The sequence below is a fragment of the Scyliorhinus canicula genome, chromosome 15, assembly GCF_902713615.1.
Source record: "Scyliorhinus canicula chromosome 15, sScyCan1.1, whole genome shotgun sequence".
NCBI classification, from domain to species: Eukaryota; Metazoa; Chordata; class Chondrichthyes; order Carcharhiniformes; family Scyliorhinidae; genus Scyliorhinus; species Scyliorhinus canicula.
In genome coordinates, this window is record NC_052160.1 from 71,060,888 (window position 1) to 71,197,975 (window position 137,088).

The window sequence follows — 137,088 nt, forward strand, 5'->3', positions numbered from 1 at the left end:
TATTTTTAATAAACATTTTATTGAGGTATTTTCAGTACAGTAACAACAACAAAATAAACAATAGACATGAAACCATAAACATAGTGAAAAAGCCTCTCGTACAAGGTGCCACCCTTATTGACCCCCTACTCTAAACTACTGCCCCCCCCCCCCCCCCCCCCCCCCGCCCCGGCTGCTGCTGATTAATTTCCCGCAAAGAAGTTGACGAACGGTTGCCGCCTCCGGGTGAACCCTAACAGTGACCCTCTCAAGGCAAACTTGATTTTCTCCAAACAGAAAGCTCGCCAGGTCTCCGACTTCGGGGGCTTTGAGTTCCTCCAAGCTAATAGTATCCGTCTCCGGGCTACCAGGGAAGCAAAGGCCAGAACAAAGAAAATTAGAGCACAGGAACAGGCCCTTCGGCCCTCCCAGCCTGCGCTGATCCAGATCCTCTATCTAAACCTGTCTCCTATTTTCCAAGGTCTACTTCTCTCTGTTCCCCACCCATTCATATATCTGTCCAGATGCATCTTAAATGATGCTATCGTACCTGCCTCTACCACCTCCGCTGGCAAAGCATTCCAGGCACCCACCACTCTGCGTAAAAAATTTTCCACGCACATCTCCCTTAAACATTCCCCCTCTCACTTTGAAATCGTGACCCCTTGTAACTGACACCCCCACTCTTGGAAAAATCTTGTTGCTATCCACCCTGTCCATACCTCTCATAATTTTGTAGACCTCAAATCAGGTCCCCCCTCAACCTCAGTCTTTCCAACGAAAACAATCCTAATCTATTCGACCTTTCTTCATAGCTAGCCCCCTCCATACCAGGCGACATCCTGATGAACCTCCTCTGCACCCTCTCCAAAGCATCTACATCCTTCTGGTGATGTGGCGACCAGAACTGCACGCAGTATTCCAAATGTGGCCTAACCAAAGTCCTATACAACTGTAACATGACCTGCCGACTCTTGTACTCAATACCCCGTCTGATAAAGGCAAGCATGCTGTATGCCTTCTTGACCACTATCAACCTGCGTTGCCACCTTCAAGGTACAATGGACCTGAACTCCCAGATCTCTCTGTACATCAATTTTCCCCAGGACCCTTCCATTGACCATATAGTCCGCTCTTGAATTTGATCTTCCAAAATGCATCACCTCGCATTTGCCTGGATTGAACTCCATCTGCCATTTCTCTGCCCAACTCTCCAATCGATCTATATTTTGTTGTATTCTCTGACAGTCCTCTGCCTGCCCTTAACAAACCCCGTCTGGTTCCTCCCCAATAACGTCCGGAACATAATCCTCAATCCTGGAGGACAAGATTGTGGCCAGCAACTGAGCATCCACATTTAACAGGGAGATCGGCCTGCAGGACCTACACAGCTCCGGGTTCTTGTCCCGCTTAAGAACCAGCAAAATCATTGCCTGTGACATCGTCGGGGGCAACACCCCTCTTTCCCTTCGCTCATTGAACATCCTCATCAACACCGGCCCCAATATCCCAGAGAACATTTTATGCACGTGTAAGTAGAAGGAGAACTCCTTCACCCTTGGCTGTCCAAACCTCCATTGATTCACCCCCCCCCATCAGCTCCATGAAACCTCTTAGTTCCTCTACCATTGCTGGCATCCTTCTGTTTGAGCTTGACCAGTCCAAGCCAGGGTCCATAACTGTGTTGAAGTCCCCCCCCATGACCAACCTGTGCGAGTCCAGGTCCGGTATCTTCCCCACCAGCATCCTCTTTATAAACTCCACATCATCCCAATTTGGCGCATACACATTTACTACTAATACCACCTGCACCCCTCCTAGCTTCCCACTGACCATAATGTACCGACCTCCTCCGTCCAAGACTATTCTACCCACCTCAAACTCTACCCGCTTATTGATCAGGATCGCGACCCCCTTAGTCTTTGAATCTAATCCTGAGTGAAAGACCTGACTGACCCAGCCTTTCCTCAGTCTAACCTGGTCAGTTACTCTAAGGTGCGTCTCCTGCAACATTACCATTTCCGCCTTCAATCCCCTAAAATGCGCGAACACACGTGCCCTTTTAACCGGCCCATTTAACCCTCGAACAATTCAGGTGATCAGCCTAGTTGGGGGGCTTATTTACACCCCCCCCCCCCCCCACACACACCCGCTGATCAGCCATCCCCTTTTTTAGGCCCGCCTCCAGCCCGTGCTCCGCGCCTCCACCGGTCCATCCCCAGGCAGCCCCCACCCCAACCTCCTCTGTCCCTCAGCTCAGGTCCCTCCCTCATCAGCAGAACATATGCCCCCCCCCCCCCCTTAGTAACAACACCTTGTAACCCAACCTCTTTACTAAACCAAACATATGCACACCCCACACTGCGCTTCCGAGAGCTAACTTGCCCAGCTAGCTTGGTGGCCCCCATCCCCGGTGCCAGATAGTCTCCCACCTATTGTTCCCTCATCCGTCACCCACCTATTGTTCCCTCCCCACCCTAGCCCCCCCCCCCCCCCCCCGTTCATACAAACAAACTCCAGCATCCAACAATCCCCACATAATTACCCAACAGAAAAAACACTAAGATCAAAACAAGCACACCTCCATCCCCCAACAGTGCAAATGAAAACCTTAACTCACTCAGCTCTACCACTGGTTCCAAACCAATGCAAACGGCATCACAAACATCTTCCATGAAATGCAAAACGAGAAACTTTTTACAAAAAGAGAAACAAAAAGAAAAACCAAAAACATAAATATTGCAGCCAAGTTTAAAAGTTCTCAATCCATCACCAGCCCTTTTTCGCAAAGTCCAACGTGTCCTCAGGCGACTCGAAGTAGAAGTGCTGATCCTCATGCGTGACCCAGAGACGGGCTGGGTATAACAGTCCGAACTTCACTTTATTCTTAAAAAGGATCGCTCTGATCTGGTTGAAGCCTGCTCTCCTCCAGGCCACCTCCACACTCAGGTCCTGGTAAACCCGCAGGATGCTATTGTCCCACTTACAGCTCCGTGTCTGTTTGGCCCACTGTAGAATGCGCTCCTTATCCGGGAAACTCTGGAATGTCACCACCATTGCCCTCGGTGTGGGGGGGGGGGGGGGGGGGGGGCGGGTCTCCCATCCGTAACTTCCTAGCGAGTGCTCTGTGAGCCCTATCCACCTCCAAGGGCCGAGAGAATGACCCATCCCCAGCAGCTTCAAAAACATGTCTGCAAATTATGCCCCAGCGTCCATTCCTTCGGACCCCTCCGGGAGCCCAACGATTCTTAGGTTCTGCCGGCGGGGCCTATTTTCAAGGTCCTCCACCGTCTCCAGGAGCTTCTTCTGCTGGTCCCTCAGCATCCCCACCTCCATCGCAGTCTGATGTTCCTCCTGCTCAGCCAGCGCCTTCTCCACCTTCTGGATCGCCCAATATTGGGCGTACAATCTATGCTCCAACCGCTCAACCGATGCTTTTACCGGGTCCAAGCAGTCCCGTTTCTGTGTAGCAAAGCCCTCCTGAATGACTTGCATCCGCTGCTCCTTAGACTGCTGGGTCGACAAGCCAGAGGTCCGAACCTCCGCCTTTCTGTCTCCTGTTGCAGCTGCAGCCCAAGCCTTCTCTGTCTTTTGTTTCTGCCCTTACGCACACTTCTAGTCCTTCTCTTCATGCACCAAAGTGGGAATTCAGTAAACTATTGCCACTAACATCCGTTTTACAATTCAAGTCTGGTAGAAAAATGGAGGGAAAGATCTAAAAGTCCGACCAGAGCGGGAGCCACAAATGTGCGACTTACTCCTCCATAGCCGCCACCGGAAGTCCTCAGCTATCTCTTTTAGGACCCTGGGGTGTAGTCCATCAGGTCCAGGTGGCTTATCCACCTTCCGACCTTTGAATTTCTCCAGAACGTTATGCTTAGTGATAGCCACTGCACTCACCTCTGCCCCCTGGTTCTCTTGGAGCTCTGGCATCTCACTGGTGTTTTCCACCATGAAGACTGATGTAAAGTAACTATTCAGATCATCTGCCATTTGTTTGTTTCCTATTATTACTTCTCCAGCCACGTTTTCCAGTGGCCCAATGTCTATTTTTGCCTCACTCTTAACTTTTATATCTTGAAAAGTTTTTTTTGTAGCCACGGTTTACGTGAGCAATGCTAACCTTAATAATAACCTTTTATTGTCACAAGTATGAAGATACTGTGAAAAGCCCCTAGTTGCCACATTCTGGCACCTGTTCGTGTAAGCTGATACAGGAATTAAATCCACGCTGCTGGCCTTGTTCTGCATAACAATCCAGCTGTCTAGACCACAGAGTTAAACCAGCCCTTAATCATGTATTGTTCTGCGAGAGCAGGCCATTCTAGACTGGGTCCTGTGCAATAAGAACAGAATCATTGGCAATCTAGTTGTGCAAGACCACTTGGGGATGAGCGGCCATAATATGATAGAATTTGTCATGAAGATGAAGAGTGAAGTAGTTTATTCTGAGACTAGGGTCCTGAATCTTACTAAAGGAAACTACGATGGTCGGCCATTGGTTGATAGATTGGGAAACGTCACTTAAAAGGGATGACAGTGGATAGGCAATGGCAAACATTCAAGGAGCACATGGGCGAACTGAAACAATTGTTTATTCCTGTCTGGCACAAAAGTAAAACAGAAAAGGTGGCCAATCCAGGGCTTACAATGGAAATTAAGAAATAGTTTTCTATCCAAGGAGGAAGCATACAAATTGGCTATGAAAAACAACAGGTCTGAGGATTGAGAGCAGTTTAGAATTCAGCAAAGAAGGACAGAGGGATTGATCAAGAAGGGGAAAATAGAGTATGAGAGTAAGCTTGCAGGGGAAATTAAAAACTGACTGTAAAAGTTTCTATAGGTACATGAAGAAAAAAAGATTGAAGACAGATGTAGGTCTTTTACAGTCAGAAACAGGAATATATAATGGGGGACAAGGAAATCACTGAGCAACTAAACACATACTCTGTCTTCAAAAATGAGGACACAAATCAGATACCAGAAATGGGGAACTCAGCGAGAGGGAAGAACTGAAGAAGATCAATATTAGTAGAGAAATGTTGTTGGGGAAATTGGAAGAAATGGCAGATGGAGTTTAATCCGGACAAATGTGAGGTAATGCATTTTGGAAGGTCTAACAGATGGGAAGTGTACAGTAAATGGCAGAACCCTTCAGAGGATTGACAGGCAGAGAGATCTGGGCGTACATGTCCACAGATCACAAAGTGGCAACACAGGTGGATAAGGTAGTCAAGAAGGCATTTGCTATGCTTGCCTTCATCTGTCGGGGCATTGAGTATAAAAATTGGCAAGTCATTCTGCATACGTACAGAACCTTAGTTAGGCCACACTTGGAATATTGCATACCATTCTGGTTGCCACACTAGCAGAAGGATGTGGAGGCTTTGGAGAGGGTATAGAAGAGGTTTACCAGGATGCTGCCTGGTCTGGAAGGTATTATCTATGAGAGGTTGGATAAACTTGAGGGGTGACCTCAAGTTTCCAAAATTATGAGGAGTGGATAGTCAGAAGCTTTTTCCCAGGATGGAAAAGTCAATTACTAGGGAACGTAGGCAGATGTGCGAAACAAATTTTTTAAAAATAGAGTGGGAAGTGCCTGGAAAGCGCTGCTGGGGACGTGGTAGAAGCAGGTGTGATAGCAACGTTGAAGAGGCATCCTGACAAGTACATAAATAAGACGGGAATAGAGGCATACGGATCCCGGAAGTCCAGAAGGTTTTAGTTTAGACAGGCATCATGATCGGCACAGGCTTGGAGGTTCGAAGGGCCTGTACCTGTGCTGTACTGTTCTTTGTTGATAGTTGCTCGATTCTTATCAGGCTGCTACATCCTGTTATTTATTTCCTTTGCATGAGCTTATACAAGCAGTTTTAAGGTTTATCTTTCAGCCGCAGTGTCTTTTTTTTAATAAATGTTTTTTATTGGGTTTTTGAACAAGGTATATTTACCATTATGTACACAGGATAAGAAACATATATATATACACATATATAGAAGAGAAGGGCACACCCAAACATACCAAAGAAAATAAAATAGTATGTAGTAAAAAAAAATACAATAAAAAATAAAATAGAATAACTGGTAGGGTATTGTGCACCAGCTCAACAGCAGCAACTCTGTACACATGGCAAAATTATTTACAACACATAAGTAGGCGACTGTTTGCTGGGGGGGCGGGTGGGGAGATTGGGGAGGCAAATATACATTTGGGTGCCGGAGAGATAATTACAGTGGGCGATACTCGGCTCTGTTTCGTGTTGTTGTCGCTTGCTTCTCCCGGACAGATGTCGCTGCCGTTTCGTGCTCGCCTCCGCTTCTGCTGTTCCTCCCATCTTCATTCTCCTCATTCCCTGGTCCTGGAGATGCCATGGTTGTTATTTTATCCCGTGCCTTTTTTCCGGCTCTCATATCCCTGCCTCCCCCCCACCTCCCTGGTTCTCCTCTCTTCTTCCCTATCTCTTCCCTCTCCACCGCAACCCCCCCCCCCCCCCCCCCCCCTCCCGTGGTTCGCCTTTCTTTCCTCAGGGTTAGCTGTCTCCAACCCCACCCCTCCTGGTCTATCTCTCCCTCTCATGTTTTGGCTACTTTCCCCTGATTCTTGGCTACCTGGCTATTCTTCCTCTTGTTTGTTGGCCACAAACAGGTCCCGGAACAATCGGGTGAATGGCTCCCACGTTCTGTGGAAGCCGTGGTCTGACCCTCGGATGGCAAATTTGATTTTCTCCATTTGGAGAGATTATGAGAGGTCGGACAGCCAGTCTGCAGCTTTGGGTGGTGCTGCTGACCGCCAGGATTCTACGGCGGGCGATCAGGGAGGCAAAGGCAAGGGCATCCGCCCTCCTCCCCAGGAATAGATCTGGCTGGTCCGAAACCCCAAAGACCGCCACTTTTGGGCATGGCTCCACTCTCACCCCCACCACTTTGGACATTGCCTCAAAGAAGGCTGTCCAGTATTCCACAAGTCTGGGGCAAGACAAGAACATGTGGGCGTGGTTGGCCGTGCCTACTTGGCACCGTTCACATCTATCCTCCACCTCCGGGAAGAACTTACTCATACGGGTTCTTGTTAAGTGGGCTCTATGTACCACTTTTAGCTGCGTCAGGCTGAGCCTTGCGCACATGACGGTGGAGTTGACCCTATGCAGTGCTTCGCTCCAGAGCTGGAATTTCTCTGTCAGTTCGTCCAGTGTTGCGATCCTGCCGTCCGTGTATAGGTCCCTAACTGTCAGTGTCCCTCCGTCCTGCCCCGACCTTTTGAAGGTGGCGTCAGTCAGTGCTGGTGTGAACCTATGGTTGTTGCAGATGGGAGCTTTGTCCGACATTTTGGTCAGGCCAAATTGCTGCCGCAGTTTCATAGAATTTACAGTGCAGAAGGAGGCCATTCGGCCCATCGAGTCTGCACTGGCTCTTGGAAAGAGCACCCTATCCAAACCCATACCTCCACCCTATCCCAATAACCCAGTAACCCCACCCGACACTAAGGGCAATTTGGACCCTAAGGGCAATTTATCATGGCCAATCCACCTAACCTGCACATCTTTGGACTGTGGGAGGAAACCGGAGCACCCGGGGGAAACCCACGCACACACGGGGAGAATGTGCAGACTCCACACAGACAGCGACCCAAGCCGGGATTCGAACCTGGGACCCTGGAGCTGTGAAGCAGTTGTGCTATGCTACCGTGCTGCCCCAGTTGGTTCCAGGATTGGGCTGCTGGAGTGTTTTTTGGGTGGGGAGGGTGGTCCCCATGCAGGAGACCTCCTCCGCGCGCACCCACTCGGCCTCTGGCTCCTTGAGCCATCCCCTTATTCGCTCAGCCGTCGCCGCCCAGTGGTAGAATTGTAGGTTTGGGAGGGCTAGCCCCCCCCCGGATTTTGTTTTTTGTCGGATCTTCTTTGGGATCCTAGCATTCCCCCCCCCCCCCCCTCATACGAACGCCATGATTAGTTTGTCCAGCGCTTTGAAAAAGGCCTTGGGGATGTAGATCGGAATGGATCTAAGTAGGAAGAGGTACCTGGGCAGTACATTCATTTTGATCATCTGGACTCTCCCCGCGAGGGAGAGCGGGAGTGTGTTCCATCTTTGCAGGTCCTGGTGAGGTTCCATTTGTGGATCCCTTTCCAGTCATGGGCTATTTGGATCCCCAGGTAACGGAATTTGTGTCGGGCTTGTTTGAACGGCAGCCCCTTTAGTGCTGCCCCCCCCCCTACTTGTGGGTGTACTGGGAAGATCTCGCTTTTGCTCATGTTGAGTTTGTAGCCCGAGAAGGCTCCAAACTCTTTGAGGAGCACGATGATTCCGTCCATGCTGCTCCGTGGGTCCGAAATGTAGAGGAACAGGTCACCTGCATAGAGTGAGACTCTGTGCTCACTCCCTCCCTTCGGATCCCACTCCAGCTTTTTGCTGCTCTGAGCGCGATTGCTAGTGATTCGATCGCTAGGGCGAACAACAGCGGGGACAGTGGGCATCCTTGTCTGGTGCCCCTGTGCAGTTGGAAGTATCTGGAGTTGGTATTGTTGGTCCGTATGCTCGCCATGGGAGCGTTGTATAGGAGCCTTACCCAGGAGGTGAACCCTGTTCCCAAGACCGAACCACTCCAGTACCTCTATGAGGTATTTCCATTCGACTCTGTCGAAGGCCTTTTCTGCATCTAGGGAGAGGATCACCTCTGGTGTTCTCTCCCCGGAGGGGGCCATTATCACGTTCAGCAGGCGGCAGATGTTCGAGGTAAGCGGTCTACCTTTGACGAAGCCCGTCTGGTCCTCTTTGACCACCTCAGGTACACAGTCTTCTAGCCTTTTGGCTAGAATGTTGGCTTCTGCGTTCAGCAGTGAGATGGGTCTGTATGACCCACATTCCATTGGGTCTTTTTCTTAGGTATCAGTGAGATTGAGGCCTGTGCTAGCGTGGGTGGCAGTGTGCCCCTAGCTAGCGAGTCTGTGAACATCTCCCGCAGGTACAGGGCCAGCGCTGTCACAAATCTTTTGTAGAAGTCCGCCAGGAAACCGTCTGGTCCCGGCGCCTTCCACGCCTGCATGGAGCTAATGCTGTCCATGATCTCTCCCAGTGCTAGTGGTGCTTCCAAGCCCCGTTTTCTGCCCTCCCCCATGACTGGAATGTCCAGTCCATCAAGGAACCGTTTCATCCCAGACTCCCCCCTTGGGGGCTCGGAGGTGTACAGCCTTTGGTAGAAGGCCTTGAAGGTTTTGTTAATCTTTTCTGGTTCTGTTTTTAACGTGCCTCAGGTACCCCTGATTTGTGCAATTTCTCTGGTGGCTGCCTGCTTTCTCAGCTGGTGTGCCAACAGGCGGCTGGCTTTGTCCCCTTGTTCGTGCCCCTGGCAGAGTTGGTGCACTGCTTTCCTGGTGGAGAGCAGGTCAAAGTTCCTTTGTAGCTCTTTCCTCTCCCACAGGAGCTCTACGGTCGGGGCCTCGGAGTATTCACGGTCTACCACCAGTATGGAGTCGACCAGCTGCTCCTAGCCACCCTTTCCTCCCTATCTCTTCGCGCTTTGAAAGCGATGATTTCCCCTCTTAGTACGGCCTTTAGCGCTTCCCAGAACGTGGAGGGTGAGGCCTCCCCATTCTGGTTGTTCTCTGTGTACTCTGCTATGGCCTGCACTATCCTTTCGTTGAAGGCCTTGTCAGCTAGTAAGGCACCGTCCAACCTCCATGTGAGGCGTTGGGCCCTGCCTGTCTCTAGCCGCACGTCCATGTAATGTGGAGCGTGGTCTGATATCACAATTGCGGAGTATTCCACTTTGTCTATCCCTGGAAGCACCGTTTTCCCCACCACAAAGAAGTCAATGCTGGTGTATACGCTGTGTACTGGGGCGGAGAATTCCTTCACCCCTGGGTGGGCGAACCTCCAGGAGTCCACCGCTCCCATCTGCTCCATAAAGTGACTGAGTTCCCTTGCTATGCTTGAGGTTTTCCCATTTTGGCATTTGATCTGTCTGTCTTTGGATCCTGTACTCAGTTGAAGTCCCCCCCCCCCCCCCCATGATTAGTCGATGCGTGCTATGTCCGGGATTTCTGCCATGGTCTTTTTGATGAAACTCGTGTCGTCCCAGTTGAGTGCGTACACATTAACTAGTACTACCGGTGCCCCATCCAGGGCCCCGCTGACCATGATGTACCGTCCCCCCGGGTCCATAACTGTCTTTGTCACCCTAAACATCGTCCTCTTGCCGATCAATATCCCCACCCCCTGGCCCTTGTCCCATGGCAGGAATGGTAGGTTTGTCCCACCCAGCCCTTTCTTACCCGCAGTCGGTCCTGCTCCCTCAGGTGGGTCTCTTGGAGGAAGACTATGTCGGCCCTCATATTTCTTAGGTGGGTGAGGACTCTGGATCTCTTTTACTGGGCTGTTGAGACCTCTTACGTTCCAGGTGACTATCCTGGTGGGGGGCTTCTACCCCCTCGCTCCTGTGGGATTAGCCATACTTACCTGGTGGGCGCACCCCTGCCCTCAAGGGTTTCTCTTGGTTAGGGGGCTCTCCAGGATGGCCGCTGTCACTGCTCTCTCCATGCGGTCAGGTCCCTGCGGTCCAAGGTTTCCCTTTGTGCAGGGGGAACCCGACATGGCCACCCATTGTGCATCCGCCACGCAGGTAGTCCCTTCATAGTTTTATATGTTTCTACAAGATCACCCCTCATCTTTCTAAATTCCAACGAGTACTCTCCTCCTAATCCAACCCCTTCAGCTCTGGGATTAACCTAGTGAATCTCTTCAGCACACCCTCCAGCACCAGTACGTCCTTTCTCAAGTAAGGAGACCAAAACTGAACATGATACTCCAGGTGTGGCCTCACTAACACCTTATACAATTGCAATATTACGTCCCTAGTCTTTAACTCCATCCCTCTAGCAATGAAGGACAAAATTCCATTTGCCTTCTTAATCACCTGTTGCATCTGTAAACCAACTTTTTGCGACTCATGCACTCGGACACCCGGGTCCCTCTGAACAGCGGCATGCTTTAATATTTTATCATTTAAATAATAATCCCTTGCGCTGTTATTCCTACCAAAATGGATAATCTCACATTTGTCAACATTGTATTCCATCTGCCAGACCCTAGCCCATTAACTTAACCTATCCAAATCCCTTGCACATCACTACCTCTTTAGTGATAACGATCATCTCAAGGTCTTCAACTGTCATAGCCTCATTTCTATCAGTCACTGGCATGTTATTTGGGTCTTCCACTGTGAAGACCGACCCAAAAAACCTGTTCAGTTCCTCAGCCATTTCCTCATCTCCCATTATTAAATCTCCCTTCTCATCCTCTGAAGGACCAATATTTACCTTAGCCTTTTTTGTATTATATCTTTGTAGAAACTTTTACTATCTGTTTTTATATTCTGAGCAAGTTTACACTCATACTCTATCTTACTCTTCTTTATAGCTTTTTCGGTAGCTTTCGGTTGCCCCCTAAAGATTTCCCAGTCCCCTAGTCTCCCACCAATCTTTGCCACTTTGTATGCTTTTTCCTTCAATTTCATACTCTCCCTTATGTCCTTAGATATCCACGGTCGATTTTCCCTCTTTCTTCCGTCCTTCCTTTTTGTTGGTATAAACCTTTGCTGGGCACTGTGAAAAATCGCTTGGAAGGTTCGCCACTGTTTCACCATAAAGTCTTTGCTCCCACTCTACCTTCGCTAGCTGTTCTCTCATCCCATTGTAATCTCCTTTGTTTAAGCACAAAACAGTAGTGTTTGATTTTACCTTCTCACCCTCCATCTGTATTTTAAAATTCCACCATATTGTGATCGCTCCTTCCGAGAGGATCCCTAACTATGTGATCGTTAATCAATCCTGTCATTACACAGGACTAGATCTAGGACACAGGACTAGATCTAGGACACAGGACTAGATCTAGGACCGCTTATTCCCTCGTAGGTTCCATTACATACTGTTCCAGGAAACTATCGCAGATACATTCTATAAACTCCTCCTCAAGGCTGCCTTGAACAACCTGGTTAAACCAATCGACTTGTAGATTAAAATCCCCTATGATAACTGGTGTACCATTTCTACATGCATCAGTTATTTCTTTGTTTATTGCCTGCCCCACCATAATGTTACTATTTGGTGGCCTATAGACTACTCCTATCAGTGACATTTGTGCCTTACTATTCCTGATTTCCACCCAAATGCATTCAACCTTATCCTCCATAGCACCGATGTCATCCCTTACTATTGCCCGGATGTCATCCTTAAATAACAGAGCTACACCACCTCCTTTACCATCCAGTCTGTCCTTCCGAGTAGTTTAATACCCTCAGATATTTAACTCCTAGTCGTAACCATCCTTTAACTATGTTTCAATAATGGCCACTAAATCATAGTCATTCACGATGCTTTGCGCCATCAACTCATTTACCTTATTCCGAATACTACAAGCATTCAGGTAAAGGGGGAGCACGGTAGCATAGTAGCATAGTGGCTGCAATAGATGCAGAGAAGGCATTTGACAGGGTGGAGTGGGAGTACCTGTGTGAAGTGTTAGGTAGGTTTGGATTCGGTGAGGGATTCATAGGGTGGGTCAAGCTACAGTATCAGGCCCCCGTAGCGAGTGTGTCCATGAACACAGGCCCCCGTAGCGAGTGTGTCCATTGGGGCAGCATGGTGGTTAGCACAAATGCTTCACAGCTCCAGGGTCCCAGGTTCGATTCCCGGCTGGGTCACTGTCTGTGTGGAGTCTGCACGTCCTCCCCGTGTGTACGTGGGTTTCCTCCGGGTGCTCCGGTTTCCTCCCACAGTCCAAAGATGTGTGGGTTAGGTGGATTGGCCATGCTAAATTGCCCGTAGTGTCCTAAAAAGTAAGGTTAAGGGGGGGTTGTTGGGTTACGGGTATAGGGTGGATACGTGGGTTTGAGTAGGGTTATCATTGCTCGGCACAACATCGAGGGCCGAAGGGCCTGTTCTGTGCTGTACTGTTCTATGTTCTACACTTATGTTGGTTTTGTGTGGGCCACGAAGAATCCAGCAAGAGTTTTCAGGATACAAAGAAATAACATTTATTTACAATAACATATATATACACACAACAGCAGCAGCAACGTCTCTTGCGGCTCACTCCTCTCTCTCTGCTGGTTCCAAACTGGCCAGCTCTATTTATGGAGGGAGTCTGCTAATGATTTCTCCACCCCACTGATTGGGGAAGCTCATACTCCCATAGGATTGTGGGATTGTCATTAGTCCCCAGCCCATGGTAAGCAGGCAGGTTATAACATCCCTTCCCCCCCCCCCCCCCCCCCCCAAAGTCCAAGGAATCCACCGAAGACCCTGGCGAAGGAGGGCGTCGGACTCGTTTTGCCGCAGGCCGGACACCATTTGCACGAGGCGCTGGATCAGGCGGCGTGTAACGAGGTGAGAGACTGGCGCTTCCGCCATGAACGGCATAACGGTTGTGCATCCACGATCCGTGGGCCCGAGGATTCCCCCTCTGAGGTGTCTTGTGTCTCCAACTCGGAGTCAGAGTCTGCTGCCTCTGTCATCTCGGCGTCTTTATCTCCATGCGGTTCTGTCATGGCCTGCATAGGCGTTGAGTGAGGCACCAGAGGAAGATTGTGAGGAATACTTTCCATTGTGTCTGGTCTCTGTGGCTGTAGAAATGAGCTCCTGGGGCGGGAAATCTTTGGAAGGGATAGTCTTCTGGGCCGAACATGGTCTATATGTTTGCGCTGGAGACGACCCTGGGCTTGCACCTGGTAAGAGAAATGGCCCATTTGGCGAAAGATTACGCCAGGGACCCACTAGGCACCACCAGCAAAATTCCGAATGAACACTGGGTCACCGGGCGTAAACTGCCGAATCGGCTGATGACAAGAAAGACCATGTCCCTGCTGTTTTTGTGTGTGGCGTACTTTTGCCCAATGTCCGGGAAAACCATGCTAAGGCGGGTGCAAAGTCTCCGGCCCATTAGGAGTTCTGCGGGAGCTACCCCAGTCACCGCATGGGGGGTGGTCCTATATGGAAACAAAAAACGAGCCAGTCTCATGTCCATCGACCCAGAAGACTACTTCTTTAGGCCACGTTTGAATGTCTGTACTGCACGCTCTGCCAACCCATTTGAAGCCGGGTGGTAAGGGGAAGTGCGGATATGGCGTATGCCGTTCATCTTCATGAACCTCGCAAACTCCTCACTTGTGAACGGAATGCCATTGTCCGTGACCAGCACCTCGTGGAGGCAATGCGTACTGAGAGACAAACGCATCTTCTCGATTGTTGCGCAGGACGTTGTGCCTCCCATCTTATGCACCTCTAGCCATTTAGACTGGGCGTCGATTAACAGAAGGAACATGAATCCGCATGCAAGCGCGCCCAAGGCCATTCCCAGTGATGTAGGGGCGTGGTCGGCAGAAGCTTCTGATGCTCCTGGCAAATAGAGCAGTTTTGGGCCACCTTCTTAATGTCGATGTCGAGGCCTGGCTACCAGACATAACTCCTGGCCAACATTTTCATTTTGGTCACACCTGGATGCCCATTGTGCAAGTCTCTCAGTAGCAGCTCCTGTCCTTTTTCCGGGACAATCACACGCGTCCCACACAAGAGGATACCGTCTTCCACGCTGAATTCGGACAGCTTGGAGGAAAATGCCCGCAACTCGCCTGGGAGCTGTCTATGCTGCCCACCGTACAGGACTATGTGCCGAACCTTTGACAGGATTGGCTCCGTCTGGGTCCACTCACGGATCTGTGATGCCGTGACAGGTAAGGTGTCCATAATTTAGGGTTGCAACCAACTCACCGATCGTGGGGGTCGACATGGAGCAGGTCGATAAAGGCAATCGGCTCAGTGCGTCGGCATTCCCTAGCTGGGTTCCTGGTTTGTGCTCCAGAGAATACCCGTATGCAGCAAGCAACAAAGCCTAGCGCTTGATCCATGCGGAAGCAAATGGGCGGTATTGGCTTATACTCTCTGAAACGTCCCAGCAGAGGCTTATGATCAGTCACAATAGTGAAGTGGCGGCCATATACGTACTGGTGGAAACGTTTCACCGCAAAGACCACTCCCAGGCCCTCCTTCTCGATCTGCGTGTAGTTTTTTCCGCTGCAGTCAATGTGCGGGAGTCGAAAGGTATCGGCCGCTCGGCCCCGTTCTCCATCTTGTGGGACAAGACGGCCCCAATACTATACGGGGATGTGTCACATGTGACGAGCAAAGGCTTTCCAGGATCATAGTGGGTTAGTAACCCAGACGACAATTGTTGTTTTAGCCGCCGGAAAGCGGTTTTGTGCGGCTGACCCCAAACCCAGGTGTGATTGTTCTTTAGCAGAAGGTGCAATGCGGCCAGTGTAGTTGCCAGATTGGGGAGGAACTTTCCGTAATAGTTTACGAGGCCGAGAAATGAATGTAAATGCAAAGTGTCAGTCGCGGGCGGGGTCCTGTTGAATCGCGCGCACCTTCTCTGCGACGGGGTGCAAACCTTCGCGGTCCACCCGATAACCAAGGTAGACTACTTCCTTTGCCTGAAAGACGTACTTTGTGCGACGTAAACGGACTCCAGCCTCCGAAAAGCGTCTGACAGCCTCCAAATTTTCCAAATGTTCCTGCTCCGACATCCCTGTGATCAAAACGTCATCTAAGTAAACAGCAACACACGGTAAACCTCTCAAAATGCCCTCCATAATGCGTTGAAAAATAGCGCAGGCAGAGGATACTCGAAAGGGCAAACGTGTATATTCATACAGGCCCGGGTGTGTATTAATCGTTACATATGGCTGGGGAGCAAGGTCCAGCTCCAACTGTAGGTAGGCGTGACTCATATCTAATTTTGTGAACGAGAGTCCGCCTGCAAGCTTTCTATAGAGATCCTCTATGTGATGCATTGGGTATGGGTCGAGTCGGGAAGCCGTAGTCACTGTAAGTTTATAGTCGCTGCACAAGCGAACTGTGGCATCTGGCTTCATTACAGGTACAATTGGTGCTGCCCAGTCAGCAAATCGGACAGGCCTGATGATACCCAAAGTCTCCAAACGAGTGAGCTCCCCTTCCCCTACGGGTATAGGGTGGATACGTGGGTTTCAGTAGGGTGATCATGGCTCGGTACAACATCGAGGGCTGTACTGTTCTATGTTCTATACCTTCTCGAGCAAGGTGTAAGGCACCGGGTGGGCCCAGAAATAGCATGGCGTGGCTCCTGGTTCGACTTGAATACGGGCTACAGCCCCTTTTATTTTCCCCAAACCGGGCTGCAATACATCTGGGTATCATCCTCGCACCTCAGTCAACCCTCCAGAAACTGTTTGGAGGATGTGCTGCCACTGCAACCGCAAATGGCGCAACCAGTCCCGACCCAACAGGCTGGGCCCATGGCCGCGCACCACGACAAGTGGGAAACACCCCTCCTGGCGTCCATAAACAACAGGGGCCATCGTAGTTCCTGCAATGTCCAATGGTTCCCCCGTGTAGGTGGCCAAGCTGGCCTGTGTGCCGGTTAATGTAAGGGTCTGTATCCCCGCTTGATGCAGTCGAATGTCCTCTGGCCAATCACAGAGACCACTGTGCCAGTGTCCAACTCCATCTCAAGCGGGTGACCATTGACCCGTACTGTCACTTTAATGGGGGCCACACAGGGAGCTGCCACACAATGCAGCTGCAGGCAGTCATCCTCCGTCTCCACATCCTCGGGAGCAGGTTCATCCAAATGAAAGGTACGGCCTCTGGGCTAGCCCGTTTCGGTCGGAACGACGGCGCCTCTGGCGCCCCCAGGACCAGCATCCGCGACAGGATTGGCACCTATAAGTCTGACACGGACATGGCTCCTCATCCATTGGTTCTAGAGAAGGCTCCCTTCGGGGAGGATTGTCCGACGGCCACTGGCGTCGATCTGGACGTCGCCTCGCCCAAGGTACTGCAGGGGTGCAGGGGGACGCTTTTGGATGGAAGGGGTTGTGCCCCAAGGCTTGCACCTCCATTCCCTGTAGCTCCTGCACCCCTCATTCTGCGCTCTCTCGGGACCATACTATTTGAATGTCCTGTTGAAAAGTCAATGTTGGCTCGGCTAACAACTTTCTCTGGGTGGCTGCATTGTTAATACTGCAAACCAAACGGTTGCGTAACATTTCTGACAAGGTCTCACCATAGTCACAGTACTTCGCAATCCTGCGCAGCCTGGATAGAAAGTCGGCAAGGGATTCTCCTGGGGTCCTCTCAGCGGTATTAAACCGGTAATGTTGGACTATCGTGGATGGGGTTAAAATGTTGCCCCACTAAGTTCATCAAACGTTTTGGTGTCCGGCGCAGCTGGGTACGTAAGGCTCCTAATCACCTCAAACGTATGCGGGCCGCAGGCAGTGAGCAATATGACCACCTGGTGCTCGCACCTGGCGCTCATTTTCGGTGATGTTGTTTGCCCGGAAATAGTAACGCATCCTTTGTGCATACTGGTTCAAGCTTTCCAGCGCAGCATCAAAAACATCCAAACGTCCATACAGAGGCATGGTGTAATAGAAAACAACTTCCAACCTGTATCCAACAAAAATCCAAGGACGTGGCTTCAGCAGTGTAGACAGCTATTCACTTTAACCCTCATCGCCAGTTTTGTGAGGGCCACGAAGAATCCAGCACGAGTTTTCAGGATACAAAGAAATAACATTTATTTACAATAACATATATATATATATATACACAACAGCAGCAGCAACTTCCCATGCTGCTCACTCCTCTCTCTCTGCTGGTTCCAAACTGGCCACCTCTATTTATGCAGGGAGTCTGCTAATGATTTCTCCCCCCCCCCCCCCCTCATTGGAGAAGCTCATGCTGTCATAGGATTGTCATTAGTCCCCAGCCAATGGTAAGCTGGCAGGTTATAACAGTTGGCTTTTATATGTCTGTTTTGAATCTTAACACCTCCCATCAGTTATATTTCCTCTTCACTTTTCTCCTACATTTCCTTGTCGTTGAACCCATATCTTCATGTAACAACCTGCTGCGTTGCTTAACATTTATGTTTTTACTTTCTGTTTTATTCCTTTTAGTATTACTGGGCCCATTCACTGAGCTCCCCTCAGTCACTGTACCTTGTACAGTCGCCCATTTTGATTTTTGACTCTGGCTTATCTGCCTTACACTTTCCCCCTTACTGCCTTTGGTTTCTGTCCGTTTTACTATCTTCTGAATTCCTGCATCGGTTCCCATCCCCCTGCCACATTAGTTTAAACCCTCCCCAACAGCTCTAGCAAACACCCCCCCTAGGGCATCGGTTCCAGTCCTGCCCAGGTGCAGACCGTCCGGTTTGTACTGATCCCACCTCCCCCAGAACCAGTTCCAATGCCCCAGGAATTTGAATCCCTCCCTCTTGCACCATCTCTCGAACCACGCATTCATTCTATCTATCCTGACATTCCTACTCTGACTAGCTCGTGGCACAGGTAGCAATCCTGAGATGACTACCTTTGAGGTCCTACTTTTTAGTTTAACTCCTAACTCCCTGAATTCAGCTTGTGGGACCCTGTTCCATTTTTTACCTAGATCGTTGGTGCCTCATCCCTTTTTTACCTATATCGTTGGTGCCTATGTGCACCACGACAGCTGGCTGTTCACCCTCCCCTTCCCCCCCCCCCCCCCAGAATCTTCTGCAGCCGCTCCGAGACATCCTTGACCCTTGTACCAGGGAGGCAACATACCATCCTGGAGTCTCGATTGCGTCCGCAGAACCACCTGTCTATTCCCCTATCACTCTAGACCTGCCATTCTTCTTCCTGCCCTGCTGCGTAGCAGAGCCAGCCACGGTGCCATGAACCTGGCTGCTGCTGCCTTCCCCTGGTGAGCCATCTTCCTCAACAGTATCCAAAGCGGTATATCTGTTTTGCAGGGAGATGACCGCAGGGGACACCTGCACTGCCTTCCTACTCTTGCTGTCTTTTCGTCACCCATTTTCTATCTCCCTCAGTAACTCTCACCTGCGGTGTGACCAACTCGCTAAACGTGCTATCCACGAGTCCTCAGCATCGCGGATGCTCCAAAGCAAGTCTATCCGTAGCTCCAGAGCTGTCAAGCGGTCTAACAGGAGCTGCAACTGGACACACTTCTTGCACATGAAGGAGCCAGGAACAGTGGACGTGTCTGAGCTCCCACATTGCACACGAGGAGCATGACAGGTCTGGGATCTCCTGCCATGTCTTAAACCTTAGGTTAACTTATACAACTAGAATGCCAAAAAAAACCCGAAAAAAGTAAATAATACCAATGAAAAGAAAAAGTCTCTTGATCTTCCCTGTTTTTAAATTGCTTTAACATTGGTGATCCTGCCTTCAGCTGCCTGGCCCTAACCTCTGGCATTCTTTTCTGAAATTTCAGATTCTTCCCCCCGCACACACTTAAAGCACTACTTAAAACATCTCTTCGACCAAGCTTTGACCCATCTGCCCTACTATTGCCTTATGTGGTTCATACATATAATTTGCATTACAATGTTCCAATGATTCATTGAGGGCTATTTCTTGCATTAAATTTCAAATTGTCAACATTTAGTCTTACTAAAGTTTTGAGGTAGTAAATGTAATGTATGTGCAGTTTAATGTAGACAGGTGAAGTGAAAAAAATCTACTTAACATTGCAGAAATAACAATTTACATGTGTACCTTGTTTGTCCTTTGAGGCAAAGATGACCATGTTTGATGCTTTTGGTATGGTGCAGGTGGTTACATAAGTGACGCCTAAGGCAAGTCTGTACCTGGAAGGTTCTGCTGTGAACAGGACGGGGATACCTTTCCCGTAATGTTTTGGACTACGGTTGGCCTGCGACTTTCTCTCCTTACAGATTTATATCGCACCTTTGATATAGTAAAGGTGCGTCACAGTCACATGACAGTGTGATGGAGGCAGAATCAATTGTGCCTTCCAAAAGTGAATTGGATAATTATCTGAAGAAAAATAATTTGCAGAGAAAAGGGCAGGTCACAGTGGGAATGGGTGAGTTGCTCAAGTAGACACTGTCCAAATGGACTCTTGCGCTATAACCATTGTGATTCTATAAATAAATTGTTATTGGTTACTATAAAAAGGATCAAAATTAAGGAAGAGCTTCACAACAAAACTGTGCCATCAGCATTTATTAATCTCCAAGTTGTATATTATCATTTGCACATTAAATTAGAGATAATGCATGTACATGTATGGAATGCTTAATTAATTAGCTTGCCCACAGAAGCTGACTTAACCACTAATGATTTGAGTTATATGAAAAAAACATTCAGTCACAGAATTTTCCAACAAGAACTTTAGCATTATATACATTCTTATTTCAACTAGCACAAAGATTGCTTCTGGAACAGGTTTCCAAACATAATCAGATCAGATGATCATGCTAAGATTTAACTCCCAAGTTCTGCCTCAGGCATTTATTACATCAACAATACACTCAAATTTTCCTGACTGTTTCCATGTGAAAGGTGATGATGGTAAGCATGTTAGCTTTGCAAGTGTGCAAATATGAGCATTAAAGAAAAATAGTGCAAAACAATTTGGCATCTGTGTTTGTGGCTTTAATTATAGTTTGCATTGCTGGATGTACTTAATTATCACTTTCAAAGTACTTAAACGGGAATTTTTAACTACATTTATAATCTGGTGCAGAAGCACTTACAAACTTCATGTTAAGGAATAGATTGTTTCTCTCATCTCAAAAAGTAAATAGTCGTATTTTTAAAAGGAATCCAGTATTTTACAGTTACCCCCCACAACATCCTTGTGAAACTTAATTTAATGCAGTATTTTGTAAGTCGCAGGTCGGACAAATAATTAACTTTGCCACCCCATAGTCTCTAGCACAGTAAAAAAAAAACGATTTTGTGCCCCGGTGTCGATCAAGATGATTAAACTTCAATTTTCAAGCGCAAGGCTTTGTTTTACAATTGAAGGTACATTTTGTAAGTAACATAAAATGCAGTCCACGTGTGAAAATAGCTTGTATGGAATCCTTTCACAATGATCCACTTGAATTATCAAAACAGAATTGGAGGACTGGATATATTTCAATTCGAGTAGTCATGAAAGTAAAATCCACACATGTCTAGTCGTTCTTTTGACAATGACACCACAAGATAGAATTAGAAAAGGCTGCTTATGTTGAATACCTCTGCTTCCTATTGTATCTTGTAAGGAAAAATGTTTCGGACTCCTGCTGTTAGACTTACTAGCAATCTGAACTGAGCGATCAAGATTGGTTGAAACATTGCTAATATCTAAAATAATTTGCTTTCCTTACCATCAGCAAATGCCATATCTAATAATGCAGATGCTTTAATACTAAATTGATGCATAAGTAATGGGCACATTAAAACTAAGTATACTGGGTGCAGAGAGATTCAACACACGTGTAAGGACCTTCTACAGCTCCTCAGAGATAAATACCTTTTTCAATACATATCTTGTGTTGCATTCACTTATTTTCAAAGAAAAGTACATTTTGTGACAATTCCTTGCAATTTCAAATTGCAAGTTGTACAATACGAATAATACTAGTCGAATAGAAGTTCACATATGCTGCATAAGTTCTTAGCAAAGGCAACACTTGCAAGTTGCTGGAAATTGCACAAGCATCAGAGCATTTTTATGACATTTAAATTCTGAATATATATCCAAGATTTCTGCACTGTACAATATTTCAAAATGCAACTATAAAGAACATATCAGGAGATCCTGGTACAGTTATCTGTACTGTAACAGACAAAACCACTTTTAAAATGAAAAACACCTCCACGAATCGGCTTAAGTCTAAGCTATGTATCATTAATCTTTTAAACATTGGATTTGTAATTTTTAGAGACATTGCTGTACAAGCTCCATTACATGGGTTATAAAGGACTTTTTGACTGACTTATGATTGTACTACAAAACGTAGCAAGTAATTTATCATAGCTCAGAACTTTTTTGATCCTTCTTTTAAAACCATCAGTGTGGCAACAATCAATTGACAAGTGTGAAACTAATTTTAGCAAAACATTTCATCTCATCAAATAAATACTACTGTTCTAAAACATGCCCTCATTACCACCTCGGTACCTTTCTCACTCATCTACATATCAGTTTCAGAAATGTGGGTCTTTGGAGATCTGCACCAGGATGGGCTTTGAACAAAACTAAATACTTCAGTAAGATGCAAGTTTTTAAATTATTACAGAAATGCAAATAATATTGTAAAACACATTCATGCATACATGCTCCCAATAAGAAGCATTAGGAGTGTGAAACAACTTATTTTCCCTGGGGTTTCACATATCACACTCCCATGTTTATTTTCGACACAGCGCATAACAAATTATTAAATTCAATACTGAAAAATAAACAGATTGCATCGCAAAAATATCACTGCCGTGTGCAATATTTTGAGTCTAAAGATACATTGTTGAAAGATCTCCTAAACCAATTATTTTCCCTTAGTTCCCAACATCATTCAGCACAATAATCAAATATAGATGTGTAAATGGCTCAGAATTCAAAATGGAATGTTAACTTAAAGATAACTATCCACAGGTTTTTCTGCACTGGGAACTTTAAAAGTTGAAATCATTTGTTGGTTAGGGTATTACTGACATTTATATTGTTTACACAGAATACATTAATAAATTCTTCAACCTAATCATATGTTCTGCAAGTGAGGCATCCACTGTTGCCTGTAATCACAGCACAGTACAATGCTGCAAGTATCTCAGTCATATAGAATACAACATGTAAATTGAAATGAACATTAGGTTTGTCATTTTAAAGTTATCCCAACACTTCTTGGACAGGATCAGGAATGCTGTTAGCATACCCGCTTGTATGTATATATGTAAGCTTTACAGTTTGGGCAAGTGTGCATAACATCCTTCAAATCATCTATTAAGCAGGGGATGAAGCAGCAGCCCAAATCACACCTGTATTAAAACAAAAGAAAAGTTGGTGAAAATTTTATGCAACCATATTTTGACAACTTAATCCATTACAGATCAAATAATATCATCAAAGGCTCCAACGAATCCCTACAGTGCAAAAGGAGGCCATTTGGCCCATTGAGCTGCACCGACCTTCCGAAAGAGCATTCCACCTACGTCCACTCCCCTGCTCTACCCCCATAATCTAATTTGAACATCCCTGGACACCAAGGGGCAATTTTACCATAGCCAATCCACCTAACCTGGAAAATGAATCAGAGACATATTACCAGTTGCACCTGTAATTCTCACCGCCTTGTTAGAACTGTAGGTAGGAATACCTCAAGAGATCAAAACAAATCCAGTTACTTTAGTATAAATAACAAATTAAAAACATTGCAATATTTGCCTTAAACTGCGATAAAAACTTTGAGGAGCCACATGGTGAAACCTACTGTTCCAAGATCTATGTATGTTATTATTGGGGCAAGGTAGTGGCATGGATAGAGGACTGGCTGACTAGCAGAAGGCAGAGAGTGGAGATAAAGGGTTTCTTTTCAGGATGGCAGCCAGTGACTAGTGGTGTTCCACAGGGGTCAGTGCTGGGACCACAGCTATTCATGTCTACAAAATTATGAGGGTGTCTACAAACCTGAGTGGAATGGACAGAGTGGATAGTCAGAAACATTTTCCCAGGGCGTAAGAGTCAATTACTCGAGGACATATATGCGAGGGAGACTTGGAGAGCCGAAGGGCCAGTTCCTTTGTTGTACATTTCTTTGCAAAACCCAAATATTGTAGCAGTTTACTGTGCAAATATAAGTTGTAGAATCATCATCGTCAGTAGCAGTTCAATCTTGGGGTCTCTTGTATTGCTCCTTGTAATTAAAAAAAAAACTTTACTCAAGACCATAAGACGTAGGAGCAGAAGTAGGCTATTCACCCCATCGAGTCTGCTCTGCCATTCAATTAAATCATGATTATCTGATATGATAATCCTCAACTCCACTTTCCTACTTTATCCCATAACGATTCCCTTAATGATTAAAAATCTGTCTATCTCAGCCGTGGACATACTTAACGCCTCTACCGCCCTCTGCGGTAAGAATTCCACAGATTCACTACCCTCAGAGAAGAAATTCCTTCTCATCTGTTTTAAATGGGCGACCCCTTACTCTGAGATTATGCCCTCTGATCCTAGACCCTCCCTCAAAGGAAAACATCCTCCCAGCATCCACCCTGTCAAGCCCCCTGAGAATCCTATATGTCTCAATAAGGTCAACTCATTCCTCTAAAATCCAGTGAGTACAATCTCGCCTCATAAGAAAATCCCTCCGAATCCAGGATTAACCTAATGAACCTTCTCTGGACTACCTCCAATGTCAGCATATCTTTCCTTAGATGAGGGGACCAAAACTGTTCACAGTATTCTAGGTTGGTCTAACTGGTGCCTTGTTTAGTTTTAGCAGGACTTCCCTATTGCTATCATCCATTCCCTTTGAAATAAAGGCCAACATTCCATTTGCCTTCCTATTACCAGCTGAACTTGCATGCTAGCATTTTGTGATTTTTGCACAATGACATCCAAATCCCTCTGTGCAATAGCTTTCTGCAGTCTTTCTCCATTCAAATAACATTCAACTCCTTTATTCTTCCTATCAAAGTTCCTAACACATTCTCCATTATATTCCATTTGCCAAGTTGGGGGTCACAAAAGAATGCAATTCTATAATACTGTACAATTGTGATAAATACCAGTTTGTGATAACTGAAATACTGTGCTATTTTTTATTTTAGTTTATTTTAATGAAAATATATTTTACATTTTTCATTATGTTAGCATGGTAGGTAAAAACTAAAATATGCCTCTTCGAATTTTAGTAACACCAGGCCACTTTCCTTCTACTATGTTACTTTTTCCATTGTTACATTTTGGTGGGGTCCACTTGGTCTTCCAGAGTCTGAGATTAACAACCATTCTGCATTATATCACAAACATTTATTAATGCTCTCCAGTACAACAATTAAAGAATCACAGCAATTGCAATTCAGAGCTCGCTTCAACAATCTGCCTAGAATTTACTCTAAATATCAGTTTGAGAGGAAAATAAACTTATTTGCATTGAATCTCCCCATTTGTCACAAGGTCCCAAAACGTTAATTTTGAACTCCTCATTTATGTGGATGAATGCTCTTTTGAGCAGTTCAAAGTTAAATAAAAAGTAGTTGGTACATTAAACTTGTCCCTCCAGTTTTCACCAGGCAGGCATCTAACTAAGTTTGGAATAAATCATTCTATGCTACCTTATCTAGGAAATGATTCCACATATTTGTTATCCTTTAGAGAAGTCTCAAATATTCCCACAAAAATAAATTTACAACATTTGGTCTCACGGGTTGAACTTAAAGTTAAGTTCATCTACACACTATTTTGTATTTTACTATCTCTCTCAAGCTTAAGCGTCTCTTAAACTGTCCACATACTTCATTTTTACATTCAATCATTTTTGTTGCAATACCTTTCAAACACATTGTCGTCTTCAAATAGTGGCTAAAACCTAACAGTGCTCCAGATCCTCTGCAACTGTCTGTGACTGAACTGGCTTATAAATCCAAGAATTCTATTTGTATTTTAAAAAAATTATTTCACCATATTTACCTTATACAGAATCTGACCTGGAATACTCAAAGTCTCCCTTTCATTTTTTTCTTTTACACTTGTTACTTATTTTCCATTCAATGTGTAAAATTAATTTTACCAGTTCCATAGCTGGTCTAAACCTATGTCCGATGAGCATCAACAAGGCAATAATTAATCAAACTGGGCAAGAACAATGATACGTCTCGGTTCTCTGCAGGTGCTTGCCGATCATTTGCTGAGCCACAGGAAAATACTGTTACTTGATGTTACTATGGGTAGGGTGCAGAGGCAGGGCCTAAATCTGCCACCGCTGGAATGAGGATTGAATCCAGTGCTATTAACATTAATCTGATCCACACACCAGCCAACTGGTCCCTCCAAAGATTTTGTTTTAAACAGGTATTATTGCTAGGTCCAATTATTTTTGATTGATATTATGTTCTGTTATTTGATGGGGTGGCAACCAAATGAAAATGGAGATCTGACTTGTGTGTGACTTTAAAGTGGGGGGTGCTGCGGTTGGGTGGGGGGGGGGGATCATTCAATTAATACGACAACAAGGTGGTTAACACTGTTGCCTCTCAGCGCCAGGAACTCGGGTTCAATTCTGGCCTTGCGTGATGTGTGCACAGTTTGTATGTTCTCCCAGTGTCTGCGTGGGTTTCTCTGGGTGCTCCAGTTTCCTCCCACAATCTAGAGATGGACAGGTTAGGTGGATTGGCCATGCTAAATTACCCCTTAGTATACAGGGATGTACAGGGATTGGGTAGAGGAGTGGGCTTCGGGAGGGTGCTTTTTCAGAGATTTACTGCAGACAAGATGGGCTGAATGGCCTCCTTCTGTACTGTAGGAATTCTATGATTCTATTGTCAGACAAGTGGAAAGGCTAATTTTAGAAATTCTGGAGGGAAGTGAAAAAGCAAATAAGAGGGACAAAGGCAGAAGAGACTTGCAGCTAACATGAAAGTGAATCTAAAAGTCTTCTCCAGGCATATAATTAAAGAAAAGGCAGTACAAGGAGTGGTAGGGTCAATTAGGGACCAAAAAGGAGACCAACTCAGAGATAGGAAGCATGGCTGAGGTGCTAAATGAGCACTTTGCACCTATTTATTAAGGAAAACGTTGCCAAAGTAATGGTGTACGGTTATCGATCTGAAACATTTAACATACTCTGGGGCTGGTTTAGCACAGTGGGCTAAACAGCTGACTTGTAATGCAGACCAAGGCCAGTAGCACGGGTTCAATCCCCGTACTGGCCTCCCTGAACAGGCGCCGGAATGTGGTGACTAGGGGCTTTTCACAGTAATTTCATTGAAGCCTACTTGTGACAATAAGTGATTACTATTGTATTACTCTCTCCACAGATGCTGCCTAACCTGCGACTTTCAACATTTTCAGTGTTATTATAGTTAACAGGTACTTCACTTCAATATTTGTACTCAAAATTATTAGGGAAGGAGGCCAAATACTAACCTGGTTACAAATTTGAGCAGAGACACTATAAAACGGAAAAGTATCCTAACAGTTGGTTAAGCCAAAAGAGGAAAAAATACCAGAATCAGATGGAACATACCCAAGGATCTGGAGGGAACTGATAGCGATAGTGGGAGCCTTAGAAATTATATTTCAGTGTTCATTTAGAGTAATGTAGCCAGCATAATTTCCATTTTGAGTTTTTCACCAAATAGTTTACCATTTATCGGAAATTTTGGAATCTTTCAAGTAAAGGGGAAATAACTGAATATTTAGATGGAGAAAATAAATAGCATTGGTCAACACAGAATTCAGAATGGAAGATATTGCTTAACAAACTTGTTGAGTTCCTTGAGACATAAAAACATAGAAAATAGGAGCAGGAGGAGGCCATTCGGTCCTTTTAGCCTGCCCCACCATTCATTATGATCATGGCTGTAAAGTGATAGATATGGTGAATGAGGAAAATGACCGTGAATGTGCACAGAAAACAGCAGACAAAGGTACCTGATGGGAGACTGCGTTTTGTAGAACATTAATTGATCTAGGATCAGCAGGAAGCCAAGGATCAAAAACTGGTTAGATGGGAGGAAACAGAAAGTAGAGATTCAGGGCAGTTTTTCAGAGTGGTTGGAAAGGACCAGCAGTATCCCACAAGATTCTGTCCTGTGACCACTTCTGGGCATTGTGTCCATCAATGATTTGGATATCGGACTCAAAAGAACGCTGACGATGCTAAAGTAGTTGGCATAATAAATATTGGAAAATTAAAGACTACATTAATATGATAGTGGAATGGGCCACACATTTTCACATGAAATTTAATATCATGTCCAACACTGAAACGTAGAAAACAGGAGCGGAAATAGGCCATTCAGCCCCTCGAGCCTGCTCCACCATTCAGTAAGATCGTGGCAGATCCTCTATCTGTATTGTGTGTGCGCGCATGCGAGAATGAGCATATTTGTGCACGAGAGAGCATGTGAGGGTGTGTTTTTGTGTGGGGATATGGGCGAGTGTGTTTTTGCAATGGTGTGTAGGTGAGTGTGTTTGTGTGTGTGAGGTTGAATGTGTGTGAATGGGAGAGGGACACGAGTGAGAGCGAGAGGGGGATGCATGTTTCCGATATTAGAATCAGCTTCCCAGTATCATTCCTCCTTTTAAAAATGAGAGTAAGACTTATATATTTTTAGTCAGGGAATGTATTAAATATTGCCACATTAGTAAATGCATAGATATAGCTATAAAATACTTTACATCTGGTTACTGCGTTTGCACCTATTTTGTAGCCAAAAAATAGGCGATGAGAATGCTTGGAGTTTCCCAATACTCTTTGGGCGTCACTAGGGGTTGCGCAGCTCAAAAGGTTTGGGAAACCCTGCTCTATCTCAACGCCATATTCCTGCTCTCTCCCCATACCTATTGACACCTTCATTATCTAGAAATCTATCTAGTTCTTTCTTAAATATATTCTGTGATTTGACCTTCATAGCCTTGTGAGACAGAATTTCACAAATTCACCAGCTTCTGAATGAAGATATTTCTCATCACCTCAGTCCTAAATGGTCCATCTCCTAAGGCTGTGCCACCCCCCCCCCCCCCCCCCCCCCCCCCACACCCCCAATCCATAGGGAACATCCCTGCACCCAGTCAGTCCAATTTAATTCAGACTTCTAATTTCTTTGTCATTCTTTGTAACAAAACAAACCTCAAGATATTGCCATAAGCTTTCATTTGCACCATGCTGTTGTGGCAGTTACTTACCCTACGAAAAAGCAGAAGAGGCAGTATAAAGTATTCAGTAAGCCTATTTCATAAGTGATCTTGGTTGTGATGGTCTGCTGGCAGTGAGGGCACATGGTCTGCACTGGTGCAGCTTGAAACATCTCCCCTTGCAGCACTGTGACTGTTGTTGCAGCACCCGGGGGTACTATAACAGTCGCTGCTTGTCCACTCTGAGGAGCATAATGTCCGGGAGGGGGTGGATAATGCCCCGGGGGCATATAAAGGCCTGGAGGTGGGTACGGTCCAGCTGATGGATAGTAACCTGTCAGGAAAAACAAGAAAAAACAAAAAAAGTTATCAATATATGTTAAAGGCTACTGAATTTATAGCTCTTTCTTTGCAAAACTATCTTTTTTATCATTAACTTGAAAACTTCAAACACCATTCATACCAAATCTCAAGCTGAAGTACCTGTAACTTATTCCAACCACAATGGTCTTCTGCAGACTCGCAGCTTGCCAAAACGTTAAGAACTCTTAAGGTTGCCAACATTGGCATTCTATTAATATCTATCACTGCTCATTGATGGCAAACTATTTATGTTCATACTGTTACCCTTGACCATTAATGCTTACAAAAATAAAACTATGGGAGTAGAAATAGCCTATTGTTCCCTTCCAGAATTCCTCCTCTACAATAGAACATAGAACGATACAGCGCAGTACAGGCCCTTCGGCCCACGATGTTGCACCAACATGGGAAGTCAAAAACTAAAGGCCATCTAACCTACACTATGCCATTATCATCCATATGCTTATCCAATAAACTTTTAAATGCCCTCAATGTTGGCGAGTTCACTACTGTTGCAGGTAGGGCATTCCACGGCCTCACCACTCTTTGCGTAAAAAACCTACCTCTGACCTATATCTATTACCCCTCAATTTAAGGCTATGTCCCCTCGTGCTAGCCACCTCCATCCATGGGAGAAGGCTCTCACTGTCCACCCTATCTAACCCTCTGATCATTTTGTATGCCTCTATTAAGTCACCTCTTAACCTTCTTCTCTCTAACGAAAACAACCTCAAGTCCATCAACCTTTCCTCATAAGATTTTCCCTCCATACCAGGCAACATCATGGTAAATCTCCTCTGCACCCGTTCCAAAGCTTCCACGTCCTTCCTATAATGAGGCGACCAGAACTGTACGCAATACTCCAAATGCGGCTGTACCAGAGTTTTGTACAGCTGTAACATGACCTCATGGCTCCAGAACTCAATCCCTCTACCAATAAAGGCCAACACACCATAGGCCTTCTTCACAACCCTATCAACCTGGGTGGCAACTTTCAGGGGTCTATGTACATGGACACCGAGATCCCTCTGCTCATCCACACTACCAAGAATTTAACCATTAGCCAAATAGTCTGCATTCCTGTTATTCTTTCCAAAGTGAATCACCTCACACTTCTCCACATTAAACTCCATTTGCCACCTCTCAGCCCAGCTCTGCAGCTTATCTATGTCCCTCTGTAACCTGCAACATCCTTCCGCACTGTCTACAACTCCACCAACTTTAGTGTCGTCTGCAAATTTACTCACCCAACCTTCTGCGCCCTCCTCTTGGTCATTTATAAAAATGACAAACAGCAACGGCCCCAGAACAGATCCTTGTGGTACGCCACTCGTAACTGAACTCCATTCTGAACATTTGCCATCAACCACCACTCTCTGTCTTCTTTCAACTAGCCAATTTCTGATCCACATCTCTAAATCACCCTCAATCCCCAGCCTCTGTATTTTCTGCAATAGCCGACCGTGGGGAACCTTATCAAACGCTTTACTGAAATCCATATACACCACATCAACTGTTCTACCCTCGTCTACCTGTTCAGTCACCTTCTCAAAGAACTCGATAAGGTTTGTGAGGCATGACCTACCCTTCACAAAACCATGCTGACTATCCCTAATCATATTATTCCTATCTAGATGATTATAAATCGTATCTCTTATAATCCTCTCCAAGACTTTACCCACAACAGACGTGAGGCTCACCAGCCTATAGTTACCGGGGTTATCTCTACTCCCCTTCTTGAACAAAGGGACCACATTTGCTATCCTCCAGTCCTCTGGCACTATTCCTGTAGCCAATGATGACATAAAAATCAAAGCCAAAGGCTCAGTAATCTCTTCCCTGGCTTCCCAGAGAATCCTAGGATAAATCCCATCAGGCCCCGGGGACTTATCTATTTTCAACTTGTCCAGAATTGCCAACACTTCTTCCATACGCACTTCAATGCCATCTATTCTAATAGCCTGGGTCTCAGCATTCTCCTCCACAACATTATCTTTTTCCTGAGTGAATACTGACGAAAAGTATTCATTTAGTATCTCGCTTATCTCCTCAGCCTCCATGCACAACTTCCCACCACTGTCCTTGACTGGCCCTACTCTTACCCTAGTCATTCTTTTATTCCTGACATACCTATAGAAAGCTTTTGGGTTTTCCTTGATCCTACCTGCCAAAGACTTCTCATGTCCCCTCCTTGCTCGTCTTAGCTCTCTCTTTAGATCCTTCCTCGCTTCCTTTGTAACTATCAAGCGCCCCAACTGAAACTTCACGCCTCATCTTCACATAGGCCTCCTTCGTCCTCTCAACAAGAGATTCCACTTCTTTGGTAAACTACGGTTCCCTCGCTCGACCCCTTCCTCCCTGCCTGACTGGTATGTACTTATCAAGAACATGCAATAGCTGTTCCTTGAACAAGCCCCACATATCCAGTGTGCCCAACCCTTGCAGCCTACTTCTCCAACCTACACATCCTAAGTCATGTCTAATGGCATCATAATTGCCCTTCCCCCAGCTATAACTCTTGCCTTGCGGGTATACTTATCCCTTTCCATCATTAATGTAAAGGTCACCGAATTGTGGTCACTGTCTCCAAAGTGCGCACCTACCTCCACATCTAACACCTGGCCTGGTTCATTACCCAAAACCAAATCCAATGTGGCCTCGCCTCTTGTTGGCCTGTCAACATATTGTGTCGGGAAACCCTCCTGCACACATTGTACAAAGAACGACCCATCTAATGTACTCGAACTATATCTTTTCCAGTCAATATTTGGAAAGTTAAAGTCTCCCATAACAACTACCCTGTTACTTTCGCTCTTTTCCAGAATCATCTTCGCCATCCTTTCCTCTACATCCCTAGAACTATTAGGTGGCCTGTAGAAAACTCCCAACAGAGTGACCTCTCCTTTCCTGTTTCTAACCTCAGCCCATACTACCTCGGAAGAAGAGTCCCCATCTAGCATCCTTTCCGCCACCGTAATACTGTCCTTGACTAGCAGCGCCACACCTCCCCCTCTTTTGCCCCCTTCTCTGAGCTTACTAAAACCCGGAACCGGCAACAACCATTCCTGTCCCTGCTCTATCCATGTCTCTGAAATGGCCACAACATTGAAGTCCCAGGTACCAACCCATGCTGCCAGTTCCCCTACCTTATTTCGTATACTCCTGGCATTGAAGTAGACACACTTCAAACCACCTACCTGAACACTGGCACCCTCCTGCGAAGTCAAATCTGTGCTCCTGACCTCTATACTCTCAATCTCCCATACCGCAAAACTACAATCCAGGTTCCCATGCCCCTGCTGAATTAGTTTAAACCCCCCCAAAGAGCACTAACAAATCTCCCCCCCCCCCCCCCCCCCAGGATATTGGTGCCCCTCAGGTTCAGATGTAGACCATCCTGTCTATAGAGGTCCCACCTTCCCCAGAAAGAGCCCCAGTTATCCAGAAATCTGAATCCCTCCCGCCTGCACCATCCCTGTAGCCACGTGTTTAATTGCTCTCTCTCCCTATTCCTCGTCTCACTATCACGTGGCATGGGCAACAACCCAGAGATAACAACTCGGTTTGTTCACGCTCTGAGCTTCCATCCCAGCTCCCTAAAGGCCTGCCTGACATCCTTGTCCCCTTTCCTACCTATGTCGTTAGTGCCAATGTGGACTACGACTTGGGGCTGCTCCCCCTCCCCCTTAAGGACCCGGAAAACACGATCCGAGACATCACGTACCCTTGCACCTGGGAGGCAACATACCAAACGCGAGTCTCTCTCGCTCCCACAAAATCTCCTATCTGTGCCCCTGACTATTGAGTCCCCAATTACTAATGTTCTACTCCTTTCTCCCCTTCCCTTCTGAGCAACAGGGACAGACTCCGTGCCAGAGGCCCGTACCCCATGGCTTACCCCTGGTAAGTCCCCCCCCCCACACGTATCCAAAACGGTATAGTTGTTACTAAGGGGAACGACCACAGGGGATCCCTGTACTGACTGCTTACCCCCAGCCCCTCTCACCGTCACCCATCTATCTTTATTCTTTGGCGTAACTACCTCCCTGAAGCTTCTATCTATGACCCCCTCTGCCTCCCGAATGATCCGAAGTTCATCCAGCTCAAGCTCCAGGTCCCTAACACGGTTTTTGAGGAGCTGGAGTTGGGTGCACTTCCCACAGATGAAATCAGCAGGGACACTGACACCGTCCCTCACCTCAAACATTCTGCAGGAGGAGCATTGTACTGCCCTCCCTGACATCACCTCTAGATTTAAAAAAAAAAAAACAAGAAAAAGAAAGGAAGAACTTACCTGATATTCCCTCAAACCCTGCTCCCGCTGAAAGGTAAGCAAATTTAAAGGCACTCACTCACCTTCACGACAGGCCCCTGCTCCCGCTTCCCAACGACCGTGGGTTTTTTTTTTGGTTAGAGGAGGAGGTAGGGTGGGAAACGCTAACGAAGTGTTTCGGGTTTAATTGTCACTTGACAACAGCCCCTCCACAAACCACCTTCAAATTAGGCTGACCGCACTGCACGTATGCAAATTTCCCCAGACAGCTGATCAGTAGCTCTGCTCTGCTGCCCTCTGCTGGATGCTTGCCTTCACTCAAACTCCTCAGGTCTCCTTCGCAGGCACACCTTCAAATTAGGCTGACCGCACTGCACGTATGCAAATTTCCCCAGAACAGATGATCAGTAGCTCTGCTCTGCTGCCCTCTGCTTGTGGAATCTTGTGACAATCTTGAACAGTTGTGGATAGTTTTCTACGGGGATACTTAGTTTGTTTCAGATTCTGAGTTTATGGCAGGAACACAAAACACAGATTGTGCAGCATAGATTGAGGCAGAACAACAGTTGATTCAGTAACCAGAGGGCCGAATTTGCAATTGGCACAGTAAGAGGAAACCCGAGGAAAATAATACAGCTTCTATAGTAGCCTTCAACAAGTTAGATAAATTCCTGATGAGGAAAGAAATTGCAGGGATTTGGGAAAAGAATGAAGAGTGGGATTAACTGGATCGCTCTTTGAAAAAACCGCCGCGGACTCTTGAGAGAAATGGTCCTTACTTAACACAACAGCCAATCTCCGTGAATTTGCGTTGTGTCAATCTGTCCTGAATCTGGACCAACTCAGTGATTTATGAGGGCATGGAACCAGTGTGAGATTGTACTGCACATTCATTTAACAAAGGAACCCTACAGCTGCCAACCCACAGATCTGGACAAAATTCTATCCAAAATACTATGCCCAGAGCTTGACAGGATGTGCCGGAGTAATATGCAGTCAATGATTTATTTGCGGAGTCTGGCAGATCGGATGCCTGCTCCACATATGACAAGTGATGAGACTGGCGTGCCAGAACACAGAATTAATCTATCTCATTATCAAGCCAACAAAACTGCAAATATTGTCATGCATATTTTATAAATGACGTAGGAATGATGTTCTTAAATTATTCATCCGATCAACAGGAAATGTTGGGAATAAGGGAGACATTTAAGACTCGGATGAGGAGGAATTTCTTCATTCAGAGCATGGTGAATCTTTGGAATTCTATGCCGCAGATATGGAAGCTTAATCATTGATCATGTTTAAGGCTGAGATCGATAGATTTCTGGAGACTAATGACATCAAGGGATATGGAAATAGCACAGGAAAGTAATGTTGTGGTAGATGATCAGCCATGATCAAATCGAATGGCAGAGCAAATTCGATGAGTCGAATGGCCTACTCCTGTTCCTAAATACTCAGCAGCTCTGGCAGCATCCACAGAGAAACAGAATTAACATTTCATGTGGGTGATCCTTTGTCAGGACTCTGCTTTTCTCCTCACAGATGTTTCCAGATCCATTGTGTATTTTCTTTCTTCAGATTTCCAGCATCCACAGTACTTTACTCTTCTTTAATTCCAGTTCTGATCAATACAAGGTTGGATTGAAGTAAAGCAGCAGAATTAGTCCACAGAAATATTTCTGCCAAAGTTCCCATTGAAGAGCAAAAACCTGAACCTTTCATAAATCAACTATAAATGACACTAGTTAAACCCTAAAATCATTTCACATTTATGTGGGCATTGCTATCAGCAATCAGTTATTGCCTCAAATTCAGCAATCACACCAAGGATTTTGAAATTTAGTTACCATGTGGTGGCATGGGCATACCACCTTCTGCTGGCGTGTGAAGAGGTACAAATCCTGGTTGCGCCATTGGCTCATAAGGAGGTGGTCCACCATCTGGTGGGACGGAATATCCTTGAGGTTGAATGGTAGTCGGCGGTGTATACATGGTAGTCGGCGGCGAATACACTACAAGAAACAGAAAAATATTCTCCACATTGGTAACAGAGGTACAATGGATACAAATACCAGTTTGAACCATTAACTTAAGGAAGCACTTGTTTATCAAAAGGAAATACAACAGAGAACTCTAATCTCCCTGTCTGTATATGTCTCACTAAAAACCCTCCAAATAAAACACTCAGCCAAGGTTGTTGTATTTATGAGCGAATCCCAACTGCCCGTACCTTTTGAGGGGTTGATTCTGGCCTTGAAGTCTAGGTAAAACTGGAGGTCCATGCTTCAGAAAACAAACCTCCACTCACCCATTAACCTCCTACTGATGCTGTTGGACACAATGCACATACTCAAACTACAGGATCGACACACTCAGCTAACAGTTACAGCTCTAGGTGGAATTTTTGAAATCAAGGAATTAAAAAGACATCAAAATCAATTAAATGGACCAATGATGCAAAGTAATTTGGATCCTTGTATCTCGTCTAAGATTGCAATCGGTAAACATTTTCATTGATGGAACAAAACCAACATTTCCTTCATTACATTATAGAATGTTTTTTTCAAAAACATTGTAAAGTCATTCAGGATGTATGGCTCCCGGATGTCTAATTGTTTACCAGTGGTAGCTTTCTAGCAATGCTTTGTATTTTAAAAAAAATTTTCCTTCCGTCTTCTGACCTGCTACTGTTCTATCGTGAGACAATCAATGACAGACAAGGGGAGCACACAAGGAGCTAGACTTTTAACAAATTGAAATTCTACACGGATGGTTATCCAACATGCCTTAAAATCATTCAAATACAAGAAATAAATAATCCAAATACGCAAAAGATCTGGGTATGCTTCGATAACAAAACCATTTTTGTAACACATTTTAAATTACACTCTAGGTCTAACCTATTCATTTTAGCAATTTGATTTCTATACTTTGCGAATAAAAATATTGCCAATAAGTAAGGAATGTTAACAATTCAGGTCACACAAAACAATGTTGAAGTTCCATAACTTGATTCATGATATTTTCAATGTGTGAGAGATCTGTTCTCATTTCACCAGGTTTGCCATGAAATATTTTAGCCAAGATGTTACATGTCCCTACCTGCTGGTGGTGGCTGTCCTGCTTTCTCTTCAAGTAATGGAGCAGAAGGCCCCCCAGGGTATGGAGGAGGTGGTTCTTCCGACATGGTTCACCACTGTTCATAAAAATAAACATATTAAACAGGAAACCAGATTAGTGTAGACTTTCGGTTACAGCTCTGAGATTGTAAACATGATTCTCAAATTTATACAAGTGACCACTCAATATATGTTCATATAGAACAGGAGGCCATTCGACCTACTCTATCAAAATCCCTCAATTTCAAACACTTTTATTAAATCTCCCATAACCTCCTCTGTTCCAAGAAAAATCAATACCAGCTTTTCTAGTCTCTTCACTCAACTGAAGCCCCTCATCCATAACATTCTGATTCATCTCCTCTGGCTTATCTCCAAGACCTTGACATCCTTCCTTAAGGTTGGTGCCCAGACTTGTACACAACACTCTAGCTGACCCTAACTAGATTTAGTATATACAAATTATGAGAGTCCTGATTCGGTATTCTTTTAAGAAAACAACCGTATTAACTTGTCCTGCAACCTTCAAAGATGTGTTTGTATACCCTGGAGCGTAGGAGGCGTAGGGATGATCTTATAGAGGAGGTCCATAAAATAATGAGGGGCATCGATAAGTCAACTTCTTTTCCCAACGGTAGGGGAGTCTAAAACTAGAGGTTCAAGTTAAGATGGGAGAGATACAAAAGGGCCAGAGGGGTAATTGTTTCACACACAGTGTGGTGAGCGAGTGGAATGAGCTGCCAGACGCAGTAATAGAGGGAAGTACAATTTTGTCTCTTAAAAAGTATTGACAGTTCTTTGAGTAAGATAAAAGGATATGGGCCAAATGCGGGCAATTGGAATTAGCTTAGTGTTAAAAACTGGGCGGCATGGACCAGTTGGGCCGAAGGGCCTGTTTTCATGCTGTAAACCTCTATGATTCTCTGGCCCTCTATTCCTACACCCTTTTTAAAATCGTACCATTTAATTGATAGTCTTGTATTCTTTCTTTAAAACAAATCATTTCATACTTTAATTCTATATGCTACAGGTGACATTTAGCTAACATTCCCATCAAGCCAATTTGGATTCATTAAAGGGTATACAAGAATAACTTGTGGAGGTGTTGTGTTTTAACAGTTTCTCATGAGGAGTACAGACCATTCAGAATTTACATGCTGAAATTGGAAAATTTGAATATCTGTTTCCAGGAGCAAATCAGCACATTTCCCCATTTCTGAAAGTTTTTCTTAGCTATGGAACATAACATGCAAAGTGCAATCGGAATCAACTGCCTTGAGGAAGACAGTGCACCCAGTTTAGCCTCAACATCTATTAGGAGAGCAGAAAGATTTTGGCAGAGTACAGGGATACATTCAAACTGCAGGATATCAAAGCCTTAGCAGTTAGTACATGTGAACTTCTACATACAAGGAGATCTGTGCACAGTCACACTACTCTAAAGTTATACAACAACTTAATAACTGTGAAGCTTTTTAAACTGATTATGTTAGGGTTCTCACGTTCCTGCTAGAAGCACAAAAATCTCATTTTCCAGCCATGTTTGTGGCTTGATGGGATATAGCAAAGCCAGCATTTATTGTCCATTTGGTGGTGAGCCACAACCATTGTAATCCAATTAGTATAGGTACACTCACAGGGCTGTTTGGGAGGGAGTTTCAAGATCTTGGAGTCAGCAACTATGGAGGATCATGGTGTGCGACTTGGGCAATTTGCATATGTATGTACTGCCCTCGTCATCCTAGGACGTAGGTATCACGGGTTTGGAAGGTGTTGAAGGAAGCATGACAAATTGCCGCAGTGCACATTGCAGTCATTGTGCATTGGGAATGAAGGCAGTGAATGTTTAAGGTAGTGAATGGGACACTGATCAAGCAGCCTGCTTTGTCCTGTACGGTGTTCAGCTTCACTCAACCAGGCAAGTGGAGAGAGTTCCATCACATTTGAGTTTTGTAGATGGTGGAAAGTCTTTGGGGAATCAGGAGACGAGTTACTCATTGCTCTTGCTGCCATATATGGCTTGTCCAGTTCAGTTTCTGGTCAATGGTAACTTTCAGGATGTTGACAGAGGGAGATTCAATAATGGTAATGCTGCTGAATATCATGGGGATATAGTTAGGTTCTCTCTGGTCGGAGATGGTAATTGCCTGGCACTTGTATGGCACCATTACTTGCCAACTATCAATATCATAGAATTTACAGTGCAGAAGGAGGCCAATCGGCCCATTGAGTCTGGAAAGACTCTTGGAAAGAGCACCCTACCCAAGGTCAACACCTCCACCCTATCCCCATAACCCAGTAACCCCACCCAACACTAAGGGCAATTTTGGACACTAAGGGCAATTTAACATGGCCAATCCACCTAACCTGCACATCTTTGGACTGTGGGAGGAAACCGGAGCACCCGGAGGAAACCCACGCATTTACAGGGAGGATGTGCAGACTCTGCACAGTAATCCAAGCCGGAATCAAACCTGGGACCCTGGAGCTGTGAAGCAGTTGTGCTATCCACAATGCTACCATGCTGCCCACACGGGCAATACAAGGCTGAAGGTTGCCCAGATCTTTATGGGCATGAGAGATGGTGGTACAGAAAGACACTTATTAAAGAATTGGTCTTCATGGTTTCAGACTGTACTCATAGAACATAGAACATAGAACATTACAGCGCAGTACGGGCCCTTCGGCCCTCGATGTTGCGCTGACCTGTGAAACCATCTGAAGCCTATCGGACCTACATTATTCCATTTTCATCCATATGTCTATCCAGTGAGCACTTAAATGCCCTTAAAGTTGGCGAGTCTACTACTGTTGCAGGCAGGGCGATCCACACCCCTACTACTCTCCGAGTAAAGAAACTGCCTCTGACATCTGTCCTATATCTATCACCCCTCAATTTAAAGCTATGTCCCCTCGTGTTGGACATCACCATCCGAGGAAAAAGACTCTCACTGTCCCCCCTATCTAACCCTCTGACTATCTTATATGTCTCTATTAAGTCACCTCTCAGCCTTCTCCTCTCTAACGAAAACAACCTCAATTCCCTGAGCCTTTCCTCGTAAGACCTTCCCTCCATACCAGGCAACATCCTAGTAAATCTCCTCTGAACCCTTTCCAAAGCTTCCACATCCTTCCTATAATGTGGTGACCAGAACTGCACGCAGTACTCCAGGTGCAGCCGCACCAGAGTTATGTACAGCTGCAGCATGACCTAGTGGTTCCGAAACTCAATCCCCCTGCTTATAAAGGCTAGCACACCATATGCCTTCTTAACAGCCCTATTAACCTGGGTGGCAACTTTCAGGGATTTATGTACCTGGATGCCGAGATCTCTCTGTTCATCTACACTACCAAGAATCTTGCCATTAGCCCAGTACTCTGCATTCCTGTTACTCCTTCCAAAGTGAACCACCTCACACTTTTCCGCATTAAACTCCATCTGCCACCTCTCAGCCCAGCTCTGCAGCTTATCTATGTCCCTCTGTATCCTATAACATCCTTCAGCACTATCCACAACTCCACCGACCTTCGTGTCATCTGCAAATTTACTAACCCATCCTTCTACACCCTCTTCCAGGTCATTTATAAAAATGACAAACAGCAGTGGCCCCAAAACAGATCCTTGCGGTACACCACTAGTAACTGAACTCCAGGATGAACATTTGCCATCAACCACCACCCTCTGTTTTCTTTCAGCTAGCCAATTACTGTTCCAAACCGCTAAATCACCTTCAATTCCATACTTCCTTATTTTCTGCAATAGCCTACCGTGGGGAACCTTATCAAACGCCTTACTGAAATCCATATACACCACATCAACAGCTTTACCCTGATCCACCTGTTTGGTCACCTTCTCAAAAAACTCAATAAGGTTTGTGAGGCATGACCTACCCTTCACAAAACCGTGTTGACTATCGCTAATCAACTTGTTCTTTTCAAGATGATTATAAACCCTATCTCTTATAACCTTTTCCAACATTTTACCCACAACCGAAGTAAGGCTCACAGGTCTATAATTACCAGGGTTGTCTCTACTCCCCTTCTTGAACAGAAGTTCAATATTTTCCTCTGAAACCCATAAAGCAGGACCGCTGCACAATTTTGGAATGATTACAGAACCAAGCTAGGGCTGGAGCAGACGACAGAGAAAGAAAAAATAAGCTTGCATTTATACGCAACTTTAATGAACTGATCCCTGAGCACTTTGCAGACAATGGATTCCATTTGAAGTGCAGTCACTTTTCATTTCCAATCCAGATGATTACAATTCCCAAATCGAGTGTGATGTGGGGAATGATGGCTTATGCACCTGCAATTTACAGACCTATTTAATACCCTGACGTGGAAATCATGAGGTCCTGAGTATTTGTCCTATTATTTCCGTGTATCATTTTTAAACCAAAACTCATCAAATTCACCAAGTTCTTTCTCTTGATCCATACCTTGGAATTGTATCCTCTGTATCTGTTTTCATAATGGATACAAATAACTAATTTAACAAGTCTGTCATTTTTAGGTTGCCAAGTAGTGTCACTTGTACTAATTTTAATAGATCTACATGCTCCTTCGGTACTCTTTCAATATAGCTGTGAAAATGTTTACTGTCAGCTTTTGTAAGTCTTCAGTGTTTTTCTTGCCCATATGTCCTTTTTGCATCAATTTCTTCTCTGTTGATTGTTATTGTTTTTTTTAACCTTGGCACTGTTTCATGGTTGCTTAACTACATATTAGGAGCCTTTTCCTTTTGGGGTACTGATTCTGCCAATGCCTTTTTGTTTTGGTCCAGCTAGCTGGGATTGGGCTGAGCTGGTTCCATTTTTTATCAAAGTATTTGCAGTCAGAGAATCACCATCACCGGTTTCTCTTCACATGTTGCACAGTTAACTTCAGGTGTCCTGACACACAGTTTCCTTGCCCCTCACCTATTTTTCATCCACATGCTGCCTCTCAATGTTATTACCCCAAAACACCTCAGTTTCCAACTCTACGCCTAGCTCTACCTCGCCATCTCTCTGAACTCCTCCACTGTCTTTATACTTGCCTCTCATCATAATGGATGAGCAGAAATTTTGTTCAACTGCATATTTGGAAGAGTGAAGCCATTATCTTGATCCCTACCACAAATTTCACTCCCTCGCCATTGACTCGTGGTAACATTGGGAGGGGGTGAAGAACCAGACTGTTTTAAACCTCAATGTCATATTTAATCCGAGTTGACCTTTCAACCCCATATCCAAGCCATCTCACTAGGACCTCCTATTTCTACCTCCATAATAATCGTCCATCTCCACCCCTGCCTCATGTCTGCAATTGAAATCCTCATCCGTGCCTTTGCTACCTCCAGATTCGATTGTTTCAACACTCTTCTGGTTGGCCTCCCACTTTCTACCTTCCATAAACTTGAAGTCACCTAGGACTCTGCCGTCCATACCCTTCACATCAAATCTCATTGACTCTTTACCCTTGCTCGCTGACTGACACTGGCGTTGAGTTAAGCAATGACTAGATATTGAAAATTCTAACCCTCCTTTTCAAAATCCACCATAGACTAGCCCCTTCCTATTTCTTTTTTTTTTAAAACAAACAATTTTATTGAGGTAGTTTTTCGGCATTGTAAACAATTACAGACATCAACAAAAAGAAAGCAAAAAAGGCAAAAATGTGCAAACATCCACGTACATTCAATACTTCAATCGTATCATACTGCACAACCCCGCTCCTTTCCCATCGGCACTACCCGCCAATTTATCCCTCCTACTCTACTCTTTCCCCCCCCCCCCACTGCTGACGCTCACTCTCCCGCAAAGAAGTCAATGAATGGTTGCCACCTTCGGGCGAACCCCTGTACAGATCCCCTCAAGGCAAACTTAATTTTTTCCATCCCCAGAAAACTCGGCATGTCCGAAAGCCACAACTCAGTCTTCGGGGGCTTTGAGTCCCTCCATGCCAATAATATTAGTCGCCGGGCTATCAGGGAAGCAGAAGCCAAAACATCGACCTCTTTCTCACCCTGGACTCCCGGGTCTTCCGAAACCCCAAAAATTGCCACCCATCGCCACCCTTGTTTTTAGTACCCAGGACACAATCCCTGCAAATCCCTCCCAGTACCCCCTAAGCATCCAAAACATGTGTACATGGTTCGCTGGTCCTCCTGCGCACCTAGCACATTTGTCCTCTACCCCAAAGAATTTGCTCATCCGGGCCACCGTCACGTGGGCTCGGTGAACGACCTTAAATTGAATCAGGCCGAGCCTGGCACATGTTGCGGTCGAATTCACCCTACTCAGGGCTTCTGCCCACAGCCCGTCCTCCATTTCCCCACCTAGCTCCTCCTCCCATTTGAGTTTTAGTTCCTCCGTCTGGGACCCTTCCCCCTTCATGAGCACCTTATAAATATCAGAGACTCTACCCTCCCCTCCTTCCCCCCTAGAGACTATTCTGTCTTGGATCCCCATTGGCGGGAGGCGTGGGAAGGATGGGACCTGTCTACGGACAAAGTCCCGCAACTGTAGGTACCTAAAATCATTTCCCCTTACCAGACCAAATTTCTCCTCCAAGCTCCTCAAACTCGCAAAGCTCCCTTCCAGGAACATATCGCCCACCCTTCCCACCCCCGCCCGCCGCCATGCTCAAAACCCCCCATCCATACTCCCGGTGGCAAACCGATGGCTGTTGCAGATTGGCGCCCAGACAGACGCCCCCACCTCCCTTACATGCCCCCTGCACTGGCCCCATATCCGCAGGGTCGCCACCACTTCCAGGCTGGTGGAGTACCTGGCCGGCGGCAGGGGTAGAGGAGCCGTGACCAGGGCTGTCAAGCTGGAGCCCCTGCACGAAGCCACCTCCACCCGCTCCCAGATAGACCCCGTACCCACCATCGACTTCCTTATCATAGCGATGTTAGCCGCCCAGTAATAGTTAATCAGACTCAGCAATGCCAGCCCTCCCTCGCTGCGGCTCCTCTCAAGCATCGCCTTCTTCACCCGCGGGGATTTTCCCACCCAAACGAAGCTCATGATCATCTTGGTAACCCTTTTGAAGAGGGACTGTGGGATAAATGAACAGGAATCTAGGGAGGATCGTCATCTTTACAGTCTGCACCCTCCCTGCCAGCGACAGTGGGAGTGCGTCCCATCTCCGAAACGCTCCCTTCATTTGTTCCACCACCCTGGCCAAATTTAACTTGTGCAGCCTGCCCCAGTTTCGCGCCACCTGGATCCCCAAATACCGAAAACTTTCCTCAACCAGCCTAATTGGTAGCTCTCTCAACCTGTTCTCCTGGCCCCTTGCCTGCACCACAAACATTTCACTCTTGGCCATATTTAATTTGTACCATGAGAACTGGCCGAACTTCCTCAATGTTTCCAGTATACTTTCCATCCCGTCCAATGGGTCCGACACGTACAGCAGCAGGTCGTCCGCATAAAGAGAGACCCTGTGTTCCACCCCGCCCCCTAACCATCCCCTTCCATCCCGTTGCGGCTCTCAGTGTAATTACCAGCGGCTCTATGGCCAGCGCAAACAGCAGCGGGGAGAGCGGACAGCCCTGTCTGGTCCCACGGTATAGTCGAAAATACTCTGACACTTCTCGGTTTGTCCTGACACTGGCCCTCGGGGCCTGATATAATAGCTTGATCCAATTCACCAGTCCCTCCCCGAACCCAAACCGTAAGAGCACCTCCCATAGATAGCCCCACTCTACCCGGTCGAAGGCCTTCTCGCCATCCATCGCCACCACTACCTCCACCTCCTTGCCCGTCAGGGGCATCATTATCACATTGAGTAATCTTCTCAAGTTGGCCGACAGCTGCCTGCCTTTCACGAACCCAGTTTGGTCATCCCCAATCACCTCCGGTACGCAGTCCTCAATTCTAATTGCCAGTACCTTTGCCAGGAGCTTGGCATCTACATTGATCAGGGAGTATGACCCGCACGCTTCTGGGTCCTTACCCCGCTTCAATATCAGTGATATGGTGGCTTGCGTGACATCGTCGGCTGCAGGATCCCTCTGTCCCTTGCCTCATTAAAAGCCCTCGCCAAGACCGGACCCACTAACTCAGAGAACGTCTTATAAAACTCTACTGGGTATCCATCCGGCCCCGAGGCTTTCCCAGACTGCGTGGCCTGTCGGCCCCCCAATACCTCCTCCGCTCTAAATCGGGGCCCCCAGCCCATCCACTCGCCCCCCACCTACTGTTGGAAATGTTAACCCGTCCAGAAACCTTTTCATCTCCTCCGATTCTTCCGGGGACTCCGAAGTGTACAGCTTGCTAAAGAAGTCCCGGAATACCTTATTCAATCCTGCCGGATCCTCCATTCTGCACCCCTCCCCATCCATCACTCTACTTATTTCCCTGGCCGCCTCCCTCTTCCTGAGTTGCTGCGCTAACAATCTGCTAGCCTTTTCCCCATGCTCGTACACCACACCCCTCGCCTTCCTAAGCTGTTCCACGGCCCTACTCGTGGATAGCGCCCCCAGTTCCGCCTGTAGTCTCTGCCTCTCCCCGAGTAAATCCTCCCCCGGGGCTCCGCGTGTTCCTCGTCTATCTGACCCATTTCCCTAACCACTCTGTCCATCTCTGCCCTGCCCGCCTTGGCCCTGTGTGCCCCAATTGAGCACCAACTCTCCCCGCACTACTGCCTTTAGCGCCTCCCACAGGGTCGCCGCTGAGACCTCCCCGTATCATTCACCTGCAAGTAGTTTTGGATACACCTCCGAAGCCTCTCACAGATCCCTTCCTCCGACAACAGTCCCACGGCTAGCCTCCATTGTGGGCATTGGTGATTCGCCCCTCCGACCTGCAGGTCTACCCATTGCGGGGCATGGTCTGAGATAGTGATTGCCGAATATTCCGTGTTCTTTACCTCCCCTATACAGTCCCTGCTTAGGACAAAGAAGTCTATCCTAGAATATACTTTATGGACGTGCGAGTAAAACGAGTAACCCCTTCCCGTCGGCTGTCTGGCTCTCCAGGGGTCCACTGCCCCCATTTGCTCCATAAACCCTTTCAGCTCCCTTGCCATTGCTGGGAGTCTACCCGTTCAGGGACACGACCGATCAAGCACCGGGTCAAGGACCATGTTAAAGTACCCCCCCCCCCCCCCATTAGTGGCCTACTAGAGTCCAGGTCCGGGATCTTCCCCAGCACTCTTTTAATAAAGTCCACGTCGTCCCAGTTCGGGGCATATATATTCACCAGCACCACTCTTCTCCCCTCCAGTCTGCCCCTTACCATCAGGTATCTGCCCCCCCTGTCTGCGACTATAGCCTCCGCCTCAAATTGCACCTGCTTGTTGATCATGATTGCCACCTCCCTGGACTTCGAGTCCAAGTCCGAGTGGAAGACCCGGCTAATCCAGCCCTTCCTTAGCCTAGTCTGGTCAGATACTTTCAGATGTGTCTCCTGCAACATAATTACGTCCGCCCTCAGAACCCGCAAATGCGCGAACACCCGTGTCCTCTTAACCGGCCCATTCAGTCCCCTGACATTCCAGGTGATCAGCCTGGTTGGGGGCCCAACCCCCAACCCCCCCCCCGGTCAGCCATAGCCTCTCTCGGGCCAGCCCCCAGCCCGTGCGTCGCGCCATTCTTGGCTGCCTCCACCCTCGACCTCCTTCCCACTGCCTACTTCAAATCCCTCCCACGTCAACAGAACAACCCCCCACCCCCCCAAGCAACATCCCCCGGTAACCCCACCCCCGCCACCCATTGGCTGTATTCTCTCTCCCCCCCCCCCCCCCCCACCTGACTTCCTTTACTAGCCAATCTGCTAGCCCGGTGACTCCTCACTCCGGCGCACCCCTGTCTCATTCCCATTGTTTCCCTGTCCTCATCCTCACTCCCCGGTGCCCCATCCCCCTCTCCAACCCGCTGGAGCAAACTCACTGGCACAGGAAGGCATGCACATCAGTAAAACAAAAACCCCCCAACCCACATCCTTAACCCCCCTCGCTGACCGGCCACCCTTAGTTACAATACCGGCTCCAGTGCACTCAGCGAGCCCCACAAAAAGTAAAAATCCACACAAAAAGGAAAAAACAGAAAAAAGTGGAAGGAGAACAAAAAAAACCATAGAAAAAACACAGTAACCAAAAACAAAGGGAATAGTCCCAAATGTCCCGCTTGGCACCTTTAACACAGCAAACCGTTGAACAGCGGTCCAGGTACATTCGGCGTCCCTTCGTATGATACTTCTCGTGTCCTAATTCGCGCCCGTCGGACCTCTTTTAGGGACCAGTCCCATATCCCTCGCAAAGTCCATCACTTCTTCAGGCTCGGAGTGGTGTTGACCCTGATGCGCGACCCAAAGACGGGCCGGGAACAGCAGACCAAACTTCACGTGCTTCCTTGAACGGCACCTCCTTGACTTGTTTCAAGGCTGCTCGCCGCCGAGCCACCTCCTGGCTTAGGTCCTGGTATATACAGAGAACACTGTTGTTCCACGTGCTGCTCCTGGCGCTCTTCGCCCACTGCAGCACCCGCTCCTTGTCCACGAGCCTGTGGAACCTGATCACCATCGGACGGGGGGTCCTCCCGGCCGCCCCTGCCCTCTGTATGCCCCCTCCAGCTCCGGCGGTCGCAGAAAGGCTTCAGCCCCCATCAGCTGCATCAACAGGTCTGCCACAAACGCTGCGACATCAGCTCCCTCCGGGAGGCCGATGATCCTCATTATTCCTGCGGGCTCTTTTCTCCAACTCCTCCACTCTGTCCAGCAGTCTTCTTTGCCGCTCCTTCAGCCTGTCAACTTCTAACGCCGCAATCGTCTGCGCATCCGCCTGTTCCTCCACCACCTCTCCCAGCTCCTTAACTTTTACATCTTGAGCATCCAGCCTCTGATTCAGCTGATCCACTGCCTTCTGAAGTGGGTCCAAATTGTCCCGCTTCAGCGCCTCAAAACTGCTCTTCATCACCTGGAGCATGTTATCCAGCACCTGCTGGATTGCTGAGTCCGAGGTCCGTGTGTCCGCCATCTTAGTTTCCAGGTTAGCTTCCTCTGCTCCTTGCCTCTGTCCCTTTCTCTCTCTCTTCCTCTGCTTCCTGGACTCCCGCGGTTCCATGTACTGCAGCCCGCTCTCCTGCACTTCCGCGGCCGGCTTTTTGCCACTCCTCAGTCCCGCTATCGCGGGAAATCAGCCCCTAAAGCTCCGCCGGAGTGAGCGCCCGCCGAATGTGAGGCTCACTCAATCATCGCCACCACCGGAAGTCGCCCCTTCCTATTTCTATCATCTCCAGTGCTACGACCCTCAAAACTATTCACACTTCTCTCTAATTTCAGCCTCTTGAGCATCTCCAATTTTAATCATTACACCACTGGTGGCTTTATATTTAGCTGCAAAGACCCCAAGTTCTGGAATACCCTCCCTAAACCCCCTCAGCTTCTCTCACTCACTTTCTTCCTTTAAACGGCCCCTTAAAAACTACTGTACTTGTTTGACCATTATCCCCAATATCTCCTTGTCCAACCCAGTGTCATATCTTTGTTTATTATGCCTCCAGAAATACCCAGAGGCGTGTGATTATATTAAAGATGCCATATAAAAACAAGTTACTTGTAACCTGTGCAAGGTGGCGACGACTGCTGCCCGGGGTCAATTCTGGCCTTGGATGACTGTCTGCACGAAGTTTGCACTTTCTCCCCGTGTCTGCGTGGGTTTCCTCCGGGTGCTCTGGTTTCCTCCCACAGTCTAAAGACGTGCAGGTTAGATGGGTTGGCCCAAAGGGTTAAGTGAGGTTGCTGGATTATGGGGATAGGACGGAGGCATGTACTTAAGTAGGGTGTTCTTTCCAAGGGCTGGTGCAGACTTGATGGGCCAAATGGCCTCCTTCTGCAGTGTCGGGATTCTATGAATGTGCCAAAACTGTTTTGAATGTGGGTTTGCCCATTAACAGTCTGATATCTGAAACGTTTATCATGCTTAAAAAACTTTGGATTTTGACTTCCCTTCCTTCGCAAATCCAACATCAAATTCAATCCTACTGTGGTTACTATTTGCAAGGTGTTCCCTTGCCACAAGATTGTTAATTATGATTTATTACTCATTTTTATATTTCATGTAAACTGTGTTCCTTTGTTCTAGAAAAATGTCCTAATTAGATTCTAAACATTTACAACCAGAGCATAACCTGCTTAGAACCACTTTTGTTTTGATACGTGCTACCACAATCTCTATATACTGTGCCATGATATCAGTATGATCAGGTCAGCAGGCAGCTCCTACCAGAGACTAACTTGTGTCCTTTTCTATCCCTTAATTCTACTTGTTGATCACACTAATCAATTATATTTACTGAAATCCCTTATTTCAACTTCAGTGATTATCGCTCAGCAATAGGTATATCCACTCTTTTCCTAACGTCTCTGTCCTCCCTAAAGATCCTGCAGCCTGATCAGGTCAGGAAGGCAGCTCCTACCAGAGACTAAGTTGTGTCCTTTTCTATTCCTTAATTCTACTTGTTGATCATACTAACCAATTACGTTTACTGACCTCTCTATTCTTCCTAAAGATCCTCCAGCCTGGAATATTGTGCTCTCAATCACAGGATCAGCTTCTAACTTTGCAAATGGGTTTTGAATGAATTAAAATCACACCCATGATGTAGCCAGGTCTCTAATGGTCATTGCAGCAAACCCTTTGAGTTGAATTTCTGCTTCAAATTCACTGGTTTTATTTCTTGAGCTCTGTGCATTTACGTTCAGAACCCTTGCTTAGTTTGCTGTCCCTAACTTCACAGGCGCTCCTACTTTCTCGCAATGTTGATTTTCTCCTCCCACCTCCCTGAAAGGTTTAAATCCCTCCTGATAGTCCTATTTAACTGCAAGAACACAGATGAAAAACATCCAGATGACACAGCCTTCCCAACCACTAGCAGTGTCCCATAGTCTTAAACCCTCAGCACTCTACACCATCCACCATCCTTCATATTGGCAAGACTAACCTCTACTTGTCTCGTTCAGCATATGGCATTGGAAGTAATTATAACCCTGGAGGTTCTGTTCGTTCAAACACCTTTTTGCAGAAATATGCTCCCTTTCCTGCCCTTTATCCTCAGCTAAAGCAGAGGTGCTGCAACTTGAACATGCTGTTCGATCCTGAGCCAAGGTCCTAACTCTACATCCAGTATCACAAAGACCACCACTCTAAACCCAACTCTGCCAATAGCCTTCGCAAATGGCAACCATGCTTTTGTCACCTCGAGAATGGATTACTCCAATGCTGGCCTCCACCCTCCAGAGATTTCAGCTGGTCCAGAACTCTGCTGACTTATTCTATCCCACACCAATTCAGCTCACACATTGTTGTGGGAAGACAAATGATTAGGATTTACTTAATAGCAATCTATTAGGGTAATTAACAACTATTCTTCAGAATTTTGCATCTATACAATGTAGTACATTATATTAAAGCAATAAAGGTCAGTTTTCATAAAGATGTGAGCTAAAAGCTGATGTGGCACCATCTAGACAGAATGAGGGTCAAGGCAACATGTTCCAGACATCAGTGACCTCAACAGTTATTCAACAGCACAATCTACAGCAGTCAGCATAAACGTTAACAAACATGTTTTTCTAACTTGAACCAAGAACCAGACACATATATTGGGTCTGGCACCAAGTAGGGAGGGATCCATAGAAAAATGTAGGGTAGAGAACACTCACTCTGCCTGGGTGCACATATTCAACTTTGTTTAATGCAAAACTTAAAACAGACATGACCCAATGCAAACAATATTCTTATCTATGTAACTACACTCTGTATAATCGTCACCTGATTATTTAGATTGGCGGAGTCAGTTCTGTAGGTCTCTCTGAAGCTGGGCTCTCCCAACACGTTGGTCAATAAACGATCGTTCTGTGCCTGAGTTGCCTCCGATTATTTTGTGGAAGAGTAAAACCACAACAATTGGTGCTGCGAGCAGGGTACCCGTATCAGAACAGCTCTGCAAAAAAGGGCAAGGATATTTTAGTTACCACCCATAGTTAGTGCAGTAAACCTGTCTGAAATGATCTGGCCGAGTATCAAAGAAACTGTGGGAGAACTCGGGGTAGTGAGGCGCCAGGATAGGAGACAGGGCCGTGCTGGTGAGTTACAGTCAGGAAAGACAGTAGCCGAAGCTGGGAGGCCAGACCACTAAAATAAATCTCATGTAAACAAGTTAATAAGAAAACGCAGATTTGAAAATGTAATGAACTCCAATTGGCTTTATTGGGTGGCCAATTGGAGTATGAGCTCCCTCAATGATAGCTCATTGAGGGGGCCCATATAAGCACCTGGGTAGGCTTTGTGAGCCAGTCTTAAGTTGACTGGACTGCTAGCAGCACTGTTTGTAGATGCTCCTGTAATATCGTTATTGTAAATAAATATTGGTGTGGTGATGGAACTCCTGCCTCCCATGGATTACTACAGTGGCGATGAGGTAAACTAAGAATTTTGCGGAGACCAGCTGCCGCACTCGGAGGGTAAACCTTGCCATTTTAAAAATGCCGTTTTTTGGGAGGTTAGAGGCATTCGACCCGGCTATTGAGGACTGGTCCCAGTATGTGGAGAGAATGTGTTACTTCTTCCGGGCAAATGATATACTGACTGACGAAAGGAGACGGCTTATCCTGCTGTCGGCGTGCGGACCCTCAGCTTTCGCCATTATATGTAGTCTGACTCATCCCAATGCGCCGGACATGAAAACTTTCCAAGAAGTAACGGAATTGGTGAAAGAGCACCACGACCCAAAACCACCCCACATTTTGCGTAAGTACAGATTCTACACAGCGAAGCGGAAAGACAGGGAGTCAGTCACGAATTTCTTGATCCGCCCAAGAAGGCTGGCGGAAAAATGAGAGTTCGGCCCAACGCTAAATGAAATGCTTCGGGACCGGTTAGCGTGTGGTACAAACAACCTCACAATACAGAAACGCCTGTTGGCGGAAACGGAGCTAGACTGCAGGCAGGCGTTACAGCTCGCACTGACCCTAGAAAAGGCAGCAAGTGGGGCGCAGGAACTACAGGGCACGCCAATGGAGGTAGATACCTGTGAGAGGGACTACCACAACGGGTCCTGCTACCAGATGGCTGCTCTCAGGAAAAACCTGAGGAATAGAGGGAAAAAGGAAAACCCCAGAACTGCCCCCAAGTCTGCCAGGACTAACTGGAGACAGAGGGAAGTACCGGCTGAGGCTCCCCCAACAGAGAAGGACCGTTTCTGGCACCAGACAGAGTGGGGTAACAGCGACAGAAGGAGGTGGCAAAAGAGGAATAGCAGGTGGGGACGCAGGGAAGTACACAACCTAGACGCCCCATCCTCCTCCAAAGGGGAACAATTATATAATATTGCAACGAAGAAAGCAGAACCCATTAAGATTACCCCACGGGTGAACGGGCGGCCGACAATAATGGAAATAGACACAGGTGCGGCCGTATCAGTAATGGGAGTGGCAGCATTTAGAAAAATCAAAGATGGACTCCAGCCACTAACCCTAACAAAAACATCGACAAAACTTAAAACCTACATGGGGGAACCCCTGGAAGTTCTAGGCACGACTCATGTACCCGTGGAATATGAGAAACAATTGGTCAGATTACCGTTGACGATAGTAGAGGGCTCCGGACCGAGCTTAATTGGACGAAACTGGCTGAAAGACCTAAAATTAGATTGGATGAAAATTTTCCAGAGTGGAAGCGGGCAGTTGAGCGGAGTACTCCAAAAATACCCGGAGGTCTTCCAGGAAGGGGGAAATCATAGGCGCCAAAGCAACTTTGCACGTGGACCCAGAAGCCATTTACGAAATTTTGTAAGGCCAGGCCGGTACCTTTTGCATTAAGGAAGAAAGTAGATGACGAAATAGAAAGGTTACGGCGCGACGGCATTATCAGACCAGTACAGTTCTCTGAATGGGCAGCGCCGGTTGTACCAATTTTGAAGCCAGACGGCTCGATACGTCTCTGTGGAGATTTCAAACAGACGGTAAACAAATACGCACTGCTGGACAAACACTCAATCCCGAAAATATACGACCTATATGCCAAATTGGCAGGTGGGCTTTTGTTCACGAAACTGGACATGAGCCGCGCCTACCTGCAGTTAAAACTGGACAAGGGCTTCCAGAAGTTTGCTACGATCAACACCCTGAAGGGCCTTTTTCGTTATACTAGGCTACCTTTTGGAGTGTCATCAGCCTGCGCTATATTCCAGCGTACGATGGAAAATATTCTGCAGGGACTACCGCAGGTGGCGATTTATTTGGACGATGTCTTAATCACGGGTAGGACAAACAGGGAACACTTAAGGAACCTGGAGGAAGAGCTCAGGCGTTTCGCAAAGGCAGGCGTAGGGCTAACAAGGGAAAAATGTGTTTTTCTGGCCCCACAAGTGATGTACCTGGGATATAAAAGTAGACAAGTCAGGCTTACACTCCTGCCTCCCGTGGATTACTACAGAAAACTAACTGCGTAGAGACGGACAGTGATAGAATGCTGTCAGGAAACTTTGTACCATGAACTTTGACTGGGGGGTTGAGGGCTCCATCACAAGGTTTATAGCCGAACAACCCCCCAGATTGTAGAGTAGTAAAACAAAGATATCAGTGGCTTTGGCATATACTAGAACGTGACTGATAGTTTAACAACAGAGACAGGAGCAAACAACGTCCAGGGAGCTGTAGAAGAATTTTTGTGACAGAGGTTACGAGCATATCCTTGATAGGTTTCTAAAGAGCTTCAGAAAGGAAACACCTACTTGGAGAAAGTCCCTTATAGGTTAGTTTACAGTACACACCCAGAGTGCTTTACAGCTGAGTAAAAGGTGTAAAGTGTTCAGGGAACAGATAGATAAGCTGCAGAATTCAGGATTGTTCAGGACAGACGTTCTCTCCTGCAAGAATCAGTTATGTTGGGAACAGGAAGCACATGATAGGGTGCATAGTGCCGAGAAAAAACTACTGCCATTAGACCAAAGATTGCAACAAGATATGAGTTACACTCAGAAAATACTAGACCAAGTGAGGCGTTTGAAGATACAGTGGGGATTTTGAGGAGATAATTCAGCTATAAAGTGTCACCTACTGCGAAGCAGACGACTCCCCGTGTTAATTAAACACCCTGAAATACAAATAAATCATCTGTTATCTCCGAAACAAGAACAGTTGAAAGCCATCCTCATAATACTTCTCAATAAAGTATATTCCTGAGAGGAAGAGGAATTGGAAAAGGGAGAAAACGTTCCATGGATAAACAAGAAAGTCAAGGAAGACAAAGGCAAAAACTAGGGCATACCATACTGCAAAAGCTAGTGGTAAACTGGAGGATTAGTTGAACTTCAAGGTTCAGCAAAAGTCTCCTAAATATAAAATCAAGAGATCGAAGATGAACTACGAAAGGAACCTAGAAGAAAACATAACACCGATACCAAAAACTTCTATAAGTATAGAAGGAGGAAGAGAACAGCTAAAGTAAATGTTGGCCCTTTATTAGAGGCCAATACTTGAGGTAATAATGGGGAACACAGATGGTGGAGGCACTGAACCAATATTTTGCCTGTCTTCATGGTAGAAGATAATTTAAAAATTCCAAAACTACAGTTAATGCAGAGGAACTTGGTGCAATAACCATCTCTAGGGAGTCAATATTGAATAAACCAATGGGACTAAAGGAAGGCAGGCAAGTCCCCAGGACCTGATGGCCTGCACCCTAAGGTATTAAGGGAAGTGGCAGCAGAATTATTAGTTGCATTGGTTTGATATTTCAGAATTCCCTGGATTCTGGAAGGGCCCCAGTAGATTGGAAACACACTAATGTGACACCCCTGTTCAAAAAGGGAGAGGGGCAAAAAGTAGGAAACTATAGACTGGTTAGCTTGACCTCTGTGGTGGGGAAGGTGCTGGAATCAATCATTAAGGAAGAGATCACTGAATATTTGGAAAGACAAAGCTCAATTCACCATTGTCAGCGTGGTTTTATGAAGGATAAGTCATGCTTGACAAGCTTGTTTGAGTTATTTGAGGATGTAACCAACAATGTGGATAATGGAGAACCTATGGATGTGATATACCTAGACCTCCAGAAGGCATTTGACAAGGTGCCGCATAAAAGACTGCTCCAGAAGGTGAGATCGCAGAGGATTAGGGGAAAAGTACTGTATTGGATTGAGGATTTGCTGACTGACAGAAAGCAAAGTCGGGATAAATGGGTCCTTCTCCGGCTGGTGAACTGTAACTAGCAAGTTGCCACAGGGGTCAGTCCTCGGACCTCAACTGTTCACAATCTATATAATAATCTGCAAGCAGGGACAGAATGCAACATAGCAAAATAAGTGGGACAGCAGGCAGTGAAGAGAAAAGATTTTGCAGATGGATAGGATGCAGGGTCACAAGAATGATCCCTGGAATGAAGAACTTGTCGTATGAGGAACGTTTGAGGACTCTGGGTCTGTACTCGTTGGAGTTCAGAAGGATGAGAGGGGATCTTATTGAAATGTACAAGGTACTGCAAGGCCTGGATAGAGTGGATGTGGAGAGCATGTTTCCACTTGAAGGAAAAACTAGAACCAGAGGACACCATCTCAGATTAAAGGGACGATCCTTTAAAACAGAGATGAGGTGGAATTTCTTCAGCCAGAGGGTGGTGAATCTGTGGAACACTTTGCCACAGAAGGCTGTGGAGGCTAATTCACTGAGTGTCTCTAAGACAGAGATAGATAGGTTTATAGAGAAGAAATACAGCACAGAACAGGCCCTTCGGCCCACGATGTTGCGCCGAACTTTTGTCCTAGGTTAATCATAGAATTTTGGACAATTTGTCATGGCCAATCCACCCAACCTGCACATCTTTGGACTGTGGGAGGAAACCGGAGTACCCGGAGGAAACCCACGCAGTCACGGGGAGGATGTACAGACTCCACACAGACAGTGACCCAAGTCGAAATCGAACTTGGGACCCTGGAGCTGTGAAGCAATTGTGCTATCCACAATGCTACCGTGCTGCCCTTAAGAAGTTAACCTACACTCCCTTATTCTACCCTAATCCAAGTACCTATCCAATAGCCGCTTGAAGGTCCATAAATTTTCCGACTCAACTACTACCACAGGCAGTGCATTCCATGCCCCCACTACTCTCTGGGTAAAGAACCTACCTCTGACATCCCCTCTATATCTTCCACCATTTATCTTAAATTTATGTCCCCTTGTAATGGTGTGTTCCACCCGGGGAAAAAGTCTCTGACTGTCTACTCTATCTATTCCCCTGATCATCTTATAAACCTCTATCAAGTCTCCCCTCATCCTTCTCCGTTCCAATGAGAAAAGGCCCAGCACCCTCAATCTTTCCTCGTATGACCTACTCTCCATTCCAGGCAACATCCTGGTAAATCTCCTCTGCACCTTTTCCAAAGCTTCCACATCCTTCCTAAAATGAGGTGACCAGAACTGCACACAGTACTCCAAATGTGGCCTGACCAAGGTTTTGTACAGCTGCATCATCACCTCACGGCTCTTAAATTCAATCCCTCTGCTAATGAACACTAGCACACCATAGGCCTTCTTCACAGCTCTATCCACTTGAGTGGCAACTTTCAAAGAACAATGAACATAGACCCCAAGATCTCTCTGCTCCTCCACATTGACAAGAACCCTACCATTAACCCTGTATTCCGCATTCAGATTTGTCCTTCCAAAATGGACAACCTCACACTTGTCAGGGTTAAACTCCATCTGCCACTTCTCAGCCCAGCTCTGCATTCTATCTATGTCTCTTTGAAGCCGACAACAGCCCTCCTCACTATCCACAACTCCACCAATCTTCGTATCATCTGCAAATTTACTGACCCACCCTTCAACTCCCTCATCCAAGTCGTTAATGAAAATCACAAACAGCAGAGGACCCAGAACTGATCCCTGCGGTACGCCACTGATAACTGGGCTCCAGGCTGAATATTTGCCATCCACCACAACTCTCTGTCTTCTATCGGTTAGCCAGTTTGTTATCCAACTGGCCAAATTTCCCACTATCCCATGCCTCCTTACTTTCTGCATAAGCCTACCATGGGGAACCTTATCAAATGCCTTACTAAAATCCATGTACACTACATCCACTGCTTTACCTTCATCCACATGCTTGGTCACCTCCTCAAAGAATTCAATAAGACTTGTAAGGCAAGACCTACCCCTCACAAATCCGTGCTGACTATCCCTAATCAAGCAATGCCTTTCCAGATGCTCAGAAATCCTATCCCTCAGTACCCTTTCCATTACTTTGCCTACCACCGAAGTAAGACTAACTGGCCTGTAATTCCCAGGGTTATCCCTATTCCCTTTTTTGAACAGGGGCACGACATTCGCCACTCTCCAATCCTCTGGTACCACCCCTGTTGACAGCGAGGACGAAAAGATCATTGCCAACGGCTCTGCAATTTCATTTCTTGCTTCCCATAGAATCCTTGGATATATCCCGTCAGGCCCGGGGGACTTGTCTATCCTCAAGTTTTTCAAAACGCGCAACACATCTTCCTTCCTGACAAGTATCTCCTCAAGCTTATCAGTCTGCTTCACGCTGTCCTCTCCAACAATATGGCCCCTCTCATTTGTAAATACTGAAGAAAAATACTTGTTCAAGACCTCTCCTATCTCTTCAGACTCAATACACAATCTCCCGCTACTGTCCTTAATCGGACCTACTCTCACTCTAGTCATTCTCATATTTCTCACGTATGTGTAAAAGGCCTTGGGGTTTTCCTTGATCCTACCCGCCAAAGATTTTTCATGCCCTCTCTTAGCTCTCCTAATCCCTTTCTTCAGTTCCCTCCTGGCTATCTTGTATCCCTCCAGCGCCCTGTCTGAACCTTGTTTCTTCAGCCTTACATAAGTCTCCTTCTTCCTCTTAACAAGACATTCAACCTCTCTTGTCAACCATGGTTCCCTCACTCGACCATCTCTTCCCTGCCTGACAGGGACATACATATCAAAGACACGCAGTACCTGATCTTTGAACAAGTTCCACATTTCACTTGTGTCCTTCCCTGACAGCCTATGTTCCCAACTTCTGCACTTCAATTCTTGTCTGACAGCATTGTATTTACCCTTCCCCCAATTATAAACCTTGCCCTGTTGCTCGCACCTATCCCTCTCCATTACTAATCTTGATTAATAAGGGGATGAGGGGTTATGGGGAAGGCAGGAGAATGGGGATGAGAAAATATCAGCCATGATTGAACGGCGGAGTAGACTGGATGAGCCAAGTGGCCTAATTCTGCTCCTATGTCTTATGGTCTTATGATATAGATAGGCTAGGAGATTGGGCCAAAATTTGGCAAGTCGAGTTTAGTGTAGATAAATGTGAGGTTATCCCTTTTGGCCAAAAAAAAAAAGAAAAGCAAATTATCTAAATGGAAAGCAGATTCAAAAAGCGTCTGGGCAGAAGGATCTGGATTTCTTTGTTCATGAATCGCAGAAGGTCAGTATGCAGGTCAGCATGTAATTAAAAAGGCAAATGGAATGTTAGAGTATATTGCAATAGGACTGGGGCATAAAAGTAAAGAAGTGTTGCAATTGTATAGGGTGTTAATGCGAGCACATTTGAAAGAGTGTGTCCAGTTTTGGTCTCCTTATTTGAGGAAGGATGTTGTGACATTGGAGGCAGTTCAGAGGAGATTCACCAGATTGATTTTGGGGATGAAAGGGTTGGCATATGAGGAGAGATTAAACAGTATGGGCTTATGCTAGCTGGAATTTAGAAGGATGAAAGGGGACCTGATTGAGGTACATAAGATACTAAAAGGGATTCATAAAGTAAATGTAGACCAAATGTTCCCCCTTGTGGGGCAATCTAGAACGCAAGGTCACAGATATGGGTTGAGAGGCGGTAGATTTAGAAATGAGATGAGGAGGCAGTACTTCTCGCAGACGGTGGTGAATTTGTGGAACTCACTATCCCATAGTGCGGTGACATCTGAGTCATGAAATGGTTTCAAGGGGGAGATATTTCTATTTCTGATATTAAAAACAGGTTAAAAGGGATAGGGGAACAGGTACGGAGGTGGATTTGAGACCAGGAAAAGATCTGATTGAATGGCGGAGCAGGCTCGAAGGGTTCATTTGCCAATTTCTGCTCCTAATTCTTACGTTTCTATGTTCCCTCTTCTACGCCTCTCCAGTATCTTAAGGGAATGCTGGCGGGCGAGGTTAATCGACTTCTACACAGTCATGATCCACGACCCTTACTCCGAGTTTGTTTGCCCAGTTGAAGGAATACCACACACATTCGGGTCAAGTCATTGTTGAAGCAGATGTTGTGCACAAGTATCATAGATTAAAATAATTAGTTTGGAAAGGGAACATAAATTCATTTAATCTGAACTTCTGCGAGTTTCTGTGTTTAAAAGAAATTTGAACCGTGCTAGAATTAAAAAGGCTCGAGTATGAAATAAAACAGTCCACTTTGGAATTGTGAAAGTTGTCCTAAAACAAAGACGAATTTGACAGCATTCCAATATGAATTTTCCAAAACATTTGAGTTATAAAAAAATTGAGTCAGTTTTACAACCCTTTTCACAAAATATCTTTTGTAAATTTGGTTAAGTAGCAACTATTAGAAACTGAAAGGGAAAAGGATAGACAACTGAAATTAATTGAAGTAAATAGAACAAAAATAGTGAACTTGTATGAAGGGATGTAAATGCGCGCCAAGTTTCTCTACCCACTCCCCGCCCCTTTAGGTTCTGCAGGAAAATTAACCATTTCAGGAGACAGCTCATTTGTTCTAAATTGCCCGGAAAACTACATACTATGGTATGTATAGGTCTGTTTATACAAGGTTTAATTGTGGACTTGTGGGAACTCAATAACGTAGAAAATTTTAAACATAGTCAAGTGGAATTTGGAATAAGTGAGAGAATATTATGTTTCTCACATACCCCAGATAAGGAACAAGGATTTTTGCAGGTGATAGATTATTTGGTTGAGAATGGGCTGAGAATTTGAATCAACAAAGAATAGGTGAAGCCTATAAAAATCAAGCATTGAAAATGTCTTTAAATGGAACCAAGATTTTAAGAGATTGCAAGGGAACACACATCATACCTGAACTTGCTGATCTCCATCAGAGGCACTGGTGATGGAGCTAAAATTCTCATTCCGGTGCTCAAATCTTACCATGTCCTTGGTTACTAGCCCCATTCTAACACCAGCTCCCCTTGTGCTCTCACCTTCTCCCATTTCCCTTTCTCCCATTACTACGTACTAGTGATTGTTTCCAACCACCTGGACCCAATACACCTCATATTGGAGCACTTTCTTAGTGCTTTCCTTTGAAGTAGCAGCTTACGTTATGTGCTCAAGTAACTGGAGTAGTGAGGTTCAAACCCACAATCTCCCACCTCCTCCATCATTGCCGCTCCTGCAACCTCAGTGGCCTCTCTGTTTTCACTCTTCCATCCCAACACTCCATCATCCTCCTCCATTCCCCCTGTCCTCTCTGTGACCCCCTCCTCCGCCAGAATTAGTCTGCATCAATGAATGCAGTATAATGTGGCCACTTCCTCTGGGCTACAGCAACTTTAATTATATATAATATATATATATATATATATATATATATATATATATATATATATATATTCATAGTGGCTGAAAGTGAGTGAATTGAAGTCACGTAGGGAAATCAAAAATTACAGGAGGTATTTCATTTAAGGCACATGAAAGTTCCCAGAAGTTCAATGGTACTATGAGGTTTCTGATATATTGCTTTTAGTACATATTTTTAGTTATTTATGCAGACCAGAACATACAGTGCAGAAGGAGCCCATTCGGCCCATCGAGTCTGCACCGACCCACTTAAGCTCTCACTTCGACCCTATCCCCATAACCCAGCCTAACCTTTTTGGACACTCAAAAGGCAATTTAGCATGGCCAATACACCTAACCTGCACGTCTTTGGACTGTGGGTGGAAACCTCGAGGAAACCTATGCAGATACGGGGAGAACATGCAGACTCCGCACAGACAGTGACCCAAGCCGGAAATCGAACCTGGGACCCTGGTGCTGTGAAGCAACAGTGCTAACCATACCATAACATCCTACAAATTTTCAACTCTATGCATTGCAATGAAAATTAGGTATCGTAAAGCCTCAGTAAAAAAAAAAATCGAGCTATATTCTTTAGAATCACAACTTAAGTGAAATAAATTGAACTGAATCGGGGTTCCATAGGAATCAATGTAGAAACAGGAGTTAGATTCTTTTGGACATTTCTCTTCAGGAAAAACTAATCACAAGTTTAAATACTGCACAGTATATTCCCAAATGAAACATTTTGAATAAAATATTTCAATAAAATAAGAAAGAAAAAAAGAAAAATACGATAACATTCACCTCACTTTTTTCTTCGGCAGTCCCTCAGGTTTGAGGATGACTTGTTTGAGTATGGAAGTGACCCAATACATGATCTGCAGACTTTGCCATATGTGAGGTAGGTATTTCTTGGAGGGTGCGTTGTTTCGTTTGGAGGTTTGTGCTCTCTCTCCCAACCTTAACTTTGCTTTTGTATGTTCTCCACAAATAAACCTTCACCATTTATAGAACATAGAAAATACAGCACAGAACAGGCCCTTCAACCAACGATGTGCCGAACTTTTGTCCTACATTAAGAATAAATCATTCTACACCCCAGCATTCTACCGTAATCCATGTACCTATCCAACAGCCGCTTGAAGGTTCCCAATGTTTCGACTCAACTACTTCCGCAGGCAGTGCATTCCATGCCCCCATTACTCTCTGGGTAAAGAACCTACCTCTGACATCCCCCCTATATCTTCCACCATTCACCTTAAATTTATGTCCCCTTGTAATGGTTTGTTCCACCCGAGGAAAAAAGTCTCCGACTGTCTACTCTATCTATTCCCCTGATCAGCTTAGAAACCTCAATCAAGTCGCCCCTCATCCTTCTCCGTTCTAATGAGAAAAGGCCTAGCACCCTCAACCTTTCCTCGCAAGACCTACTCTCCATTCCAGGCAACTTCCCGGTAAATCTCCTTTGCACCTTTTCCAAAGCTTCCACATCCTTCCTAAAATCAGGCAACCAGAACTGCACACAGTACTCCAAATGTGGCCGTACCAAGGTTTTGTACAGCTGCATCACCACCTCATGGCTCTTAAATTCAATCCCTCTGCTAATGAACACTAGCACACCACAGGCCTTCTGCACAGCTCTATGCACTTGAATGGCAACTTTCAAAGATCTATGAACATAGACCCCAAGATCTCTCTGCTCCTCCACATTGCTAAGAACCCTACCGTTAACCCTGTGTTCCGCATTCATATTTGTCCTTCCAAAATGGACAACCTCACACTTTCCAGGGTTAAACTCCATCTGCCACTTCTCAGCCCAGCTCTGCATCTTATCTATGTCTCTTTGCAACCGACATCAGCCCTCCTCATTACCCACAACTCCATCAATCTTCGTATCGTCTGCAAATTTACTGACCCACCCTTCAACTCCCTCATCCAAGTCATTAATGAAAATCACAAACAGCAGAGGACCCAGAACTGATCCTTGCGGTACGTCACTGGTAACTGGGCTCCAGGCTGAATATTTGCCATCCACCACCACTCTCTGACTTCTATCGGTTAGCCAGTTCGTTATCCAACTGGCCAAATTCCCCACTACCCATGCCTCCTTACTTTCTGCATAAGCCTACCATGGGGAACCTTCTCAAATGCCTTACTAAAATCCATGTACACTATATCCACTGCTTTACCTTCATCCATGTGTTTGGTCACCTCCTTAAAGAATTCAATAAGACTTGTGAGGCAAGACTTACCCTCACAATCCATGCTAACTATCCCTAATCAAGCAGTGTCTTTCCAGATGCTCAGAAATCCTACCCCTCAGTACCCTTTCCATTACTTTGCCTACCACCGAAGTAAGACTAACTGGCCTGTAATTCCCAGTGTTATTCCTATTCCCTTTTTTGAACAGGGGCACGACATTCGCCGCTCTCCAATCCCCTGGTACCACCCCTGTTGACAATGAGGACGAAAAGATCATTGCCAATGGCTCTGCAATTTCATCTCTTGCTTCCCATAGAATCCTTGGATATATCCCATCAGGCCCGGGGGACTTGTCTATCCTCAAGTTTTTCAAAATGCCTAACACATCTTCCTTCCTAATAAGTATCTCATCGAGCTTACCAGTCTGTTTCACACTGTCCCCTCCAACAATACGGCCCCTCTCATTCGTAAATACTGAAGACAAGTACTCGTTTAAGACCTCTCCTATCTCTTCAGACCCAATACACAATCTCCGCTACTGTCCTTGATCGGACCCACTCTCACTCCAGTCATTCTCATATTTCTCACATGTGTAAAAGGCCTTGGGGTTTTCCTTGATCCTACCCGCCAAAGATTTTTCATGCTCTCTCTTAGCTCTCCTAATCCCTTTCTTCAGTTCCCTCCTGGCTATCTTGTATCCCTCCAGCGCCCTATCTGAACCTTGTTTTCTCAGCCTTACAGAAGTATCCTTCTTCCTCTTAACAAAACATTCAACCTCTCTTGTCAACCATGGTTCCCTCAAGCCGGGACTCCCCATGAGTCATTCTGCATATTTGAGCTCTTCAGGGATGCTTTAAGGACATCTCTAAAGAATTCCAGTGGAGCTGGTTTTGAGTGATTAGCACCACAATGCTACACAAGTTGATCCGAGAGTATGCTGCTGTTGGGCCTTTCCTGCCACTGGATTTGGAGGATCTTACAAAAGCACTGCAGGCCGTACGTTTAGGTGGCTGCTGCAGGTTGTCCATGTGTCAGAAGCATAGACAGGAGTCTAGAGATCACTGCTGCCCACTGCACCATGACCATAGTTTATGGTTTGAGATCCTGATCCTCAAATACTTTTTTCCTCAATCGGCTGAAAGCTGAGCGGGCATATTAAAGGCAATGTGAATTTTGGTCTGTTTTCATCAAGAAGAAGCCTTCAAGACGTGGACACTTGAGACACGTGACACGTGACTTGTGACACGTGGACACAAGACGTCCACACTTTTCAGGAGCTTAATCAATGGGAGGGGATGTGTGGTTTAAAGACTCCTTTTTGTTCTCCAGATGTTTAGCTGACAAACAATTTTCTCATATGCATTCAACTTCACAAACGAGCATCAACTGCATATAGATCAATGACTGACATTGGAGTGATTTTGGTTTTGAATTAAGATGGTGTACATTGAACCAGAAGCTCCTGATAGAGTTAATGGGATGAAATGTCAGGGTTGCCAAAGACCTTGAAAAAAATGTATCCAAGAACTGCTGGACAGTTGTTTTCTCTTTCTTCTGCTGTAGAACTCCTTGTACCAGCTTATGTTGTCATTGATCAGTTAATGGTATGGTATTGGGGAAAGTTAGAACAAAGAACTAGGAGCACAGATTCAGACCTCCTTGAAAGTAGAGTAACAGGTGGACAGGATGGTGAAGGCGGCATTCGGCATACTTGGTTTCATTGGTCAGAATATTGAATACAGGAGTTGGGATGAAGTTGTACAATAAATTAATACGGCCACACCTGGAATACTGTCTGCAGTTCTGGTCACCCCAGTATAGAATAGATATTATTAAACTAGAAAGTGCAGAAATACATCACTGGGATGCTACTGGGACTTGATGGTTTGAGTTGTAAGGAGAGGCTGGGTAGACTAGGACTTTTTTCCCTGGAACATAGGAGGCTTAGGGGTGATCTTATAGAGGTCTATAAAATAATGAGGGGCATAGATAAGGTAGATAGTCAACATCTTTCCCAATTGTAGGGGAGTCTAAAACTAGAGGGCATAGGTTTAAGTTAAGAGGGGAGAGACACAAAAGGGTCCAGTGGGGCAATTGTTTCACACACACTGTGGTAAGTGTGTGGAACGAGTTGCCAGATGCAGTAGTAGAGGCGGGTATAATTTTGTCTTTTAAAAAGCATTTAGACAGTTATATGGTAAGATGGGTATAGAAGGTTGTGGGCCAAATGCAGACAATTGGGACCAGCTTAGCGGTAAAAACTGGGCGGCATGAACAACTTGGGCCGAAGGGCTTGTTTTCATGCTGTAAACCTCAAAGACTCTATGATCAGCTTGTTCACTTTGGCACTGTGCTCTGTTTGGATCACCCTCTGTGGAAGGGAAATTAATGAGTTACCAATTTAGAAACATGCTGAGAATATTGACTATATTTTAACACTGCTTTTGAGCAAAAATAAGTAGGTCAAGTAATGTAAACTAAATACTGCTTAGTATTTTATACTCGGCTGTATTATGATAATAAGTTGTTCTTCTGAAGGACAACAAAATGCATACTCAAATTGTTTTTAAACCAAAGGCAAAACATTCATATTTCTTCTTCCGTATGTTCCCAAGCTTTATCTCTTCAAAGTGGTTTATTTCACACTACTGTATAAATATAATGGTTTTCGACTGTATAAACTCAGAATGCAGTGCACTAGCTTTTGCAGCTGGAACACTCTCTCTCCGCAAATATATTTGTGTAAATAAATTTCCTTAAATCGAACCTCGAGGAATTTGTCTTTATTATGATTTCCATGACAAATTGGCGTAGTCGTTGCAGTTTCCCTAATTTAAGAGGAAGTAAACCCCGAAACGAATCTCGAAACAGGACTCTCTCGGCTGAAAGGGAGAGAGCCATAGCGCGACCCCAGCTTGACAGCCTTAATTACTGGCCAGTGACTCATGCTAGGAGAGTTATATTAATTAATAAATTATTGATAGCTGCATGGGAAGAAAAAGGTGCCTTAGAGACTAGGATTTAAAAAAAAAAAGACTTTGAGGTTCGTGGAAGGATAAACACCAGTGTGCGTTCCCTGTAGTATTGTAAATGATTTCCGCGGTTGTTGTTATTGTTATATATATTCTAAAGTATTTTTCAGAAAGAACGATGAGCAATGAACTTGACGCCCCCTCACAGGTCGTCCCAAAGCCTCAGTAAAAGATATCTGGAGCGAGAAAGAAGGTGAACTCCTTAAAGAGGACAGATAAGGGAGTCAAAATGAGTAAGAAAATGAAAAGAAACAATTATAAAGCAACGGAATGAGGTAGGAAAACCTATATGTCCCGCATAGGAATCTAAAGAAGCTGACGCCCTCTCGGGAAAAAAAAACAGGGGAGTAAAAGTAAATAGAAGATTAAGGTAAAAACGTAACAGATGAGTTCCTGGAGTGAAAGGAGAAAGGGAATTCAGATTTGTGTGCGAGACAAGACTAACTGTTAACTGAGAGATTTGTGAGCTGCGAGAATCTGTGTGTTTTGTTTAACCAATTAATTTTAGTCAAAGCATGATGTGCTAAGTGGGCTGTATTTTGTATCGTCTTCATTATGAGTCCGAGATTATAATTTAAGTGATTTTTGTTGAGATTTCTCTAATGAACTGAAACATATGGAAATTAAAATCAGTTTAAAAGAAAGTACCTTATGTATAAAAGTAATTGAATATGAATAAGTTTTTACATTACGTGAAAAAACGTAAATGGCATCATGCCAAGTTCTCCACCCCTTAGATTCTGCAGGAAACATTAACCATTTCAGCAGACAGTTGATCTTTTCTGAATTGACAAAGAACAAATATGCGTCTATTCATAGCCCCCTCCCAGGCGATGTTTTGCTGCTTCTAAAATACTCTTATGGTGCATCGTGGCTTTGAAGGATGGGATCCCACCCGGCATAAATGGGGGCTGGGTTCCCAATAATGATAATCATTTGAATGAAGGAAATGAGTCCCTCGAACACTGGTTAGCAAATAGAGGGAAAGAGGCTATCATGCAAGGGGACAAGGAGCATTTAACCCCCCAGGAAGGATGTACCCCACATAGCGACACCTCCCCCTATTAGGCAGACAGACACTCTGCAAATTAGGAGCGGTAATACATTGCATGAATAATGGAATATTTATAGAACTGTCTCAAATACGAGCTCACCAGCTGAAAAAATTTAATAACTTCTGAGCCTGAGCCCGATCGCTCTGTGTCTGTGTTATATGCTGGCAGCTGAACGTTAACCCTTACAGTACCACTGTTTAAAAAAAAAAATTTTTTTTAAACTGCAGGAAGTCTTACAAAAGATTAATGACCCTTGGACGCAGCCATTAAAACACCTGATAGATTCCAGATTCGAGAATATAGTGACCCATTGCACGGCTTGGTACGCTCGTGAGGATGAGCACGCATATAATTTACAAACACAAAGTCACTTAGAAAGCAGACCTCATTGCATATCACTCCTTTTTATATTTTGGTGTTGTGGGATTAGGAATGTTAGTACAGTCGACCCATAGTCAGAGGGACCTTTTTAGGATGGGTTTAACTTCAGAACCCCATTTTACATTGGCCATAAGACATCCCGCTAAGGCAAAGCAAATAGGAGAAGAGATCAAAGAGGCCAAAGGAAAAAAGTAATACATGGGATTTATATTGAAATGGACGGATGAAATTGCCTGAAAGAATATTATGGCAAACAGGAGGGCAAAGTGACCTGGAAAGAGGAGCAATGGCCCGCTACATTTGAAAAACAACAACCACCCCAAAAGAGCCATCATTTACTCCCTTCAATCCTGGCCCAGGTACTGGCACATCTATGGGCCCAACATAAAAATCATGTTGGAAAAGTACATTGCTGAATTCTGCCCCAGCGCATAGGGTGCAGTTACAGAAGAACGTTGCCCTGCCCTGCTTAAAACTATACAGGTTGGCACTGGAAGCAGAGAAAGGGATAGAGTGAGTGATCAATGCACTATTACAGGAAGGGGTTCTGAAGAGAACACAAAACCCGTGTAACACCCATATACTCCCCATTCCAAAGGTAGGAAGACCCAACGAGTAGTGGTTTGTGCAAGATCTTAGAGCCATCAATAAAATTGTTATCACTATTGCTCTATGGTGCCATTGCTCTATGGTGCCATTGCTCAACAGCGGTCCTGGTGAAGAGCATTGAGGAGGGAAAAGACCCCTTGCCAATACTCGGTGGCCCGATGTGCAGTGGTAAACGGCATGCCAAATTGCTGAAGAGCAGTAGCAGCCACAGCGACCATAGTAGAAAAAAAATCAGTTTTGCTGCTGCTTAATTCATCCACAACGCAGCATTTTACTGCGACTCGACACACTGGGTACGAAATAATCCTCTCTAAAACCAACTTTACCTGCAAGTGAGCGCCAGCTGTCAACCCTGCTACACTCTTACCCGTCCCCTTGGAAGCAGAACATCTGTATGATCATGACTGTTTACAATCGGTTGAAGCCACCACAACCCCTCGACCTGATTTATTGAGTCACCCACGAGAAAATCCAGACATCATCTTTTTCACCGATGGATCAGCGAACCGACCAAATGATAAGACCCTCCTGGCCGGCTATGCAATAATAACTCCATTCAAGACAGTGGAAGCTTTTGTTCTGCCTTTGGGAACGTCTGCTCAAGCGGCCAAATAGTTTGCCCGTACTAAAGCATGTACTCTAGCTAAAAATAAAACAGTCAATATTTATACTGATTCCCGATCCGCTTTTGGGTTAGTACAAGATTTTGGCCAATTATGGAAAAACAGGGGATTCATAACTTCCTCCGGCCAACCTATTAAACATGCTAAATTGGTTTTAAATTTACTAGGTGCTGTTCAGCTGCCCAGCAAGATAGCCGTTTTAAAGTGTGAAGCGCATACTACTGCAGACGATGAAGTCTCATGCACAATAGATTTGTTGATAAAATAGCAAAGGAATTGGTTCTCAAACAGCAGCCACAACTACAAGCAGCTGCAGTTGAACTTCCGTCCGCCATAACAGAACCAAAGTTAAAACAGGCACAGGAGCAAGCCTCCCTACAGGAGCATCGCTCTTGGCTAAAAGCAGGTTGCTATCAAGACAATTTTGATCGGTGGATAAGGGCTTTGAAAATAGACAAAACATATGAAGCTCTCAGAGAATTTATACTTTTGGCGGAGTTTAAAAATTCAATTCCTGATGTAGTGAGAACTCATGTGAAAGAACAGAGGGTTAGAACTGCGAGATTAGCAGCAGAAATGGCAGATGATTATGAATTAGTTTATAAATCAAAGCTTGGTTTCCGACATCAGTTTCAGCCTGTGAGGGATAGAAACTAGGGACAAGAGAAATACTCAAGTGGTAAAGGTAAAGGTGATTTGATGGGAGATAATAAGGAGAGTGTACCTCAGATTAGAAAATAAATCCAGGACTTCCGTTGGCAGCGATGAGTGAATGAGCAGCACATTCGGTGGCTCTCATTCTGGCAGGATTTGAGGACCTGGTTCCCCGGTGTTGCGGGACTGCGGAGCGCTGGAAAGACGGCCACGGAGGTGCTGAGGAACGGGCCGAGCTGCATGGAACCGCAGGAGAGCAGAAAGCAGCGAAAACGGGGAAGGAAGGGACAAAGGCAAAATACAGTGGAAGCTGACCCGGGAGCAAAGATGGCGGACCTATGGACCTGGCGATCCAGCAAGCGCTGGAAGACATGCTGCAGGTGATTAAAAGCAGTTTTGAATCGTTGAAGCGGAATAACTTGGACCCACTTCAGAAGGCAGTGGATCAATTGAACCAGAGATTGGATGCCCAGGACGAAAAAGTTAAGGAGCTGGGGGAGGCGGTGGAGGAGCAGGCGGACACGCAGACGATTGCTGCGCGAGAAGTCGATGGGTTGAAGGAGAGACAGAGAAGACTGCTGGACAGAGTAGAGGAGCCGGAAAATAGAGCCCGCAGACAAAATCTGAGGATCATCGCTGAGGGAGCAGATGCCACAGCGTTTGTGGCTGACCTGTTGATGGGGGCTGACGCCTTTCCGCGACCGCTGGAGCCGGATAGGGTACAGGCGAGGCAGATGCGTCTGGGGGATTCCCCCCCCCCCCCCCCCCCCCCCCGTCCGATGGTGATCAGGTTCCACAGGTTTGCGGAGAAGGAGCGGGTGTTGCAGTGGCCAAAGAGCGCTAGGAGCAGCACGTGGAATAAGTGTTCTTCGCATTTATCAGGACCTAAGCCAGGAGGTGGCCAGGCGTCGAGCAGCCTTTAAACAAGTTAAGGAGGTTTTATTCAAAAAGCACGTGAAGTTGGTCTGCTCTTCCTGGCTTGTCTTTGAGTCACACATCAGGGCCAACATCACTACTTCTCCGAACCTGAAGAAGCGATGGACTGCGCGAGGGATCAGGGGCTGGTCCCGAAAAAAAGGACACACGAACACAAGTTAGGGTCCGAGAGTTATTGTTTGGGGGGATGCCTACTGTGCCTGGACTGCCGGTCAACTGTTTACTGCTTTAACGGTGCCATGTGTTGTATTTTTGGCAGCTTTTGCCTACGGGGGGGGGGGGGGGGGGGGGGGGGGGGGGGGGGGGGGGGAATGTCCCTCTCGTTCGCTCTTTTTCTTTCATTTTTTTTCTCCTTTTTTTTGCTCTTGTTGGTACCTTTCGTTGTGTTCTTTGGGTGTTGGAGCCTTCATTGTAACATAAAGGTGGCCGGTAAGCAATGATAGATAGAGAAATACAGCACAGAACAGGCCCTTCGGCCCACGATGTTGCACCGAACTTTTGTCCTAGGTTAATCATAGAATTTTGGACAATTTTTCATGGCCAATCCACCCAACCTGCACATCTTTGGACTGTGGGAGGAAACCGGAGTACCCGGAGGAAACCCACGCAGTCACGGGGAGGATGTGCAGACTCCACACAGACAGTGACCCAAGTCGAAATCGAACTTGGGACCCTGGAGCTGTGAAGCAATTGTGCTATCCACAATGCTACCGTGCTGCCCTTAAGAAGTTAACCTACACTCCATTATTCTACCCTAATCCAAGTACCTATCCAATAGCCGCTTGAAGGTCCCTAACTTTTCCGACTCAACCACTACCACAGGCAGTGCATTCCATGCCCCCACTACTCTCTGGGTAAAGAACCTACCTCTGACATCCCCTCTATATCTTCCACCATTTATCTTAAATTTATGTCCCCTTGTAATGGTGTGTTCCACCCGGGGAAAAAGTCTCTGACTGTCTACTCTATCTATTCCCCTGATCATCTTATAAACCTCTATCAAGTCGCCCCTCATCCTTCTCCGTTCTAATGAGAAAAGGCCTAGCACCCTCAACCTTTCCTCATATGACCTACTCTCCATTCCAGGCAACATCCTGGTAAATCTCCTTTGCACCTTTTCCAAAGCTTCCACATCCTTCCTAAAATGAGGTGACCAGAACTGCACACAGTACTCCAAATGTGGCCTGACCAAGGTTTTGTACAGCTGCAATGGGGATTAAAGATGTTGGTTGGGGGTTTTATGTCCATGGTTTTTATGCCTGTTTCGGGTGGGTGATATACAGGTACTGTGTGACTGTGCTGCTATTTTATTAATGCTCAGAAAGGGACGTGGGTTAACACTTATCTGTGTACACAGCTGGAAATGTATTGTACCCGGAGCAGCCTCACGGTGCTGTTTGATGTCTCCATTTCGTTTGATCTTTCCCATTTTAGTGAGACTGCTCCAGTGGGTCGGATTGGGAGATGGGGTGTTGATGAGTGAGGAGGTCGGGGAATCAATGGGAGTGAGACAAGTGGGCGCCGGAGGGATGAGTCACCGGGCTAGCAGATTGGCTAGTCAAAGGAGTCAGGTGGGGGGTGTGAATACAGCCAGTGGATGGCAGGGGTGGGGGGGGGGGGGGTGAATGAGGGGGAAGGGGGAAGTTATTCTGCTGACTTGGGAAGAGCCTGAAGTAGATTATGGAGAGGAGGTCGGCGGTGGAGGCGGCCAAGAGGCGAGCCAAGAGCGGTGCGGCGCATGGGCTGGGCCCAAGAAAGGTTATGTCTGACCGGCGTTGGGGAGGGGGGGGGGTGAGGGCGGTGTGCCCCCCAACCAGGCTGATCACTAGGTCAGAGGACTAAATGGGCCAGTCAAAAGGGCACGTGTGTTCGCGCACTTGCGGGCTCTAAAGTAGGATATAATTATGGTGCAGGAGACACATGTGAAAGTGTCTGACCAGACTAGGCTAAGTAAGGGCTGGATCAGCCAGGTCTTCCACTCGGACTTGGACTCTAAGTCCAGGAGGGTAGCAATTATGATCAATAAGCGGGTTCAAATCTGAATAAAAATTATTTATTAAAAAAAAAAAGAGGTGGAAAGGCACAGAGAGGGAATTCCAGAATTTGGACCGAGGAGACAGAAGGACATTTAAGGAACCTAAAGGAGATGAGCGAACCAGATGGTCTTTTACAACAATCAATTATAGTTTCAGAGTCACCATTTCTGAGACCAACTATTCCATTCCAAATTTCTAATTGAATTTAAGCTCCAGACTTTGGCATGCAGAATCTGGACCCATGGCCCCAGAGTATTAGCCCAAGCCTTTAGATTGCTAGTCCAGTTACATTGCCACTGCACCAGAACCTCCCATGCTGGAGCAATTAAAATTGGGGATGCACAAGAGGCCAAACTGAGAGGAGTCAAGATATCCCAGGGGGTTGTGGGTCTGGAGGTAATTTCAGAGATCAGGAGGGCCTAGGTGATGAAAGGATTGAAAACTTGTACAAGAATTTTAGAATCAAGATATTACTTTACTAGGAATCAACGCAGGTCAGTGAGCATAGCAGCGATAGAAGAATGGAACTTACTACGAGTTAAGATATGGAAACAGAGTTTTAGATGACTTTGGGTTTGTGGTAGATAGAAAATGGGAGACCTGGCCGAAGTGCGGTGAAATAGTCGAGTGAATATGTAACAACGGCACAAACTAAAATACCTTTGGATGGTGTTGTGGTGGGGTACAACGTAGATGAGAAATAGGAAGGGGTAATGTAAGAGATTATTGGGGGCATCAGAGGTAACAGTCCAAGAGCTTGAAGAGAAGCCACTGCAAGTGATTCTCTGGCTAGGATTCTACAGATAGGAATGAAACCAGATGAGAGCGTTCCCGCCCAGCTGAACAAATGTGGAGAGGTGCTGGAGAAGGATGGTGAGGTCAAGCATGTCAAAGGTTTGCAAAAAGGTTCAGAACGATGAAGAGTAAAGATTTACCTTTGTCGAAGTCACGTAGGATGTTATTTGTGATTTTGATAAGAACTGTTCTAGTACTGTTGGGGAGAGGGTGAAAATCTGATTGGAGAGATTGAAGCATGGTGTTTTGAGAAAGATGGAAATGAATTTCTGAGGTGACAATTGTTATGGGAGTGTCCCTTTAAGAAATGTGCGTTTATCAAATAGCTTCAGTGATGTAATTGTGTAGGTTGAGCTGGGCTGTGGTTCTGGTTTTTACTTTCGTTTTCAGCTGGGAGCTGGGCTGTGGCTGAGTTTTACTTTAGTTTTAGACTTTTGGAAGCTGGATAAAGACCGAGAAGTCTTGGGTGTGTGTCTCTCTGCATGTTAAAAAGTGTCCAGATCACTTGATAATTTAAAAGTGATAACTGCTTTCTTTAAAGAATTCATACCAACTGCTTTGGTAAAAAGGGTTTGTCTGGTATTGGATGTTAGCAAGTTGAAACAGCAGAAAGGGAAGTTGCTAAACACTGTGGGGAATTTATGTTTGTAGTTGATAAAAAATGCTTACTGTGTGTGTGTTTATCAAATGTTTACTGAATTCATAGAATAAACTTTGTTTTGTTTTAAAAAAAAGCGGGTTCAATTTGAGGCGGAGGGTGTAATCGATGATGGCGGGGGCAGATTCCTTATGGTAAGGGTCAAGCTGGAGGGGAGGAGAGTGGTGCTGGTGAACATATGCTCCGAATTGGGAGACGCTGACTTTATTAAAAGAGTGCTGGGGAAAATCCCAGACCTAGATAATATGGTCCTCGACCCGGGGCTCGACCGGTCATGTCCCAGAATGGGTAGGCTTCCAGCAATGGCAACGGAACTGAAAGGGTTCATGGAGCAAATGGGGGCAGTGGACCCATGGAGAGCCAGACAGCCGACAGGAAGGGGCTATTCGTTCCACTCGCATGTTCATAAAGTATACTCTAGAATTGATTTCTTTATCTTGAGCAGGGGCTGTGTAGGGGAGGTAAAGAATACGGAATACTCGGCGATCACTATTACGGACCATGCCCCACATTGGGTGGACCTGCAGGTCGGTGGGGCAAATTACCAACGCCCGCAATGGAGGTTAGATATAAGATTGTTGTCGGAGAGGGGATATGTGAGAGACTGCGGAAGTGTATGCAAAATTACTTGCAGGTGAACGATACGGGGGAGGTTTCAGCAGCGACCCTGTGGGAGGCGCTGAAGGCAATAGTGAGGGGGGAGCTGATCTCAATTGGGGCTCACAGGGATAGGGCGGACAGAGCAGAAATGGATAGATTGGTTAAGGAGATCCACCGGATAGACGAAGATTATGCGGGGTCCCCGGGGGAGGACCTACTCAGGAAAAGACAGAAATTGCAGGTGGAACTGGGGGTGCTATCCACAAGTAGGGCAATGGAACAACTTTGGAAGGCAAGGGGAGTTTTGTATGAGCATGGGGAGAAGGCCAGCAGATTGCTAGCGCAGCAACTCAGGAGGAGGGAGGCGGCCACGGAAATAAGTAGAGTGGTGGATGGGAAGGGGAGCAGAGTGGAGGACCCACCAGGACTGAATAAGGTGTTTTGGGTCCTTTTATAGTCAGCTCTACACTTCAGAAACCCCGGAGAAGTCGGAGGAGATGAACCAGACTTTATTAAAGATCTTAAAGTAAGGGAACACTTAGGAAGCAGCGATCATAATATGGTTGAGTTCAGTCTGCAGTTTGAAAGAGAGAAGGCAAAATCGGATGTAATGGTGTTACAGTTAAATAAAGGTAATTACGAGGGCATGAGAGAGGAACTGGTGAAAATCAACTGGAAGCAGACCCTAGCAGGGAAGACAGTAGAGCAAAAATGGCAGGAGTTTGTATGCATAATTGAGGACACTGTACAGAGGTTCATCCCCAAGAAAAGAAAGATTATCCAGGGAGGGATTAGACAGCCATGGCTGACAAAGGAGGTCAGGAAATGTATCAAAGAAAAAGAGAGATCCTATAAAGTGGCCAAAAGCACCGGGAAATCAGAAGATTGGGAAGGCTACAAAAACAAACAGAGGTTAACAAAGAGACAAATAAGGAAGGAGAGGATCAAATATGAAGGCAGGCTAGCCAGTAATATAAGAAATGATAGTAAAAGTTTCTTTCAATACATAAGAAACAAACGTCAGGCCAAAGTAGACATTGGGCCAATTCAAACTGATTCTGGAAGGCTAGTGATGGGAGATGAGGAAATGGCTGGAGAACTTAATAAGTACTTTGCGTCTGTCTTCACAGTGGAAGACGTTAGTAATATCCCAAAAATTATAAAGGGTCAGGGGGCTGAGTTGAGTATGGTTGCCATTACAAAAGAGATGGTGCTAAAAAAGCTAAAAGGTCTTAAAATTGACAAATCTCCTGGCCCCGATGGGCTACATCCTAGAGTTCTGAGGGAGGTGGCTGAAGAAATAGCGGAAGCGTTGGTTGAGATCTTTCAAAAATCACTGGAGTCAGGGAAAGTCCCGGACGATTGGAAGATCGCTGTTGTAACCCCCTTGTTCAAGAAAGGATCAAGACAAAAGATGGAAAATTATAGGCCAATTAGCCTAACCTCGGTTGTTGGTAAAATTCTAGAATCTATCATTAAGGATGAGATTTCTAATTTCTTGGAAGAGCAGGGTCGGATTAGAACAAGTCAACGTGGATTTAGTAAGGGGAGGTCGTGCCTGACGAACCTGTTAGAATTCTTTGAGGAGGTGACAAGTAGGTTAGACCAGGGAAACCCAGTGGATGTGGTCTATCTGGATTTCCAAAAGGCCTTTGATAAGGTGCCACACAGGAGGCTGCTGAGTAAGGTGAGGGCCCATGGTGTTCGAGGTGAGCTACTGGCATGGGTTGAGGATTGGCTGTCTGACAGAAGGCAGAGAGTTGGGATAAAAGGTTCTTTTTCGGAATGGCAGCCGGTGACCAGCGGTGTCCCACAGGGTTCAGTGTTGGGGCCGCAGCTGTTCACCATATATATTAATGATCTGGATGAAGGGACTGGGGGCATTCTAGCGAAGTTTGCTGATGATACGAAGTTAGGTGGTCAGGCAGGTAGTGCTGAGGAAGTGGGGAGGCTGCAGAAGGATCTAGACAGTTTGGGAGAGTGGTGCAGGAAATGGCTGATGCATTTCAACGTGAGAAAATGTGAGGTCTTGCACTTTGGAAAAAAGAATCCAAGCATAGACTACTTTCTAAACGGTGAGAAAATTCATAATGCCAAAGTACAAAGGGATCTGGGAGTGCTAGTCGAGGATTCCCTAAAGGTAAACATGCAGGTTGAATCCGTGATTAAGAAAGCGAATGCTATGTTGTCATTTATCTCAAGAGGGTTGGAATATAAAAGCAGCGATGTGCTACTGAGCCTTTATAAGGCTCTGGTTAGGCCCCATTTGGAGTACTGTGTCCAGTTTTGGGCCCCACATCTCAGGAAGGACATACTGGCACTGGAGCGTGTCCAGCGGAGATTCACACGGATGATCCCTGGAATGGCGGGTCTAGCATATGAGGAACGGCTGGCGTTCCTGGGATTGTATTCATTGGAGTTCAGAAGGTTAAGGGGAGATCTAATAGAAACTTACAAGATAATACATGGCTTAGAAAGGATGGACGCAAAGAAACTGTTTCCGTTAGGCGAGGAGTCGAGAACCCGTGGGCACAGCCTTAGAATTAGAGGGGGTAAATTCAAAACAGAAATGCGGAGACATTTCTTCAGCCAGAGAGTGGTGGGCCTGTGGAATTCATTGCCGCAGAGTGCAGTGGAGGCCGGGACGCTAAATGGCTTCAAGGCAGAGATAGATAAATTCTTGATGTCGCGAGGAATTAAGGGCTATGGGGAGAATGCTGGGAGGTGGAGTTGAAATGCCCATCAGCCATGATTGAATGGCGGAGTGGACTCGATGGGCCGAATGGCCTTACTTCCACTCCTATGTCTTATGGTCTTATGGTCTTAAACGGTTCTTGGACGGACTAACCTTCCCAGAAGTGGGCAGGGGACTAGTGGACGGGCTGGGGGCCCCGATTAGAGCGGAGGAAGTACTGGGGGGCCTAAAGGCCATGCAGTCGTGGAAAGCCCGGGACCGGATGGATACCCAGTAGAGTTTTACAAAACGTTCTCGGAGATAGTGGGGCCAGTGCTGTCCAGGGTTTTTAAATGAGGCAAGGGAGAGAGGGGTCCTGCCTCCGATGATGTCGCAAGCCACCATCTCGCTGATATTAAAGCGGGACAAGGATCCGGAAGCTTGCGGGTCATACAGGCCAATCTCCCTGATTAATGTGGACACCAAGCACCTGGCCAAGGTCCTGGCGATTAGAATTGAGGACTGCGTACCGGAGGTGATTGACGACGACCAAACAGGGTTTGTTAAAGGCAGGCAGCTGACAGCCAATGTGAGAAGATTGCTTAATGTGATTATGATGCCCCGATAGGCAACGAGGTGGAGGTAGTGGTGGCAATGGACACCAAGAAGGCCTTCGACCAGATGGAGTGGGACTATCTGTTGGAGGTTCTCGGACGGTTTGGGTTCGGGGAGGGACTCGTTAACTGGGTCAGACTATTGTACCAGGGCCCAAAAGCTAGCGCAAGGATGAACAGGATAATGTCAGACTACATCATGGGACTAGACAGGGATGCCCACTCTCCCCGTTGCTGTTCGTGCTGGCCATAGAACCGTTACCGATTGCGCTGAGAACTGCAAAGGGGTGGAAGGGAATGACGAGGGGAGTGGGGGTAGAGCACAGGGTCTCTCTCTATGCGGATGACCTTCTCCTGTACGTGTCGGACCCACTGGCCGGGATGGAAAATATACTGGAAACGTTGAGGAAGTTTAACCGGTTCTCAGGGTACAAACTAAATATGGCCAAGAGTGAAATGTTTGTAGTGCAGGCAAGGGGCCAGGAGAATAGGATGAAGGAGCTGCCATTTACGCTGGTCGGGGAAAGTTTCCGGTCCTTGGGGATACAGGTGGCACGGGTGTGGGGCAGGTTACACAAGTTAAATTTGACTAGAGTGGTGGAACAAATGAAAAGGGAGTTTCGGAGATGGGATGCACTCCCGCTATCACTGGCGGGGAGGGTGCAGACGGTAAAGATGACAATCATCCCTGGAGTCCTGTTAATTTTTCAGTGCCTTCCGATCTTTATCCCACGGTCCTTTTTCAAAAGGACTGGCAAAATCATCACGAGCTTTGTTTGGGCGGGCAAATCCCCGCGGGTGAGGAGAGCGATGCTTGAAAGGAGCCACAGCGAGGGGGGACTCTGATCGAATCCGATCAACCACTACTGGGCGGCTAACATAGCCATGATAAGGAAATGGATGGTGGGTACTGGGTCTATCTGGGAGCAGGTGGAGGCGGCTTTGTGCAGGGACAACAGTTTGGCAGCCCTGGTCACGGCACCCCTACCGCTAGCGCCGGCCAGGTACTCCACCAGCCCAGTAGTGGGGACGGCCCTGCGGATTTGGAGCCAGTGGAGGCAGCATGTAGGGGAGGTGGGTGCGTCAGTCTGGGCTCCAATTTGTGATAACCATCGATTCGGAGATGGGATGCACTCCCGCTATCACTGGCGGGGAGGGTGCAGACGGTAAAGATGACAATCATCCCTGGAGTCCTGTTAATTTATTGATGTCTTCGCGGGGAGAGTGAACATCAGCGGAGGGGGGGGGGGGGGGGGGGGGGATCAGAGTACAGTAGGGGGATAAATGGGCGGGTCGTGTCTATGGGAGAGGAGCGGGTATGTGCATTATGGTTTGGTTGAAGTGCTGGTTTTCCGTTGATGTTTGCATATTTCTGTAATCTGTAACTGTTTACAATGCCAAAAAATCTCAATAAAATTGGTAGTTAAAAAAAAAATAATTAGTCCAGGAGGATGGAAAACAAATGAAAAGTTTCAAATGTTTTCACTGTAATAAACTAGGCCATGTAAAGTCACAGGGCGCGATTCTCTGCTCCCCACGCCGCGTGGGAGAATCGCAGGACGGCCCCCCCGACAAAATTCAAATTCACGCCCCCCGCGATTCTCCCCCCCCCCCCCCCCCCCCCCCCCCCCGTCTCGGAAGAATTGCCACTCGCCGTTTTTCACGGCGAACGGCGATTCTCTGACCCGGAATGGCCGAGCGGCCTGTTAGTTCACAGCTGTTTCAACACAGTAGCAACCACACCTGGGCTTCTAGGGGGCCGATTGGGACAAGAGCACCACGACTGTGCTCGGGAGGGGACAGGCCCGCGATCGGTCCCCACCGATTGTCGGGCCAGTGTCCATATCGGACGCACTATTTCCCCTCCGCTGCCCGGCAAGATCAAGTCGCCACGTCTTGCCGGGCGGCTGAGGGGATAGACGGCCACCGCGCATGCGCGGGTTCGTGCCGTCTGCGTGATGACGTCATCCGCACATGCGCGGGTTGGGACCGGCCAACCTGCGCATGCGTGGCTGACGTCATTAAGCGCGCCGGCTGCGACATTCTCTGCGCGACGCCCCCGCAAGTTACGGAACGCCGCTCCTAGCCCCGCCGGGAGGGGAGAATAAGGGGCGAGGAGCGGCCTCTGAGGCCGTCGTGAAACTCGGCCGAGTTCGCGACGGCCCTCCCGATTTTTCCCGGGAGCAGAGAATCGCGCCCACAGTGTTGGTGGTTGAAGAAAACCACTGGGAAGGCTGATGTGGTAAAACAGGATAAGAGAGTGGGGTTTGTTAAAGTGGTAAAGGAAAACCCAAGTGAAGCGAAGAAGGTGCAAAAGATTGTACAGCCTGATCAAGAGGTGATTGATAAGATGGTGCCAGATCTCTTTAAAGAATTTATTTGTGTGGGTAAAGTCTACTCATGTGTATCAGGAGGAGCAGGTAATTAAGTCACAATTTTAAGAGATACGGGAGCTAGTCAATCTTTGATGGTAAGAGATGAGGAGTTATGTAGTCTGGGAAGAATGTTGCCAGTAAAGGTGGTAATATGTGGAATTCAGGGTGAGAGGAGTAGTGTTCCATTATATAAGGTAAGGTTGGAAAGTCCAGTGAAGAGTGGTGAAGTGGTAGTAGGAGTAATAGAGAAACTATCTTGTCCAGGAATACAGTTTACCTTTCGTAATGATATAGCTGGATCGCAGGTGGGAGTGATGCCTACTGTGGTTGATAAGCCAGTAGAAAATCAGGCAACTGAAGTGTTGAAGGACGAATATCCTGGAATTGGGATACCAATGGGTATTAACAGTGACAGGGAAACTCATTTCACTAGCAAATTGACCAAAGCCCTCACAGAAGCCATGGGATTTGATTGGAAATTGCATATACCATATCAGCCACAATCCTCAGGAATGGTGGAAAGGGTGGATGGAATAATTAAAACTGCAGTTACAAAAGTGTCAACAAAATGGGCTGCTATGGCCAGATGCCATACCCATAGTAATGTATGCCCTGAGAAATCGTAATACGGGTTTAACCTCATATGAGATATTAATGGAATGTCCCATGACAACTGGAACTATATCCCCAATGACTCCAGTGGCAGTAGCCTTAATATGGACAGATGCGGCATCACCATCACCAAAATATGCCCAGGCCATGTGTGAAACGGCTGGAAATAAAAAAAACATGAAAAGGTGCGACAGGCTCAGATGCATCCAAAAGAGGGAAATACACACCCTTTAAACCTGGAGATCAAGAATATGTGAAAGCACTAAATAAAGATTATTTTTCTCCTTGGTGGAATGGACCCTACCAAGTGCTGCTAACAACCCGAACAGCCGTTAAAGTAAAATAAAAGCCAGATGGGATCCACGCAACTCGTGTAAACTACATCATACGGAACTTGGAGAGTACTAACGAAACGCTGACCTGAAGAGAATGACGCCGTTGATGGTTTTTATATTATCATATTAATCCAACATTATGTAGAGTGTAAACTGCATACTAACACCTTAATATACATGTCTCACTCATACGCAGAGAGGGTAAATAAATTCAGTTGTTGGGTTTGTACACAAATTCCCAGATGCTTGGGAAAGGGCTTCCCTGTGCGACCTATCCCATTCACCAGTAAAGAGATAGCAGAATGGGCTCCAAGGCAAAATAGTACAGGACGTGGTGAAGATACTCAGAATATGTTAGATTGGAGATTAGCTGGATACGATATGAATAGGTTTGAGAAATGGTTGGTGCCTAGGTTTAATGTCACACGTCAACCGCCCTGGTTGATCCTTCCCAATTATACTGGAGTCCCAAAAGGAAGTATATGCTTTAAGAATCATAAAACATATGGGACCCACTCAGTAAGCATGAGTCAGTGTGATCAGACCTTGAATTGGCAACCCCCTATGTTCCACCTAACAGCTAAAGGACTATTCATCTTTGATTGCTCAGGAGTTGAAAATCAAACTAGTGGGGGCTCTTGGGAAGGGGATCGATTAGACTAATGATGACTGATAGTAAAGGAAACCTGACCACATATAACGGCACGTATTTTATCTGTGGCCACACCAGAAAATTGGGACGACTCCTGCTATTTTGGATATGTAGTCCCTTATGTACATCACGTCCAGCAGCTGCAGGACCATCTCCATCACAGAACGACACAAAGTGTTATGACATGGGCACAAATGATGGGAATAATGATACCACCATTAGGAATAGCCACTAATGCATATGAACTACGCGAACTAAGAGACATCCTTGAGCAGGTAGCTAATGACACTGCTAGCTGTATTAAATCTTCACATGACAACTGCTCTCCATAGGACTCAAGCAGTTCCACCACTCGCCTGAGTGATGACTTCACACTGAACTTCGGGGTCAGCATTATGAAATCCTCTGTAATCTCTGACTCACTCGAGCCACACTTTCCACCATACAATTCATATACGTGTTGTAACTTTATCCCAAACATCAGCGATATTGTTGACAGCTAGAGGATCTAATTGGCATGCTGAGATTTCTGGCTGTTGGCAGATTCTCACCATCCTTGCCTTGGTGAGCTGGGACGGCATCAGCTGGCAGCCTTGAATGCTGCCATTGCCTCCTGATTCATAGGTTGTAGCAATGAAGTAGTGTTGGGTGGCAGGAAAATTACCTACATATTTTCAGACAAGTCATTAAGGTTGATAGGATGCCATGGGCATTATATAAGGAATATCACGAGGGGCAATATTCCCTCCAAGTGGGGATGGTATAGAGAGAACCATTCATGAAAAAGTGCCTCTGTCATCCAAGCGCTCTTATTTGAATACCATTATGATGTGCAGATGTTCCTTGGAATAACCCTTCTCAAACTGGTACATGACAAAGGGCTTAGAACATAGAACATAGAACAGTACAGCACAGAACAGGCCCTTCGGCCCTCGATGTTGTGCCGAGCAATGATCACCCTACTCAAACCCACGTATCCACCCTATACCCGTAACCCAACAACCCACTCCTTAACCTTACTTTTTAGGACACGACGGGCAATTTAGCATGGCCAATCCACCTAACCCGCACATATTTGGACTGTGGGAGGAAACCGGAGCACCCGGAGGAAACCCACGCACACACGGGGAGGACATGCAGACTCCACACAGACAGTGACCCAGCCAGGAATCGAACCTGGGACCCTGGAGCTGTGAAGCATTTATGCTAACCACCATGCTACCGTGCTGCCCCTTAATCTTGAAATCTCCTGTAGTGTTCCCATCAAACAGAACAGTCACAATCTTTGGCAAGTTTAAATCCTAGCAGCACCATCTCCTCTTTGGAGATATATATATTTTCTGTGGCATCCTTCCAATGAAGCTGTCACCAGTATTAAAGACTTTCAATGATTCTCTTCAAATAGGCAGAAAATTCATCAGCTTCTTCCGTATTGGCATTTAGCTGCTTTGTTAGTTATTTTAGTGTTATATAAATAGCAGCATTTCTTGGAATGCTCAAATGAAGCATGACCAGCGCTGAAGCTTTGTGCTCATTCTGCAAATCGGCATACAAGCTCTTAACCTTTGTTTGAATGACCATAAAGTTAGGAGGCAACTTGCACTGATTTCAGCCTTTGATTCGGGTTGCCAAGCGTCTTTCCATATTTCCCAAGATGCTACTTTCTAGTCCGAGTTACCCTGCAGCAGTTAAAGGTATCGCACTTTGCTTGATTCAGTCAGCTCTACCATGAATTGGTCTCACTATTGTAGGGGGTAGCCCAAGCGCTGGACCAATATAGAATCCTCACAGTCTCTGGCCTTAAAACATTTTGAAAACTCAATTTTATTTCTAAAGTTGATAGCTTCCTATCTCAAATTACTTTACAATTGCCTCATTGCTTCTGTCCAATGCTACATACTGTACTTTTTTTTCCCAAGCAAGGCCAATGTGCCCTCAAACACAATTAAATACCTTTCAACCATACTTGCGCCAAGATGGCACTGATCACTCTACGAGTCGCTACACAAGGCCTGACTCGAACTAACCTTAATATAAATATCACGACTTTAAGGTGTACACCAGATCCAATACAAATGTGCTATTAAAGCAGAATCACATAAAAATTAACAAATGTGATATCTTATTCCACCTACCTGTGATACATCTTCCAAGCCTTCATACGTGCCATCACCTTTTTTGCTCCTTCTGGATTCCCCATCTCCATCAAACTGCTGCTCTCAGATTTCTTCCTAAATCTAATCTTTGAGTCTCTTCAACATGTACCTCTTTCACCAAATCCTGCTTAGTATCTAAATCCCCATCAGTGTCCTTTAATACAACCCAGTCCCTTTAGTATAACCATCCAAAGTACAAGGTATTAATCTTCAATTTATTCCTCATCTCTCAGGTGATAAAGATTTAGTTATTCAGCTAGCGTCTTCAGAAAGGAACAACTCTTTTGCTTCCATATTATAAACTGGCATTTCAGCATTGCGACATTGCCGCATTGTAACAGTTGGGATACAGCACAAACACTATTTATTACAGTAAAGCTCCATTCTGACTTGTTAACTTGCAATGCGATTCAAGTGGTTAATTAACATGTACCAACACATTGGCTTTCTATGGTCACATATATCTGGCTACTGTGTGCAGTAAAATATGTTTTTCTGGGTCCTTTAGGACTCTTAGTTTTGCAATACATTTGGTATTAAACAGCTGTGTGTGTTACAGATCTATTTATAGCCTGACTTTAGCAACATTTGTTTAATATTCTAAAAACTGTAAACATAGCAGTAACATCTACGATTAATATTAGCATTGGCAATATCCAAACAACTAATTTATACTGTCAAAAATGATCAGAAAATGCAGATTTTGTGCAAGTAACACATTTGTTTGCTTGAGAGTGGTGACTGAAGATGATAGTCAACTCCATCAGAATGAAGTGCAAACCGTAGCACTTTAGTTCCAAACTACGAATGGTGAATCACGGCGTTTTGTACAAACGCAGGACTTTCTCCACTCCCTCACTATTTTGCCCGTCCCTAAAGGCAACATTCTGCAGCCAAGAGGAAAACAGATAACATCTCTGCTAAAGTTTAAACTTTTTCTTCAAAGCCTCTGATTTAATGCAATAAAAACTCCCCAAATTAGTTAAAAAGAACAAAATTGCCTGCCATTATCTGAAAAGAACACTGCTACATGAATGCATGTAGTTGCCAAACATATTTTTAGTTTCAGAAATAGAAAATAGTCATGTGTCATTTTGTCATCAGATTAATGTCTGGGGCCTCAACACTTCCATTACGATGATATCAATTGCACTATTTCAGCTTGTGTAATGGAACCCTACTTAGTAAACAGTCTCCTTGTGTAACAGTCCTACCTTACACCCAAGTACAGAAAGATGTGGAGAGGTTGTTTCTCCTTATGGGAGAGTCCAGGACCAGACAGCACAATCTGATGATTATAAGGGGTTGCCCATTTAATACCGAGATGAGGAGGAATTTCTTCTTTCGGAGAGGAGTAAAACTGTGGAATTCTTTACTGCAGAGGGCTGTAGAGGTTGGGTTATTAAGTCTGTTTCAAGGCTGAGACACAGATTTTTAATCAGCATGGGAATCAAGGGTTATGGGGATAAGGCAGGAAAGTGGAGTTGAGGATATCAGATCAGCCATGATCTCATTAAGTGATGGAGCAGACTCTCTGGGCCGATTGGCCTACTTCTGCTCCAAGTCTTATGGTCTTTGCGAACTAGAATCGTATTCCATCGCATATCTTTTCGGGTTTAAAAGTCATAGATTTGTAGTGCCCTTTGCACTATATTTCCCCTCCAGTCACTTTAGAACTGATAATAACTGATAGTAATGCACTGCACTTCAGTTGTAATAATAATAATAATAATCTTTATTAGTGTCACAAGTAGGTTTACATTAACACTGGGAGAATTCAGAATGTCCAATTCACCTAATAAGCACATCTTTTCGGGACTTCTGGGAGGAACTCAGAGCACCCGGAGGAAACCCATCCAGACACAGGGAGAACGTGCAGACTCTGCACATACACCCAAGCCAGGAATCGAACCCAGGTTCCTGGCGCTGTGAAGCAACAGTGCTAACCACTGTCCTACCGTGGTCCCCGGAGCTTCGATTCCGAGCTAACTGGATTAATTTATTTAAAAACTAGCAAGCGAGCACGTACAAAACTGCACAGATTTATACCAATGACATAAAACTACCAGATCGTTAAACATAGAACATATTGAATTAGCCTTCATAGATAATTGCTTTACAACAAATTTAATTGCATTTCAGTGTATTTGAAGGCCAACAACAATTTTCTTATTCTCGTTATTTCTCTAATCTCAGCCTGTAAGGGGCGTGCATTTACTTTCACTGTGCTGTTCTCAGGGGCTGGTTTAGCACATTGGGCTAAATCGCTGGCTTTTAAAGCAGACCAAGCAGGCCAGCAACACGGTTCGATTCCCGTACCAGCCTCCCCGGACAGGCACGGAATGTGGCAACTAGGGGCTTTTCACAGTAACTTCATTGAAGCCTACTCGTGACAATAAGCGATTTTCATTTCATTTTTCATTTGTAAACTTGTAGAAGGTCTTAAAACTGCTTTTATATTTCTTGCTAGCTTACTCTGGTTCTAATTTTTCCTTTATTAATTTTTGGTCCTTCTTTCCTGATATCTATAACTCTCCTAATCCTCAGGTTTACTACCTACCTTCGTAATATTTTAAATTTATTACTATCCTTCCCCATCTTTAGATTGCTGGATCATTTTTCCTTTGGAGTTTTAAATTTCTCAACAGAATATAGATTCATCGGAAATTAGGAATTTAAAAAAAAGTTTGTCATTGCTTTTCTACTGTCACGTCGATCTACTTTTGCAATATATCGTAGCCAACTCACACCTCATGCCTATGTAACTGACTTCAGGTTTAAATGGGCGGCACGGTAGCAGTGTTTTAGCATTGTTGCTTCACAGCACCAGGGTCATTTCCCGGCTTGTGTCACTGTCTGCGTGGAGTCTGCACGTTCACCCATGTCTGTGTGGGTTTCTTCTGGGTGCTCTGGTTTACTCCCAAAAGTCCTGAAAAGACAGGCTTGTTAGGTGAACTGGACATTCTAAATTCTCCCTCAGTGTACCCAAACAGGTGGCAGAGTGTGGTGACTAGGGGCTTTCCACAGTAACTTCATTGCAGTGTTAATGTAAGCCTACTTGTGACAATAATAGAGATTATTATGAATACTCCAGTTTCAGATTTATACACATCACGTTATTCCATCCACACAGGCAACAAAGAATCTCAAACTTATTGGATAACGGCAAAGGTTGAAGTTCCTCTGACCCGCATCTTAGGTTCCCTTATAGAACAAGAACGAAGAAAATTACAGCACAGGAACAGGCCCTTCGGCCCTCCCAGCCTGCACCGATCCAGATCCTTTATCTAAACCTGTCTCCTATTTTCCAAGGTCTACTTCCCTCTGTTCCCGCCCGTTCATATACCTGTCTAGATGCCTCTTAAATGACGCTATCGTGCCCGTCTCTACTACCTCCGCTGGTAAAGCGTTCCAGGCACCCACAACCCTCTGCGTAAAAAACTTTTCACGCACATCTCCCTTAAACTTTACCCCTCTCACCTTGAAATCGTGACCCCTTGTAACTGACACCCCCACTCTTGGAAAAAGCTTGTTGCTATCCACCCTGTCCATACCTCTCAATTTTGTAGACCTCAATCAGGTCCCCCCTCAACCTCAGTCTTTCCAATGAAAACAATCCTAATCTACTCAACCTTTCTTCATAGCTAGCACCCTCCATACCAGGCAACATCCTGGTGAACCTCCTCTGCACCCTCTCCAAAGCATCCACATCCTTCTGGTAATGTGGCGACCAGAACTGCACGCAGTATTCCAAATGTGGCCTAACCAAAGTGCTATACAACTGTAACATGACCTGCCGACTCTTGTACTCAATACCCCGTCCGATGAAGGCAAGCATGCTGTATGCCTTCTTGACCACTCTATCAACCTGCGTTGCCACCTTCAGGGTACAATGGACCTGAACTCCCAGATCTCTCTGTACATCAATTTTCCCCAGGACCCTTCCATTGACCATATAGTGCGCTCTTGAATTAGATCTTCCAAAAAGCATCACTTCGCATTTGCCTGGATTGAACTCCATCTGCCATTTCTCTGCCCAACTCTCCAATCTATCTATATTTTGTTGTATTCTCTGACAGTCCTCCTCACTATCTGCAACTCCACCAATCTTAGTATCATCTGCAAACTTGCTAATCAGACCACCTATACTTTCCTCCAGGTCATTTATGTAGATCACAAACAACAGTGGTCTGAGCACAGATCCCTGTGGAACACCACTAGTCACCGTTCTCCATTTTGAGACACTCCCTTCCACCACTACTCTCTGTCTCCTGTTACCCAGCCAGTTCTTTATCCATCTAGCCAGTACACTCTGAACCCCATACAACTTCACTTTTTCCATCAACCTGCCATGGGAAACCTTATCAAACGCCTTACTAAAGTCCATGTATATGACATCTGCAGCCCTTCCCTCATCAATTAACTTTGTCACTTCCTCAAAGAATTCTATTAGGTTTGTAAGACATGACCGTCCCTGCACAAAACCATGCTGCCTATCACTGATAAGTCTATTTTCTTCCATATGTGAATAGATCCTATCCCTCAGTATCTTCTCCAACAGTTTGCCTACCACTGACGTCAAGCTCACAGGTCTATAATTCCCTAGATTTTCCCTGCTACCCTTCTTAAACAAAGGGACAACATTAGCAATTCTCCAGTCCTCCGGGACCTCATCCATGCTCAAGGATGCTGCAAAGATATCTGTTAAGGCCCCAGCTATTTCGACCCTCGCTTCCCTCAGTAACCTGGGATAGATCCCATCCGGTCCTGGGGACCTGTCCACCTTAATGTCTTTTAGAATACCCAAAATTTCCCCCTTCCGTATGACAACTTGACGTAGAGTATTTAAACATCCATCCCTCGCCTCAACATCCGTCTTGTCCCTCTCCTTTGTGAATACCGATGCAAAGTACTCATTAAGAATCTCACCCCATTTCCTCTGACTCCACGCATAAATTCCCTCTTTTGTCTTGGAGTGGGCCAATCCTTTCTCTAGTTACCCTCTTGCTCCTTACATACGAATAAAAGGCTTTGGGATTTTCCTTAACCCTGTTAGCCAAAGATATTTCATGACCCCTTTTAGCCCTCTTTATTGCACGTTTTAGATTCGTCCTACTTTCCCGATATTCCTCCAAAGTTTCATCAGTTTTGAGTTGCCTCGATCTTAAGAATGCTTCCTTTTTCATCTTAGCTAGTCTCACAATTTCACCCGTCATCCATGGTTCCCTAATCTTGCCATTTCTATCTCTCATTTTCACAGGAACATGTCTGTCCTGCACTCTAATCAACCTTTCCTTAAAAGACTCCCACATTTCAAATGTGGATTTACCCTTAAACAGCTGCTCCCAATCCACATTCCCTAGCTCCTGCCGAATTTTGTTATACTCTGCCTTTCCCCAATTTAGCACTCTTCCTTTCAGACCATTCTTGTCCTTGTCCATGAGTATTCGAAAGCTTACGGAATTGTGATCGCTATTCCCAAAGTAATCACCAACTGAAACATCAACCACCTGGCCGGGATCATTCCCTAATACCAGGTCCAGTATGGCCCCTTCCCGAGTTGGACTATTTACATACTGCTCTAAAAAACTCTCCTGGATGCTCCTTACAAACTCTGCTCCATCTGCACCTCCAACACTACACGAATCCCATTCAATATTGGGGAAATTAAAATCTCCCATCACAACCACCCTATTGCTCCGACATTTTTCTATAATCTGTCTGCATATTTGTACCTCTACTTCATGCTCGCTTTTGGGAGGCCTGTAATAAAGTCCCAACAATGTTACTGCACCCTTATTTCTTAGCTCCACCCATATTGCCTCAGTGCTCGAATCCTCTATCATGCCCTCCTTAATCACACCTGTGATATCATCTCTGACGAGTAATGCAACTCCACCCCCCCCCCCCCCTTCTACCTCCCTCTCTATCCCTCCTGAAGCATCTATACCCTGGGATATTCAGTTGCCAGTCCTGCCCTTCCCTCAACCAAGTCTCAGTAATACCAGGGTATAGCAGCAGGGTAGCATGGTGGTTAGCATAAATGCTTCACAGCTCCAGGGTCCCAGGTTCGATTCCCGGCTGGGTCACTGTCTGTGTGGAGTCTGCACGTCCTCCCCCTGCGTGCGTGGGTTTCCTCCGGGTGCTCCGGTTTCCTTCCCACAGTCCAAAGATGTGCGGGTTAGGTGGATTGGCCATGCTAAATTGCCCGTAGTGTCCTAATAAAAGTAAGGTTAAGGGAGGGGTTGTTGGGTTACGGGTATAGGGTGGATACGTGGGTTTGAGTAGGGTGATCATGGCTCGGCACAACATTGAGGGCCGAAGGGCCTGTTCTGTGCTGTACTGTTCTATGTTCTATCATATTCCCAGGTACTGATCCAAGCCCTAAGTTCATCTACCTTACCGGCTACACTTCTCGCGTTAAAACAAATGCACCTCAGACCACCTGTTCCTTTGCGTTCATCAACTCTTCCCTGTCTACTCTTCCCCTTAGTCACATTGAGTTTATTATCTCGTACCTTACTGGCGTTAGTTGCTGCTTCTTTACTGACCTCTAACTTCCTAATCTGGTTCCCATCCCCCTGCCACATTAGTTTAAAACCTCCCCAACAGTGTTAGCAAAAGACTGGAACATTGGTTCCAGTCCTGCCCAGGTGTAGACCATCCGGTTTGTAATGGTCCCACCACCCCCAGAACCGGTTCCAATGTCCCAAAAATCTGAACCCCCTCCCTCCTGCACCATCTCTCAAGTCACGTATTCATTCTGACTATTCTTGAGTTTCTACTCTGACTGTCCCGTGGCACTGGTAGCAATCCTGAGATTACTACCTTTGAGGTCCTACTTTTTAAACTTATCTCCTAACTCCCTAAATTCTGATTGTAGGACCTCATCCCTTTTTTAAAACCTATATCGTTGGTGCCTATATGCACCACGACAACTGGCTGTCCACCCTCCCCCTTCAGTATGTCCTGCAGCCGATCGGAGACATCCCTGACCCGAGCGGCGACATACCATTCGGGAGTCTCGTTTTCGACCACAGAAACGCCTGTCTACTCCCCTTACAATTGAATCCCCTATAACTATAGCCCTGCCAGTCTTTTTCCCGCCCTTCTGTGCAGCAGAGCCAGCCACGGTGCCATGAGCCTGGCTACTACTGCCTTCCCCTGGTGAGTCATCACCCCCAACAGTATCCAAAACGTATACCTGTTTTGGAGGGAGATGACCGCAGGGGACACCTGCACTGCCTTCCTGCTCTTTCTCTGCCTTTTGGTCACCCATTCCCGGTCTCCCTCACCAATCCTAATCTGCGGTGTGACCAACTCACTGAATGTGCTATCCACGACCTCCTCAGCATCGATAGTCCGACACTCAGTCACAACCTCCCGGTCCTTGACCACTAACCAAACCTGTACCACTTACTAACTCAACATTGTCGTTAGGAATGATGAGGAAAAGCAATTCAAATCAAAAGGTATAATTCTAAAAAGGGCGCAGGAGTAGAGTGGGACCTGAAGGTGGTAAGGTAGGTTGACAAAGTGGCTAAAAAGGTACAAGGGATCCTGGGCTTTAAAAACAGATGCAAAAAAAACAAAAGGAATAATGATAAACCTTTAGAAAACATTGCTTTGCTCAACTGGAATATTGTGTACTGGAGGCACTGTAATTTGGGAAGAATGTAGAAATGGTTCCAGTGTCAAGAAGAAGCAGAAGTGATACGTTTGTGTTGTTGGGTATCAAAAATAAGATATAGATTTAAGCGAGTTTAATTTAGTGTTTCTGTGCAAGGAAGGATAAAACTCTAGTTAGATTCATGTTAAACAAAGGTGTTTGCGTGTATGGGGGTTTGGGGTTACAGTTCAAACTATGGCTGTAATGTGCCGAGAGTGAATTTACAATGGAAAAAATAAACACTAGCTTGGGGAAAGAATGAGATGTTGCTGAGCAATCAGGGGCCACTTTAGGAGAGACAGATATTGCGATTCTGTTTTAGCAGATAGAACCAGGAATCTAGAGAGAGAACAGCTCTGCCAGAAGCAGGACAAGGGAGCTGCAAATGATTTCATAAAAAGCACACCAGAAACAAAAGAACAACTAGATATGGAAGCAAGAATAAGTAGAGACATTCAAGGAAGGCTGACGTCAAAGTAACAAAGAGAAACTGGAAGTGAAACAGGGTACTGTTTACTGAAAGCAGGCTAGTGAAAGCCAAAGATGTCTAAAGTGATTCGCAGGTTTGTGATATTTTACTACAGCCTGTGAAGCAATAGCTGAAGCAACTGGGAAGCTGGATTTCAGAGTATCTGTAGAGGTTTGAAAGCATTCAAGACAAAGGAATACTGAAAGGTAAATCTGAAGGCATTCTCCCTGTGCCTGCGTGGGTTTCACCCCCACAACGCAAATATGCGCAGGTTTGGTGGATTGGCCACACTAAATTGTCTCTTAATTAGAAAAAATAATTGAGTACTCTAAATCTGTATTTTTTAAAAAATCAACTTAGTTTTTATCGTTTTTTAAAAATTGTTAATAAAATACTTGTTCTCGTTTAAGCTACAGGCACATTAAATACAAAACCAGGTGTACTGGAGGCTAAATGCTACACCTCCTTCCATCTCCGGACCAAATTTCAAAATGTTATACACTATTTACACTTTAAAAGAAAAAAGATTTTTCATGAGGGGTAAGCATCGGCCGGCATTTGTTGCCAACATTTATCGACACGGTACAACAGTGGTTAGCACTGTTGTTTCACTGCGGCAGTGACCCGGGTTCGATTCCCGGCTTGGGTCACTGTATTTGCGGAGTCTGCACGTTCTCCCCGTGTTCAAAAACATTAACAGCACATACTGCTAATTTTATACACCTTTGAACCATGCCCAACTTAGAAATGCTTACCCAATCTAGTCCCTATTCAGGTAATCACTTACAACTGATCAACTCTGAACTATTTAATGCCATGACATCCAGTTTTTGCCATGTGTTGACCAACGTTCGGTTTACATATATGTCTGCGTGGGATTCCTCCGGTGTCCTCCCACAGTCCAAAGATGTGCAAGTTTAGGGCAGCATGGTAGCACAAGTGGATAGCACTGTGGCTTCACAGCACCAGGGTCCCAGGTTTGATTCCCCGCTGGGTCACTGTCTGTGCGGAGTCTGCACGTTCTCCCAGTGTCTGCGTGGGTTTCCTCTGGGTGCTCCGGTTTCCTCCCACAGTCCAAAGATGTGCAGGTTAGGTGGATTGGCCATGCTAAAGTGCCCTTAAGTGTCCAAAAAAAAAAAAAAGAGGTTTGGAGGGGTTATTAGATTACGGCGATAGGGTGGAAGTGAGGGCTTAATTGGGTCGGTGCAGACTCGATGGGCTGAATGGCCTCCTTCTGCACTGTATGTTCTATATAGGTTAGGTGGATTGGCAATGCTAAAATTGCCCTGAGTGTCCAAAGATGTACAGGTAACGTGGCATTACAGGGATAGGGCAGGGGAGTAGGGTTATCTTTCAGAGGGTCGATGGAGACTCAGGGCCAAATGGCCTCCTTCTGTACTGTAGGAATTCTATGGTTCTAAGAAACAGGAGTAGGCCATTCTGTCCCTCGAGCCTGCTCCACTATTTAATAAAATCATGGCTAACCTGATAGTAACCTCAAATCTGAATCCCACGCACCCCAGAACGTACCACCCCCACCTTAAAAATACTCAATCTGTTTCCACTGCCTTTTCAGGAAGAACTCCAGAAACTCACAACCCTCGGGAGTGCAAACATTTTGCCTCATCTCCATTTTAAATGAGCAACCCCTTATTTTTAAGCAGTGATCCCCAGTTCTAGGTTCTCCCACAAGAGGAAACATCCTCTCCACATCCACCCTGTCCAGACCCCCCTCAGGATCTTGCATGTTTCAATCAAACTTCTTTGAGTTGTTAAAGTTCCAAATTAAATTCAAAAGGTTAAACTGAATTTCAGTTTGAGACTACTGACCTACTACTGATTTATATTTGTTTTACATAGTCAGCATTCACAGTGGATTTTCAGCAACTGATCAAATACAAATGGAGCAGAGCTTCACCTTCGATCTTATTTCTGCTCAATTACTGAGAGTTACCAGAGAGTGTGAAGCAGGAGATTCAGTTCACACAAGACTAGGTGGGTGATAGACTTTAGGCAAGATAAACAATACAGAAGAATAATTCAAATTTACGGCTTTAGGAAACTCATGGCATAAACCTGAGAAAATCAATAACATTTAGCTCATATAAAAGATTAAGTGCAGTTTGTTACTAATTGCTCTATCACTGAAAATAATGCTGTTTACAATTAAATATTGTAGACTGTAGGAGAGTTCCAACAGGCATAGAATTATATTTCTAGTCATTGCTAGCTTCCAAATTCAACATAATAGAGAGTAGCTTGATTTGGTAGTTCTCATTCTCTTAAAACTGTTCAGGTCAACGCCACATACGGTGTGTTGACCCTTTAGTGCAATACAAAGGGAGTGCTGCATTACCAGAGATTTTATAAATGTTAAACTTCCTCTATAGTGAATGAAAAAGATCCCATAAGCAAAAGAACATAAGAAATAGGAGCAGGACCAAGTCTTTCGGCCCCCTCAAGCCCACTCCGCCATTCAATATTATGGCTGATCTAATTGAGGCCTTAATTCCACTTGCCTGTCTGCCTCTGCCTCCAATGCAAGCATATACCTCCTTAAATAAGCAGAGCAAAACTTTACACACTATCCCAGGTGTAGTTCCACCCATGGCCTATATGTTGCAGCAAGACTTCCCTACTTTAATACTCGATCCCCCACCTTGCAGGTGGAGGTGGCCTCACAAAATTACTGGGAAGAGCCTCTGCAATTTCAACTCAGCAACAATGACAGAATGGCAATATGACAATTGGGCAGCATGGCAGCATAGTGGTTAGCACTGTTGCTTCACAGCTCCAGGGTCCGAGGTTTGATTCCCGGCTTGACTGACTGCCTTTGCGGAGTCTGCATGTTCTCCCCTCGTCTGCGTGGGTTTCCTCCCGCAGTCCAAAGATGTGCAGGTTAGGTGGATTGGCCATGCTAAATTGCCCTTAGTGTCCAAAAAGGTTTGGTTAGGTTACAGGGATAGGTTGGAGGCGTGGGCTTAAGCGGGGTGCTCTTTCCAGGGGCTGGTGCAGATTTGATGGGCCGAATGGGCCCCTTCTGCACTGTAAATTCTATGATTCTATGATCTGGAGAGGATGACAATCTCACGCTACTACTTTTCTTCCCTTTCCACATTGTAGCAGCAACAAATACACTTCAAAAGTACTTCATTAGCTGAAAGGTGTTTTGTGATGTATTAATCATGAAAGGCCTACTTGTGACACAAATAAAGACTATTATTATTATAATCAAAGTGCATCTTTCTTAGGTGCTATAGGTCAACAGTTTGGAAAGATCTGAAGAGGCCTTGGTGATTTGCCACAATGGATTCTGTGAAAGTAGAGAAAGTACTACTGTATGCTACAGTAACTACAGTATGCTGATTCTGTAGGGAATGGATGCTTCACCTGGTAGATGTGGTACCAAACAGATTACAGAAAAGCTCAGGGATAGGTTAGAGGGCGGGAGAAATTAAGTGACAAAGATGTAATAGAACCAACCCGTACCAGCCTCCCCGAACAGGCGCTGGAATGTGGCGACTAGGGGATTTTCAAAGTAACTTCATTTGAAGCCTTTTGTGACAATAAGAGATTTTCATTTCATTTAGCATTGCTGGAGAGCTGTCTGCCCGCCACGAACCCCGCCTGATCCTCCAGCACACACCCCTCGCACCGTCCCGCCAACAGCTTGGCCAAGACCCCTACGTCCGTATTCAGCAACGGGATGGGTCTGCAGGGCCCACGCTCCATCGGGTCCTTTCTTTGGGCTCAGCGAGATGGATGTGCCAATCCACTCCCATTACCTCCTGCAACCCCAGCGGCTCCTCTAATGGCTGGCGCTTCCTGTCCTCCAACTCCCTGCACTCCAACCCATTCAGGAACCCCTCCATACCTGCCTCCTCCCACTCCAGGCTCGGCCATTACAGGCCTCAATAGAAGGCCTCAAACACCTCGTTAATTCTCTCCGGCTCCGACACCACCAGCCTCCCATCCCCCCCCCTTGCACAATTTCCCGTGACGCTGCCTGTCGCCATAGCTGATGGGCAACCAGACAACTTGCCTTCTCCCCATACTCGTATTGCCTCCCTCGAGCCTCCGTAGCTACCCCACTGCTTTCCCTGTCGTCAACCGATCAAACTTCCGTGATGCAGCTGTACAAAAGCTTGGCAAGGCCACCTTTGGAGTACTGTGTGCAGTTCTGGGAGCCTCATTTTAGGAAGGATGTGGAAGCTTTGGAAAAGGTGCAAAGGAGATTCACCAGGACGTTGCCTAGAATGGAGAGTAGGTCTTACGAGGAAAGGTTGAGGGTGCTGGGCCTTTTCTCATTAGAACGGAGAAGGATGAGGGGCGACATGATAGAGGTTTATAAGATGATCAGGGGAATAGATAGAGTAGACAGTCAGAGACTTTTTCCTCGGATGGACAAGACCATTACAAGGGGACATAAATTTAAGGTGAATGGTGGAAGATATAGGGGGGGGATGTCAGAGGTAGGTTCTTTACCCTTTAGAGTAGTGGGGGCATAGAATGCACTGCCTGTGGAAGTAGTTGAGTCGGAAACATTAGGGACCTTCAAGCGGCAATTGGTTAGGTACATGGATTACAGTGGAATGATGGGGTTTAGGTTAATTTCTTAATCTAGGACAAAAGTTTGGCACAACATCGTGGGCCGAAGGGCCTGTTCTGTGCTGTATGTTCTATGTTCTAGAACAAAAGGCAAAGCGACTATTAAAGGTTGTCGTAATGAAACAAAACATTGGTCTAAATATCGGTCCAATCATTCTGCCGAATTAGTCCATGCCAGCTCTACCTCCGTTGCCTTAAGAGATTATTTGATTCAAGCGATCATTTCCTTTTAAAAACCATCGACAGTCTCTGCTTCCGTCATCCATGTGGGCAAAGGGTTCAGGTCAGTGCAACTCACTGAATAAAAACTCTCTTCACATTACACCTGTATCTCTTGCACAAAACCTTAAATCCGTGTCTCCTAGTCCTTGTATTAGCTAATGGGAAGAGTTTTTCCCCAGTCTCCCTTGTTCAAACCGGTCATAATCGTGTTAACCTCTATCAAATTTCCCCTCAACGCCTTTGCTCCAAGAAAATAACCCCAGATTCTCCATCCTAACCTTCTAACTAAAATCTCTTGGCCCTGGAACCCCCTCACATAAAAGTGCTTTATAAAGGTTCAGTGTTTCTTTTGGTCTCAATGTCTCTATTCATGAAGCCCAAAGAACAGTACAGCGCAGGAACAGGCCCTTCGGTCCTCCAAGCCTGCGCCGACCATGGTACCTGCCTAAACCAAAACCGTACGCACTCAAGGAGCGCCTATCCTTCCATTCCCAACCTATTCATAGATTTGTCTAGATGCCCCTTAAATGCCGCTATCGTACCTGCTCCCACCACCTCCCCAGGCAGCGCATTCCATATATTTACCACCCTCTGTGTAAAATAAAAAACTTGCCTCGCACATCTATTGTATACTTTTCCCCATGCACTTTAAACCTATGTCCCCTAGCACTTGACTCTTCTACCCGAGGAAAGAGCATCTGACTATCCACTCTGTCCATGCCACTCAATCTTGTAGAACTCTGTGAGGTTGCCTCTCAACCTCCATTGTTCCAGTGAGAACAGACCGAGTTTATCTAACCTCTCCTCATAGCTAATGCCCTCCAAACCAGGCAACATCCTAGTAAACCGCTTCTGTACCCTCTCCAAAGCATCCACATCCTTTTGGTAGTGTGGCGACCAGAATTGTACACAATATTCCAAATGATGCCGAACTCAGGTCCTGTGCAGCTGCAACATGACTTGCCAATTTTTATATTCAATGCCCCGACCGATGAAGGCCAGCATGCTGTATGCCTTCCTGCCCACCTTATCCACATGCATTGCCACTTTCAGCGATCGGTGGACATGCACGCGCAGATCTCTCTGCCTGCCAATACTCGCAAGAGTTCTACCAATTACTGTGTAATTCCTACATACAAGATCTAATTTGTTTTGTACTCTCTGCCCCCTCAAATATTTATCAAAATGCACCACCAGGTTTCTCTGCCTCTGAACATTCTGGAATGGCACCGTTAAACCAATATTGCCTCCCCAATTCCTTCTGCAAAATGGAGGCAAAGGTCCAGCAGCAATCAGATCAGTCCCTTGAAGTCAAAGACAGGGGTGATTATCACTCAATCCAGCAAGCAGATGCAAGATTGAATTCTACACAACGGACAACATCATCACTGATGAAGCTTTCAGCACCGCCACAGCCTTTCCTGTCATGGAGAAGCTGAACAGCGAGCCCACTGTGGTAAAGATCAACAAGGCCATTGACCATCTTGCCAGTGGTAAAGCCCAGGGAATGATGACATTGCATCGGAAATCAAAAGTGGAAAGCTGGGACTGCTACAACATCTCCATGAACCTGGGTCTCTGTTGGAAGGAATGATCTGTGCCTCAAGACACGCATGGTGCAAACATGGTACAAAAGCAGGGATGACAGGGATAGGGCGGGGTGGACACTCGCAATTGGGCAGAGTGCTCATTCAAAGGATTGGTGCAGACGTGATGGGCCGAATGGCCTCCTTCTGCACTATAGGGACTCTTGATTCAACCTATTTTTGCTTGAAGAATTCACCAAGCAGACATCACATGCACACTTTTTATTTAATCACATTCTCTATCTCCCTCATTATCCAAGGTGTTCTCATTGGTTCCCCTATTTTTCATGTTGAAACATACCTAGCCTATACCTAAAGCATCCCCTCCTTAAAGATCACCCAATGTTCCATTACAGTTTCTCCTGCCAACTTTTTGTTCCATCTTATCCTTTCACCCCATTTGAAGTTAACTATTTTTCAATTTACTTGTGTACTTTAAATTGTTTCTTGCTCTTATCCATTATTTGTCTAAATGTTATGATACCAGGTTCACTCTTACCCAAGTGCTCCCCCACCAAAATTTGGTCCACCTCATTCCCCAGTACCAGATCCAACAATATTTGCTTCCAAGTTGGACTAACAACACACTGGTCCAGGAAGTTCTCCTGAACACATTTCAGAAATTTCTCCCCCTCTTCCTCCTTGCCTTTTACTCTAACACTATCCCAATAGGTATTTTAGTAATTAATTCCCACGATATCATCACTCTGTAGTTCCTTCATATCTCTGATTTCCTACCAAATTTGTTTGCCTATCTCTCTTACTACTTGCAGCCAAAATAGTCCCAGTAGTGTGACTATACCCTTTTTGCTTCTCAACTCTTAACCAAATGGGTCCTGTCCTTGCCCCCGCAAGGTCATCCTCTTTCCCACAGTACAATGTCTTCCTTATTCTGTTATACTCTTACTGGTGCGTTGTAGATACTGGAGAGGCTTTTCAGAGCCCTGAACAGCAAGTTTTCCTCAACAGATACATTGGTGAATCTTTTATGCGCTGTTTATATATAATTGTATTTGCTGTGCTACACAAACTGGTTGTTGTATTTGCCTACATGTTAACAACTGTTCATCAAAAGCACTTAAATGATTGTGAATTTGGGATGGACATCAGATACGCATAAAAAAAGGTGCCGTTAACAAGCACCAAATGTAGACCTTGGAACATCCCAAATTACTTTACAGCCAATAGAGTACTTTTGAAGTATAACATTACAACATATTTTTACACTTTAAAAAAAACATTGGGTGTCAAGCTCTTTGGGACTTAAAAAAACACAAGTCTTACTTTTCAAATGTGCAACATTAAGATACATTTGTATAGCACCTTAAATGTAGCAAAACTTTTGAAGACAATTCACAGGAGTGGTACCATAAAATTTGACACAGAGGCATATAAGGAGATACTAGAACTAGCGGTAACAGTGCTAGGTTGTAAAAATCATCTTAAGGGGAAAGAGAGATGGAGTTGTTTATGAGGGGAATTCCAGAGCTTAGGGCCTAGGCAACTAAAGGTATGGCCAAGAATGGTGGAACAATCAAAAATAAAACAATGCAGATTGAGGTTACAATAAGCTGTGCACACATATCTTGGTGAGTTGTAGGACTTGAGGGGGTTACAGAGATATGGAGGAAGTGAAGCCATGGAAGGACTTGGAGAAGGACAAGACATTTTATCCAGCTGAAAAACAACTTTCTACTGGAAATCAAAATATATCATTTATGCAAATCATTTAACAAGATTCTTAAAGGTTTGAAGAGCTTCAACATGTGGAAGTGCCAAAAATAGAATAAGGGTAACAAGCTATACAATTTTAATTTTAAACTTTCAAATGTTCCAGAGTATGTAGCAACCTTTGAAATTAAATGCAACATTTAAAGCCAACTGCAATGTCCACACAAAAAAGATCAATTTCACATGTTCATCCAAATTTTACATTCAGGTGCACATCCCCAACTGAAAATGCCAGATGGAAAAATAATCAAGTCACATTAATTTAGATGTGAAATATGCGCACAGACCAAACAATAAAAAGCTCTGCTATACTTACCGTTATCAAAGAATCTAGAAACAGATATTGTGGTTATCAACCTACGTTGCTCAAATAAATTCTGAACAGAAAATATAAAATCGTGTATCAAGTTAAAGGAGCAGGGTTTTGATGGAAAAGTACTGGGTACCTATTGTTTGTTTACAAATTACCCAAATTTGCATTACCGCGGTATCATTCTGGCATTACATTGTACCCAATATTCTGACATTTAATTATTCCGATTAGAGATTTTGCCGTGGATGTTTTAATTTGCATTTCTGCCTGGATTAATAGGTTAAAGTCTTCACCGTCCCTCAAAGCATCAAAATCAACACCACTCGGTTGAAAGCCATTGAACATTCCTGTATAAGCCAATCAAGTAATGCACCTCCATTTCTCCTCTGGAACGAGAAATAAAGGACACATACCGAAGTTCTGGTGCAGTTGCAAAAGGGAATTATTTACCTCCTGTTCCCGAGAACCTCTTCTTTTCCACCCCCTCCGGGGCCTGAGGAACCGAACCAGCGGCAGGAAGGAGGTGAGAGGCCTAAATCGTCTCAGTGCGCGGGCGGCGGGGTGGGGGGTACCCTCCGGGAACTGTAGTTCTCCCGGCCGCCGCTGGCCGCAGGAAGTGACGAACGGCCTGGGTCCGAAAAACTACAACTCCCGGGAAACACCGCTAGCCAAATACTCGCCGAGCCCAGCAAAGTAAGCGAGCCTCTCTCGTTCCAGTTAACGGTTACTGTGTACATATATTTGTTCTTGTCGTAATTTTGGTTTTGATGATAAAAGGGTCAGCACCCCCCCCCCCCCCCGCCTCCGAAACCATGGTGTATTTTTTAAAATATCATTTCAGATTGTTTACAGTTTGCTCACCAAGCTGCTCTCCTGCCCTCCGCATCAATAGGGGCTGGTTTAGCTCACAAGGCTAAATCGCTGGCTTTTAAAGCAGACCAAGCAGGCCAGCAGCACGGTTTGATTCCCGTACCAGCCCCCCCGGACAGGCGCCGGAATGTGGTGACTAGGGGCTTTTCACAGTAACTTCATTGAAGCCTACTCGTGACAATAAGCGATTTTCATTTTCATCCGTGCTCCTTGGAGCCGAAGATGTGCTGTTTGCGCATGCGCCCACCCATCCCCACCTGCATGACATTGTTCATGTGCAACTAGTCTCACTGACAGAAGGCAGCACTGATGTTTCTGCAAATATAACCTGTAATAGTAAGTGCAATGATGCATCTCAGAATGCCACATACTTTATTGAAAGAAACTGAACTGCATTGCACTCAGAGTCATATCAATTTGAACTGTTATAGAAATAATAGAATTTACAGTAAAGAAGCTGTTATGTCATGCATGCACTTTTACAAATTTTTTGAAACAAAATGCAGTTGTGTTTCTGTGATTCATCCACCATTTCATTCAAAAACAGATAATTAAGTCCAGCAATTGATTATCAGCCGTTTACAAAAGGAAACAACTATTGTAAGGATTGGATTTGAAACTGGGGTGACTGGAAGCCCGCTACAACAGATGTTAGCAAATTTAAAAGTAAAATGGAAATTGCTGCTAACATTCAGGAGGTCAAGCATCATCTGTGGGTCAATGCTTTCAGGCCCACAATTCTGTTGATAGGTTATAGACCTGAAAGGTTAACTCTTGCTCCTCTCACCACAGAGGCTTCAGATTTGCCCTGTGTTTGCAGCATTTTCCATTTTCATTTTCTCACTATTTGTGGGGAGAGGGGAAGGAGAATATGAACGGATTTGCAGATAACAAATAAGCTTCTAAAATGTCACAATAGTCAAAACTGTTTCCCCATGGAACTTTCCAGCTTATATGAGCCCATATCTAAGGAAGGATGTGCTGGCCTTGGAAAGGGTCCAGAGGAGGTTCACAAGAATGATTCCTGGAATGAAGAGCTTGTCATATGAGTAGTGGTTGAGGACTCTGGGTCTGTACTTGGGAGTTTAGAAGGATGAAGGGGGATCTTATCAAAACTGACAGGATACTGCAAGGCCTGGATAGAGTGGAAGTGGAGAGGATGTTTCCACTGGTTGGAAAAACTAGAACCAGAGGACACAATCTCAAACTAAAAGGACGATCCTTTAAAACAGATATGAGAGGAATTTCTTCAGCCAGAGGGTGGTGAATCTGTGGAACTCTTTGCCGCAGAAGGCTGTGGAGGCATAATCACAGAGTGTCAGCCATGATTGAATGGCGGAGCAGACTTGATGGGCCGAGTGTCCTAATTCTGCTCCTATGTCTTATGGTCTTATACTGCCTTTTGTGAAGTTATTAGATTGATTGTCCCCTCAGAAAATGGAAGACGCACAACACCTCACACTCTATATAGAAACACAGGTTCCTTGAGGCCACAGAAATCACTGGTGACCCTAGAGTCCGTAAATCAACTTAACAGTCTATTGCATGGGACTACCAAGTGCATCACCTTTGATAGCACATCCCCAATACACAAAGGAGAGCCCTCCACATAGAATTCGAACATCCTCCAGGTGGCAGGGTGGAACATCATGGTGTGTCTGGATGGTTGTGGAGCTGAAGCTCTGAGTGAGGTTTTGGGGCCCGCCTGCCACTGGTGATAAATTCTGTCTGAACAAGGATTATCTCTGAGCCACCTCTAATTCTCTGGGCCAGAACACCACTTTTTATGGACCCTCAATGGCTTTGGCCTGGATGCAATCCACCAGATAATTCCTCCGACATTCAGTACACCCTGATTCTGCTCGCCTTGGCTGCCCATGTCCTCTCTTCCACCAGCCCATGAACCTGCACTGATGGAGGTGTGGATTCCTGAACAGTGATTCCTGAATGATAGTGGTCCTGACTCCAGACCAGGGAGAGATCTGGCTGGAGGTGACCATGTTCCAGGCTCTGAAAAATAAAAGGCAGCTCCCCACAAGGAGGCATGGGGGCTACGTCCAACAAATGGCCATCTGCCATGGTGGCACAGTGGTTAGCACTGCTTTCCCACAGTGCCAGGGACCCGGGTTCAGTTCTGTCCTTGGGTGATTGTCTGTGTGGAGTTTGCATGTTCTCCATGTGTCTTTGTAGGTTTCCTCCGGGTGCTCCGGTTTTCATCCCACAGTCCAAAGATGTGCAGGCTAGGTAGATTAGCTATGCTAAATTGCTCCTTAGTGTACAAAGATACGCAGGTTGGGTGGGGTTACGGGGTAAATAATATTCGCTTATTGTCACAAGTAGACTTCAATTAAGTTACTGTGAAAAGCCCCTAGTTGCCACATTCCGGCGCCTGTTTTGGGAGACCGGTACGGGAATTCAACCCGCGCTGCTGGCATGGTCCTGCATTACAAGGCAGCTGTTTAGCCCACTGTGCTAAACCAGCCATACAGGATAGGGCGGGAGAGTGGGCATAGGTAGGGTACTCTTTCAGAGGGTAGGTGCAGGAGAGTAGAATGGCCTCCTTCTCTCCTTCTGAGGTTTTCAAATCTATAAAAGAATGGCCGTGCCTCGTAGGCTTCTCATCCTCAATCTTTCTGGTAAATCTCATCCATGAAACCTAACGAAAGAGCCAAACCTTCCTCAATGTCTAACTGACGGGTACCCAGCTCAAAAATTACTTTGCTTCCGATTTTACTTTCATTACAAGGTGACAAAGCCAAGGCCATATCTTGTTTCCTCCATGGTAGAAACATAACCTGTGTCCACATAATCCACTTCATTCTTCTACTAGTCGCAGAGATCAGAATCTGGGGGGGGGGGGGGGTGCAGTGAGAAATGGGGAAACCAGAAGATGACTGTCCTGTAGGAGAGGGGGGAATTCAAGGGGCTTAATGGTAAAACAAACTGCAAAGGGGGATGAAAAGAATGCTTTAGTGGCCTTACAGGATAAATCTTGAACCCAGCTTCCTCCCATTTCTCTCTACCTGCAGAACCTGGATGCTTGGTCGCCCCAATCTACAATTGAGTCAGCTGGCGGTAAGGTGGCTGCTTCCTGCCTGCATGCACCTGGTAATTTCACATGGTTCAGGTACCCGCCCAGAACACATTTAAGATTTGCAGCCTTTATTTATTTTGGAAAATTTAGAGTACCAGTTAATTTTTTTTCCAATTAAGGGGCAATTTAGTGTGGCCTATCTTGTACATTAGACATAGGAGCAGAATTAGGCTACTCGGCCCATATTTTTCTCATCACCATTCTCCTGCCTTCTCCCATACCCCTGATCCCCTTGTTAATCAAGAACATCTCTATCTCTGTGTTAAAGACACTCAGTAATTTGGCCTCCACAGCCTTCTGCGGCAAATTGTTCCACAGATTCACCACCCTCTGACTGAAGAAATTCCTCCTAATTCTTGTTTTTTAAAGGATCGTCCATTTAGTCTGCGATTGTGGTCTCTGGTTCTTGTTTTTCCGACAAGTGGAAACATCCTCTCCACGTCCACTCCATCCAGGCCTCGCAGTACCCTGTAAATTTCAATGAGATCCCTCCCACATCCTTCTAAATTCCAACGAGTGCTGACCCACAGTCCACAACCGTACCTCATACGACAAGCTCTTCATTCCAGGGATCATTCTTGTGAACCTCTGCTGGACCCTTTCCAATGCTAGCATATCCTTCCTTAGATACAGCGCCGAAAACTGCCCACAATACTCTAAATGGGGTCTGACCAGAACCTTATACAACCTCAGAAGTACATCCCTGCTGTGGTATTCCGGTCTAATTTTGCATTTGCATTCTAACTACCGACTGAACCTGCACATTAACCTTAAGAGAATCTTCAAGAAGAACCCCCAAGTCCCTATGTGCTTTTGGTTTCCTAAGCAATTCCCCAGGGTTTTTCTTTTTAGAATTAGAACAGTACAGCACAGAACAGGCCCTTCGGCCCTCAATGTTGTGCCGAGCAATGATCACCCTACTCAAGCCCACGTATCCATCCTATACCAGTAACCCAACAACCCCCATTAACATTATTTTTTAGGATACTAAGGGCAATTTAGCCTGGCCAATCCACCTAACCCGCACATCTTTGGACTGTGGGAGGAAACCGGAGCACCCGGAGGAAACCCACGCACACACGGGGAGGACGTGCAGACTCCGCACAGACAGTGACCCAGCCGGGAATCGAACCTGGGACCCTGGAGCTGTGAAGCATTGATGCTAACCACCATGCTACCGTGGTGCCCTCATTGTCAGGGTGAGACCCATGCAGACACGGGGAGAATGTGCACACTCCACACAGGCAATGACCCGGGGCCGGGATCGATCCTGGGTCCTCTGTGCTGTGAGGAAGCAGTGCTAACCACTGCGCCAACGTGCTGCCTGCTAAGATTTGCATCCTAACAGCTCCTGACATGGGAGCGGAAGTGGCTCTGGACCTGTTGCTGGGAGCTTTGCCCTTTTCGTTAAACTCTGCCCCATGTCTTTGTAATGGTAATTGTGACCTTGTGTTTACCAAAGGCTGTCAATGTAAAATAGTCACCAAGGCATCTGATAGGGAATTCAGAATCAACTTTTTTATCCAGGCAGTGGTGCAAATGTGAGACTGCAGGGACTGGCTGAAATGAATAGTACAGATACATTTAAGGCAAAACTAGACAGGCAAAATGTAGATGAAGGAAACAGAGTTATGATGGTAGAGTTAGATGAGAAAAGATAGGAGGAGCAAGTAGATCATAAATACAGCATGGACAGGCTGAGCTGAATGGCCTGTTTTTGTGCTGTATACTATGTAATCCTATGTAATAGTTCAGTAATAGACAGGATCAGACAGGTAAAAATGAAAACCAGTCTAAGGAGGGTTTGGATTTCATGTCTGTTAACACACAGCATGGTAAATAATATTGGTAATCTGTAGGCACAAACCACCCAAATTCAAGAAGACAGCTCATCTCCAACTTCTCAAGGGCAATTAGGGGTGAAAGAATAAATAAACAAACTGATCAGTCAATGATATAGTGGCAATAGCAGATATCTGTCTCAAGGAACGGGGAATTGGGAACTGAGTATTTCTGGCTACAGTTTTCCAGCAGCTAGAAACAATGTGTGTTCCATAATCTATCTGTCTAGAAACTATTATGGCATCCTATCCATATCTTCAAACATGGACTGTGTTCCTATGGGAGCTCCTGGAACTGTCTTTTATACTTTAAAGAGACACTCACAAGGTGACTAAGATGGCTTCCTAGAGTCAGGTGACCTTTACAACCTCAACACATATTGTTTCAAGCTGCTGGATAGCTCTGAATTTAATCGTACAGGATGGGTGCCTCCCCCTTTGAGCAGACATGACCAGATGCTCCCTCTGTTGAATTCACACCTGCCATTTTTTGTGGTTTATTCCAAACACTGAACTGATTAATTCCTGGACTCTATGCCCCCAAATTTGCAATTTAATGGAAGAGAGCCGATGAGAGAAAGTGTGAAAGACATCCATCTCCAATTGCGTAGTCATGGCTTTAGAATTCGAAGCATTCTGGTTGGATGATACCAATATTGGGCATGCGAGCAAAACCAGTTGAAATAATGAGTTTTATCTAAAAGACCCAATGAGACCTGGGGAGTCAGCAGAAGGACTCCACAAGCTGCTGCAGAAAAGACTCTGCGATCTTCGCCTTTTAAGAAATGGAAGTCTGGAAAGTCTTTAAAAAGCCTCCCCGCCTGATTCTTAACTGGAAGTCCATCTGTCAAGAAATTTGACCTCTTGATACAAAAATCAAATGTGCTTAACTTTGTGACCTGCTGAACCTTCATCTCTTCGAGAGAATCTTGCAATAATTCAGATATCTGACTTCAGCTAGTAGGACCCATCCGAACTACTATCCAAGAGTGGAAAAGGACCCCTTTCTGTGCTGAGCCCACAATGACTGATCACCTACAACAAGTCAAACACATGAACTGTCAACTATTCTTTTGCTTTAACACTGTAGAACTGCACTAACACTGTAGAAGTGCACAATCTTCTTTAATTGTATCTTTCTTGTGGTATGTGACTGAAGTACCATTTAGATGTTCAGGGTGAATATGTGAATACATAATGCTCTTTATTAAACTAATTTAAGTCTGCTTGCTGCTGGATCTTTAAATTGAAACACTCACAAATAGCTTTCCAAAAAAAAGACAGTTTGAGGACATTAGGGAAGGAAATTGGGATTTCAATTTATCGCTCCTCCTTGTCTAACAATATTCAGGAAAGAGAAACGAGAATGGTGGCGATGAGGTTGTGGACTGTATTGATTTAGTATTGATCTATCTGTCTAGAAAATATTATGAGAAGGGATGATTTAGTTGAGAGGCCAAAGATAGGTAATTTTTGGTTACAATGGAGAAAGTATTACATTACTAGATCTGTACTATAAACCGTCAAATGATGGTAAGAAATGGATGGGAAAAATTGCAAGGAAATTGGAGAAAGGTTCAGAAAATTACTGTATAGCTATAATGGGGACATGTGAAGGGATTGTAAAGGGCTGTGACTAGTGTGTTCCACAGGGTTCAGTGCTGGGCCCTTTGCTGTTCATAGTATATATAAATGATTTTCCGGAAAATATAACTGGTCTGATTAGCAAGTTTGCGGACGACACAAAGGTTGGTGGAATTGCGGATAGCGATGAGGACTGTCAGAGGATACAGCAGGATTTAGATCGTTTGGAGACTTGGGCGGAGAGATGGCAGATGGAGCTTAATCCAGGCAAATGTGAGATAATGCATTTTGGAAGGTCTAATACAGTGAATGGTGGAACCCTCAAGAGTATTAACAGCCAGAGAGATCTAGGTGTATAGGTCCACAGGTCACTGAAAGGGCAACACAGGTGGAGAAGGTGGCCAAGAAAGCATACGGCAGGCTTGCCTTCATTGGCCAGGGCATTGAGTATAAAAATTGGCAAGTCATGTTGCAGCTGTATAAAACCTTAGTTAGGCCACACTTGGAGTAGTGTTCGATTCTGGCCGCCACACTACCAGAAGGATGTGGAGGCTTTAGAGAGGGTGCAGAAGAGATTTACCAGGATGTTGCCTGGTATGGAGGACATTAGCTATGAGGAGAGGTTGAATAAACTTGGTTTGTTCTCACTGGAACGAAGGAGGTTGACGGGCGACCTGATAGAGGTCGACAAAACTATGAGGGGCACAGACAGAGTGGATGTTCAGAGACTTTTTCCCAAGGTAGAGGGGTCACTTACTAGGGGGCATAGGTTTAAGGTGCGAGGGGCAAGGTGTAAAGGAGATGTACGAGGCAAATTTTTTACACAGAGGGTGGTGAGTGCCTGGAATTCGCTGCCGGAGGAGGTGCTTGAAGCAGGGACGATAGTGACGTTTAAGGGACATCTTGACAAATACATGAATAGGATGGGAATAGAGGGATATGGACCTCGGACGTGTAGAAGATTTTAGTTTAGATGGGCAGCATGATCGGCACAGGGTTGGAGGGCCGAAGGGCCTGTTCCTGTGCTGTACTTTTCTTTGTTCTTTGGAAGAGGGGAGGCATTCCCGAAATATGTTTCAGACAACTTTCTTGTGTATTTCCAATCCAATACGAAAGGCAGCAATGCTGAATATAGTTCTGGAGAATGAAGTGGAGCATGTTTCCATGGGAGAGCATCTGGGGAAGAGTGATCATAATACCGGCAGGTTTAGACTAGTTGTGGAAAAGAGCAAGGCACAACCAAGCATAAAAAATCTTAACTGGTCTAACATCCATTAATTTTTTTAAAAATCTGACTCCTGTGGATTGGAGTCAAAGGCAAAACAGTAATTGAACAATAGGAGGCCTTCAAAGAGTAAATGATTTGGATACAGCACGGAAACATTCCTACAAGGAAAAAAGGAAGGAAATCAAAAGCTGCAGCTTCCAGAATGGCAAAAGAGAAAGAGATTAAAATAAGACTGTAAAGGGAAATATAAGTTCTAGGATTTCTAATACACTAGAGATCAAAGATGAATTCAGATAGACCTAAAAATAGAGAATATCAGAGATGAAGAAAAAGTATGAGAATAGATTCGCAGCTGATATCAAAGGGAACTGATAGTAATCAACTATTTCCTGATAGATCTGATCGGTAAAAACGGCTATTGTAATGTAAATATTAAGACCCAATTTTAATACCCATTTTACAATGAGGATTTCATCACTCATAACCTCAGGTCATGACAAAACACACAGCTTCAACAGAGGCACAAAAAGCCTGACACATGCATAAACTAATTGGAGATAACAACATCTTCCCTAAGCAAGATGAAAAAGCTCTTGTTCTAATAAACATATTTTCAAAGACAGTTTGACATTAAGAAATGAGCTGCACCAGTAACCAGATCAAGGCCAAGTAAGCACCATAGCAATATGAAGGCACCATTGTCCAGAATGTGGATAAAAGCAAAGTCAGCAGAAAACCAGTTAAAACCAGTCTTGATAAAAGCACAGAATCACATTCCATAACACACACATATATTCAAACATGAAACATTCAGAACTTAGGTTGCACAATAAGGACTGACAGTTACCCTCAAATCAAATGTATTTGATTCTAACCCAAACCAATTAGGACGGTATAGAGGTATAGATAGATGCCTAAAGTCTGATAAGATTCTCCTTAAACATGATGGTCCCTGATGGAATGCATCCCAGAGTGCTAAAAGAGATGGCTAGGGAAATTGCAGATGCACTAGTGATAATTTACCGAAATTCACTAGACTCTGGGGTGGTCCCGGTGGATTGGAAATTAGCAAACGTGACACCACTGTTTAAAAAAGGAGGTAGGCAGAAAGCAGGAAATTATAGGCCAGTGAGCTTAACTTCGGTAGTAGGGAAGATGCTGGAATCTATTATCAAGGAAGAAATAGCGAGGCATCTGGATAGAAATTGTCCCATTGGGCAGACGCAGAATGGGTTCACAAAAAGGGCAGGTCATGCCTAACTAATTTAGTGGAATTTTTTGAGGACATTACCAGTGCAGTAGATAATGGGGAGCCAATGGATGTGGTGTATCTGGATTTCCAGAAAGCCTTTGACAAGGTGCCACACAAAAGTTTGCTGCATAAGATATAGATGCATGGCATTAAGGGTAAAGTAGTAGCATGGATAGAGGATTAGTTAATTAATAGAAAGCAAAGAGTGGGGATTAATGGGAGTTTCTCTGGTTGGCAATCAGTAGCTAGTGGTGTCCCTCAGGGATCCGTGCTGGGCCCACAATTGTTCACAATTTACATAGATGATTTGGAGTTGGGGACCAAGGGCAATGTATCCAAGTTTGCAGATGACACGAAGATGAGTGGTAAAGCGAAAAGTGCAGAGGATACTGGAAGTCTGCAGAGGGATTTGGATAGGTTAAGTGAATGGGCTAGGGTCTGGCAGATGGAATACAATGTTGACAAATGTGAGGTTATCCATTTTGGTAGGAATAACAGCAAACGGGATTATTATTTAAACGATAAAATATTAAAGCATGCCGCTGTGCAGAGAGTCTTAGGTGTGCTAGTGCATGAGTCACAGAAGGTTGGTTTACAGGTGCAACAGGTGATTAAGAAGGCAAATGGAATTTTGTCCTTCATTGCTAGAGGAGGGAGTTAAGACTAGGGAGGTCATGTTGCAATTGTATAGGGTGTTATATAGAAGATATAGAACAGTACAGCACAGAACAGACCCTTCGGCCCTCGATGTTGTGCCGAGCAATGATCACCCTACTCAAGTCAACGTATTCACCCTATACCAGTAACCCAACAACCCCCCCCCCCTCCATTAACCTTATTTTTTAGGACACTAAGGGCAATTTAGCATAGCCAATCCACCTAACCCGCACATCTTTGGACTGTTAGTGTTAGGTGTTAGTGAGGCCACACCTGGAGTATTGTGTTCAGTTTTGGTCTCCTTACTTGAGAAAGCACGTACTGGCGCTGGAGGGTGTGCAGAGGAGATTCACTAGGTTAATCCCAGAGCTGAAGGGGTTGGATTATGAGGAGAGGTTGAGTAGACTGGGACTGTACTCGTTGGAATTTAGAAGGATGAGGGGGGATCTTCTAGAAACATTTAAAATTATGAAGGGAATAAATAGGATAGATGCGGGCAGGTTGTTTCCACTGGCGGGTGAAAGCAGAACTAGGGGACATAGCCACAAAATAAGGGGAAGTAGATTTAGGACTGAGTTTAGGAGGAACTTCTTCACCCAAAGGGTTGTGAATCTATGGAATTCCTTGCCCAGTGAAGCAGTTGAGGCTCCTTCATTACATGTTTTTAAGGTAAAGATAGATAGTTTTTTGAAGAATAAAGGGATTAAGGGTTATGGTGTTCGGGCCGGAAAGTGGAGCTGAGTCCACAAAAGATCAGCCATGATCTCATTGAATGGCGGAGCAGGCTCGAGGGGCCAGATGGCCTACTCCTGCTCCTAGTTCTTATGTTCTTATGTTCCTTACGGCCATCTTTATCCAGGATCATCCTATACTTTGATCTAACTCCTCGCTATCCTTATTTTCATATTTTCACTTTTCCACCCTAACTCTTGAAGTAAATGGAAGCTGTTTTGCCGTAAACAAGAAACCATTTTTGTATTATTTTGAAAGTTAAATTGTTTACAAGTTACTTCTCTTTATGTCATTTTGCTAGCCGGACTTTATTGAGAATAGATTTAAGTTTCTCTCAATCGTTTTTCAAATAGAGGCAATAAAGATTCTTGTTTGCATCTGAGACGTTTAACTCCAATTTCTACTGAGTTTTAGTGTCGCAAGAACATAAAACAGAGAACATAGAACTGTACAGCACAGAACAGGCCCTTCGGCCCTCGATGTTGTGCCGAGCAATGATTACCCTACTCAAACCCACGTATCCACCCTATACCTGTAACCCAACAACCCCCCCCCCCTTTAACCTTACTTTTTAGGACACTACGGGCAATTTAGCATGGCCAATCCACCTAACCCGCACATCTTTGGACTGTGGGAGGAAACCGGAGCACCCGGAGGAAACCCACGCACACACGGGGAGGACGTGCAGACTCCGCACAGACAGTGACCAGCCGGGAACCGAACCTGGGACCCTGGAGCTGTGAAGCATTGACGCTAACCACCATGCCTCCGTGCTGCCCCTAAAGACTTCACTAATTCCGCATGGTAGATCTCATCAGGAACCAACAAATCTTTATTACAAATACCTAAGTAGGGTGTTTAAGGGTAATTAATCAAAGGAAAGGTGAGATTGATTAGGGAACAAGAAGGAGATATTTTTAGTGGAGTCAAAGGGCAAGGCTAAACACTTAAATGGATACTCTTCCCAAGAGCACGGGATGCTGCCAATAAGTAGTAAAGAAGGGGTTCGTAGCAATACTGGATAGGATAAAAATAGATCAAGAGGAACTAATGAAAATTTTGACTGCTCTCAAAGTAGAAAAGTTATGCAGCCTGTATGGGATGCATCCTAGTTGCTGAGCAAGTAAGGATGGTAATTGTGGAGACACTGGCCACAATCCAGTCCTAATTTGATATTGGGGTGGTGCCAGAGAATGGCATGTGCTACATGAATGCATGGAATCCCTACATTGCAGAAGGAGGCCACATTCAGCCCATCGATTCTGAACTGACCCTCTAAAGGAGCACCCGATTTAGGCCCCGCAGCCCCCCCCCCCCCTCCCCCCCGCCTATCTCCATAATCCGTAACCCCACCTAACCTGCACATCTTTGGACTGTGGGAGGAAACTCACACAGAAACCCATGCAAATTTCACACATCTGTGTTTAAAAAAGGGGAGGGGGATAAATTCACAAGCTACAGGAGCCAGCTTAACACAGTCGGAGGGAAGCATTGATAAAAGTCTAGGCTAATAAATGAAAGTCAACACAACAACTTATATTAATATAGTGCCTTTAATATAGTATAAGGTTTTAACAGTTAATGGAAATGGTGTTTGACAACTGATTGGCACAGAGTTTTGCAGAAGAGAGTACATCATAACTGTGTGAACTGTGACGAAGATGTAGGGATCCCACAGCATGATCTGGACAGGTTGGGCGAGTGGGAAAATCAATGGCAAATGCAGTATAATTTGGATAAGCGTGAGATTATTTACTTTGGAAGCAAAAACAGGAAGACAGATGACTACCTGAATAGTTGTAAATTGGGAGAGGGGAGTGTGCAGCGAGACCTAGGTGTCCTTGTGCACCATTCACTGAAAATAAGCAGGCGGTAAAGAAGGCAAATGGTATATTGCCCTTCATTGCGAGAGGTTTCGAGTATAGAAGCAGAAATGTGTTGCTGCAATTATACAGGCCCTTGGTGAGGCCTAACCTGGAGTACTGAGTGCAGTTTTGGTCTCCTTCTCTGAGGAAGAATGTTCTTGCTCCCGAGGGAGTGCAGCAAAGGTTTATCAGACTGACTGTCCTATGAGGAAAGATTGACTAGGTTGGGATTATTCTTTCTGGAGTTCAGAAGAATGAGGGGGGATCTCAGAGTGACTTATAAAATTTTAGCGGGACTAGACTGGGTAGATGCAGGGAAGATGTTACCAATGATAGGTGTGTCCAGAACCAGGGGTCACAGTCTGAGGATTCAGGGTAAACCATTTCGGACAGATATAAGGAGACAGATGATCTATCTGTTCGAGAAAGGGAAGAGGGAAATCCCTGGGAATTACAGACCCATCAGTCTTCCATCTGTGGTGAGCAAAATATTGGAAAGGATTCTGAAAGATAGGATTTATGATTATTTCGAAAAACATAGTTTGATTAAGATAGTCAGCATGGCTTTGTGAGGGGTAGGTCATGCCTCACGAGCCTCATTGAATTCTTTGAGGATGTGACCAGACACATTGATGAAGGTCAGGCAGTGGATGTGGTGTATATGGATTTCAGTAAGGCATTTGATAAGGTTCACCATGGTAGGTTCATTCAGAAAATTAGGGGGCATGGGATACAGGGAAATCTGGCCATCTGGATACAGAATTGGCTGGCCGAAAGAAGACAGCGAGTGTTAGTGGATGGAAAGTATTCCGCCTGGAGGTCAGTGACCAGTGGTGTCCCGCAAGGATCTGTTCTGGGATCTCTGCTCTTTGTGGTTTTTATAAATGGCTTGGATGAGGAAGTGGAAGGGTGGATTAGTAAATTTGCTGATGACATAAAGGTTGGGGGAGTTGTAGATAGTGTTGAGGGTTGTTGCAGGTTACAGCAAGACATTGACAGGATGCAGAGCTGGGCTGAGAAGTGGCAGATGGAGTTCAACTTAGATAAATGTGAAGTGATTCATTTTGGAAGGTCGAATTTGAATGCTGAATACAGGGTTAAAGGAAGGATTCTTGGAAGTGTGGAGGAACAGAGGGATCTTGGGGGTCCACGTACATAGATCCCTCAAAGTTGCCACCCAGGTTGATAGGGTTGTTAAGAAGGCGTATGGTGTGTTGGCTTTCATGAACAAGGGGATTGAGTTTAAGAGCCACAAGGTTTTGCTGCAGCTTTATAAAACTCTAGTTAGATCACACTTGGAATATTGTCTCCAGTTCTGGTCGCCTCATTATAGGAAGGATGTGGATGCTTTGGAGAGGGTACAGAGGAGATTTACCAGGATGCTGCCTGGACTGGAGGGCATGTCTTATGAAGAAAGGTTGAGGGAGCTAGGGCTTTTCTCACTGGAGCAAAGAAGGCAGTGAGGTGACTTCATAGAGGTGTACAAGGTGATGAGAGGCATGGATAGAGTGGATAGCCAGAGATTTTTCCCCAGGGTGGAAATGGCTGTCACGAGGGGACATAATTTTATGGTGATTGGAGTAAGGTATAGGGGAGATGTCAGAGGTAGGTTCTTTACACAGAGTGGTGGGTGTGTGGAATGCACTTCCAGCAGAGGTGGTGGAGTCAGAGTCATTAGGGACATTTAAGCGACTCTTAGACAAGCACATGGACCGCAGTAAATTGAAGATGTGTAGGTTAGGTTGATCTTAGATTAGGATAAATGTCGGCACAACATCATGGGCTGAAGGGTCTGTACTGTGCTGCACTGTTCTATGTTCCATGTTCTTCACCCAAAGAATGGTGAGCCTGTAGAATTCATTATCACAGGAAGTAGTTGATGCTAAAACATTGAATATATTCAAGAGGGAGGCTGCTGGATATAGCACTTGGGGAGAATGGGATCAAAGGCTACGGAGAGAAAACAGGATTAGGCTATTGAGTTGGATGATCAGCCATGATCGTGATGAATGGCGGAGCAGGCTCGAAGGGCCAAAAGGCCTCATCTTGCTGCTATCTTCTATGTATCTATAAGCAGCGTGCAAAAGATGGGAATTTGGTGCCAAGGATGAGAGAGATGATACTTTTTGCTCTAATATTTGTAGTGGTTGAGGCAGTAAATATTTGTCTAGTGTTTTAGTACTTAGTGTGAAAATGTAGAAAAGGAAAATACTTCTATAATGGGCCAGGGTTTAGAGAACCCCAAAGTCTATCATGGAGTTCACCTGACCCACAACTTTTAATTGATTGTGGTTTGGGGAGCACACGGCCCACTCTACAGGTGTGGTACAGCAGAAATCAAAAAGTATTTTTTAAAGCAAAACAATGTTTATTCTATGAACTCAGGTTGACCTTTTTAAAACATACAGTGAACATCTTGGCAACCATCAATTCAAATACAACCCCCAAAGAATACAACACTAAATAATCCTTAATAACTTCCCAAACAACATCCAGAAGACAAAATAATCACCTTTTAACAGAAGCATATTAGGTTTACATTCACTACTAAGAACATTTATAACTCTGAATTCATCAAATAATCAAGAGATAGTCTTCTCATGGCAGAGAGAACAGCAGTACACCTGCTTTGTCTGGCTTCAGCACCAACACTGAAAACGAAACTAAAACACACCCTGCAGCAAACAGCCCAAAACAAAAGTAAAAAGCTGACAGACAGCCCAGCTCCACCCACACTCTGACATCACTGATAAACACCCATTTCTTAAAGGTACATTTCTTAAACACCTATTTCTTAAAAGGTACTCTCACATGATACCTCCCCCCAAGAAAAAAAACCCATCAACCTCAAGATGGTTTCATTTTTCACCTTTTCACTATCCTTTAACAAATGCACACAGTAAATATAATTTTTTGTTTCAAAAAACAACACATGCAAACAGGTATAATAATATAGTCCACTTTTTTTTGTTCTTCTTCCTCCAATTGAATCTGCTTCCGTTCATCACATTCGTGACAAAGCATCAGCGATCACGTTTTCTCGTCCTGCCACTTGTACTATTATTAAATAAAATGGCTGTAACAATAAACTCCAGTGAAACAGCCTTGCATTGTTATTCCAGAATCGCTCCAAAAACGTCAACGGATTATGATCAGTATACATAATGGTGTCAGACGGATTGCTGTTCACATAAATGTGAAAATGTCGCAAATGCCAGCACCAAACTCAAAGTCACCTTCTCAATCGTGCAATACTTTATCTGGTGAGAATTCAGTTTTTGAAAAAAGAACCAATAGGCCGCTCTAGCCCTTCGTCGTTGTCTTGTAGAAGCAACGTATCTACACCCACCACTCGCATCAATCACCACTTTGAATGGTTTCGTACAATTTGGGATGGCTAACACAGGAACAGTGGTTAACACAGCCTTCAGGCCATCAAATACCCGTTGACACTCCGCTATGCACTGGACATTGTTACGCTTCTTGAGCAAGTCAATCAGTGGAGCGACCACACTGCTAAAATTCGGTACAAATTTCCGGTAAAATCCACTCATACCAAGAAATCGCATTATTTCCCGTTGTGTCGAGAGTATCAGAAACTCCCCAATAACTTTTGTTTTCACATCCCGTGGGACCATTCGACCCTGTCCGGTTGTATGGCCAAGGAAAGTAACTTTCAAATTCACTTTTGGCTAGGTTTATCACCAAATCCACCTCCTGAAGTCGATCGAATAACTCCATCAGATGTTTTAAATATTCTGTCCATGTCTGGCTGAATATTACCAGATCGACGATGTATACCGCACAATTGGGTAATCCTGAAACAACTTTGTTAGCTAACTGTTGAAATGTGGCTGGTGCGTTTTTCATGCCAAATGGCATAACTTTGAATTGGTGTATACCGTCCGGAGTCACAAAAGCTGAAATCTCCTTCGCCCTTTCGGATAAAGGTACCTGCCAGTAACCTTTAAGTAAATAGAGTTTGGAAATAAAAGCTAATTGTCCCAATCTCTCAATGCAATCCTCCAAACATGGGATAGGATAAGAGTCCGTTCTTGTAACTGCATTAACCTTTCTATAGTCCACACACAACCGTTGGGTATCGACTGGTTTCGGTACAATCACTATGGGTGAGCTCCATTGGCTGCAACCCACTTCAATTATGCCATTTTTAAGCATATTTTCAATTTCCTTGTTAACCTGTGCCAATTTTAAAGGGTTAAGTCTATATGGATGTTGTTTGATTGGAACAGTATTTCCCACATCTACATCATGTAAAGCCATTTTAGTACTTCCCAATTTATCTCTACAAACTTGCCCACGTGATATCAATAACTCTTTCAGATCAGTTCGTTTTTCCTCTGGAAGGTAAATCAACAATTTAACTCAATTTTTAATAAAATTTAATTTGAGATATGTCAAGTTCACAGTCATCTGGATTCGGTTCGTCACTTTGAGTTAGTGTGGTATTGTGTGAAGCAAATAATGGCATGATGGGAAAACTAGTCAAGTCTTCTTGGTACAATTGAATTTAACCTAAGACACAGATTCAGAATACACATAGACAGCATGTCCTGAGAACTGGGTGACTCTGAGAGTCTAGATAAGGCTTGAACCTAGAAGCAGTCTCAATAAATAACAAGCTGAACAACTGTCACTTCCTGTTCGTAAACAAGTTTGTCCAGTTCTTAAAACAAAGACAAGATAATGATATGAGACTCCAGTCCCCTAAAGGTCAGCAAGGTGACGCCATTGTATTATTACTTATGTTTTACTTTCAATCAAATTCCTGACCAAGCTGTATTCATGTTATCTTGATCCTATAATGTATAAGAATCGCCTTCTTTTTCTGTAATATTGCAGACTTGGGACGGACTCAGCAGTTTGTAATTGACTGCTTTCCGACTCCAAGTATCAGCCATTTACTGCTAGCAGTCAGTTCTAATTAGTGAATAAAGTTCAGTTTTGCTTACCTAATGAATGCTGTTTGAATTTCTCTATCACAGTCAAGACGCGGGGAAAATATAAAATACAACATTAGAATCATTAAAACCTCTTCCTTTTTCCTCTCCTTTCCTTTCAAAGTACCCTTTAAGCATACTCACATGACACACTCGGTGTATTTTCCTTCTATCCGGCATTTTTACCACATAATTCACCTCACTTAATTTCCTTTCAATCTGAAAAGGTCCACAAAACCTAGCTTTTAAAGGTTCACCTACCACTGGTAACAACACTAAACTCTATCTCCATTGGCAAAACTACGAACTTTGGATTTCTTGTCTGCTACCCATTTCATCACATTTTGCGCAACTTTTAAATGCTGTCTAGCCAATTCACCAGCTCTAGTTAATCGTTTCCTAAAATTTGACACGTAATCCAATAATGCAAGTTCCGATTTCTCACTCACCTATTTTTCCTTAATCAATTTAAGTGGTCCTCTTACCTCATGACTAAAATTAGTTCAAAAGGACTGAACTTGGTTGACTCATTAGTTGCATTCCTAATTGGAAACAGTACGAATGGAATTCCTTTATTTATTCCAATCCTCTGGATAATTGTGACAATAAGCCCTCAACATTGTCTTAAATGTCTGATGCCACCTTTCTAACGCTCCCTGAGATTCTGGATAGCACGCAGTTGATTTAAATTGTTTTTTCCTAAGCTATCCATAACTTTTTTGAATAACCTTGAGCTAAAATTTGATCCTTGATCCGATTGTATTTCTGTGGGTCGTCCATATCTCGAAAATAATTTAAGTAACTCCTCCACAATCTTTTTAGCTGTAATATTACGTACTGGAATGGCCTCTGGAAACCTAGTAGTCACATCCATTATAGTCAAAAGATATTGATTCCCACTTTTCGTTTTAGGAAGTGGTCCTACACAATCAATTAGGACCCTTGTAAAAGGTTCCTCAAATGCTGGAATGGGTATTAAGCGCACTGGTTTTATCACTGCTTGAGGTTTCCCTATCACTTGACATGATTGACAAAATTTAACTACACCTTTATGTAGCCAGGCCAATAAAAATGTTTCTGGATTTTAGCTTGAGTTTTCCTTATTCCCAAATGACCTCCCACTGATACCTCATGTACAACTCGCAACACCTCCTTTCTATACCCAAACGGCAATACTACTTGATGAACTTCTGCTCACTTTTCATCCACCTGCATATGTAAAGGTCTTAATTTTCTCATCAAGGAATCACTTTTACAGTAACAACACTCTGATATACTCTCAGATTCCTCTTGCTTTCTGATACATCCGTTTTATTTCTAGAAATGTTTGTTGTAACTCCGCCAATATTCCTGAACGAAAAATATCCGCCTCATCCTCCACCTGTTCTTGTTCTTTTTCAACCATCTGATGAAAAATCGTTTCTGATAATTGCACTTCAATGTTATCATCACCCTTTGATTTCTCTTGTCTTAACATGCGAGTTTGCGACCTTGTTACTGCACAATCCGGAAAAATCCCAGGATACTCGTACTTCGCACTAAGTACTCGTACTTAGGGGCTGGTTTAGCTCACTGAGCTAAATCGCTGGCTTTTAAAGCAGACCAAGCAGGCCAGCAGCACAGTTCGATTCCCGTACCAGTCTCCCAGGACAGGCGCCGGAATGTGGCGACTAGGGGCTTTTCACAGTAACTTCATTGAAGCCTACTCGTGACTATAAGCGATTTTCATTTCATTTCATTTCATTTCACTTCAACACTTCAGTTGTCTGATTTTCCACTGGCTTATCAGCCACAGTAGGCATTACTCCCACCTGCGATCCAGCTATATCATTACCAAAGGTAAACTCTATTCCTGGACAAGATCGTTTCTCTATTACTCCTACTACCACTTCACCACTCTTCACTGGTCTTTCCAACCTTACCTTACATAATGGAACACTACTCATTTCACCCTGAATTCCACATCTGGCAACATTCTTCCCAAACTACATAACTCCTCACCTCTTACCATTAAATATTGACTAGCTCCCGTAGCTCTTAAAATTGTGACTTCTTTACCTGCTCCTCCTGATACACATGAATAAACTTTACCCACACCAGTAAATTCTATAAAGAAATCTGGCACCTTCTGATCAATCACCTCTTGATCAGGCTGTATAATCTTTTGCACCGCCTTCGCTTCACTTGGGCTTTCCTTTACCACTTTAACAAACCCCACTGTCTTATCCTATTTTACCACATCAGCCTTCCTAGTGTTTTTCTTCAACCACCAACACGGTGACTTTACATGGCCTAGTTTAATACAGTGAAAACATTTGAAATTTTTCATTTCTTTCCACCCTCCTGGATTTCTTTTTTAATCTGAGATACACTCCAAATTATCTCCCATCAGATCACCTTTACCTTTACCACTTGAATATTTCTCATGTCACCAGTTTCTATCCCTCACAGGCTGAAACTGATGTCGGAAACCAAGCTTTGATTTATGAACTAATTCATAATCATCTGCCATTTCTGCTGCTAATCTCACAGCTTTAACCCTCTGATCTTCCACACGAGTTCTCACTACATCAGAAATTGAATTTTTAAACTATTACAAAAGTATAATTTCTCTGAGAGCTTCATACGTTTGGTCTATTTTCAAAGCCCTTATCCACCTAACAAAATTACTCTGTTTGAGCCTTTCAAACTCAATGTATGTTTGACCAAATTCTTTCCTTAAATTTCTGAACCTTTGTCTGTAAACTTCAGGCACTAGTTCATATGCACCTAAGATGGATTTTTTCACCTCCTTATACGTCCCAGATACCTCCTTCAGTGATGATGCAAACACATCACTAGCCCTACCTATCAGCTTTGTTTGAATCAGCAATACCCACATGTCCTGTGGCCATTTCATTTGTTTAGCCACCTTTTCAACTGAAATGAAAAAGGCTTCCACCTCCTTCTCATCAAACCTTGGCAATGCTTGGACATATTTAAATAGATCCCCACCAAGCCTTCGACTTTGTCGCTCTTTCTCACTATCCTCATCACTATCTTTCAACTGCACGTTTCCCTTTACGTCTGCCAATTTAAACTGACTGTCATGTTTCATGGCCATTTTCGGAAGTTCAAACTCTCTTTATCTTTTTCCCTGATCGGTATCTCCCTTTCTCTTTCTTTTTGTTCTGCTCGAGCTATTCTTTCTTTTCTCCTTTCTTCTCTCTCCTTTTCTTTTTCTCTCTCCCTTTCTTTTTCCTCTCTCTCTCTTTCTCTTTCTTTTGCCGTGCTCTCTCTTTCTTTTTCCTCTCTTTCGTATTCAAGCTGCTTTAATTCTTTCTCATGTTCCATTTGTTTAATTTGTAACTGAATTTTTGCCATTTCCAATAAGTCAAACTGTATCTCAGGCAACTCTAAATGCTTAGCCACCGCCATAGTGACCTCATCTTTTCACATTTTGTCAGGTTATGTTAACTGTAATTCTTTGCCAAATCTAACAGTCTGCTTTTCGTCTCTGTCCGTAAGGTACTGTGTGTGACCGTCACCACACCAAAAAACTTCAGAGCCTCTGAAAGAGCCATTGTCCACAACACACTCCCCACTTAAACTGGAGTGCCACACCTGAAAAGCAACCACAATATGCCCACTCCTCACTGTCTTTAAATTCACCAAGCCAATCCAATAGATAGACTTTTATCCCGCTCGAGCCCCCAATTTGTTAGAGGCCAGGATTTAGAGAACCCCAAAGTGTATCATGGAGTTCACCTGATCCAAAACTTTTAATAGATTGTGGTATGGGGAGCACACAGCCCACTCTACAGGTGTGGTACAGCAGAAATTGAAGAGTATTTTTTAAAGCAAAACAATGTTTAGAATTAGAATTAGAACAGTACAGCACAGAACAGGCCCTTCGGCCCTCGATGTTGTGCTGAGCAATGATCACCCTACTCATGCCCACCCTATACCAGTAACCCAACAACCCCAATTAACCTTATTTTTTAGGACACTAAGGGCAATTTAGCCTGGCCAATCCACCTAACCCGCACATCTTTGGACTGTGGAAGGAAACCGGAGCACCCGGAGGAAATCCACGCACACACGGGGAGGACGTGCAGACTCCGCACAGACAGTGACCCAGCCGGGAATGGAACCTGGGACCCTGGAGCTATGAAGCATTTATGCTAACCACCATGCTACCGTGCTGCCCGCTATTCTATGAACTCAAGTTAACCTCTTTAAAACATACAGTGAATATCTTAGCAACCATCAATTCAAATACAACCCCCAAAGAATACAACATTAAGTAATCCTTAATCTTCCCAACAACATCCAGAAGACAAAAGAAACACCTTTTAACAGAAGCACAATAGGTTTACTACTGAGAAAATTTATAATTCTGAATTCACCAAATGATCAAGAGATAGTCTTTCCATGGCAGAGAGAACAGCAGTACACCTGCTTTGTCTGGCTTCAGCTCCAACACTGAAAGCCAAACTAAAACACATCCTGCAGCAAACAGCCTAAAACAAATGTAAAAAGCTGACCGACAGCCTAGCTCCACCCACACTCTGACATCACTAATAACACCCATTTCTTAAAGGTACATTTCTTAAAAACCCATTTCTTAAAGGTACTCTCACATGACACCCAACAATCTAAGAAGTAGAGATAAATAATCTAGACTAAGACATGGCCGAGTAGATTGTGTGTCTGAACTCCTGTATGTAAGAGTTTGTGAAGAGTCAGACTCCCCAGTGTGAACAGAGCTGCAGGAGTTGTCACCATGTCTCTGCCCCAAACCTTTCTGGCTGTTCTAAGTAGGACACACTGTTTCACAAAGGGGTGCAGCATTTGTACAATTTTCTCCCTGCACCGTCACACCATGTAGAAAGGTATAGGTTCAGAATGGGGTTGGAGTGACTGATTGTATACAATGTAATGGGAACCCAAATGAAATAGGGAAGGAAAGGCTCTGGAGAAGCTGATTTATCATAGAATTTACGGTGCAGAAGGAGGCCATTCTGCCCATCGAGTCTGCACCGGCTCTTGGAAAGAGCACCCTACCCAAGGTCAACACCTCCACCCTATCCCCATAACCCTGTAACTTCACCCAACACTAAGGGCAATTTTGGATGCTAAGGGCAATTTATCATGGCCAATCCACCTAACCTGCACATCTTTGGACTGTGGGAGGAAACCGGAGCACCCGGAGGAAACCCACGCACACACGGGGAGGATGTGCAGACTCCGCACAGACAGTGACCCAAGCCGGAATCGAACCTGGGACCCTGGAGCTGTGAAGCATTTGTGCTATCCACAATGCTACCATGCTGTCCTATTCAATAGGTAGAATGTATTTGTTACCTGCAAGGATAACAATTAAAACAACCAGAAGGACATCCAGAATGCTGATCCCGGTTTGGAGGGGCATTGGGGGGGGGATAAGTAGTGTAATGTGATAGTTGTAGGGCTTCAATAATAATGGTTAGAGAATTCCACGTGGTATGATGTTTGCCTGGGACAGGGTGAAGGATTCCATGAGCCAGTTTGAAAGGATATTCGAGAGGTTTGGGGTTGGGAACCAATCATTGGGACCAACAACTTGGGGAAGTTAGGGTAAGCAAAACGGTCCTGTTTCGAGAATACCAGGAACAAAGAACTTAATTGAAGTATAGGATTTTCAGCTTTATTGTTTCTGAATTATACCTGAGCGACACAGACACTGGACAATCAGATTAAGAGGCGGTGGACACTTTGAAATACCAGAATGCTACCTGGACTCTAAGAGTGAAATTATGTGGAGCAATTGAACAAACTAGGGTTGTATTCCCTGGAATTTAGACGGTTAAGGTGTAATTTGATTGAAATTTACAGATCCAGAAATAGTTTTAAGTGATATGTGTTTGTATTGTCGGATGTTAGAAATAAGGTTTGGATTTAATTTAGTGTTTCTGTTGAGGAAGTGTGCAACTCTAGTTAGATTAATGTTAGACAAATGTGTTTGCATGTATGGAGGTTTTTGGTTTCAGTTCAAACTGTGTTTTGATTGGACTGAGAGTTTACATGGGATAGTAAATACAAGCCCAGGGACAGAATGAGATGTTGCTTAGTAACCAGGGACCACTTTTAGGGAAAAGAGCATTTTGAGTTTGGTTTTAATTGGAAGCGAGAGTAGAAGGAGCTTAGCAGCTACAGGAGGAACTGGGGTCCAAGCATTATCCTTGTGGTCACCGTCTGCCCATCTGAGAAAGACCCGTTTATTCCTACTCAATGTTTTCTGTCTGTTAACAAATTTTCAATCCATGCTACTGCAGTATTAATCCCAATCCATGTGCTCTAATTTTCTTTTCCAACATCTTGTGTGGCACCTTATCAAAAGCCTTCTGGAAATCCAAATACACAATATCCACTGGTTCCCTTTTATCTATTCTGCTCGTCACATCCTCAAAAATCCCCAACAAGTTTATCAAATTTTCCTTACATAAATCGATGTTGATTCTAACCAATTCTACCATTAGTTTCTTAGTGGTCAGTAATCAGATCCTTTATAATAGATTTTCCTGTTGACACAAGGCTAGCAGGTCTGTAATTTCCCATTTTCTCTCTCCTTCCCTTCTTAATACCGGGGTTGCATTTGTTATCTTACAATCTACAAGAACCATTCCTTAATCTGCAGAATTTTGGAAGATGATCATCAACACATCCATTATCCAGCCAGTCACCTCTTTCAACATTCTGGGATGTAGATAAGACCATAAGACATAGGAGTGGAAGTAAGGCCATTCGGCTCATCGAGTCCACTCCGCCATTCAATCATGGCTGATGGGCATTTCAACTCCACCTACCAGCATTCTCCCCGTAGCCCTTAATTCCTCGCGACATCAAGAATGTATCTATCTCTGCCTTGAAGCCATTTTGCGTCCAGGCCTCCACTGCACTCCGCGGCAATTAATTCCACAGGCCCACCACTCTCTGGCTGAAGAAATGTCTCCGCATTTCTGTTCTGAATTTACCCCCTCTAATTCTAAGGCTGTGCCCACGTGTCCTCGTCTCCTCGCCTAACGGAAACAGTTTCTTTGCGTCCACCCTTTCTAAGCCATGTATTATCTTGTAAGTTTCTATTAGATCTCCCCTTAACCTTCTAAACTCCAATGAATACAATCCCAGGATCCTCAGCCGTTCCTCATATGTTAGACCCGCCATTCCAGGGATCATCCATGTGAATCTCCGCTGGACACGCTCCAGTGCCAGTATGTCCTTCCTGAGATGTGGGTCCCAAAACTGGACACAGTACTCCAAATGGGGCCAAACCAGAGCCTTATAAAGGCTCAGTAGCACATCGCTGCTTTTATATTCCAACCCTCTTGAGATAAATGACAACATTGCATTCGCTTTCTTAATCACGGATTCAACCTGCATGTTTACCTTTAGGGAATCCTCGACTAGCACTCCCAGATCCCTTTGTACTTTGGCATTATGAATTTTCTCACCGTTTAGAAAGTAGTCTATGCTTGGATTCTTTTTTCCAAAGTGCAAGACTTCACATTTTCTCACGTTGAATTGCATCAGCCATTTCCTGCACCACTCTCCCAAACTGTCTAGATCCTTCTGCAGCCTCCCCACTTCCTCAGCACTACCTGCCTGACCACCTAACTTCGTATCATCGGCAAACTTCGCTAGAATGCCCCCATCAGATCATCAGGTCCAGAGGATTTATCCACTTTAGTCCCATTAATTTTTCCAGTACTGCTTTTTTATGAATACTAAATTCTATAAGTTTCTAAAGTCATGTAGAAAAGCAATGAAGGTGAACCAATCTTTATAAACCACTAGCTGGGACTCCTGGAATAGGTGTGTTCACCTGAGCACCATCCTTTACAAACAAAGTTAAGTCATTTCACTAGAATGGTGCAAGGGAGGTACATAACTAGGGGCAGCAGGGTAGCATGGTGGTTAGCATAAATGCTTCACAGCTCCAGGGTCCCAGGTTCGATTCCTGGCTGGGTCACTGTCTGTGTGGAGTCTGCACGTCCTCCCGCTGTGTGTGTGGGGGTTTCCTCCGGGTGCTCCGGTTTCCTCCCACAGTCCAAAGATGTGCGGGTTAGGTGGATTGGCCATGCTAAATTGCCCGTAGTGTCCTAATAAAAAAAAGTAAGGTTAAGGGGGGGGGTTGTTGGGTTACGGGTATAGGGTGGATACGTGGGTTTGAGTAGGGCGATCATGGCTCGGCACAACATTGAGGGCCGAAGGGCCTGTTCTGTGCTGTACTGTTCTATGTTCTATGTTCTATAACTCAGTGGAAGCTGGAGATCTTTTCAGTGCAGAGAAGATTAGATGGAGGTGTTCAAAATCATGACCAGTTTTGATTGAGTGGATAAAGATAAACTGTTGCTGGTGTGAGAAAGGTCAGTAACCAGAGGACCTGCCTCACAGCGCCGAGGTCCCAGGTTCGGTCCCAGCCCCGGGTCACTGTCCCTGTGTACTTTGCACATTCTCTCCCTGTTTGTGTGGATATCAGCCCCACAAACCGAAGATGTGCAGGTTGATTGGCCACGCTAAATGGCCCCCTAATTGGATTTTTAAAAAAGTAACCAGATGACACAGACTTTAAAAAAAAAATTTAGAGTACCCAATTATTTTTTCCAATTAAGGGGCAATTTTAGCATGGCCAATCCACCTACCCTGCACATCTTTTGGGTTGTGGGGGCGAAACCCATGCAAACACGGGGAGAATGTGCAAACTCCACACGGACAGTGACCCAGGGCCGGGATTCGCCCCGGGTCCTCAGCGCCGCAGGCAGCAATGCTAACCACTGTGCCACCGTGCTGCCCTGAGGACACAGACTTAATCTGACTGTGAAAAGATCTAGCGATGAAGCAGGGAAACCTCATTTCACACAATGATTTGTTGTGATCTGGAATTCACAATTGAAGGGATGATGGAAGCAGATTCAATAATCAAGTCAATTGGAAAAGTACTTGAACAAAACAAAAGTGAGTAAGCAAGTAGTATTAATTCCTAATTCTACCTGAGAAGCATCGTGGGCCGAATGACCTCCTGTACTATATCATTCTTATTACAAGCCTGGACCAGACCCCGACAATGGCTAGGATACTGGACAGAAACCCCAATATTTTATTTTAATTTTTTAAGACTGAAGAAAGGATACCTCACTATAGGAGTGATTTCATTAAGAGATAAAGGTATGGGGCTGGATTTTACGCAGACCCGTGCGAAATTGCGTTTGGCGCGGGGGTGGAGAATCAACTTTTACACGAGGAATGGGTCCCCGGAAAACCACTCGCCTGCGAATCACGACGTGCCCCTAAGGGGCCATTGCCAGAGGCCCTCTCAGTGATACTCCGTGACGGCGTGGTTCTAACCACGTCTGACCGGTTGGGACTCACACGTGGCGGCTGCGAACTCAGTCCGTGGCCGCCCTGATAGGGTGCGGGGGAATCCAGCACTGCGGGGGAATCCAGTGGGGCCTTATGGGCGGCCGGGGCAGCGATCGGACGGGTCAGATGAAGCGACGCGGGGCAGATTGGTGGGACCTTGTTTCCTGGCCTGTGGTTCGAGTCCGCCATCACATTCGGCGCGGCCACTGGAGGCCGCCTCCGTGCGCATGCGCAGACTCAGAACCGGACGTTCGCGGGCCCGTATCCGCAGCTAAAGCTGCCTGAAGCTCCCCGGGTCCCTGCCAGCCCCTTGCAGGTTAGTGAATTATTCTTTATTTTTTTCAGGAAAGTCTGGAGCAAAACGCCAGTATTTTTACTCTGTCGTGGGTACATACCCCATTTTTGGTGAATCCGGCCCATGGTATATTAAAACACCTTATTACTATCACAATATTAAAATATCTTGAGCACCAGAAAATAGCTTACATAAATAAGCTTAAATAATGCTTATTAATATAGTGAATACAGTAACCCTTAACTGCTATCTTTATTCTCACTCAAACAACATATAAAAACATCTTGGGCGGGTTTCTCTGTTTTGCCGACTGATCAATGGGGTTTCTAGTGTGGGGCTGCCCCACGCCGTCGGAAACATCGGGCAGCTGGTAAAACGGGAATCCCGATGGCGGAGAATTCATCCCCTCATCTCTCAATCCACTGTTATTAGCCCGCAGGAATACCTGCTTTACTGAGATGTTCTTTGTAAGAGAGAGATCTTTTGACACTGATTTAAAGAAAAGACCTGAATCATGTCAGACCCATGCAGAAACTCTGCATGCATTGCTTCAAAATGTGCTTCAGCTTGTTTCAGCTCACTTTCTAATCACACTTCTCTGAACTGCTGGGAAGAAACTGCTAATCTAGTTACAGACATTTCTTTTAACTGAGCTGAGATGCTTGACTTCTGCTTACATTTCCAACTGACTCACAACTGCAAAATACCCGATACCTTGTCTCCTCCCAGTAATTATATCATCTTACCAAGCGGAAATCTAATTAACTCCACATGCAATCCCCTTAATCAAACCAACATTCCATTAGCCCGCGATGCTTTATTTGCACCCTGGCTCCAAAAAGCTTGGTTGTCTTTCAAACTAGGATTTCTTTTAAAAACATGACTGCAGCCATCACACACTAACTAAGGCTATTAACCCGTACTGCATCAAATACTGTAGCCACCTGGGTTGGCCACTTCCTCACACAAAATGGAAGAACGCAAAGGTTACAGGGAAAAATGGACAGTTGCAAAGAGACAAGCAGTTTGCAGAATCCCCCGTGTATTCCAGCTGCTAAAGAAACCAGACAGCATTGTAACTAACGCGCTGCACATATTAAGTGAGCGATTCCCGGTGATTTCCAGGCACAATGGACACAACAATTAGAAGAGATTGAAACATTCTATAGAAGGTCAGACATCCTGGCGCCAGTGGAGTCTGAAACAAAGGACACAAATAAGATGGAAAGAACCGCCCAGTGATCGAGGAACAGCCCCGTTATTGGGGAAATTCAAATCAATCGATTGGGAAGAGACCCAATCGATTGCAAGTTTATAGAGGGTCCGCCCAGAAGGGCGCGAAGCCCCTGGGACCTATAAAAGTCAGGTCCCAGGACTGATTCTTCATGACCAGCCGGCCCTCCCAGCAGAACACCTTTGCAGTAGAAGACCTTGAGAAGGAGAGGCCTGGTCAGCAGTAAGTGTCATACAACGCACGCTATGAGTGTAGACACTCCTGACCCCTTTAGTCCACACCAACTGGAAGCCTGCAGATCCAGGACAAAGCAAGAGGCTATTGTTCCCTGATCCGGCAGTTCCCTTATTCCAGATAGGTATTGGCCTGTTAGTGGTAGGAATAGCCTAGTCTTTTAGTGTTATATGCATGAGTAGTAAATAACTGTAATAATAAACGTGTCTTGTTTTGAACTTACTAACTGGTGTATTGAGTCATTGATCTGAACTTGAACTTGAATCTTGTGGCGGTATCATAACGATACCTGGCGACTCTAGAGCTAAGGAATAAAACAGAGCCCATTGAGTGTAAAGCACACTCACCCAGAACGAGCAACATTTAGTGGCGACTCTGACGGGACTCGACTAGAAGTGGCCTCCCCACTCCGAGAGAACCCAGCAATTTGAATTAGAAATCCAATTGAGAAAAGGAAAAACCACAAGTGTTCAAGTAGTTCATATCAATCCTCATAATTCGGAAGTGTGCTTTTGCATGCGTAACTAACAGGGTTATAAGGTAAAACCGAGAGATTTTAGTAGCGACAAACTGTCGGGAGTTTATAATTTGGAAAATAGCGAAAGCCATACCCGTGTTTTATAACACCGCCTTAATATACCTCGTTCCAAATTTAAAAGAGAGCATAAGATAGAAGAGATGGCCATGCAGGCAATGGAACGCCTCATGCACCCCCAAGAGTAGGTCAGTGTCCCGTTTGGGAGCTGGAACTCAGGAAGTACCTCAAAGGGAAAGGATGGCCCCTTTGGAGTGAGTTTTGTTCGAATGAGGAGACTGGTCCCAGGAGTATAGGGCATACTTGGTGGGAGAACTGAAATTCATAAGAAAGGTTTGAGTAAAGCATGTAAGCATATGGCAATTGTGTCCTGCTTGGCACAATTGCGAGACACAGAGGAGGTCGTCACGACGCTCCGAGCAGATTTAGAGGAGAGAAATAGAATGAGCAAAGTGGATGTCAGGGATACTGAAAGAATTTAGAATTAAGGCAAAAGTTGGCAGATAAGGATAGAGAGGTAGATGATGCCAAGAGGGCACACCAGTCTTGTCTAGCCCATCTGAGCAGCTCCCAGGTACAATACGAAAAAGCCTATCAGGATGTGCAGTGTGCAGTCTTAATAAGACAAGAATCAGAGAAGCAGGTAGAGACACTGAAGAAGCAGTGTAGTGACCTGAAGGCAGCTTTAAGGGCACTCCATGCTGCCACCACTGAGCAAAGGCAAAGCACAGTGGACCATGCTAAGTGTAGGAAGCAGATTGTGGAGCTGCAATCTTTGCTTTCTGTGCAGAATGGCTTCCAAGAAACCTTTGGAACGCAATTAGAGGAAGAGAATGCACTAGATTGGCAGGAGTTAAGCGAGACAGCGCAGCGATATGTTCAGGGAACATGTGCGCTAGAAACGCAGCAGAAAAGGAAAGCGCCCTAACCCCCCACAGATCAGATAGCACCCGCACCAATGAACCCAGTCACCACCCAACGAAAAGCAACCGCAGACGGCGCACCCGAGATCACTTACACCACCCCCTTAACCGTGACTCAACTAAGGGACGCGTGTGAGAAAATCACCCCGTTCCTCCCCACTTCAAGCCCCCACCAATTCTTTGCAAGAGTTAAACAGCAGGCGACCACGTACGGCCTTGATGCGCGAGAGCAGGTTAAGCTCACAGTTTTGAGTTTAGACTCATCGGTAGTAGCAGCCCTCCCCGACCCACAGAACGTTGGAGGAGGTACCCTCGAAGAAATGCATACAGCTATTTTGGATGCGATCGGGTATAACAGAAGAGACCCAGTAGAAGGCCTAAACAAGTGTAGGCAGAAAAAGACCGAGCACCCCACAGCATTTGCAGGAAGGCTGTGGATTCACTTCACTGCAGTTTTCGGTGAATTAGACCGCGCACATTTGACCCAAGATAACATGGTTAAATGGACCCGCACTATTATCTCCCACGCCACCGAGGCAGGACAGAAAGCCTGCTCTAATTACGACCCCACAGAAGAGGCCCATAATGAAAAATGGGTCTTGAAAAGATTGTCCCGCGCTTGGGAGCAATCTATTCATGGTAAGACAGCATTTAAGAAGCCGAGGAGGCACAAACCGAGGTAGACATCCAAGCAGTAAGAGCGAACCAAAACACCGCATGGGTAAATGAGGGACAGCCCCCCACAGAAGTCACAGGCATGTTTTAACTGCGGACAGTTAGGGCATTTTGCTAGGCAATGCAGTGCACCACAAAAACTTCAGAGAGGCCAGCAGACAGGCACTCTGAACAGGAACAGAGCAAAGCTTATTCACAGCATAGGGACGCAGCCAGGACAGACCAATGTGGACGGAACAAACTGACGGTGTTCGGGCTCCCCCACTTGGGTCTGTGACACCCTCTGGGACAGATCCGGACGACCAGTACTCACAGCGAAAATTCGGGGACAACCCATTGAATTACTCTGGGACACAGGAGGGTCCCGCACGACCATTAATTCCTCCAGTACACCACAGGCAAACACGTGGCCCACTTCAGCCACAATAACACTCAGCGGCTTTACAGGAAACTCACAGCAAGGAACAATTACAGCCCCTGTACCAATTCAGCTAGGGAATATCTCCACCAGACACCCCATTGTTTTAGTGGATGTGCCCCACACAGCAGAACACATACTTGCCATTGATTTTATGAATGTACACAGCCTGTCGTTCGACCCAGTCAATCAGTGTGTCTGGCGAATGGCAAAATCAGACAGAGCACCCGCAACGCTCACAGTAGGTGAGTATGAAAATAGGATTAGCGCAGTCGGTGACTATTGTTTTGACCCGACCACGCTCAGCATGGACAAACAGGTTAGGGCAGTTTTAAACAAACACAGGACAGCATTTGCCAGTCACCGGCACGACTGTGGCAAAATGACTGGACCAGTTCGGATTACAGGACCTGACCCGAGACCACAACGACAGTATAAATTTCCCCTGGAAGCGGAGGGAGAAATCGGAAAGGTAATAGAGAGTTTATTAGAGCAGGGCATACTAAGGACAGTAGCCTCCACTAATAATGCCCCTATTTGGCCAGTGAGGAAGCCCGACGGATCATGGCGCCTGACCATTGATTATCGGGAAATCAACAAAGTTACCCCAGCAGTAGCCCCCACGGTAGCAACGAGTCCCGAGACCATGCTCAAGCAGGGACTCAACTCCAAGTACTTTACGGTTTTGGACATTAGCAACGGCTTCTGGTCAATCCCATTGGCAAAGGCGTGCCAGTACAAATTCGCATTCACTTTTAAAGGTCAGCAGTACACATGGACATGCCTCCCACAAGGATTCCACAACTCCCCCTCCATTTTCCACCGACAGCTGGCAAATGGACTATCAAAATTTTCCCGACCCGAATGTCTGGTACAGTATGTGGACGACCTATTACTGCAGACAGACACCAAGGCAGAGCACATCACGCTTCTGTCTGAACTCCTACAACTCTTACAGCCAATCGGATGTAAAGTGAACCCCAGAAAGGCCCAAATATTGGAGAATAAAGTGATGTATTTGGGTACAATCATCACGCATGGCAAACGCGAGATCGAGTTCAAAAGAATTGACTCGATCGTCAAATTGCCCCTTCCCCAAAATGATTCAGCCCTCCTGTCGTTTTTAGGACTGGTTGGGTACTGTCAGAACCATATTGATGATTTTGTGACAAAGGCAGCCCCACTTTCAAACCTCCAGAAAGGTGCCCTTTGGGAATTGCTTCCGCAGCATACAGAGGCTGTGGACGATTTAAATAAAGCCCTTAGCGCAGCCCCTGCACTACAAGTTCCAGACCCGCTTTCCCCCTATGCGATTGAGGGAACAAGCACAGATCTGACCCTCTCGGCCGTGCTCCTTCAAAAACGGCACGAGCAGGTACGACCAATGGCTTATGCCTCCAGACTTTTAGACCAAGTAGAGCAAGGATTTTCGGCCTACGAAAGGCACCTACTCGCAGTATTCTGGGCAGTACAGTACTTTTCGTACATTACCTGACTAAACCCCATAACGATTCTGACCGAACACACCCCCACACAGCTTGTATTGGACGGATGACTGAAGGACGGTTCAGTTAGCCAAATTAGAGCAGCTAGGTGGACACTTCTTTTACAAGGATGGGACATCACAGTTAAACGGACTAAGACACACACCTTCTTAGCAGACAACATCCAATACCCAGGACAACCCCATGATTGCGAGATAGTAGCCCCCTTCCACAACACAGGACCCTTCATTGCAAAGACGCCCCCCAGGGAGATAGGAAGTTCAACTCAAAGCCCCTAGCACACAAACACATGTGCACCCTTGAAGATTTATGTGGATGGTTCATCCACTTGTTTAAATGGTGAGCGCATTACAGGATGCGGCATCTATGTAGAGGATGCGCAGGGACGCGCATTAGAAGAGATATCTTTAAAGTTACCCGGTCACTTAGGCGCGCAAGCAGCAGAGCTCGCGGCCATAGCTTACATAGTGGACCACCCAGATTCGTTCCCCAGCCCAGCAGATATATATTCTGATAGTCTATGGGCGCAATTCTCCGCACTCACGACGGTGCGGAGAATAGCGGGGCTCGTAAAATTTTACGGCCACGCTAGTCTGACGCCCTCCCGCTATTCTCCCCACGCCCGACTCCCGATACGAATTGCTGCCGCCGTTTTTTTACGGCCAGCGGCGATTCTCAGCTGGCCGATGGGCCGAGTTCCAAGCCCTTTACGGCTGTTTTTACGAACGGCAAACACACCTGGTCTGGCCGTTCGTAAAAACGGCCGTAAAGTGCCGATTTTTAAAACCATGGCACCGATTGGCACGGCAGTACCACGGCCGTGCCAAGGGTGCCATGGGCCCGCGATCGGTGGGCACCAATCGCGGGCAGCGGGTCCGATACCCGCGCACTCTTTGTCCTTCCGCCGCCCCGCTGTATCACTTCGCGGGGCGGCTGATGGGCATCCCGGCCCGCGCATGCGTGGGTTTCGCGCAAATGCGCGATGACGTCATCCGCGCAGGCGCGGGTTGGAGTCTTCCAATCCGCGCATGCGCGGCTAACGTCATGTGACGCGTCAGCCGGCGCAAACTCTGGCAAGCGGGCTTAACGAAATTCGTTAAGCCCGCGATGCCGGAGTTTACGGCGGCGGCATGCTAGCCCCGACCGGGGACCAGAATCGGTTCCCGGTCGGGGAGGGGGAGGCTGGCGTCAAACCCGCCCGGTTTTGACGCCAGCCTTACGATTTCTCCCTCTCTGGGAGAATCGCGCCCTATATGTCTGCAACAGTTTGACGGATTTTCTACCCCTGTGGAAGACAAGAGGTTTTGTTTCCGCGGATGGAAAGCCCCTTCCATCAGCCCCATTGCTCCGCCATATCCTAGAAAAGGCAAAGGATAGGATTTATGGAATAATTCAAGTGAGAAGTCATCATCAGTTATCCCCCCCTGGAAATGTGAAAGCCGACGCACTGGCAAAAGCAGGTTCCAGGCACGCACATTTTTGGACACCCCCAGCTAGCGCCCCTGTGAGTTCAGTTCAGGTCTCACAGACAAACATTGAGGACCCAGTACAGGCACAAAGACAGGACAGCAATCTCGGGGAGATTAGTAGAGGAAGGTTTTTGGCCCTGTATGACAGGTTTAAACACGCTCTGACCACACATGATGGTGTGGTTCTCAAAGATAAACTGTATGTGGTTCCTGAGAAGGATAGGAATCAAATGATTGCCTTATTCCATGACAGTCATGGACATCGCAGCCCACCTGAGACAGCTCTGTTGGTGGCCAAATCTGAGAGAGGATGTAACACATTACATCGAAAATTGTTTGTGCACAGAATAACCTGGAGAGGTATTCGAAGAAGGCACAGCTCAATCACACTCGCCCCGTTAATGGCCCCTGGACTAACCTCCAGATCAATTTTATAGGCCCATTGCCCCCTTGCAGGAATGGCTATAAATACGTTTTGGTGGCCATTGATACGTTCACCAAATGGGTGGAGGCATTCCCATCACGGACTAACACGGCCAAAACAAACCCAAAGATCCTGACACACCACATCTTTACTAGATGGGGGCTCCCCAGAAGTATTGAGTCGGACCAGGGATCTCATTTTACAGGACGGGTCATGAAGAACGTCCTGACCATATTCGGCAATAAACAAAATTTCCACATTGCGTACCACCCCCAGTCCAGCGGTATAGTGGAACGCATGAATCGGACTCTAAAATCGACCCTTAGAAAGATGGTCCAGGAAAATAATACGACTTGGGATTCGGTGCTCCCATTTGCACTTATGTTTTTAAGGAATACGGTTTCAGCTTCAACAGGTTTCACCCCACACACACTCATGACCGGACGCCCCATGAAAGGTTCTGAATTCCTTTTAGGACTTGACATGACCAGCCCAAAAGTGACGGCCCTCACACACGAGACAGCAGTAAAGCAATTAGTGGAAAATGTAAGATCGGCTCAGTTAACAGCCGCAGTTAAATTGGGAAAAAAGAAACAGAGCAAGGCTTGTTTCGACAGAACAGTACATTCCACAGAGTTTCAGGTTGGACAACAGGTAATGTTGTCTGTTTATAATCCCAGCACGTTTTTGACCCCAAGATTTTCAGGTCCATACTCAATTGCGGACAAAGTCAGCCCTTCAGTATATAAAATAAAGTACCCCAACGAGAAGACTGCCTGGTTCCATATCAATCAGTTAAAGGCAGATGGCACACAGTCCAACCACACACACCATGTCCTGCTAGACGCAGCAGAACACCACGCCCCGCCCACAAGAGACGCATTTCCACCCTCCCCCTTACAGACCAGCACCTCATCGGACTCGACCTCGACTCCACCCAATGACTTCAGACCATGCCCCGAAATGCCCACAAGCTGCCACAGCAGAGACAGCGACTGTGACGACAGCCACAGCACGCCTCTCTACTGCCCTGATACAACAGACCCCACACACACCAACTACGAACCCGACTCCAGTGATTTGGAGATCACTTACATTAAAACACCGGACCCACACCCAGACCCCCCGCCCAACTATGACGACCCCGACAACGTTCACACAAATTTGGACACGACCATTTGGCACCGAGACAATTCTTCCAGGCTCGTCCGGAACGACGAGATGGACCCCCGTTCACACAATGCTACCATAGAACGCCTGATCCATACAAGGATATGGGATCCGGGAGAAGAGGATGTCTTTAAGTCTGACTCCCGTCACGGCAACCCCTTTGCGACCCTGTTCGCAGAAGATAATGATTGAGGTGTCCAGATGATGTTAAAAGAGGAACCACTTGAGAGATAAACGGTGTCCTTTTCTGATGGAACCTGCAGTATGTTTGTTGCATGTTTGTTTGTTTGTGTTTTGTTTGTTTTCCAGCAACAGTAGCTCTGCGGCCACACGCACAGTTTGTCCGCCGATACCTACGGGAACTTGCCAGGATTGCTGGTCAGCTAGGCCAGCTGAGAGCTTGCCTGGACCCCATTTCATAACTGCTCTTCTGTTTGGAGGACAGAAGAGGCAACCCCCATGATGACTACATTCTTGCCCGTTCGTTTCAGGTTGCTCAGGCAGTGGAGAAACGGCATTGAGGACCCGCCCTGTTTGAGGACCCCCCTCTGGTCAGCTAAGCTCGAGTACAGCACAGCACGCCCTATCCGGGGATTCCACCCAAATCTTACCCGTCGCGGCCCATACGCAACTCATTCGAAAGTCTTATTTCTAAAAAGTTTGTTTTTGTTTCCTTTGTTTTAGGTAGCCCTTTGGTTGCCATTCCACATGCAATTTACATCTAGGAACATTGGTTCATCAGGTAAATTGCAAAGCCTGCGAGACGGCTCGCAGTGGTACAGTATTTGAGTATATGCCTGGTCGTAAATTGGTTTTGAGAAAAGAAAAATGAGGGGAGTCACAGGGAGTGACTTGACCATTCATGAAGGGAAAATTGGCACAAGAGGACAGATATACTATCATTCGAGGTATTAAGCAGAACACTAACAGACACTATGCTTGATCCCATAGCTTTCGGACGTTCAAAGGAGGGACCAAAGCAGGATCAGAGCAAGATCAAAGCACGAAAAGAGAACAGGAAAAGAGAAAAGAAAGAAGATGAAGACCCCAGTTGTTGCTGGACTCCTCATTATGGGATCCATGTGGTTGCGCGCGAACGCGAACCCCTTACCCCCACTCCACCGGCCGTAAATGCTTCCCTTCAACAGTTTACCCAGAGCC

The 137,088-nt window shown here is 45.4% G+C and overlaps 1 protein-coding gene across 3 annotated transcripts; it reads right to left on the bottom strand.

Moving 5' to 3' along the window:
* Positions 1-20,031: 20,031 nt before the first annotated feature.
* cdip1 (cell death-inducing p53 target 1) lies at positions 20,032-100,168 on the bottom strand. Of its 3 annotated transcripts, none has more exons than XM_038819724.1 (6): positions 100,031-100,168; positions 50,205-50,376; positions 36,421-36,514; positions 35,166-35,330; positions 28,728-29,010; positions 20,032-22,852 (listed from the first exon to the last, which is right to left on the bottom strand). In XM_038819724.1, exons 3-6 carry the CDS (start codon positions 36,503-36,505, stop codon positions 22,741-22,743), a joined length of 645 nt encoding a protein of 214 aa, XP_038675652.1. In that variant the 5' UTR covers positions 36,506-36,514; positions 50,205-50,376; positions 100,031-100,168; the 3' UTR covers positions 20,032-22,740. The 3 variants fall into 3 exon arrangements, with proteins under 3 accessions (XP_038675652.1, XP_038675653.1, XP_038675654.1); XM_038819725.1 differs by lacking the exon at positions 100,031-100,168 and adding an exon at positions 99,584-99,919; XM_038819726.1 differs by lacking the exon at positions 50,205-50,376 and having other exon boundaries at positions 100,031-100,149.
* Positions 100,169-137,088: the final 36,920 nt, after the last annotated feature.

Coding starts and splice junctions, on each gene's coding strand:
- cdip1 (XM_038819724.1), bottom strand. CDS start 36,505: ATGTCGGAAGAACCACCTCCTCCATACCCTGGGGGGCCTTCTGCTCCA. Junction 35,331..36,420: donor AGGACAGCCACCACCAGCAG/GTAGGGACATGT, acceptor TGTTTCTTGTAG/TGTATTCGCCGCCGACTACC. Junction 22,853..28,727: donor CTCTTCTGCTTTTTCGTAGG/GTAAGTAACTGC, acceptor GTTTTAATACAG/GTGTGATTTGGGCTGCTGCT.